The 136,653-nt window shown below is 42.9% G+C and overlaps 1 protein-coding gene across 1 annotated transcript; it reads right to left on the bottom strand.

The window, feature by feature from the left end:
* Positions 1 to 97,019: 97,019 nt before the first annotated feature.
* Positions 97,020 to 134,634, bottom strand: UGCG (UDP-glucose ceramide glucosyltransferase). Its single transcript, XM_080820136.1, has 9 exons — positions 134,107 to 134,634; positions 114,611 to 114,752; positions 106,705 to 106,807; positions 105,841 to 105,942; positions 104,072 to 104,184; positions 100,420 to 100,598; positions 99,307 to 99,393; positions 98,302 to 98,491; positions 97,020 to 97,796 (listed from the first exon to the last, which is right to left on the bottom strand). The coding sequence occupies exons 1-9, from the start codon at positions 134,202 to 134,204 to the stop codon at positions 97,626 to 97,628; spliced, it is 1,185 nt and encodes a 394-aa protein (XP_080676262.1). The 5' UTR covers positions 134,205 to 134,634; the 3' UTR covers positions 97,020 to 97,625.
* Between the last annotated feature and the right edge of the window lie 2,019 nt (positions 134,635 to 136,653).

Here is a 136,653-nt window from a genome sequence, read left to right as displayed (position 1 = left end):
GGCGAATGAAAATATGTATTCAGTCTTATAAAGAAACACTGGAATAATAATGAATTAGTGCAAATGGTTACAAATAGAGCAACGGAGAATGGGGTGGGGTGGACAGGGCGAAGGGGAGTCTTTTGAGTGTTTATCTTCTCATTTTGTTTTGGTTTTAAAAATGTGAGTGTATTACTCAACAACATAAAAATAAAGTTTCATAAGAAAAAGTATTCTTTTTCATTTCTAGTTACACATTTGTCAAATCAAAACCTGACAAAGACAGGTTATGACTGTGGCTTCCTTCTCAACCTAATCCAAGACACTGCAGATTTGGGTAGGATTGGTTTAACTTCTTATTCCAAAATTGGTAGAGCATCCTGTGCTGTCTTTTACAATTTCTGAAAATTCTACGCACGAGTAGAGGTGCCCGTGTTACATTCCTGGGATCAAATCTAGCACCGAGTTTCTATTTCTTCTGAACTCGGTCAGTGGGTGGATCGTCTCACTCTCCTGTGTGGGGTCCCTGTTCCGCCCCCACTGACACACCCGTAGATCTTGGCTCCTTTCCATGGCTTCCACTCAGAGTCTCACTGAGGACTATAGGACGTTTAAAGATGTTTAGAGAGTGGATCACTTTCCAGTTGATGCCATAACCAACCACCAGGAAGCTGTTGGTTAACAACCACACACATTTATTAGTTTATAGTTCCCCAAGTCTGTTGTGAGTCTCTCTGGGCTGATAGCATATGGGCAGTACTGTGATGTTTCTGCGAGCTCTTGGAAGAATACATTTCGTTGCCTTTTCCAGCTCCTAGAGGCTGCCCACATTCTGTAGCTGTGGGCTTTCCTTCATCTTCAAAGCCGACCATGTGGCATCCTCACATCGCTCTCTGACTCTGACTGGCGCCCACCCCGTCTTTCACTTGTAAGGATCCTTGTGATTACCTTGGGCCTTCCTGGAAAATCCAGGATAATCTCCCTACCTCAAGTTTTGTAATCACATCTAGAACGTTTCCTTTGCTCTGGAAGAGAACATAGCTATAGCTTCTGGTGCATGGACATCTTTGGTGACACTTACTCTGCCCACTATGGAGAGTATTATATTTCAGATATGCAAATTACAAATGGATTATTAGTTATCCTTGTTCTTCAAGGTTCTCTTCCCTTCCCATCTTCGTTCTTTATCAGACTTCCTAAATTCCTGAAATACAGAACAATATAGCTGTGTCCTTTTTTTTTTTTTTTGCTAATCTATGCTCTAAGCATCCACCTTTACCCAAATAGTTTACCAAAGTTTTTGTTGTTGTTGTTGCTGTTACCAAAGTATTATTTTATTTCCTTTTTAAGATTTATTTATTTATTTTAGAGAGACCGTGTCGGGGGAGGGGCAAAGGGACAGGGAGAGAGCGAATCCTCAAGCAGACTCCCTGCTGAGCGTGGACCTCACAACCCTGAGATCAGGACTGGAGCCAAATCTCACAATGCGTAGCTCGATCTCACAACCCTGAGATCGTGACTGGAGCCAAAATCAAGAGTTGGGCTTAACCGACTGAGCCACCCAAGTGCCTCACCAAGGTATTATTTTAAACAAAATATTTTCCTCCATAATTCTGTTACCAGCCATTAACTTCAACTTTATATATATTTGGCCTTCTGAAAATGTCACAAATCTTATTGAGTGTATTTTTCCTTGTTGCACAGTAGTGATGGAGTGATTTTCCTGAAAAATTTTTTGGGAATCTCTGGGCATGTGATTTTGGGGGACAACCAGAAACTAGAACATGAACTATCTGTAAGTGAAGTATAGCAAAGACTACATATGCTTGTAGCCATGTATTAGTTTTCTATTTGCTAGGCAACAAATGACCACAAATGTAGGGGCTTCAAACAGTCCACGTTTATCCTGCCGCACTTTCTATGGGTCAGGATCCAGGTATAGTCTAGTTGGATTCTCTGCTCAGGGTACGACAAGTCTGCAGTCAAGGCGCATTTTCATCTGGAGGTTCGACTGAGGAAAATTTCTCTTCCATGCTTATTTAGATGGTTGGCAGTGTTCATTTCCTTGTGGTTGTATGGCAGAGGGACCCAACATTTTGCTGGCTCATGGCTGGTGGCTCAGGTCCTAGATGCCACCTACAGTTCCTACTTCAGTCGTCTGCCTCGGGGGCTTCCTGAACACAACTGCCTGATTCTCCAAGCCAGCAAGGACAATCTAGGACGGCTTGAAGGACAGAGTCCCTCTTCGAAAGGACTTTCATCTAAATCAGGCCCACCCAGGACAATCTCTCTCCCTTTTAACTATCTAAAAATCAACCAGTTGGGAACCTTAATTACATCTGCAAAATCCTTTCATCTTCGCTCTATTCTGTCGTTAGAAGAAGTCCCACCAAGAGGATGAGGCGGGGAGGGTGAGGGGTGTGGGCGTCTGGATGGGGGTGAGGGAGGGGAAGGTTACATAGGCTGTGGACACTAGGGGGCAGGGATTGCGGGCCATCTTAAATTCTGCCTACCACAAGTTGCTAAAGAAAAAAAAAACTCAATTGTGAATTTTAAACTTCACCACAGTATTTGCTGGGTCCGTCTGATAGGGCTGTTTTGACTTTATAACAAAACCCTAGGGCGGGACTCCTGGATGGCTCAGTCGCTTAAGCCGCTTAAGCCGCTGCCTTTGGCTCCAGGCTCACGTCATGATCCCAGGGTCCTAGGATCGAGTCCCTCAGCAGGGAGCCTGCTTCTTTCTCTGCCTCTGCCTGCCACTCTGCCTGCTTGTGCGCGCTTTCTCTCTCTCTCTCTGAGAAATAAATAAATAAATAAATAAAATCTTTAAATAAAATAAAATAAAAACCTAGGGCAAAATTCTGTTCTCTCTAGGGAGAGGTGCCAGGGCCGCTGGGAGTAACAATGACCAACAACCCAGCGAGTTTAGAAAGGCAGCTGGGTCTGTAAGGCTGCTTTCTCATTTTTGACTGAATGACATTCACTTGAGTGAGGCACAGAGATTTGAGGGAGGGAAAGGGTACCATTTCCCTGGGTGCATAGGCCTGTGTCCTATGTCCTAGCCTTTGGGTTAGCAGGATTCGAGGTTTGTGAACTTGGCCTGAAAATGTCTATCTCTGCCAAGCTTGAGAGAGGTAGTGTGTGGCCCTGGAGGGTTAGCTCTCTCCTATGGTCCCTGGAGGTGGCCATCCTGAGACTTGGTGGGCTGCACAGGCAAGGCAACATTGACCAGACTCAGGGCTTCCAGAGGGTGGAGAGAGCTCCCTGGATCAGAGCTGGAGAGCACAAAGATCATCCCCAGCCCCCAGGACCCACCCTGGCCAAGGACTTGGTAGTAGGTGCATATAGCTGAGGGGAAAGCAGTCACAACCCTCGGCTACCAGCTGTGACTTACGGTGAAGAGTGGACCCAAGAACTTGAAAGAGGCCTGAGTTCCAAGAACTAAGGGAACTTGGCACTTTGGGGGGTGATCGCTGTGGCTTGGGATCTCACAGGGATGAGCACCAGGTGAAACCAGGGCCCTCGTGGCTGGCAGGGGCTCTGCTATGCTGGTGATGGTCAGGGACACAGGGAAGCTCTCCAACGTGCTGCCTTCTAGTTAAAAAAGGGCAGTGCCCAGGACAGGGGCATTGTTATCACAGAGCCTAGGAAGGGGCAGTGGCTGGGCAGTGCAAGTCCTGAGCTGAACAAGGAAGGCTATGTCCCGGTCCCAGGCCAGAGGATGTAACTGTCTGCAGTGTGCATAGGAGATGGCACACAGGGCTGTCAGGCTCCAAGAATCCAGCCTGTCTCCAGCTTGCGGCCAAGAGTGCAAAGCAGCTGAGTCTGACTTGGCCACCTGTGATCTGTGTTCACCAACATTCTTACTGGATTTCTCCTGGAAAATGAATGCATAGCCATCTGGTCTGACTCTCAGTCTGAGTTTGGTGCATCTGAAACAATTTGCTGGATTACGTGGGGACTGAAGGAACTCCACAAAGGCAAAAGGACCAGCCCCCAGACTGATCTCACAAGACTACCTCTCCGTCTCCAGCTGTAACACACCTCTGGTGTCAGTGGCTTTCCTCCCTTTCCCCTCATTTCTGCAGCCGTATCTCTGGCTTCCTCTCCCTCTACCTGCCGGCTGCTGCTGCTGCTGCTGACCCCTGCAGGCCTCATGGAGAGGCCGCTCTGATGGGTTTGGAGAGCTGGAACCCATAGTGGAGAGACAGCTGGGAGAGCAGGTGAGCCTCAGGGAGAGTCAAGCATAGACAGATCAGGACTTATAACTGAAATCAAAGGAAGTGACCCATTTCTGGAGGGAAACAGGCAGTCTGCCTTCCTGAAAGGATGCATGAAGCCGAACAGCCTTGGGGAGTTGATGGACAGCTTTGGGGAGGTGGCAGGGAGTGTGGTCTGTATTGATCGTACTGCACACTTAGCTTTCTAAGCCTGACCGGGCAGCTCATCGTCCTTGACCTCTGCCTGCAGGTGGGTTGCCACCTGGCCCTTCATTCCCCATGCAGCTTTCCTCAGCTGGTCACCCAGGTCATTGCCCTTAATCCCTGGGACTTCACCAGTTTCCCAAGAACACAGGATTCATAGAACCTCTCAGCCGCCACTGCAAGTTAGCCTGCATTTTAGGAAACTGACAAAGTTTCCAAATGGACTTTTCTTGCTGTAGAACTTCTGCTTTGCAAAATTGCTTGCTTGGTCAACCACCATGCTGCCTGCTGATAAACCAGAAGTAAAATAGGGCGCTTGAACTGAGCAACAGGAAAAAGACCTTATTTTGAGCAGATACTTTCTGAGTGAAATGAAATGAAATGAAATGAAAGCCCGAAATGAAAAGTCTGAAGAGGAGGGTGACCAGCTATACCCACATGCACGCGTTTCAACAGGGAGCCTCCAAAACTCTCTGAGCTCGGGGAATTCCCATCTAATCCCGAGGAGGCTCTTTGGGAACACCACTCGGAGGGTGGTGATAGGTCATTAGAGTTGTTTACATCTATTTTTATAGGATTTAGAGTGAATGCTTATAGTGAAACTTTTTTTTTTTTTAAACCGTAACACAAAGGGATGAGGTTTGATGCTCAGTGAAAGAAACCGTAGCTTAAGTTAGTCTGTCTTACTATATTTTTGGAAATGCTCCAAATAGGCCACATACTCTAATACTCTAAGTGTATAGATGATGATGATGATGATTCCCAGGAATAAACTTATTGAATCACCACAGGTTTTTGTTTGTTTGTTTGTTTGGTCGGTTGGTTTTTAACTGCTGGTTTCCTGAATGTCATTGTCCGATTGGTTTGGAGTGTTCTGGGCCCACCCGTGAGCCCACCTTTACAGCCTGTGAGACATTCAGAGCTGTGTGTTATTGGCAGTCCTCCCTGCTGAGTATAAAGCTTGGGGGGCATTTCAAATTACTGGGGAAGGATGGATTATTAGGGAAGGGTGGGAATAAATGTCTAACCATTTGGGGAAAACCTGTTTGCCATAAGCATGGTTAATAAAAGAGTGAAGAGGCCTACTACGTGAAAGTCTTATCCATCAGTAAGAAAAACTGTAAGCTCTTCCCACAAGGGGAAAAATGATCAGACAATGCCCAACAAGTCTGCCGATGTTTTTCTCTGGAAGTCATACCTGTATTTTAGTTTTTCCTGTGCTACCGAAAATGGAGCAACCAATGAAGAACCGGAGAACATTGGAGTTGGGAGCTGGGTGAACATCAGACAGCTGACCAGTGTTTTCCCTATCTAAAGGTGAGGTGTGGGACACCTGAGTGGCTCAGTTGGTTGAGTGGCTGCCTTCCGCTCCGGTCGTGATCCCAGTGTCCTGGGATTGAATCCCACATCGGGCTCCTTGCTCGGCGGGGAGCCTGCTTCTCCCTCTGCCTCTGCCTACCACTCTGTCTGCCTGTGCTCGCTCGCTCTCTAACAAATAAATAAATTTAAAAAAAAATTTAAAGGTGAGGTGTGATTGTCATTCTGACTCACACAGTGTGTGTCTTCAATCTCTCTATTCTCAGATATTATTATTATTATTTTGCCTACCACTAGTCTTCCCTAATTGATGGCTTTCAATTGATCATTTCTCTCTGAGTCCTATTTCTTCAACCCAAAGGAGGGCTTGATGTGTGTCCCCCATATGGAGTGTGCCTGGGAAGCTTCCCCTTAGAGTTTCAAAGGAATGAGACTGGAAGTGTAAAATTCAGTCCCATCTGTTGTTAATTTATCATTCATTCTCAGCAAATTGGATGTTAGCCCAACTGAAACAAACGGATTTTTTCCCCCTTTCATTTTGACCCTGAATTTCCCCTGTGATTGAGAGATCAATCCAACCTTCATTTCACAACACCCAGCAGATATCTGACTGAGTGCCACCCGGGTTGGAGTTCCTACCCTACACAGTGGGTCAGAGTGACAAGCGGAATGATGGGGAGCAAAGCAGGAGGCCAGCAAGTCCATTAGTTGGGTGGATTTGGGGCTGGACCGTGGAGGATTGGGAGGGTTTTGTCAGGCAGAGAAGACTAGGGGGGAAATTCCAGTAACGGGGGCAGGGGTATAAGAATGTGAGCAGAGTCATGAAATTTCAGTAAGAGAGATGTTAAAGATCACAAAGGAGGAACTAGAGAGGAAGGTCCAATGTAAGGGAGACATTATGAAAGAAAACATGGAGGAGGTAATGGAGCACTGGATTGGCTGGTGTTGGAGGGTGCAAGGAGGTAGGTAGAGGAAGGGGAGGGTTTGCTTATGAAGCCTTTCAAAATAACAGTTAGAAAGAAGAAAAAGCATCAGCTAGACAAATTGTGACTTTCATGTGACTTTTCCCCAAAAGCAAACCAGATGTTTATGGTTTTCCCCAAAACAAATCAGATTAGTCACTTGTGATGCAATTAGTGTTTAAAAGAGTCTTTAGAATTTCCCTTTGGGAGTTGCCTTCAGAATGTGTTAATGACCTATCACAGAGCATCGACTAGTTTTGCTACCTTATAATTTTCTCTGTCCCTGTGTGCCTCTATATAGGATGAAAACATCCTGTATACATATAAGATAGACATCATTAAAACTTAACCAGTTGTGCATTCCTTTTATAAGTTGGAGAATGTGGCAAATGGCTTTTACCTATTTCCAAAAATCAGATACAGTCTAAAAAGGATTTCACTTGTGCATTCAGAATACCAAAAACAACGTGCTGTGGGCTCTGATGGCAAGCCCTGAAGAGAGACTCCAACGGTATTTTGAGCAACCGTGCACTGGAGTCAGTGTTGGCCTCTGCACTGTAAACACAGGGACCATGTTGTATGATTATATATATTCTGTGGAATTTTTGTCACCGTGAATAGACCAGTCGTTGCGTGACAGTTTATGGTTCACAGTGACCTGCAGTGCAGTCACTCATAATCAGAACTCTCTTGCTAAATCACCCTTGAAGACGGACAAAACTGGGGAAGGAAGGGGATTTCCTAGCAGCATCAAAGACACAGACCGACAACCTCATGGAGGAATCAGCTCATTGCACCCTCTGGCTTTGTTTCACAAACACAGAGCCCTTGTGCAAAGGGAAGAGAGCCCTTCCCATGACTTGAACCAGGAAATACGCAGCCATGCATGCTTCTCTATGTACTGATTCCACTGTGGAGGGCAGGCAGAACTGCCCCCTCCTCGACCACATCCCTGGGCAGAATTCTAGATTTAGAAAGAACATAAAGCTTAGAAAGAGCTGAGCAGTATGCTAGGAAGGAACAGGCTACAAGGACGCAGGTGTGATTCCTCAGTAAACTGCCCAAGGTGGTACGTGTATGTGTGTGTGTGTATGTTGCATGTGAACATATATATGTGGGGGGTGTATGTATGGTGTGTTGCATGTGTGCATATGTGGGGGGGATGTGTGTGTGAAAGGCACTGGAAGAATCCTGATAGGAGTGATGGTAGGAACTGCCGCTGGTCATACTTCCTCCCTTTTTCTTCAGAGGTCAGTAGAGTCAGGAGAAAAAATTTTATCAGCTGTAGAAACTATATTTTTTGCTGTTTGTCTTTTTTCTTTGTTCATTTTGTTTCTTAAATTCCACATATGAGTGAAATCATGTGGTATTTGTCTTTTTCTGACTTATTTTGCTTAGCAGAATACCCTATAGCTCCAGCCATGTCATTGCAAATGGCAAGAGTTCATTCCTTTTTTATGGCTGAGTAATATTCCATGTAGAAGTATCCTACATCTTCTTTATCCATTCATCTATGGGTGAACACTCGGGCTACTTCCATATCTTGACTATTGTAAATAATGCCACTATAAACATGGGGTGTATGTGTCTTTTTGAATTATTTTTTTTTTAAAGATTTTATTTTATTTATTTGTCAGAGAGAGAGCGCGAGAGAGTGAGCACAGGCAGAGGAAGAAGCAGGCTCCCTGCTGAGCAAGGAGCTTGATGTGGGACTTGATCCCAGGACCCTGGGATCATGACCTGAGCCGAAGGCAGCCGCTTAACCAACTGAGCCACCCAGGCGTCCCTGAATTACTATTTTTGTTGTATTTCTTTTGATGAACCTACTGTTCTTCTTTTTTTTTTTTTTTTTAACTTGGAAGGAGGGATGATTTATTCTTAATTGCCCAACTCTTTTTGTTAGAGTAGTAGCAGATTGCCTGTCATCTGTACTACAAATATTTTCCCACATTATTCCTTTGTCTTTCAGCTTTATTTATAAGCTTTTGTTTGTTTGGCTATTGGAAAGTTCTCGTTGTTCACAGTCGAGGTTATCAATCTTTTGTGATTGCCGGTTTTCATGATGTGCTCAGAAAGACCTTCCGCCCAAGATTATAGAAGTACTTGTAGAGTGTTTCTTCTAGGTCTTACATAGTTTTAGTTTTTACTTTAAAGTATTTGTTGTATTTGGAATTTGCTCTGAGTAATGAGTGAAACAAGAGCCTACATTTTATTTAAAATATTTCTCACCAAACCTGTGTTTATCTCTCCCACTATTCATTGCAGTGATACTAGCACAATTATTTATGTGTTTATCTTTTCCCAATCACAGATTTGAAATGTCACCTTTTTACTCTGCAGTTGGGACACTTTTTAAAATGCTCCCTCCCACAAATATAATGTTGGGATTTTGACCAGAAATAAAATGATTTCCTGGATTATTTTGGAAGAATTTATGTTTTTACAACCATACTGAAGATTTATTCATAGCATATACCTTTTCACTTAGTTACCTATTATTTTATATTTCTTGGGAATTTTCTGCTTTTTCATATAATTCAAATTTATTTGTGTGATTTCATGTTTTTGTATTTTTACAAATGGATTGATTTGGGGTTATATTTTAATACACTGTGAAACTTGTGATTTTTGAATGTTAACATATCATGAGAACTTTTTGGACTTTTCAATAATTATCTGCTGAATCTTAGACTTTGTATTATCTGTAAATAGTGATAATTTATCTTCTTTATTCCAATATTCAAACCTCTTACTTTGTTCTCTTGTCTAATTTGAGTATCTATCACATAAGAACAATGTCATAGACATTATCACCAAGGATGATACTGACTTTTGGTTTAAGATATGTCTTGGGAGTGCCTGGTTGGCTCAGTTGGTTGAGCGACTGCCTTCGGCTCAGGTCATGATCCTGGAGTCCCAGGGTTGAGTCCTGCATCAGGCTCCCTCCTCAGCAGGGGTCTGCTTCTCCCTCTGACCTTCCCCCTCTCATGCTTGCTCTCTCTCATTCTCTCTCAAATAAATAAATAAAATATTTTAAAAATATGCCTTGATAGGGATGCCTGGGTGGGTCAGTCGGTTAAGCATCTCCCTTCAGCTCAGGTCATGATCTCAGGATCCTGGGATTGAGCCCCATATTGGGCTCCCTGCTTAGCAGAGAGTCTGTTTCTGCCTCTGCCTGCCTCTCCCTCTACTTGTGCTCTCTCTCTCTGACAAATAAATAAAGTCTTAAAAAAAAAAAAAAGAGGGGTGCCTGGGTGGCTCAGTCGGTTAAGCTGCTGCCTGCCTTTGGCTCAGGTCATGACTGCAGGGTCCTGGGATGGAGCCCCACATCAGGCTCCCTGCTTAGCAGAGAGCCTGCTTCTCCCTCTCCCTCTGCCTGCTGCTCTGCCTACTTGTACTCTCTATCTTTGTGTCCAAAAAAAAAAAAAAAAAAAAAAAAAGCCTTGCTATTAAGGAGGTCATTCACCGAATCCCATTTCACAAAGACCATTAATCAGGAGTGGACACTAAATGTTAAGAATTGTTGATAACTACCACAGGATCATATGCTTTCCCCCTCTTTGGTCAATATTAACTTAGATTTCCTAATATTTAGCTACCTTTGCATGATTGGAATACACACTCATAGTCGTGGTGTATTGCTGTTTAAATCTACTCCTAGATTCTATTTGTTAATACTTTATTTAGGACCTTTTTTTTTAATTTTTTAAAGATTTATTTATCCATTTGAGAGACAGAGTGAGAGAGTATGAGCAGATAGGGCAGAGGGAGAGGGAGCGAGAATCCGAAGCAGACTCTGCACTGAGCATGGAGCCCCCACACCGGACCCGATCCTACAACCCCAAGATCACGACCTGAGCTGAAACCAAGAGTTGGACGCTTAACCAACGGTGTCACCCAGGCGCCTCTAGAACCTTTTAAAAATCAGTTTTGATATCTCTAGTTTTGTCTTGTGTGTTATCTGTTTAAAACAGAAGTATATTGGTATTTGTTCATTGACAGGAATTCCTTCTTTCTCTAACCTAGAACATTTCAAGTAGCCTAGGAATCTCTTTCCATCTAGTTTTCCAATTATGTCAGACTGGATTATTCCATTTTCTCTGCGATTGTGAAGTAGGCTTTGCCCTTAGACATTGCCCCAGCGTGAAAGGAAACCATGAAGAAATGGTGTGCTTGGCCACACAGTCCCTCTTACAACACCACATACCTTAACAATCAGTGGTGGACCAATGGGCTCTATGGGGGAGTGTTTCTTATTCTTCCAGAAGCTTGTCCGTGCCTCCAGAACTCATACTGGTGGGAACCTTTGGAATTTCCTTCACTTGAGACCTGCAACACTGCATTGAGTCATGAGCTAGAGACTGGTGTTGGGTCATGGGATTCTCAATTTGTTCCACATGGAACCTATCTGACTGTATTCTTCAGAGGGAGCTGATATGCTGATGGGAGATGGTTATGTTTCCAAGGGAATCTAGAAAATTTAAAAATAAACCAATAGCTTGTACTCTGTTTACTTAGTGTATTTTTAGTTTTTCACTGGAGAGAAGGCACTAGGGTAGCTAAGAGACAGGAGAGCTACTTCAAAAGGAGAGTGGTCCCAGCTGAGGGATCAGAATCAAGAATTAAGATTCAGAATAGTGCATCTCTAAGTGATACCATGTGTCCTTTATTCAGGCCAGAACATTTCAGCTATTTCTGTATGATCTTTACATATCAGAAAATGACAGGGACACTTCTAAATCTCTTAGTTTATAAACAGAATATGACTAGAGGAATGATGATAATCATTCGAATGCTTACTCTGTGCCGGGCATGGAGCTAAGCCCTTTGTAAACAAATTATGTTGTAGGTGTCTAACTGTCTTCATCATCATCATCATCATCCCTACTTTAAAGATGACAAAACTGAGATTTAGAGTGGTTAAATCATTATCCAGGGTCACCTAAGTACCTAGCAGAGCTGGGATTCCAACCAAGGGCCTTGTACTCTCAATCTTGAGCTAAGAAATTATTTCGAATACAAAGTTCCGTAAGTGCAGACATTTGTCTCATCTGAGAGGAGTTTCTGGATAATAAACTCCACTTCCTGGTTCCTAGCTAAGGGATCACAAAAAGACGACCCCTAGGAATAAAAATCAAACACTAGCAAATACTTCTTTTCGCTTCTGAAATGTCAAGGTGACACCCTAGTGTTCTCTTTTCCAAATGTGAATACGATTCATTTTGTTTCCCAGTAAATATCTTTTTAGTTTTGCAAACTTTGACCTTAGGGTGGGTGTGAGTATGTGTTTGTTTTAGGTGCTCGTATGTCAAAACAGTTTGTAGTACAGTTAATTTTTAAATTCCTCTTGGCCGTTGGTTTAAACAGCATTCCAGCCACTGGAGAGTAGACAAAGAAATGAGGTCACCTCCTAGGAAACTCCTAAATGAACAACTCTTTTCTTGCTCTTAGTAATTAAATTCTCACATTCAACTTCATCTCAGGAGTAGCTTCTCTTTCATTTCCTGTGACATTTTAACCTATTTTTCCCTGCTGCACAGTGGCCAAAACACACCATATGCAAACACTCTTGTGCCTTTCTGAGTCTTGCTTATGTCAGAAATACCCTGGTAAGCACCTCAATTCAAGGTACCCCTAGCCTTCTCCTTGAAGGACATCCCAAGTGAAGCGGGGTGCAGAGAATATGTCCTGTCACACGAAGGGGTGTTGGTCGCCTGTATCTAATATTTTTTCACTCTGGACCTTGCCAAGGCTCACATGTATAGTTTCAGAAAACAGCATTGCATTGTTGGCTGATTTGGAAGCTCCAGATCTGTGGCTGATAATCTTTTTTTTTTCTTTTAACATCTTAATTTTATTTTATTTTTTTCATGTTCCAAGATTCATTGTTTATGCACCACACCCAGTGCTCCATCTAATACGTGCCCTCCTGAATACCCATCACCAGGCTCACCCATCCTCCAAGCCCCCCCAAACCCTCCGTTTTTTCTCAGAATCCACAGTCTCTCACCTTTCGTCTCCCCCTCCAATTTCTCCCAACTTACTTTTCCTCTCCTCCTTCTAATGTCCTCCGTGTTATTCCTTATGCTCCACAAGTAAGTGAAACCATATGATAATTGACTCTCTCTGCTTGACTTACTTCACTCAGCATAATCTCCTCCAGTCCTGTCCATGTTGATACAAAAGTTGGCTATTCATCCTTTCTGAAGCCAAGTAACATTCCATTGTATATATGAACCACATCTTCTTATCTATTCGTCTGTTGAAGGTCATCTTGGCTCTTTCCACAGTCTTTGCTATACACTGAAATCAGCTGGGAAGCTTTAAAAAATACTCATGCTTAGGGGCACCTGGGTGGCTCAGACGGTGAAGCGCCTGCCTTCGGCACAGGTCATGACCCCAGAGTCCTGGGATCGAGTCCCACATCGGGCTCCCTGCTCAGCAGGGAGTCTGCTTCTCCCTCTCCCTCTGCCTGCCACTCACCCTTGTGCTCGCTCTCTTGCGTGTTCTCTCTCTCAGATAAATAAATAAAAATCTTTAAAATAAAATACTCATGCTCAGGTCTCACGTGACTGATTTAATTAGCCTAGAGTACCACCTGGGCATTACCCTTTTTTTTTTTTTGTAAGCTCCTCTGCGAACTCTACCGCACATGCCCCCGCGAGGGCAGGAGCGCAGCGTTGGCTGGTTTCTTGTTTGGAGCAGAAGAAAAGGGAACCAGCAAATACTAGGTAAAACCATTGCTGCTACCTTAGTTATCAGGAAACAGAGTCTCTGTGATGCCTCAGAGTCCAGTGCCTTCCACTGGTCTCCTCCCCCAGTGTCTATCCTCAGAATTGTACTTTATAGAGAAAAAATGAACTTCATCTGTTTTTAACCAATAGGGAGAACGCAGTTGGTATTATCTATCTATTTATAACTAAAGTATAGTTGACATGCAATATTATATTAGTTTCAGGTGTACGGCATCGGGATGTGACATTCTTATGCATTACTACTCACCACACTAAGCATAGTTACCGTCTGTCACCATACAAAATTATTACAATATTGTTGACTTTACTCTCCAGGCTGTTCTTTTCACCCTCATTACTTTTTTTGTAATGGGAAGTTTGTACCTCTTAATCTCCTTCAGTTGTTTTTTATTTTCATCTGTGTTTTTAAATACAGTGTTTAATGTTGACTTGAGAGTATGGGAAACCTTAATGGCAATACATATGATACAGAGTCTGAAGCTAAGTCACACCATTTTATGATAATCACGGTATTTTAGTTCTTGTGGGAAGAAGTTTATGGATGTTTATAACTCTGGTAGATGTGTATCCCCTTCCACTGACACCTTCCTTCAGGGTCACAAACGTGCAAATCTACCCTGGGCTTTAAAACATTTCTCTCTTGGGGCACCTGGGTGGCTCAATGGGTTAAGCCTCTGCCTTCGGTTCAGGTCATGATATCAGGGTCCTGGGATCAAGCCCCGCATCCGGCTCTCTGCTCAGCAGGGAGCCTGCTTCCTCTCTCTCTCTCTCTGCCTACCTGTGATCTCTGTCTGTTAAATAAATAAATAAAATCTTTTTTAAAAAAAGTCTAAAAAATTTAAAAAATAAAACATTTCTCTCTTTTTTTTGCTCCTCTTTCAATACACTGTACCACCTTCTCGTTCCTCTCACTGCCAAATTCTTCAAGAGCACAAACTATACTTTTTACTCTTTCCCAAACATCGCTAAATCTAGGGTCCATCTCCTATCTCCATGGAAATTGTACTCACAGAGTGATCGAGGTTTGGGGACACAAGTCCAAATCCGGTAGCTTCTCACTCTTCATTTTTCTTGACCTGTAGTTACTTAGCACCTTTTAAATTTTATTTTTATTATTTATTTTGAGGCAGGGGAGAGGGAGAGCGTGCACGCAAGAGCAAGGAGGGGGGCAGAGGGGGAGAGAGAGAGAGAGAATCTCAAGCAGACTCCCTGCTGAGCATGAATCTGACAGGGGGTTCGATCTTACAACCCTGAGATCATGATCTGAGCTGAAACCAAGAGTCAGATGTTCAACCGACTGAGCCCCCCAGGTGCCCCTATTTAACGCCTTTTTAAGTCCTATGATGCAATGGTGATCAAAACACTATTAACTTGACACAAAAATCTATACATAGATCAGAGAAGCATAATTGATCCAGAAATAACCTTGGGTGCATTGGGGTAGTTAATATAGGAAAAAGGTGGACGTCAGATTAAGTGGGAAAAGAATCGTCTATTTCATTAGTGACCTGGCTGTGCATCATAAGGGAAATGGGGTTGGACCCCTTCGTCATGCGTCACATACAAAAAGTATATCTCAGATGGGTTAAAGTTTTAAATGTGAAAAAAAGAAAATTGAGGTGAACGTATGCATACACTGGGATAAGGGGAGAATTCTTAAACAAATCAGAAAACCCAGAATCTATAAAGGAAACATAGGTATGGTTGGCTACCTTAAAATATATTTTTTGTATCTTGAAAAACACCAAAATCAAAGTCAAAAGACTCCCAGCTAGTAAGATATATAATAGAGATTTAATGTTCTAATATACAAGGAGATCCTACAGATTGATAGAAAAAAACCGAGTCAAATTTTAAATGGGTAAGGACATCACTGGGCAATTTATAGAAAAGGAAATGCAAATGCCCAATAAATATGGAAGACAGCGTAATATAAATTAAGGCAATTAGGAGATACCGTTTCCACTGACATTGGCAGAACACCAGGCACTGATGAGGCGGTAGGAATAGGAGTTGGTGTGGTCTTTAGAAATGCAATCCAGGTATATCCATTACAAGGAAAACCATTTCTATTTGGCCTTGAAATCTCACATTTGGTAATCCACCTCCACGAAATAAGGACACCGGTACGTAAGTACATGTGTCCAAAGATCTTTGCGGCATCCTCGCTTCCCTTATACGCAAGAGAAGAGAGGCGTGGGGTGTGTCCCTTAGAATTAGAGGGCTGGGCCCCGAAACAGATCTTACAAATACCCTTCTTTTTTTTTTTTAAGATTTTTATTTATTCAATTGACAGACAGAGATCACAAGTAAGCAGAGAGGCAGGCAGAGAGAGAGGAGGAAGCAGGCTCCCTGCAGAGCAGAGAGCCTGATGCGGGGCTTGATCCCAGGACCCTGGGATCATGACCTGAGCTGAAGGCAGAGGCTTTAAACCACTGAGCCACCCAAGCACCCTACAAATACCCTTCTGAATCCATCCTCACCTTATTACTTATTATTCAGTTCCTCTTTTTCCTGCTTTTCTTACTTTCAGTGCAGGTTTGTTTTGTCATATGATGATAGAAACATTTTAAACTATCTTATTTTTATTCTATTTTTGTCATATTTTCCTTAGTTTTCAGCAGTTTGTACTTTTCCCTATTCAATACATAAAAGATAATGGCTGTTATAATTCAATCATAAATGATATGCCTTGTCTCCATTTTGTTCTTTTTTCTTGAATTCTGCCTTATCTAGAATAATGACAGTCTGTCATTTTGATGCACCTGCATCATATTTCTTTGTTTTTTCTTCTGTGTCATTTTTTATGTTTCTCGAGGTTTGGGATGTCACTGATCACACTTCAATTCTACGTACTGTGTTCTCTGAGATTTCTAAACGCGTTCTTGAAGCTGTGATTCCCTATTTGTCCACGATGGTATTTAAGTAGGGGAATTTGTTTTTCTTATGGAACATGAGGAATTCAGAAAACATCTGTTTCCTCCTGTTCTTGACAGAGCACTTGAAATGCTGCAATTCTGGACACATCTGGTGTGGAGTGGTGTCCTCATTTTTATATAATGCAGGTGTTTGTTGTTAACCTACAATCTGGAAGGAGTCAGGAAATTCAGATATTTAGCTTCATGTTCTCTCATTCTAGGGAGGACCATCTCTCCTGCTGTCGGTGTCGGGTCTCTCCCTGCCGGCAGTTGGTCCGGTAGATCAGGGGCTCTGCCAAAGGAGGTGGGAGAAGAAAGGGTTGAGGGGGTCGGGCGTGAGCGCACGTTTGCATCCTGACTTCATCACTTGCTGGTTGGGTAGCCTTGGATGATTAACTTATATTTAGTTCCCTCATCTGGAAGAAAAAGTTAGGGGGATGATAATAGAATTCCAAAGGGTGCTTTGAAGGATTTAATGATATCATCCATATTCCCGGCACGCACTAAATGCTTGTGAAATGCCAGCTACTGTTAGTATTTTTATCGTCATCATCATCATCATCGTCGTCATCAACCATGAAGACTGATGAACTTTCAGGATCATTTCTGCCAGTGCTCAACAAAGTAGCATAACAATGGTTGCTCTCTCCTTCTCTAGAACTTTCTGTTCACAATTTTTCCTGCAGACCAAACACATGCTGGCTCATAAGGGGAAAATCACAGATCTATTAATAAGGAATAAATTTACTGTCACAGAACAGAAACCGAGACTTTCTTCAGTTGACTCATTCCTCTTACATAACATAAGGGGCAAGTCCTTGCCACCTCCAGAAAGAAGGTCAAGTCAGTTAAGCAAAGGGCTTTGTAACTCTGTGGAATGAGAGGACTTTTTTTTTTTTTTTTTTAAGATTTTTATCTTTAAGTAAGCTCTACACCCAACGTGGGGCTTGAACTCACAACCCTGAGATCGAGTCACATGCTTCACCAACTGAGCCAGCCAGGTGCCCCTGAGAGGGCTATTTTAGAAAATATTTTTTTCTCTAGAGCTGTGGGGAAATTTAGGCAAAATGTGGCCAAACACCTGAGAGTGAGTTTCATTAATTTATCCATCTTACAAGACTTGGTTGAGTCTTTCTTGCATGATGTGTTTGTGGCCATAAAAAATGATGTCTTTGAGGCACCTGGCTGGCTCAGTCAAAAGAACATGTAACTCTTGATCTCAGGGTCATGAGTTCAAGCCCTACATTGGGTGCAGAGATCACTTAAATAAATAAACTTAAAAAAATAAGTGATCTTGTTGTCAGAGGTTGATGGGTGTAGAGATAAGGAGCAAGAAATCAACCTGGATGATGGTCTCTATTTTCCTCTTGAGCAAATAAGTGGGCAAAAGACACCTGTCTCCCATGGACACTTGACAAGGCAATTTCCCAGCACAAGCCCTTTGCATTTCCCAGGTTCTAGTGTTCACCCAATCCCTCCCCTCTGAGGATGCCTTTTCCTATCTCAAATTGCCTTGCGTAGAGAACATTCTCTTCCAGTAAGCCTGGCCATCTAGTGGAGAGCAGGTGGCATGGGAACCATGCTTGAAGCCAGTGCTATGACTACAGGGGCCTGAGATAGGCCAAGGGTACAACAATGACATAAATAGCAGGCACTGTTGAGTGTGTGCTTTGAACTCAGGAGGAATGAGGCCTTTTGAGGCTGGGGGATTGGAGACGGGCTCGCAACTAAAGTGGCACACGTTCTCCCATTCTAGGAATCATGGCTTACGTTCCCCAGAGCTTAAGCAATTCACCCAAAGCAGAAGCAAAACAGGCTTTTGTGGGGAAAGTGGAAACTGGCTGGTAGGTGTTCTCCATACCACAGATATGCTGGGAGCCCTCCTGGAGTGGCAGCTGGTAGGGAACAGTGGTTTGTCAAAGTGATTAGCAAAGTGGCTGACAAGCCAACACCGTGAGTCACCTTCATTGGAGCCTGGTGTCCCAGGGGAGGCTGAATCATGTACTTTCCCTCTTTGTCACCAGAACCTCGACCTCCCTTTGGAGGTTTTCCAAGGACACCCGAACGCCAGGACCCATTGAGGTGTGAAGGGAAAGTCTGGACTTGTAAGTTTGGAATGTCAGGCCTGAACTTGCTCTGGGGCTAGAAAGTTCTGGTTCGAAGCAGGAAAATTGATTGAATGAAGTGTTTTTCTTTGTTTCCTTTGTATATGACTCAGCGTTCCGTCAGGTGCCCAGTAATTGGCAGGCTGTCTCCCTTCCTGACTTTCCCCCCCTTTCTCCTGAGGGATTTGAGCACCTTATATTAGGGAAATTTGCTGAGAGTGGCTTGGAGGGCTAGAGTTTCTAGTAGTGAAAGAGCAAAGATTTTTGCCCAGGAGAAGGAACAGATGTCTGCCGTTTGGCAAGTACAGTTTCTTCCACCATCCAAAAGTAGAGCCTTCCAATGAAAACTTTTCCAAAGCCAAAGTGGGGTAAGGTGAAGAAGCATTACCGGGAATTTATACGAAAACATTTTTGAGCATTCCTAGACACCCAAAATAACTGCTCTCAGGCTTTTATGGTACGGTAGGCCACATCTTGCTAATGGGGCCCAGAATAAATGGAGAGCGAGCACAGGTGTGCACAGATACAGCTCAGAGCTCTGGCGGCCCCATGCGGAGAGGCTGCGTGAACTTCCCGGGGAAGGAGCTTGGGGGCGCCCCTCACTGCCCAGAGGACCCACGCCGCCTCTATGCAGGCTTGCTGTAACACAGACGCTGAATGCTATTTTTGCCTTTTTCCATGAAATTAAAAAATCCCGTTTTGGAGAAAACAGGTACTAATGTAGGTCTTTCATAAAAGCCAAGTGGCCTAATGTAAACTTTTGAAAAGCGGGGGATACCTGTCATGGTGCTGGGCGGTCCATCCTCGCTAGAACGTCAGGAAGACGACAAGCCGTCCAGAGGCAACAATTCCCCTTGAGGAAAGTCTTCCTGGACTGCCGGTACTGGGGCTCTCAGCCCTGGCAAAGGGCCACCCAACTTCAAGGATCTATGTAAGTTTGGCCTATGGGGATCTTGGTGGAAACCATGTCGATAAGCAGGTGGGCCCATGGGTCAAATCTGGCCCACCATCTGGGTTTTTTTTGTTTGTTTGTTTTGTTTGGTTTTGTTTTTATCAAAAGATTTTTTTTTTATTTATTTGACAGGCAGAGATCACAAGTAGGGAGAGAGGCAGGCAGAGAGAGGGGGAAGCAGGCTCCCTGCTGAGCAGAGAGCCCGATGTGGGGCTCGATCCCAGGACCCCGAGATCATGACCTGAGCCACCCAGGCGCCCCCCACCATCTGTTTTTGTTGACCTGTTAGCTAGAGTGGTTACCTATTACTGTCTGCAGCTGCTTTCAAGCAATAATGGCACGGTTGAGTAGTTGTGATAGAGACCCATCTGGCCTGCAAAACCTGAAATATTTACTATCTGGTCCTCTACGGAATAAAGGTTGCTGGTCCTTGATCACCAGAGATGCCCCCTGACTGTTGGGCTTCCCATCCCAACTCCCGATTATTAACTCTTGGATTGGCGATGGCAGTGGGAGGTGGGGGGTGAAAAGAACCCTCTCGATCTTTTTTTCTTTTCTTTTTTAAAATTAAGAGATAATGCATCATTGGCTTCAGGGGTACAGGTCTGTGATTCCTCAGTCTCACACAATTCACAGCGCTCACCATAGCACACACTCTCTCCGGTGTCCACCCCCCAGCTACCCCATCCCTCCCACCCTTCTCCCCTCCAGCAACCCTCAGTTTGTTTCCTGAGATGAAGAGTCTCTTATGGTTTGTCTCTCTCTGGTTTTGTCTTGTTTCATTATTCCCTCCCTTCCCCTAGGATCCTCTCTTGTTTCTCAAATTCCTCATATCAGGGAGATCATATGATAATTGTCTTTCTCTGATTGGCTTATTTCACTCAGCATAATACCCTTTAGTTCCATCCACGTCATTGCAAATGGAAAGATTTCGTTTCTCTTGATGGCTGCATAGTATTCCATTCCATTCCACATCTTCTTTTTCCATTCATCTGTTGATGGACATCTAGGTTCTTTCCATAGTTTGGCTATTGTGGACATTGTTGCTGTAAACATTGGGGTGCACGTGCCCCTTCGGATCACTACGTTTGTATCTTTAGAGAACCCTCTCAATCTTTGGCATTAAATTAAATCCCTCCAGTGGGATGGAACGGGGAGCTCAGTGTCATACGTACCCTAATTTTATGGAAGTAAACAGAGCAATGCTCTCATTCTTGTGCATATTCAGGTTGGAGTTACAAATCATTCCTAACATGCTTCAGCTTCTAGGCCTTCTGTTTGACAATCATAGCTTTTGTCTTCCCGAACCTGTTCTGGAAGTAACATCCATAGGCCCCCTCTATCTCTGCATATCCCAAGCCGACCATTAGGTCCCATCTTCGATGTTCACCCTCCTCTCCACCCCTGGAAGTCTCACTTTGTTTCTTTAACTTGCAAGTTCGCCTAACAAGATTTTTTGAAATGGATTTGCTTCCAGATATCCTGGCTTGTTTTTCCTCAGACTGTTGGACCATACCTCTCAAATTAAAAAGTTTAGATGTGGGGTTTCCATTCTCTCAATCCTTACTGGATTTTTAAAAAATATTTTATTTATTCATTTGAGACAGAAGGGGGGCACAAGCAGAGGGAAGTGGCAGAGGGAAAGGAAGAAACAGGCTCTCTGCTGAGCAGGAAGCCCAACACAGGGCTCAATCCCAGGACCCTGAGATCATGATCTGAGCCAAAGGCAGACACTTAAGTGACTGAGCCACCCAGGATTCTCCACCCAGGAGAATCCCTCCCTACTGGATTCTAATGCACATTCCTATTCTGGTAATTTGTGTACATTCCTTGTTCATTTCTTAAGTGCAGAACTGAGTCTTAGGCAGCTAAGCCAGACTGAACAAGAGTCAGCTTGATGCGGGTTCAAGTTCTGACTCGTCCATAAAACCACGGGCATATCATTAACATCTTTGGGCTTTAGTTTCATCATCTGAGATGTTCTAGTAATCCCTTCTGTGCCTCCAGAGATGTGAGGATTAAATAAGATAGTGCCATCAAAGTGCTTTTGAGGAATCCGTGATCTTGGCACCCTTCTCCATCCAACTCGGAGCCTAGAGCGCCAGAGGTGAAGTCATATGCAGAACTGTGACATTCACCCTGGGGGCAGGATAAGGCCTGAGCTTGGGAAACTGGCACTTGACACCAACATTTCCTTCTTCTTCGGGGGCTTGTGACTCATCCTGAGAATCAGTAGCTGACCCGACCCCCAGCTCAAGCTTCACAAGCACATCGTAATCGCATGATCCTCGCTGGGCTGGGGACACCCAGGAGGAGAGGAGGGGAGAGCTTGAACTGAACCAGGGTGAGGTGGGGGCCTGCGGAGGCTCCAAAGTAGAGGTGGTTGAGTAGAGCCCCCGAATGCCCAGGCTGGAGCGCTGCAGGCTGTTGGGCCACCCACCCTCGTCACCACCTTGCCCAGGTCACCAGGGCCACCGCCAATCACGTGTCTTTGCAGCAGATGTGACAGTTCCTTCTCTGCTCCCGTTGGGCCCGGGCTTTTGTGTAATCTCCTTGGAAAGGGAGCCAACCGTCCCGGGGAGGACAAACAAATCTCAGGATGTACATCCTGCAGCGACAGGATAATTAATGATTCAAAATCCTCCAGATTTATTTATTTGAAATAACCAAGATACGGTTTACACTCCTTCCTGTGAAACATGCTCTGAGCCCTTACTTTGATCTTTTCCTTTGTGCGTTTAGTTGGTCTGCTCCCTAGAGCCTGCTCCGTCGGAGGGGCGTTGCCGCTGTCAAACGGGGTGGGAATCAAGTTTGGGAGGCAGGAATCCGGTTTTCTGGCTCTTGCTCTCATCCACCCTTCCCCACTCATTGCTATCCCTTTACGCAATGAAAGACACTCACATGGAGGCTTTGTCGGCCTCTTGGGAAGCTGTGAGGGAGCCCCTGAGGGAGGAGTGTGGATGGGAGCCAGGTGGGCTCTGCACCTGCCCTTTATCTGAGATGACTTACGGGAAGTCATTCTTTTTTTTTTTTTTTTTTAAGATTTTATTTATTTATTTGACAGACAGAGATCACAAGTAGGCAGAGAGGCAGGCTGAGAGAGAGGAAGGGAAGCAGGCTCCTGGCTGAGCACAGAGCCCGATGCAGGACTCGATCCCAGGACCCTGGGATCATGACCTGAGCCGAAGGCAGAGGCTTTAACCCACTGAGCAGCCCAGGTGCCCCGTGGGAAGTCATTCTGATGTGAGGACAGATGGTTCCAGGGAGGAGCCCTCCACCTGCCATTTTCTGTGCCCACACTGTCACCGCCAGGCGTCTCCCAGCCTCCAGATAGGTTTGACAGACCGTGTGCCTGGTGGTCTTCCACCCAGACTCTCATGGCTGTGGCAGTGCCATCCTCAGGAGAACTTTGGTCTGACCCCGTCCTCTGCCTTCTGAGGGACCATGGTATGTGGTTGTCCCCTCTCCTGCTCGTCAAATCTCTCCTTTTTGGAAGACTCCCCAGCCGCATTAAAACATGCTCTTTTCTTCCATGCCCCAACACAAAACCCCAAAACAACCCTCCAAAGACCCCATGCCCCTTTTTAGAAGTAACCCACTTTCTCTTCTCTCCTTGGTAACCAGAGTTCTTGACAATGAGAACCCTCGTGTCTGCCCCCCTCGCCTCCATTCCACTCGCAGCCCACAGCAATCTAGCCTCCCCGGGACCTGCTCTCCCGAAGCTAGCCTGTTCACCTCAGCTTCTTGGAGCCCTGTTGACTCCCCTCTTTTTCTTGAAAACTGTTTTCACTGGCCTCTGTGACATTTCACAGTCCGAGTTTTTCTCTTACATCTCTCATCACTTTTTCGTAACCTCCTCGTCAGCGACACCTCTAGCCAGTCTCTTCTGTTGGAGCCCTTTAGAGCTCTGTCCTAGACCCTCTTCCCAGCCAATACTCATTCCTCAAGAATGAGGCTTCACATAGCATCAGAGAGGGGTGCCTGGCTGGCTCAGTGGGTTAAACATCTACCTTCAGCTCAGGTCGTGATCCTGGGGTCCTGCGATCAGGACTGAGCCCTGTGTCAGGCCCTCTGCTTGGTGGGGAGTCTGCTTTTTCCTGTGCCCCCCTCCCCTTTGCCCTCTCACGTGCACTCTCTCATGTGTACGCTTTTGGTCTCTTAAATAAATAAATAAAATCTTTTTTTTTTTTAAGATTTTATTTATTTATTTGACAGAGAGAGAGAGAGAGAGATCACAAGCAGGCAGAGAGGCAGGCAGAGAGGGAGGGGGAAGCAGGCTCCCCACTGAGCAGAGAGCCCAATGTGAGACTCGATCCCAAGACCCTGAGATCATGACCTGAGCCGAAGGCAGAGGCTTAGCCCATTGAGCCATCCAGGCACCCCTAAATAAAATATTTTTTAAAAGATCATCAGAGTGGGGTTATGGACATTGGGGAAGGTATGTCCTATGGTGAGTGCTGTGACGTGTGTAAACCTGGCAATTCACAGACCTGTACCCCTGGGGCTAATAATACATTATATGTTAATAAAAAAATTTTTTTTAAAAAAGAGCATCAGAGAGCTTGCAGCAGAACGGTCCCACCACAGTGTTCGATCTGTTGGTTTTGATGTGCACGATCAGGCTGGAGAAAAGGGAAGATGGGGTTTTAACCCATAGAATCGCTGAAAAAGCAGCCCAGTTAAGTATCTTTCCTCATCTGAGAAAGTCACTCATTGGGACCGTCAAGGTGAGCTGGACCGCAGTGTAGTCGGTGAGCCTGGGGATCCCTGATCGGCCTGTGGGCCTCCCAGGCCAGGACCCCTCAGTTTGATAGTGTAGCCTTAGCTCTCATGGATACATTATCTGTATGATTCCGTCTATATGAAACACCCAGAAGAGGCCAATCCGTAGAGACAGAAAGTAGATTGGTGATTGCCAGCTGCTAGGGGGAGGAGAGAATGAGGAGTAGCTGCTTAATGGGTTTGAGGTTTCCTTTTGGGGTGCCAAAATATTCTGCAGCTTGACAATGGCGGAGGTTGCACAAACTGTAGATGTACTCTGTGTTGCTCATGGTATGAAAAGCCTGGGGTTTTCTCCGGAAGAGGAACCGCTGCTACTGAGCCGAGCCAAGTAGCCCACTGATGGGTTCAGGGTCAGCTGCGAGTAGTAGAGAAGGAGCCATAAAGTGGAAATGACTCTTCCCACCAAAATGACTGAAAACCACACAGTCCTCTCAGATAGTGTACAGAATGTGCTATTTCTAAAGATAACCAGAGGGTTTCTAAGCTATCTTAGTTATCAGTAAACTACAGGTGTGTGTTGTAATGGTAGACTACAAGTTGAAAACTAAATGATATGGTTTTAACCCCCCCCCCCCACCCCTTCAAATCTATTTTTCTGCGACTATGATGAAGTCAGGTTGGATGTGTTGGTGGAACATTCTGGTAGCCTGAACTGAGGCTGGGGAAGGAGGCTGACTTGGAATGTTTAAGGCTTAGAGCTGGCAGAACCCTGTAACCAGTTGGATAGTCTAGAATTACCCTTGGCCAGTGACGTAAGTGAACACTCCTATATGGGGTTTTTTTCTAGGATGTTGTCTTAGTGTATTTCTCACAACAACCCTATAAGGGGACCCAGTGGAACCAGGGTTTGAACCAAGTGTGTCTCCCTGTGAAGTCCGCTAAATCCTACTGTGTCTGTGAGGCTGTGTGAGCCCTTGAGTCAGAAAGCGAGGGATTGGCTGCGGGAGGGAGCTGCTCGTGCTCCAAGGCTTCCTCTGACCATCCCCGAGCCCACATCTGTGATTTCTCTTGCTGTGTCTGCAGTCTGGTGTGGCTTTCGGAGACAAGGCTGACCCACTCATCTTGCAACCTTCCACAGCCTTGACAGTTTATCTCTCCTGCTGATAACAAAATGAGGCGGAACCATGCTGCTGAGTGAAAGCTCTAGAGCTGGCTTGCTTGTCAAGTTTCTCCTCACACTTGCCATCTCCACTTCATTTCCTGCCTTGTAAACAGGCAGGATGAGAGCAGGTGATAACCGGAGAACGCTGCTGTGCTCAGTGTATCCTGTTATTGTGAATCTCAAGTCCTGCTTTGGCATCAACTGTCCTATTTCCCCCTCTTTTTTTCTGACTTACTCGGAAGATCACGAACCTTGGAGCCAGTGCTGGATTCAAATTCCAGTCCTGACACCAAACTTCAGTTTCCATTTTGCCTGAAAATAAATAGAAATATTGAACTCGGAGTACGTTTTTTTGTTTGTTTTTTTTAAGTAGGGTCCATGCCCAGGGTGGAGCCTAATGCAGGGCTTGAACTCGTGACCCCAAGATCAAGACCTGAGCCGAGATCAAGAGCCTGATGCTTAACCAACTGAGCCAAGCGGGCACCCCTCAGAGCCATTTTTTGAGGGCTACATGAGATCATGGAAAAGGACTCAACACTTCTAACTTTTAGTAGGCATTCAAGTAATCATCTTTCTTCTCTTCCCTGTACTCCTCTGCCCCCCATCCCACCCCCAACTGTTTTAATTTTAGCACAAAACCCCGACTAAGCATTCAACCGTTGAGTGGCCTCCATAAGTTGTGGTGCTCAGACTGGAGGGAGTAGGGTGAGCAGGGTAGGTTTGGGAAGTCATGAAGAATACAGTTCATATGGAACGGGGGAGGCAGGACCCCGTCTCTCCCTCACTGATTGGAGCAGGAAGGCTGAAGAGATCTAAAGCATGTTCTGTCTTTTCTCTCCCCTCTTCCAGAGTGCACTCCCTGCCCAGAAGTCTCAGTTTGGGCCTCAGTTAGTACAAGTAACTGTACAGGCTTGTCCCACGCTTTCCCTCCCTCTGGTGTCAAGACTGTGTTGACACAGCCCCAGCTGCCCCAGACCTGAGAGAAATGATAAAACATGGACTTAGTCCTGGGGCAACAAAAACCCTGAATTTGGCTGGTCCTTTCCCTCGATAGGGTTATCTTTCCTTGCAGTGCCCTGACGACTCCATCTTTCCCCTTCAAACACACATATCTATTCCCAGACCTCAGCTTCCAGAAAGTATGTGGGTCAAGTCAGCCCCACCCCAGTCCTGCCACAGCATATTAGACCACGGTTACCCAAGAAAGGACAGCAGAGCAACCTCAGAGAGTCAACAGTTGACTACTTGCCTTTATTTATTAACCTGAATAAAGGAAGTAAGCTTGGTATTGAATTACAAATATTTCTCTACTTCTTCCTTTCCTTCCTTCTATACCAGACACTTGAGCAGGTAAACCCAGAATAATAACAGCAGCCAGTATATATAAATGTATGACGTGTTTTCCGAATGATTCTGAATTATTTATTTAGGTGTATTAACTTATTAGTGACAACTCTACTAGTTAGGAACTGTTGTTATTCCCATTTTACAGATGAAGAAATGGAGGCATGGAAAGGTTAAGTCGCTTGTCCAAGGTCATACAATTAGTGGTAAATGAAGACTCACACCCAGGAAATTTAATTCTACATCCTGGGCTTTTAGCATTACACAAATGCAGAATAGGATATAACATGACTTTAAGTCAAGTGCTGAGGTATGAATTTTGGATCATGACACAAGAGTCAATAGCTAATGGGATGCAATCAATATCTTTTAAATGAAACTAATTATTTGCACTTCCTTATAATCAGAGTATGTGGGCTGGGGTATTTATCAGTGTAGCCATCTTTGAAAAATATAATTTGCCCCAACATAGTTGAGGATGTTATAAAAATTAGGACCTTTATACAAAATATTAAAACTTATTCTACTAATAAAAAGTAAAACCCATAAAATTTCTTTCTTATTCTGGGTTCTACTTATATACCTTCAAAGCATTACCTACCTAGAGGGCTGGGGTGACTCCAAAGCCATTGTCCTTATGTAAGGAGAAATTTAAAAGACCACATTAAAAGCTTCGGCTTTTAAATGTGCATGTTCTCCCAGATAAAGGGCATATTCCAATCCCTTACCTGATACTTAAAAACCAAGAAGGGAAAATTACTTTCAACCATAAGGTTCAGAGAAAGAAGGCAAAGTCTTTGCATTTCCCCACGTCGAGGGGTGGGCCCCACACTGTCTCAGATTTTGCTGGGCGAGGCCTGCACTCTCTGAACATGACTGTCACCTTCTTCCGGATATTGCTGCCTGGCAACCTCCCAAGAGCTTTCCTGGTGATGTTTCTGTGCAACATACAGACGCTTCTTATGGTGTAGGCTCCATTATGACCAGGACCCAAACAAAAGTGGGGGCTCCAAAGTGATTTCTCCCCTTTGAGAGAAGGATGATCGAGCCCATATCTTTGCCTCTGGACTGGAGAAACAGACTGATTAACTGGCATGGATGTGGGTACATGCCACTTAACGCCATCATCAGAAAAGAATCTGTTCTAACCAGAAAGATGGCAAAAGTCAATTCAAAAACAGTGCAGTGTGGTTGCAAGAAGAATGTAATAGTATCAGTTGCTTATCGAGCGCTCTGTACAGGGTATTTTGTTTAATTTCGACCAGGAGCCCTAAAACTGGGCGTTAAAATGATCTCTATTCATGGGTGGAGGAGTGGAGGCTTTGAAGGTTGAGATAACTTGCCCACAGTCACAGAGACGGTCAGTGGGGGAGCTGGAATTGCAATCCAGACCGTCTAACTCCGACGTTCATATCCTTCGCTGTGAAGCAACCCTCTGAGCCCTCCACAAGGCTGTTACTTTCCTGCAGCCTGGTTGAGTTAATGGTATCACCTCCCCATTGGTCCCCAAACTCGGGAGTTATCTTTCACGAGACTCCCCCCATTTCCCTCACATCCACTATTTGTTTAACCTGTGAACTTAGGCTCTCCCACGTGCCAGACAGTGTGGACAGAAGGGGGAACAAAGCTATAAGGACTCCTGCCTGAGTTAAGCTGATCTTCTCTGGGGCTTTAAAATTTGGAACCAGACAGAGTAAATATCTGTCTCATTCTGGTGGTGAAAGAGGGAGACACCAGGCCGGGGAGCCTCTTGCAGCCATATCTCCTGTTGTGTGGAAAAATCTGGAGGAAGGTAAACTGACATTCGGAGAGAACTGGAAGTGAAAAATGGTGCTGGCAGGGTGTTCAAGAATCTGTTTCTGGCTGTTTTTTTGTTTGTTTTTAAAGGTTTTATTTATTTATTTGACAGAGAGAGAGATCACAAGTAGGCAGAGAGGCAGGCAGTGAGAGAGAGAGAGAAGGAAGCAGGCCCCCCACTGAGCAGAGAGCCCGATGTGGGACTCGATCCCAGGACCCTGAGATCATGATCTGAGCCGAAGGCAGAGGCTTTAACCCACTGAGCCACCCAGGCGCCCTCTGGCAGTTCTTGAGACCAGTTGTATCCTGTTCTCAGGGCCCTCCCGTTAGCCTTTGGATGATTTTCACTTTCTCCCTCAGATCGTTAGAGTTGTGTTTCTGTTTCTTGCAACTAACCCGTTCTTGAATGATACAAACCAAAACAAAAAGACAGTCTCATCCCCAGAGATAAGCTAGTTTCACACTGTGGTGTGTATTCTTGTAATAGTTCCTCTTAGAGCATCTGCCCAGCTCACTAAGAGTCTCTTCCTGGCCATGGTCCCTGATCCACAAGACCTCTCATTGCCATGTCGACATCACTTGGCTGTATCCACTTGGCCATAGTTTATTTTTTTTATAATTTTTTTTCAGTGTTCTAAGATTCATTGTTAATGCACCACACCCAGTGCTCCATGCAATACATGCCCTCCTTGATACCCACCACCAGACTCACCCCAACCCCCATCCCCCACTCCAAAACCCTCAGTTTGTCTCTCAGAGTCCACAGTCTCTCATAGTTCGTCTCCCCCTCCAATTTCCCCCAACTCACTTCTCCTCTCCAACTCCCAATGTCCTCCATGTTATTCCTTATGCTCCACAAGTAAGTGAAACCATATGATAATTGAGTTTCTCTGCTTGACTTATTTCACTCAGCATAATCTCTTCCTGTCCCATGCATGTTGGTACAAAAGTTGGGTATTCATCCTTTCTGATGGAGGCATAATACTCCATTGTGTATATGGACCATATTTTCTCTATCCATTCGTCCGTTGAAGGGCGTCTTGGTTCTTTCCACAGTTTGGAGACTGTGGCCATTGCTGCTATGAACATTGGGGTACAGATGGCCCTTCTTTTCACTATATCTGTATCTTTGGGGTAAATACCCAGTTGTGCAATTGCAGGGTCATAGGGTAGCTCTTGTTTTAATTTCTTAAGGACTCTCCCCACTGTTTTCCAAAGTTTGGCCATAGTATATTAATCCTATGGTTATTGAAATAGACAGTAGTATACATCTTAGTAGTCCAGATGAAAAATTTTAAGAGAGAGTTTCTGGCTGCCCCAACTTGGCCATAGTTTATTAATCCAAACTGTCATTCCTGCCCCAAGTTGGTCCAGCCAGAAATTCTCTCTTAAAATTTTTCATCTGGACTACTAAGATGTATACTACTATTTCAGGAATTTCTGTCTTCCAAGTGCAGCCTCTGATCTTGCTACTCACGACACCAGACTCGAGACCTCTTTGCATGCCTTCCTAAAGAAAATCCATTTAACAAAACATTAATGATCAATGTGGATTCTAAATATTTGCTAGAAGAGACAGAGGAGTGGGTTTCCATCACACACCAAAATACAAACCAATCAATAAGCCCTCAGTCCCAGCGGGGCTGAGCCACCTCTGGTGGCCTTATCTGCTCTGTGTTTTTCCACATGGGTCTGAGTCCTGTTGGGATTTTAAACTATTTGTTTTGTAGTTAAAAGTCAGTTCTCTAGATCTGTACTTGCACTTAAGTTCTTACCTAAAGGCCTTGATGATCAAGAAATGTGGGTGCCCAAAAGGAGGAGCTAGGGTCCAGGTTGCCCTTGTTAATATCCCTGTGGGATTATTGGGCTCTGGAAGTATGCTACTCCCCCCCCCCTTGGCTGGGACAGCTGGACCTTCTGGTTTAAAAAGGGTCTTTAACCTCACTGTAGCCTACTGGCAGCTTCAAGTGGGTCCAAGGAGACCAAGGAAGACAATTGCCTTTGAAAGTTGAATGTCGTGACTGTCCTAGAACAGATTCAAAGCATGTGTTGTCTTATCTCATCCCTCACTGAGCAGTGAAACCCCTCTCCCTGCACTACCATCCTATCAAGCATTGTTCTTTGCAAAGTTCTTCTGCAGAGGCTACCTTATTTCCTCTAACAGTTCTGTGAGGTGTGTGATTATGTCCAATTTGCAGGAAAGATAAAATCAGAAATCATACAACTAAAACAGGAAAGATGGGACTAGATAAGAAACTGAATGGATTAGCCTGGCGCAAATTTGTTTAGCTTCTTCCCATGGAACATTGATGATCTTTTCCCTCACCCCCATTTGCTTTCTCCTGTAACCAAATCCTCAGTTCAGTATTTTCCAGGTCAAACACTGGGCTCTACGCCCTTTAGTCTCCAGGTTCTCCCAGCTTATTTTAGGCTTTCCTGCAAGGCACCTTTTAGTCTCCAGGTTCTCCCAGTTTATTTTAGGCTTTCTTGCAAGGCTCTCAGTGGGGCTGTGGGTCAGCTTGAATAGAGACAAGGTCAACACTACTTGAAAGGAGTAGTTTATGCCCTGAGGTTTGTAGTGTAACCTTGGATTTCTTTGCATTGTTAGAGAAAGGGGCCGAAAAGTCTTGCCAAGCCTTAAGGGCCAACAGCCTTGTTCTGAGGAAATCTCACTGCTTCAGGGCTGTTGAAATGAGGAGTGAGGTCTCAGGGTGTGATGAGGTCTGGTAGATGGCAGGGCGCTTGGCACAGTGAGATTTGTGTATTTCATTGAGCTCTTCACGATAATTAGCACACAGAAATTTATGATATTCGTTGATGATTTCTAAATCTTCATGTCACTAAATAAATCCTTTTAAAACTAGGGATAAATCTTATTATTTGTGTTGCCTTAGTATTATTTTTAAATAACTAAGTAATCCAAAGAAACAGCTCTTGGATTTACTTATCTGTTCTGTCCAATTTTGTTTCCAATTTATTTCCACCTTTATCTTTATTATTTTGATCATCTTAATTTCTTTCCTGTGGGTTTTATTTAAATCTGTCATTAAAATGTTAAGGTGTTATTGTTATTCTTTGTTTGGTTAACAAAAAAAAAAGCATTATTAAATGGAAGCATCTCATTGGTTTGTTTTTTTTTTTAAACAAGAAAATATTTTAATTTAATAGCCAAATCACCATCCATTCATAACAAGGTACTGGGTGGCATTTTTCCTTTTGTTTTGGAACTGTGGGCAAGGGGAGCTAACCAAGCACCACATATTCTAAATTCAAAAGCTTCCAGAAGTTGGGGTCAGACACCTCACAGACGGCTCTGTGACACACGGAAGAATAAATCTGGCCCTGCCGCTCCCCTCAGTCTCCCAACCCCAGGTCAGTGCAAGAGGAGGCCTGAGAAGCACAAGGAGGTTAACACCTCTTTGTGAAAGGAGTGCTCCTAAGTAGAGGCTCTCCTCACACTCCCCTGGGGAGGAAGGAGACACTAACCCTTTCAATGGCAAGGTGGTTTCAAAATAATCACTTTTAAAAGACCAAGAATGGATTCAAGAATGGAGGATTGGCATTTTATTCCCTGCTTGGCTGTATGCTTACCAGTAGAGAAGCCTACCTCCTCAACATCTTGTGTGGTAGAAATTTTCCACAGGAAGAGTGAGCACTGACTGAGGAAGGTCGCTGGGCTTTAAGCCTTCTTTCTGGTCCCCTACCAACAGGGCCATCACCCAGACAAGGAATCCCAGGAGATGGGAGCTGTCCCATGGGGGATAGGGAAAGGTGGAAGAGGTCACATTCTTCACAGAACAAGCAGGGGAACAACTTTTTTTTAGGGCTTTCAAAAGACCTACCCTGCGAAAGAGCTAGCATTTTGGACGGTGTCTTCGTTTCCTGGGGTTGCCTTAACAAAGTCCCACAACTTGTGTGGCTCAGACAACAGGAATTCATTGTCTCACGGTCCTGGAGGCCAGAAGGCAGTATCAAGGTGTCCCCAGGTTGGCTGCTTTGTGGGCTGTGAGGAAGAATCTTCTCCTTGCCCCTCTCTTAATTGCAGGTGATTTTCTGGCAAATTGTTTAATTCCTTGGCTTGTACACGCATCACTCCAATATCTGTCTTCACTTTTATGTGACATCCTCCCTGTCTTCACATCCTCTTCCCTCTGTGCAGGTCTGTCTCTGTGTCCAAATGTCCCTTCTTTATAAGGACACTCGCCATGTTGGAGTAGAGACCGCCCTAATGATCTTTTAACTTGATTACTTCTCTAAAGGCCTTTTTTTTCTTCCAAGATTTTATTTAAATTTAAGTTAGTTAACCAATAGTGTAGTATTGGTTTCAGGAATAGAATTTCATGTCATCACTTACATACAACAACCAGTGCTCATCACAACATGTGTCCTCCTTAATGCCCATCACCCACTTAGCCCACACCTACCCACCTCCCTCCAGCAACCCTCAGTTTGTTTCCTATAGTTAAGAGTCTCTTATGGTTTGCCTCCCTCTCTGTTTTTATCTTGTTTTATTTTTCTTTCTCTTCCCTTTAAATTTCGTGTATGAGTGAAGTCATGTTGTATTTGTCTTTCTCTGACTGACTTATTTTGCTTGATCTAATATACTCTAATTCCATCCACGTCATTGTAAATGGCAAGATTTCTTTCTTTTTGATGGCTGAAGGATATTTGTGTGTGTGTGTGTGTGTGTGTTTTCTTTATCCATTCATCAGTCAATTGACATTGGAGCCTTTTCCAAGGTTTGTCTATTGTGGACATTGTGGCTATAACATTGGGCTGCATGTGCCCTGCAAATCACTGTTTGTAGCCTTTGGATAAATGGCTACTAGTGCAATTGCTGGGTTATAGGGTAGTTCTATTTTTAACTTTTTGAGGAATCTCCATACTGTTTTCCAGAGTGGTTGCACCAGTTTGCGTTCCCACCAACAGTGCAAAAGAGTTTCCCTTTTCTCTACATCCTCACCAGTGTCTGCTGTTTCCTGAGTTGGTCATTTTAGCTATTCTGATACGTGTGAGGTGGTATCTCATTGTGGTTTTGATTTGTATTTCCCTGATGACGAGGAATGTTAAGCATTTTTTCATGTGTCTATTAACCGTTTGTATGTCTTCTTTGGAGAAATGTCTGTGTCTTCTACCCATTTCTTAAACGGGTTATTTATTTTTGGAGTGTTGTGTTTGATAAGTTCTTTACAGATCCTGCATACTAGCCCTTTATCTGCTAAGCCGTTTGCAACTATCCTCTGCCATTCTGTAGGTTGCCTTCCAGTTTTGTTGATTGTTTCCTTAGCTGTGTAGCAGATTTTTGTCTTGATGGAGTCCCAATAGTTCATTTTTTGGAAGCATTTCATTAGTTTTTGTAAGTTCTATTTTATAAATAGTTTGTAATAGTATTTTAATGTTGGGCAGCACAAAGGTCTTTTCTGGTTTCCAATTGGTAGATATTAAAAATCAAGATGGAATGTTAGTGAAACTTGCCAGTAATATTTATATCTGGGATTGCAGAAATACATAAATCATCCTCATCCAGTCACTCTATACTTCTCCTTGGAGATTCCCACAGAGTTCTATAGAAGAAACATGAATCAAATGGGAATCAAAGCCCTATCTTATTAAGAGCTGAACCAGTTCATAACAATGTTCTAGCTTCTGGAGAAGCTAGAATGGAGCACAGAACTCAGAGTCAAGCCCAACAGAGACCCTGCTCTAAATCTTGGGAGCAAATACCCAGGCTTCAGGCTGGGAAAGCTGGCTGGGCTCTAAGGGGTGCCCTGATGTGAGCACCTGGGCATCAGTGGTCCCCTAATGTGCAGAACTGGAAAAGGACAAAGAAGTGAGCAGAGCTCCACAACCACCTGGCTTAGGGGAAGAGTGTGAGGGAGGAAGAGAGTGGGTAGAGAAGCATGTGGCATGGGGAGAAGAACTAAAATTTCTCTTCCTCTATAGTAGAGGTTTTATTTTTGTGTTGTAGTTTTGTTATTAATGTCTCTTAGGCTCTGTGGTCAGAGAATATGGTCTGAAAAAGTTCTGTGTTTCAGAGCTTGAGATTTTCTTGCTGGGCTGCTTCTCTGTGCCATTTTTTCCTGGACATTTAAAAAGCAACTATTTTATACATATTTAATGTATCTACCAATTCAAACGTATATGTATTATTTGATGTTATTATAAACTTATTCGTTGTCTGTTTGGTGATAGACCAATAGAAATAGGTACAATCATGTATTTAGAAAATCAGAACATGATGAGCTTTAATATTTCTTCCCTGCTCTCTTACCTTTTATTCATATAAAATGATTTTCTTTGTCTCATTGAAGGCTTAGCCCTTGAATTCCACTTTTCTGCTGTGAGTATTGCCAGGATTTTATGTGTTTGCTTGATGCATATCTTTACCCACATTTTATTGAAACTTCTCTGAGTATTTTGCATTAGCTGTGTCTTAATCTGAAACTTCTGTGTTACTTCTGTCACATTGTTTTATATTTTCTTGTGTTAATAAGTTAATGTATAATTAACATATTAACACAAGAGTTATATATAACATATACTATATTAATTATATGTTAATGTGTTAAAATAAAATATTTCTGTTTATTTTCTTCCTCTTTCCTGCCTACCCTCCTCTGGCAATCACCCCTATTTCACTAACTGAAATATACACTTCAGTAATTTTTCGTAGATTCACAGAGCCGTGCAACCGCCACCACAGTCCAATTTTAGAACTTTCTCATCACTCCCCTTTTCTGTGAAATTCACACAAGTGAAACCATAGAATATGTAGTCTTCTGTCTCTGGCTTTTTTGCACACAGCCTCGTGTTTTTGAAGTCTTCTGTGTACATCATTTCATGGAGCAGTATTTTGTTCCTGTAATTGCTGGATAGTATTCCATTATGTGGATACACCACATTTTACTGTCCTACTCACCACTGGGTGGACCAGCTTTTGGCCCTCATGAATAATGACGCTATGACTATTCTTGTACAATTATCTGTGTGACGGTATTTTCATTTCCCTTGGGTAGAGCCTCAGGAGTGGACTGTGTGGTAAGATTTATGGTAAGATTCTGCCTGACTTTATTTTTTGCTATGAAAACACAAGTAGACCAGTAGACCATGTTTCTTAGACAAGTAGACCATGTTTCTTAGATAAAACTGGTCTTCCTATTCCTTTCCATTCCCTTTTTTTTTTTTTTCCAAACTGAGAAAGGTGTCCTTTATGTAATTGGATATATCCATATAAAGTTGTTGATTCAGTTCAGACCTTTTGGAATGTGGGTCCCCAGTGTTTTTATTTTTAATTTATTTTAACTGAGATGTAATTCATGTAACATAAAAATTTACCATTTTGAAGTATACAGTTGTGTGGTTTGGGGTATATTCACTGTGTTGTGCAACCATCACCACTACCTAATTCCAGACTATTTCCATCAGCCCAGAAAGAGACCCCATACCCATTAGCAGTCAGTCCCAATTCCTCCCTCCCCCTGTCTCCTGAAAACCACACTAACCTACTTTCTATCTCTATGGATTTGCCTATTCTGGAAATTTCATAAATATGGAATCACACAATATGTGGCCTTTTGTGCACACACGCAGACATGTGCTTCTTTCACTCAGCAGAGCACGTTTGATGTTTTAAGAAGTAGCGTATACCAGTTTACATTCCAGATCAGCAGTATATGAGGGTTCCAGTTCCTTTAGATACTGTTTTAATGATTGCAACTCTTGCTGTTCCCATGAAATCAAAACAAAAGAGATGTGCCTGACTCAGCAGTAAACACCTCCCTCTGTCCTGTGTCAATATGGCAGGAGAATGGACGAAGAGTTGGGAGAAGGCGACTTAGCCTAATACCATGTGGATGGACCTTCTAGTGAGGTGGGCACACTCTGGTCTCATTTCCTTCTGGTGCTTCCTTGAGCCTTCAGGAAAGTCTTTCTAGATCTTCCCACATTCCAGGTCTAGATTGAAGTGAGGAGAGAAATGGTACCCTGGCTGATTTAGGAAATGTAAAAAAGCAAGATGAAATAGTATCTCTGTCTAGGATGATTTCCTCTTGCTTTTCTTTTTTTCCTGAAAGCAATGAATGCTGCTTTCCAACTGAGCTTGCAAGAATCATCTCTGTGATTTATCTGATGATACAGGCTAGCTGGAAATGAGAACACTTGTAGTTCTGATAACTGCCTTTCATCCCTGCTTCCCAGCTGTCCCAGAGCTAGTCCTGTGGCGTCCATCTCTGCAGAATTGAGGCGGTATGGTGTAGCAGGAAGAATTCTGAGTTTAGCAGCCAGGTTTGGTTTTGGGGGCTATAGCTTTGTGAAGCACGTTGGGGAGGTACTTCACCCAATGTCATTGCTACTGAGGTTAGTTAGGACAGATGCTAGAAGAACAAATATAACCCAGCAGAGAAAGGAAGGGTGTGAAAACTGGTTTGCTAAAGGAAAACAAACAAACAAAATGAAATGTAGGCCAAAATTTACTTCCTAAGTCTTCTGTTTGGGACCCAAGAGCAATTAATAAAGACAAGTTGGATGGGTTTCCTTACAGGTTGAAAGACCAAATGTCTCTGATGCAAAAACAGAGTGACAATGTTCTTGAGTATACATGAATGGCTTTTCCAAAAACTCTCCTCATGTTTTCAGCTATCACCTGTTGCCTATGGGCTCTTGGAGGCGTCTTCCTGGGGAACAGTCTAGGTCTTATTTAATCACTGTTTCCCTTTCTTACTTATTCTGTAGGTTTGGGTAGAAAGAGCAGTTTGAGAATATGCTCAGTAACCCAGTGCAAATAACATATAGCATGAAAAATAAATACATATTCTGAAGACTACTTTCTTGGTGGAAAGCACTGGGTTTGGAAGGAGGGTGGACCTTCTCCAGTAACTGCCAGTCAATTCAAATCAACTCCCACGTATTTAAGTAAATTTATAAATGCATTTTTAAGAGTTTGTATCTCTCTAGCCATTTTGTGGGGACTTTCCGCCTAAGGCTATTATTATACAGAATGATTTGCAGAAATATTTATTTAGGGGCGCTTGGGTGGCTCAGTTGGTTGGGCGTCTGCCTCTGCCTCAGGTCATGCATGATCCCAGGATCCTGGGATTGAGTCCCATATCGGGCCTTCTGCTCAGCGGGGCGTCGGCTTCTCCCTTTCCCTCTGCCTGCCGCTGCCTGCTTGTGCTCCCTCCCTCTCTTGCTGCCTCTTTCTCTCTCTCTCTCTCAAATAAATAAATAAAATCTTTAAAAATATATTTATTTATAAAGAAGAAAAGGTCAGTTTTGAAGTTGTAAGTTAGGCATTTCTAAGTTGTGTTCTATTATCTTGCTATCTTGAACATCAGTACATTAGCATTTTTCAAGAGATGTATCTGGGGATTCATATCATTAAAGGTGGCTGATGGGATTTGGTTCAATGTCTTGTTTTTTAAGCAATGTTTATCCCTGTGATCTGGAACATTTGAGAGCCTCCAGGTGCATGGAGAGTGAGTATACACAACATTTAATGGGAGTCAGACAAACGTTCTGGTGAATGAATTGTCTACAGGTTGTATTGCTTAGTTCAACAGCTGTTTTTATTATGTATCATTTATATTATTTGATTCATCCTCACAACTGATTGTGATAAAAGCCACAAACTCATGAAGGCTATGTGGGAATAGTTCTGTAAGTTTGACTCAAACTAATCTTCATTCTATCGAACGTTGCATTCATCCAAATCAAATTTGCATATAGCATAACAAAGAATATAAAATATGAAAAAAAGAAACAATGGTGACATGCATTTTCCATTTGCCTTTTTTGCTTATTGGGCATAAAGATTATCTACACCTAGATTCTTTCATTTGCAGAAAAGCTCTCCAGTTAGCTGCCTGAAACTTTCTTTCCAATCTTATTAGTCAGAAATAAAATGCAAATATAAAACAGTAAATCAATTTATATTTAATATTCAAAAATTTCAAGGTTAAAATGATGGGTTTTGTCCCCTTTTGATGACATAACACACTGGTGATTTAGTTTTTCATTTTGGTATGTACTTGATTCCCAACTAAACTCAACAGCATGTTGTTTAAGTTTTTTGTTTAAACTTATTATTTTTAGGGGCGCCTGGAGGACTCAGTCAGCTGGGCATCTGACTCTTGATTTTGGCTCAGGTCATGATCTCAGGGTCATGGGATTGAGCCCCATATTAGGCTCCATTCTGAGCCTGCTTGGGATTCTCCCTCTCTCTCTCCCTCTGTCCCTCCCCCTGCCTTGGCTTAAGCATGCTCTCACTCTCTCAAAAAAAAAAAAATTAGTTTTGTATATAATCAAAGAAATTCAGAGGCACCTGCATGGCTCAGTAAGTGAAGCATCTGCCTTCAGCTGAGGTCATGATCCCACTGTCCTGGGATGGAGCCCCACAATGGGCACCTTGCTCAGCTGAAAGCCTACTTCTCCCTCTCCCTCTGCCTCTCCTCTCTCCCCTTTCCCCTCTGCTTGTGCTCACTCTCACTCTCTCTTTCTGTCAAATAAGTAAGTAAAATCTTAAAAAAAAAAAGAAATTCAGAGTATGTAATTTGTTAAATAAGAGAAAATAGAGTTTTGCCTTTACATATTATGAAAATGATCAGATTATATTAAAATGAACTTCTACTACACTGATAAGATATCAATCTAAAATAAATTGTTTTAAAATTAAAACTGCTTCTATATTATATACCATACAAAAATGTTTTTTAATTCTTAAAAGATGGGTAAAATATACGAGTAATTAATATAATCCATTAGATGAACTTTATAACTATATATAAAGAGCTATAAAATGTAAAAAACTATACATGTATGTATACAGATGGATAGATGATGATAGATACATAGGTAGATAGATGGTAGATAGATAGATAGATAGATAGATAGATAGATGGTAGATAGATAGATAGATATAGATCTAAGGAAATACCTTTTCCTGAAAATCGTTTGTGAATACATAGTCTATGTTTGATGAGGAGAAATGGAAGAAAGGAGAAGAGTGAAGTAATGGAGGAAACAAATCCTTAGTTTATATTACCAAATCATTGTCTTACACATCTCCTTTTAGTAAATCCTTGTGGTCCCACTTAGAAAACTTATGCCTTCTCCAAGTGTATGGGATATACTTCTCCAAGTGTATGGGATATATTCCCCAAATACCCCATCTTTTTTTGTTCCCCTAGGACTAACTCCTATTTGAGAAGCTAAGCGTTTGGCGGCAGGTGATAACTCCTCCAGACCTTTCAAGGGTCAAGAGAGTAGGCCTGAATATTGGGTGTTTCGTCTTCTTTCTCACACTTGCTTCTTTTCTCTTCTACCACCTTCAGGAGGCTGACCCACGTGGGCAGAATGTTCCCAGGGTCAGACAGACCACTAACGTGCATTGTATCACCAAAGCTGTCTTTGCCATACGGACAAGGGTGTACAATGTTGGCATGGAACTTGGGCTGGTTTCCTGACATGAATCTCTTGACATGCTCTCTTGCTCTCAGACTAATTTTTATTTCCCCAGTCTCTGAGTTCTACAGTTTCAGAGTTGGCCTCCTGCTTCTATTTATCTAGATAAAGTATCTGTTCGTAAAAGCAGTCATTATGCAAGTCGCTAGTCCTTCCCCTTACCCCCTAGCCTGTGTCAGGTCCCCCATGTCTGGTATGAGAGAGGAAACAGGTGCCATCTCGGTCTAGACTCTGTGGGATCAGAGTCCATCATTTCAGTTCCTTTCTGGTTTCCTGAGATGGCCTTGCCCCCGCTATGACTACCAGACAAACCTCAACTCTGGCACGGCTAGCTATGAGATCTCACTGTGGGTGCAACAAAACTTGAAATGATCGTTGTCCCTATATGCAATGCATAAAGTTCATATATATATAGTTCCTATAACTATAGTTACTCTAGTTCCTAAAGTCTTAGAAAAGTGTCTCTTTCAAAACTGAGCGGTGGTCTCTATAACTTCACTAGGAAGTTTTGTTTTTTTTTCATAATCCACAGGCTTGTTGCATGTACTGTGGTCCTCTGATGGTGAAAAATCACGAATGTATCAATTTCTCATGGTATTGAGTTCGCTTTGCCTTGCTGCTGGCTCTTGGAGGGCCCTTAAAAGAATCCCTTTACCCAGCTACTTGAATGACATGTTACAGCCTGGAAGAGATATATAAAGGACCCAGTCATGGGAATATCATGGTAGCCTGAAAAATCACTTACTATCTATAATAAAGGTAAACTCAGTTCCAAATGGACCACAAAAGCCAAAGAATATTCTTGCAATTGATTGTATAGTTAAACATGTATGACAATAACCTGACCATAAAACCTGTATCTGGCCTTATTTTACTTTTTTTTTTTTTTATGTTATGGTAAGTCTTCTTTGGTAAAGTATAGGCTCTGTGAGGGAAGAAATTGTTTCTTTTCTTTATCATTGTGTCATCTCTGTCTTCTGCATGCTAGGTGGTCAGTAACCAATATTGAACAGTAGGGGAAAAAGTGGTCTAGTCAAAAATTTTTTTTTTCCATTTTTAAAAATTTAAATTCAATTAATTAACATATAATGTGTTATTAGTTTCAGAGGTAGAGGTCAGTGATTCATCAGTCTTATATACATGCAGTGCTCATTACATCACGTGTCCTCCCTAATGTCCAGCACCCAGCTACCCCAACCCTCCAACCCTCTCCCTTCCAGCAGCAACCCCCAGTTTGTTTCCTATGACTAAGAGTCTCTTACGGTTTGTTTCCCTCTCTGATTTCATCTTGTTTTACTTTTTCCTCTCTTCCTCTATGCTCTTCTTATGTTTTGTTTCCTAAATTCCACATATCAGTGAGATCATATCATAATTTTCTTTCTCTGATTGACTTATTTCACTTAGCATAATGCCCTCTAGTTCCATCCACATGGTTTGCAAATGGCAAGATTTCATTTTTTTATTAGCATATAATGTATTATTTGCCCCAGGGGTACAGGTCTGTAAATCATCAGGTTTACACATTTCACAGCACTCACCATAGCACATACCCTCCTCAATGTCAATAACCCAGCCACCCTACCTCTACCTCCCCCCACCCCTCAGCAGCCCTCAGTTCCTTTCATGAGATTGAGTCTCTTATGGTTTATCTCCCTCCCAATCCCATCTTGTTTCATTTTTTTCCCTCCCTACCCCCCATGACTCCTTGCCCTGCCTCTCAAGTTCCTCGTATCAGAGAGATCATATGATAATTTTCTTTCTCTGATTGACTTATTTCACTAAGCATAATACCCTATAGTTCTATCCATGTCCTTGCAAATGGCAAGATTTGGGGGGTTTTTGATGGCTGCACAGTATTCCATTGTGCATATATATATTTTTTTTCCCATTTTTAAAAATTTAAATTCAATGTGTGTATATATATATATATACACACACACACACACACACACACACACACACACCACATCTTCTTTATCCATTCATCTGTTGATGGATGCCTGGGCTCTTTCCATAGTTTGACTATTGTGGACATTGCTGCTATAAACATTCGGGTGCATGTGCCCCTTCGGATCACTACATTTGTATCTTTAGGGTAAATACCCAGTAGTGTGATTCCTGGGTCATAGGGTAGCTCTATTTTCAACTTTTTGAGGAACCTCCATACTGTTTTCCAGAGTGGCTGCACCAGCTTGCATTCCCCCCAGGGGTGTAGGAGGGCTCCCCTTTCTCCGCAGTCTCGCCAATGTCCTGACTTGTTAATTTCAGCCATTCTGACTGGTGTGAGTTAATATCTCACTGTGGTTTTGATTTGTATTTCCCTGATGCCGAGTGATTTTGAACACTTTTTCATGTGTCTGTTGGCCATCTGGATGTCTTCCTTGCAGAAATGTCTGTTCATGTCTTCTGCCTATTTCTTGATTGGATTATTTGTTCTTTGGGTGTTGAGTTTGATAAGTTCTTTATAGATTTTGGATACTAGCCCTTTATCTGATATGTCGTTTGCAAATATCTTCTCCCATTCTGTCAGTTGTCTTTTGGTTTTGTTGACTGTTTCCTTTGTTGTGCAAAAGCTTTTGATGTTGATGAAGTCCCAATAGTTCATTTTTGCCCTTACTTCCCTTGCTATTGGTAATATTTCTAGGAGGAAGTTGCTGAGGCTGAGTTCGAAGAAGTTGCTGCCTGTGTTCTCCTCAAGGATTTTGATGGATTCCTGTCTCACATTGAGGTTTTTCATCCATTTTGAGTCTATTTTTATGTGTAGTATAAAGAAATGGTCCAGTTTCATTCTTCTGTATGTGGCTATCCTATTTGTTGAAGAGACTGTCTTTTTTCCATTGGACATTCTTTCCTGCTTTGTCAAAGATTGGTTGACCATAGAGTTGAGGGTCCATTTCTGGGCTCTCTATTCTGTTCCAATGATCTATGTGCTTGTTTTTGTGCCAGTACAATACTGTCTTCATGATTACAGCTTTGTGATAGAGCTTGAGGTCTGGAATTGTGATGCCACCAACTTTGGTTTTCTTTTTCAACATTCCTCTGGCTATTTGGGGTCTTTCCTGGTTCTGTATAAATTTTAGGATTATTTGTTCCATTACTTTGAAAAAAGTGGATGGTATTTTGATTGGGATTACATTAAATGTGTGGATTGCTCTAGGTAGCATAGACATTTTCACAGTATTTGTTCTTCCAGTCCATGAGCATGGAATGTTTTTCCATTTCTTTGTGTCTTCCTCAATTTCTTTCATGAGTACTTTACAGTTTTCTGAGTACAGTTTCTTTGCCTCTTTGGTTAGGTTTATTCCTAGGTATTTTATGGTTTTGGGTGCAACTGTAAATGGGATCGACTCCTTAATTTCTCTTTCTTCTGTCTTGCTGTTGGTGTATAGAAATGCAACTGATTTCTGTGCATTGATTTTATATTCTGACACTTTACTCAATTCCTCTATGAGTTCTAGCAGTTTTGGAGTGGAATCTTTTGGGTTTTCCACATAAAGTATCATATTATCTGCAAAGAATGAGAGTTTGACTTCTTCTTTGCCAGTTTGGATGTCTTTTATTTCTTTTGTTGTCTGATTGCTGAGGCTAGGACTTCTAGTACTATGTTAAATAGCAGTGGTGATAGTGGATATCCCTGCTGTATTCCTGACCTTAGTGGAAAAGCTCTCAGTTTTCCCCATTGAGGATGATATTTGCTATGGGTTTTTCATAGATTGCTTTGGTAATATTGAGGTATGTGCCCTCTATCCGTACACTTTAAAGAGTTTTGATCAAATGCTTTGTCAAATGCTTTTTGAGCATCTATTGAGAGTATCATATGGTTCTTGTTCTTTCTTTTATTAATGTATTATATCACATTGATTGATTTGAGGATGTTGAACCAACCTTGCAGCCCTGGAGTGGTCATGGTGAATAATCCTTTTAATGTACTGTTGGATCCTATTGGCTAGTATTTTGGTGAGAATTTTTGCATCTGTTTTCATCAAGGATATTGGTCTGTAATTCTCCTTTTTGATGGGGTCTTTGTCTGGTTTTGGGATCAAGGTAATGCTGGCCTCATAAAATGAGTTTGGAAGTTTTCCTTCCATTTCTATCTTTCGGAACAGTTTCAGGAGAATAGGTATTAATTCTTCTTTAAATGTTTGGTAGAATTCCCCTGGGAAGCCATCTGGCCCTGGCTCTTGGTTTTTTAGGAGATTTTTGATGACTGCTTTAATCTCCTTACTGATTATGGGTCTGTTCAGGTTTTCTATTTCTTCCTGGTTCAGTTTTAATAGTTTATATGCCTCTGGAATGCATCCATTTCTTCCAGATTGTCAAATTTGCTGGCATATAGTTGCTCATAATGTGTTCTTATAATTGTTTATATTTCTTTGGTGTTGGTTGTGATCTCTCATCTTTCATTCTTAATTTTATTAATTTGGGTCCTCTTTTCTTTTTGATAAGCCTGGCCAGGGGTTTATCAATCTTATTAATTCTTTCAAAGAACCAGCTCCTAGTTTCATTGATTTGTTTTACTATTCTTTTGGTTTCTGCTCTGATTTTTATTATTTCTCTTCTCCTGCTGGGTTTAGGCTTTCTTTTCTGTTCTTTCTCCAGCTCCTTTAGGTGTAGGGTTAGTTTGTGTACTTGAGACCTTTCTTGTTTCTCAAGAATGGCTTGTATCACTATATACTTTCCTCTCAGGACTGCCTTTGCTGTGTCCCAGAGATTTTGAACCGTTGTGTTTTCATTTTCATTTGTTTCCATGAATTTTTAAAATTCTTCTTTAATTTCCTGGTTACCCATTCATTCTTTAGTAAGATGCTATTTAGCTTCCATGTATTTGAATTCTTTCCAACTTTCCTCTTGTGATTGAGTTCTATTTTCAAAGCATTGTGGTCTGAAAATATGCAGGAAATGATTCCAGTCTTTTAGTGCTGGTTGAGACCTGATATGTGACCTATGATGTGATCTATTCTGGAGAATGTTTCATGTGCACTAGAGAAGAATGTGTATTCTGTTGTTTTGGGATGGAATGTTCTAAATATATCTGTGATGTCCATCTGGTCCAGTGTGTCATTTGAAGCCTTTATTTCCTTGTTGATCTTTTGCTTGGATGATCTGTCTATTTCAGTGACGGGGGTGTTAAAGTCCCCTACCATTATTATATTATTATTGATGTGTTTCTTTGATTTTATTGTTAATTGGTTTATATAATTGGCTGCTCCCATGTTAGAGGCATAGATATTTAAAATTGTTAGATCTTCTTGTTGGACAGACCCTTTAAGTATGATATGGTGTCCTCCCTCTTATTATGAGCTTTGGCTTAAAATCTAATTTATCTGATATGAGGATTACCACCCCAGGTTTCTTTTGATACCCATTAGTATGGTAAATTGTTTTCCACCCCCTCACTTTAAATCTGGAGGTGTCTTTGGGTCTAAAATGAGTTTCTTGTAGACAGCATTTGATGGGTCTTTTTTTTTTTTATCCATCCTGATACTCTGTATCTTTTGAATGGGACATTTAGCCCATTTACATTCAGGGTAACTACTGAAAGATTTGAGTTTAGTGCCATTGTATTGCCTGTAAGGTGACTTTTACTGTATATTGTCTCTGTTCCTTTCTGGTTTGTTACTTTTAGGCTCTCTCTTTGCTTAGAGGAGATATATATATATATATATATATATTTTTTTTTTTCCCCCTTCTTTCCCCCCACCCTTTCTGGGGTCATTGCTACTCTTTTAGTATTTTGTTCTTTCATTCATCTATTCTTATCTGGATAAAATGACAAGGCAGAAAAACACACCACAAAACAAAACAAAACACCAAGAGGCAGTATGATGGCTAGGGACCTAATCGATCTATCTATCTATATTAGAATGATGAATAGAACAGAGCCATACACTTAATTTTGGGTGTATTTTGATCCGTTATAAGAAACTACCTCCCAAAACTTTAAAGAAAGAAAAGCATATATATACAAAAATAAGGATAAACATGATGAAGGGATGGAATATGACTGTAAAGATGCAAATTTTAAAAGATTCTAAAAAAGGGAATTGATAAGATAAGAAGTTGGTTGAAAAAAGAAAAGAAAAAAAAAGAGGAAAGAATGTGACCAGCCTGGAGACTAGAACAAAGCCATGTGTTAGATTTAGGGTATATTTCAATCTAGTAGAAGAAATTGTATCGCAAAATTTTGAAGAAAAAAAAGAGCCTATATGTATACAAAAAATGAGTTTAAATACAATGAAGGGATAAAATATGACCATACCAATGAAAATTTAAAAGATTTTTTAAAAGGTATTGATAAGATAAAATAGTTTAAAATGTTAAAATAGGAAAGAGGGAAAATTAAAAAAAATAGAATAAGAAAAAATAAAATTTTAAAAATTTAATTTTGAAAGACTAAAGAACCATGAGAAAAAAGCCATGAATTCTATGTGTTGCTTTCTCCTAGCCCAGGAATTCTGCAGTTCTTATTGATGGGTGAACTTGGCTGGATGTTCTTGCAGATCTTCTGGGGGAGGGAGCTGTTGTAGTGATTCTCAAGTGCCTTTGCCCGAGGTGGAATTGCGCCGCTCTTGCCAGGGGCCCAGCTAAGTAATCTGCTTGGGTTTGTTCCCTGAGCACTTTCTGTAGAGCTCTGGAGGACAGGAATGAAGATGGTGCCCTCCCAATCTCTGGCCTGGAGGAGCTGAGAGCTCGGGCCCCACTCCTCAGAGCACCCTCAGAGAAAAGCAGTCAATCCCTCCTATCTTCCGTCTCTGGGCGCGCTCTGAGCGCATCCATCCTGTGACCGAGTGTTTCTATCTCTGGCGCATGCCCCGTTTGGAGTTTCCAAATCCAGCAGATTCCTGCCGCGCATTCCCCGGCTGCTCCCCCCAGGGGGAGGAAGGTGAGTCTCCCTGGGTCTGCCACTTGTGGGGTCCTTGCTCGAAGAGCAGTGGTTAACTGTGTGGCAGATCACGGTTTAAAGTAACCAAGCTGAGAGCTCACTCCTCAGCTCTGCCTTGGCAGCCGGCTTCCCCACTCCGATACCTGGCAGCTCTGCCACACTCAGACACCCCCGATCTTTCTGTGACCCCGTGGCTCCTGAGACCACACTGTCACCACAAGGGCTCCACCCCCCCGCTTAGCCTCTGGAGTGATGTTCTTCAGTGGAGCCGACTTCCAAAAGTTCCGATTTTGTGCTCTGCTGCTCTACCGCTTGCAGGGAGCCGGCCCCTCCCCCTTCGGTCTGTCTTCCTGAATGTTGCCTTGGATTCACTTCTCCACACGTCCTACCTTCTGGAAAGTGGTCAATTTTCCGTCCCTAGAATTGCTGCTCTTCTTCTCTTCTCTCTCCTGTTGAGTTTGTAGCTGTTTCAAATGGTTTGATAAGTAGCTGAACCTCTGGGACCTGATATTTCAGTCTCCTACTCTTCTGCCATCTTGCTCCTTCCCCCTCAAGATTTCATTTTTTTCTGATGACTGAATAGCATTCCATATTATATATATATCACATCTTCTTTATTTGTCTGCCTATGGACATCTAGGGTCTTTCCATAGTTTGGCTATTGTGGACATTGCTTTTATAAACATTAGGGTGCACGTGCCCCTTTGGATCACTACATTTGCATCTTTAGGGTAAACATCCAGTAGCACAATCGCTGGGTCATAGAGTAGCTCAATTTTCAACTTTTTGAGAAGCTCCATACTGTTTTCCAGAGTGGCTGCACCAGCTTGCATTCCCCCCAGGAGTGTAGGAGGGTTCCCCTTTCTCCGCAGTCTCGCCAATGTCTGTCATTTCCTGACTTGTTAATTTTAGCCATTCTGACTGGGGTGATTTGGTATCTCGCTGTGGTTTTGATTTGTATTTCCCTGATACCGAGTGATGTTGAGCATTTTTTCATGTGTCTTTTGGCCTTTTGCATGTCCTCTTTGGAGAAATGTCTATTTGTGTCTTCTGTCCATTTCCTGATTGGATTGTTTGTTCTTTGGTGTGGAGTTTGATATGTTCTTTATAGATTTTGGATACTATAATCAAAATTTTAAAAAAAAATTCATCATGAAAAGATATAAGGATAAGTATGAATAGAATTAGAGACATTGATTTATTTTCCAAAACACTATCAAAGGTCTGTCATAAAACTTTAAGCTAAGGATCAGAAGACAGAAATCAAAGGGGGAAAAAAAGGAAGCTGAAGAAAAAAATGCAAAACATAAAATTCAAGACAAGAGGCCAAATTTATCAGTCACAACAAGAAATGTTGAGAGGCAAAAGTCTCCATCAAGCCTCCCTTTGCTAACAACAGCTCCTGGAGGGTTGGGCACTTAACTTTCAGATGGCCTAACAGAAAAAAGGAAGAGAAGTTTCTTACGAAGGTTCATTTATAAACTTCAAAGACTGTTCTTTTGGCCGTCTTGCTTTTAAAGGCTCTGCCCCCATGTAACCTTGTTAAAAATTAAATCCCTTTTTAATACAGTAGAGATGCAAATTAAAGATTTGGCTTCCTTTTAAAAATTCTTTTTGCTGGTGGACTGGTGGACTATGCTTTTGAAACTATGACTTCATACACTTGGGTTTGGGATTCATAAACATGGTCTGTGTTTCCCAGAACTCCTGCCATGGGGACATTAGGCGGAGAGAGGCTTCGTGAGGTTCCAGGCACACAGGCAGCAAAAGTGAAAGGAAAACAAAGAGGGAGAGCAGTGCCCACGAAACTGTCATGGGCCCATCCTCAACCCACCAGGACCACATGTTGTCCTGCTGCATGAGGGTCAGTAGGAAACATCCTGGGAGACCCTTCACCTGCTCCCACTGCTGAGTCCCATTAGAGCTAAGCCTGCAGGATCACGTCCCAGTGGAGTCATGGGCTGAGTCTCAGATCGCCCTTCATGCGAGGACAGGGGTCCTGGACCAGAAGCGGGACATCTCTTGCAGTTGGTGGGCCGTCTGGTGGTTCTTCAGTGTTTCTGGGTGCTAGCTTCTGGTCTGAGGGGCAGCTGAGATGTGAGGTTTGCTCCTCTCTTCATAGAGAGGTGTGACAGCCGAGAGAAATGGGGCAGACAAGTCCTTTGGAGGGTGTATCCCTGAGTTCTTTCTAGATCCGAATCTGTAGTCCAGCATCATACCATTCCTGTGCCTGGCTAAGGAGCCATAACCACATAGAAAGAAGAGAACCCTGTCCATTCCCAGGCTATGGGACTATCTTCATGCTGGATAAGGCCATCGAATATACATCTTGCTGCTCCAGAATCAGAGAAACCTTGGAGCAGAGGCCTGCCTGGTCAGAGAAGGACCGTCCTTTTCTCATCTTACCTGCTAAGAGTAAAATGACAAAGGGGGCTCACGCTACCCATCCAGAAGCCTGTAGCATGTCAGCCGGAAAAGGAATTTCTGTGAGAGGGGTGAAGGGGTGTCTGAGGGTTTTAGTAGAGTGGGTGGGTGCTGTATGGGTTTTTTGTTTGTTTGTTTGTTTTTATTGCTGTTGTTGTTTGTTTTTTTGAGAGTTGGTGTATGTAGTACAGAGGTTGAATCACCAACTTTGGAACCAGACTTCCTGGGCTTCGAGCCTGGCTTTGTTCCTAACTGGCTGTGTGACCTTGGGCTAGTGTCTCAGTCTCTCTGTAGCCGTCTCCTTATCTGTAAAATGGTGATAGTAATAATAAGAAGAGTGCCTCTCGCAGTGGGTTGATGTGAATATTAAATTACTAATATATGTAGAATACATTAAGCCTCGCTTATGAAGGGTATTTGCAATTGCTCAGGGCCTTCAGCTGTAGACGCATCGCTGCCACTAGAGGGAGCTGTTAGCCTTAGGGGCACGATCGTTCCCCTTAAGCGTATAGGATTTCAGGACTGAGGAACTCAGCCATGAAATAGCCCCCGCTCTCTTCCTCGTCTGAGTAAGAGGAATTTGTAACTGTTGAAGAACCAACTGACCACGGTGCAGGAAAAGAGCAGGGTGAGGCCAGGCCACAGAGAGACCAAGCAAGCCGGAGTTGTCCTATCAAGCCCCAAGCTGGGGTCTCGGTTAAATGATTGCTGTACCCCTTGCAGAAATCCAACAGGGTTCACAGCTGGTGGCCTTGAGATGTTTCGCATTTCCACAGCCAGGGCCTCCCCTCGCAGTGGATTTCCTTGATGCACCTCTTTTGGACCAACTTACCCCCTCCCTGGGTTGCTCTCCCTGGTAGTCTCTGGATTTGGGCAGCATTTTCTGTCTGTACGTTTCAGAGTATGGAAGGGAGATGTTGAGGCGAGAGCGAGAGTCTGGATTGTGACTGAGGAGAAATATTCGTCTCAGCAAAGCGGGTGAGGGCCCGAGAAGACTCGTCGTGTTTATAGAAACAAAGAAATGTGGCATTTCTCACATCTGAGTGTGGTGCCGTGGGACTCACATCAGCTTTCCTGACTTCCCAAAGCTGCCGGTGTTCAGAAGGGGACACTTTGTGGTAGAATTTGCCAGACCTTGCTAGAGGTTCCCCGGTCGCCCCGGAATGGCTGCCCAGCACCTCGCCTGTGCTTGGCACGTTAGTCCTTAGCATTATTCCTGTCTTAGAGTTTTTTCTGTAACAAGAGGAAAACTCTCCCGGCTGTTGCCTGACTGACACGGCCGCCTGCAGAGAGCTAGGCCCAGGGCCGCCCCAGCCGAGCAGCTTTGCTCTTTGTGGTTTCACATCTGGTGTAAGAGCTACAGAGGGGCCGTTTTTTCCCATGTTTTCTCCTTGGCTCAACCGCCTCTCAAGGCACATGGTGTGGTGGTGTGCGGCCTCCTCCCTGGGGCCCCTGCCTCCTCTTGCTGGCCCAGAGACTTCTGTCATCACAGAAGCCGCTCTGACCGTGGTCCATCCATGGCAACACAGATGACAGAAATACCGTGGGTCCCTGCGTCCCACGGGCCAGCCTTGCTCCCCGTCCCTTGGCTCCATATCAGAAGGTAGGACACACTTCCCAAATTTCTTCATTTTGTCTTGGATAGAGCAGCCCCCTTTCAGGGAGTGGGACTGTGAGTTCCCTACCGGAAGCTTCCTTCCGTTCATCTCTATATCCATGTGCTCAGGCCAGGAATCTCCACGTCATTCAGATTCCTCTCTTTCTCTGACCCGCCCCATCCAGTCCCTCAGCAGGGCCTGGTGGTTCTGTCTTCCTGAGGCATCTGAAACCTCAATGGATGTATTTCACTTTTGTGACAAGAAAAAAAGAAGCATGTGGGTGTGTGCAGGGAACAGTTTATGGGCAGTTTTTCTATTTAAAAAAAAGGCCAGAGAAGGTAGGGAGTGGAGGTCAAGGGTTTGACGGGGTGGAAACAAGAGTTTGGGCTTGAAAAAAGGATGAAAAAACTGAGATTTAAAATAAATTTCCCTCTCCTCCTCCGTGACAAGAAAGCTTCTGAGAATTGGCACGTGTAGTCCCAGTGGGAACGTACTTCCCCGTTTTAGATACAAGGGTTTGGCGCCATTAGGTCAGATTCCCTACAGATCCGTAAATGTGATGGTGGAGTTCTGCCAGGCTGTGTTAATCTCAGGTAATCTGGCGGTTTCCTTGGAGACAGAGTAGCTCAGATGGTGCCAAACAGAGGCCCGGCCAAGGCAGGAGACTGATGGGTGGTGAGGACTTGTTCCTTGGGTCTGTGGCTCAAGGGCTGGTCTCCTTCAAGGCAGGGACCTTTTCAGACAAGGCCCAGGAGGGGGCCTTTCCTGAGGAAGAAGGTGGGGACAGGGAACACAGGGTGGAGGAGAGGAGTTTGTTACCCCCACGAGACCATGAACCCCTGGGAGCTGGTCAGAGGCTGGCTCATGAGAGGATCCTGTGAGAAGAGGCTTCTGTCTGATATGAAGACGGGTAATTCTGGGGGCACGAAGAGATGCCCCGCCACCAAAACTGCCAGGTGCCAGATTCTACCTGGCAGAGACATTCCCCACCAGCTGGGAACTGGGGGGACTAGATAGCCTCCTCAGATTCCTCACAGAAGTTGGCTTCCCACCCCTAGAGACTGCTTACTGAAAGTCCCAAAAGGAAACCCTTGTACGGACCTCCCCTCCTCCCTCCACCCCTCAGGCCAATGAGAGGATATGGAAATGGCAACAGGATATAAGGCTTTGGAGGCTCGTTTCCTGGGTTCTGGTTTCCTTCTCTACCACTTACTGACTGGTGAGTTTGGGCCAGTTACCTAATCTCTCTAAGCCTGTTTTTTTTCATTTGAAGAATGAAGGAAATAATACCTCATGCCTTGTAGGTTTGTTATGAGCATCAAGTGAGATAATGAAGTGTTTGGTGTAACGCCTGGTCAAACCAAATAAATGCTTAATTAATTTAACTGTGATTATCACCACTGCAAGGAGATGCATATTGCAGAGTATCTGTTCCTCTGGAACCTGAGTAACGAATGAGATGGCAGAGTTCGTCTTCTTTTTCTTTTTTCTTTTTATTTAAAAATTTTTTTTTAATTTTAGGTAAGTTCTTCGCCCAACGTGGGGCTTGAACTCACAACCTCAGGATCCAGAGCTGCATACTCCACCGACTGAGCCAAGCCAGGTGCACCAAGAGGGAAGAGTTCTAAGGTAAGGCAGTCGAAGATATGATGCAAAGGGCCTTCCCTGGTGCCCCCCAACTATAACATCATCGTGATGGGAGGGAATGGATGAGGCAGGGAGGCAGAAGGGGCAGCATCCCAGAGGCCTAAAGCTGCTCTGACTCGGCCCCCATCCCAGGCTTCGGGGCACACCCCAGGTTTGCTGTCCCCCAGAAATAAAAAAGCTCCAATTTCCAGAAGAGTCATGGTGAAAGACAACCATCCTCAGGAAGGTGATAGAGGTTGGTTAAAATGAACATGTGCCCAAAGAGAGAGACACGTGGCCAGAAGGAAGGGAAGAAGTAGCCATCTGCTGGCCAATGCTTGGGGGCCTGCTACTTTCATCTTGGCTCCCACTGCCCAGAGGGGTCCATGGCTCACCTCTGGGGACGGATGGACGGGTGGGGGCGGTGGGGAGGAGAAGGCGTAGAATCCACGTCTGGGCTCACGAAGCTGGGACTACTCCAAGGGAAGGAAGTGGTTTCACCGGTCTGGGGCTTGGTAAACCCACGCTGCCTTAGCTATCCACTTAGTACGGAAAACAGGCAGGAAGAGAAACAGAACTGAGCAGAAGAGGAAGGTCATGTACCGTGGTGGTGATGCTGTTGGCTTTATGTCATTCGGGGCTAACAACCAGCTGCATTTACAAGGTGGCTGCCTTTTGACAACCCCAGAAGGCTGCCAGATGACTCACCCATAAATGGAGTGAGGGTCTTGCTTAAGGTCAGTAGCAAATCAGGGTTAGGGTTTCTGGAGCAGATGTTTCACTAGTGGCCCCTACGGGAGGAAAATCCCAGCAGGCTTCTCTCCTGCATGACTCTCCGTGGCTTCTCAGTCCCCGGCTGGCTCCCTGAGCTGTCTGACCTCCCTGTGCTGTGGGTGCTGCCTTCTCTCCCTCCCTCCCAGCTCCTTTGGAGGTCACCACCACTGACCCCGTGCCCTACTTAGGGCTTGACTGTAGTATAGAAGGAAATCTCCCTGCTTCTTCCCCTAGAAGGCCAGCACACAGACTGTCTTCCTCTTAATGATTTGATCCCTACTCATGAAAGCACCATTGCAAAACCAGCCCATCTGGGAGAGTTACAGAATGTATACAGTTCTTACCACTCAGGTCTCTGATCCATTTCATTCACTCCTTCGTTCATTCGTCTATTAATTCATTTATCCATTCAACAAGCATTTACTGGGCACCTGCTGTGTACCTAGGGACTGGGGATACAGCAAGGAACAAGGCCGACCCTGACGTGTGCGTGCTCTCAGGGCGAGCATCACTCCCCTGAGAGTCACAGGCACCTCTGCATTTGTGTCCTTGGCTCTCTAGATTTCCTCTGGGAGGCACTGCCTCAAAGAGCTTGCATTTTAAGCCAGAGGCAGCAGTAGGCAGCCTGAGCTGTTGACTCAGAGCTGCTAGGAGCAGTGAAACCAGGGACAGATATGCTAGTCCCTCCAGAGGAAAGCCAAAAGTCAGGGCCAAAGTGGCAAGGCTGTGGGTAGGTCTGAAAGGTCAGGGCAGGGCTGCAAAGTGAGACGAGGCATTTTTGGAAGAGGTCAGGAGATAGAGAGTAGCAGCGGTGGCTGTTGGGAGGCAAGGGTGTCAGGAACCCATCCTGCTGGGAGCCGGCTGAGCAGCTGGAAATCCGGAGTTTAATCATGGTAACGACAAAGGCAATCCTAATACTTGCCAACAAGTGTGCATGGAGTGCTCTCAGTGTCTGTGCCAGCCACCAGGCTAAGCGGTCTATAGTCACGGTCTCGCGTGCAGAGGTGAAGGGCTGGGCAGGACCTCTGCTCTGAAGCATAGAGAGGAATTCACCAAACCTTCCCTTCCTAGACCCTTGCAGAAAGCTAAGACCAAGCTGAGCCCCCCTTCCCAACACCCCCCATTCCCTGCTTCAAGCTCTTACTATCGTCTATATTTTGCAGTGGATAGTAAGATAAAATAAAGGCAGGGGGCGCCTGGGTGGCTCAGTGGATTAAGCCGCTGCCTTCGGCTCAGGTCATGATCTCAGGGTCCTGGGATCGAGCCCCGCATCGGGCTCTCTGCTCAGCGGGGAGCCTGCTTCCCCTTCTCTCTCTGCCTGCCTCTCTGCCTACTTGTGATCTCTCTATCTGTCAAATAAATAAATAAAATCTTTAAAAAAAAAAAAAAAAGAGAGAAAATAAAGGCAGAAGAACAGTGGCTTCACCCCAAGTGGACAGTTAGCCTCTCTTTACTAAACCTTTGTAAGTTCCAGGAACGATTCTCTTTGGGCATCATCTTTTAAGGGGGCACAGATTCAAGTCTGTCAGGGGCCAGGCAGGAATATAAATGAGTGTCATGGAAGAGAATGGATCCTTGTCTTCAGAGCAAGAGAAAACCCGTGGGATCTGAGGCCACTGGGGAGGTGCTCGTCCTTCAAAGCATGAAACCCAATGGCCAGATCTTCTGGGGTTTTTTGTTTTTGTTTTTGTTTTTTTTTCAAGAGAAGACAGAAATCCAGATTATAATATGAAACCTCTAAATTGTTGCACATTGACAGTACCTCTCTGGAACTTCTATTATAGAAATCATATGAAACCCAGCAGAGAGGGCTCCGTTGGGCACTCAGCCTCGCAGCAGCTCGGCAACATCAAAACTGAGGCAGTCCTTGGAACTCCTTCCCCTAGCGGGTTAAATCCCTCCACAGAGATAGTAACACTTTTAGGATAGTGATAAGACCAATTTTTTTTAATGCTTTATTTTTACTTATTTATTTATTTTTTATGTGTTATGTTAGTCACCATACAGGACATCATTAGTTTTTGATGTAGTGTTCCAGGCAGACAACACCCAGGGCTCCATGCTTTCTATCCCTTCCCCCAAGGTTTTTGGTTTTTGTTTTTGTTTTTTTATTTCTTTTCAGCGTAACAGAATTCATTGTTTTTTCCCCAAATTCTAAAGGAGCTTTGAATTTCCATTATCCACTGACTTTGGGAGAGGTTGGAGGGGAGTGGTGAGAAAAACCACAGATGGGGAGGGGAATGGAGAAGATGAGGGCACCGTGGGGAAGGCCACTCCTGGATTCTGGGCAGGACTGTGTTATTGGTACCTAATCTCATTGACTAAACAGCCTATGGCATGGATACTTCCCTGTTTCCCAGAGGAGAAACCGTTCCAGAGCTTTTGTATATTCTGTAGAACTATTTCCAGTATATTCTGGAGAACTGACTGGAGGGCCATCTGGGCCCGTGGCCTCAGCGGAGCTGACGCAGCCAGGCTCTTGCTCTGTGTCTCGCTGGACACACTCAGCGTTGCGGTGCTGAGCACGCACTGAGCCCCTGGCAGCTGGGGACGAAGGGATGGAAAGAATGCGGGGATTGTCCACAGTCCCTGCGACAGCCTGGTTTCACGCACGAGCGTCTCCCACAGGTACTTGACAGGCACTTGCTTTCTGTCAGCGCTGTTCGTGGAGGACTGAAACAATGTAGAAGCAGCTGAGGACCCAGCTTCTCCCCGCAGAGAGCTCTGAGTCTGATAAGGAAACCCAGAACCACCAGAGGACATTGGGTTGAGGATGTTGAAAAGCAGCCTGTTTCCCAGTGCAAGATGGGGGGTCAGGTATGCCCTCTCATGAAGACAGAATTGGAAGGAGGTTACTCAGAGCTGGGGGAGGCCCCGTGGTTAGAACTCTTGGATGTCTTCTCCAGGAAAGAGGCCTAGAGGAAGGGACCTGGGGTGGGGGGGCTGCATAGCTGCTCATTTGGCCCCAATCAAATCACACATCTGGAATACTATTCAGTCATAAAAAGGAACAAAACATATACACGCTACGACATAGATGAGCCTCAAAAGCTTTATGGCAACTGCAAGAAGCCAGACACACAAGGCTATGTACTGAATGGTCCCATCAATATCAAATGTGCAGAAAAGGCCAAGCTGTAGAGACAGAAGGGAGATTAGTGGTTGCCTGGGGTTGTGGGTAGAAATGGGGTTTAACTGTCATTGCGGATGAGAGATCTTAGTGGATGATGAGAATGTTTAATACCGGCCTGTGGTGCTAGTTACACATGTCACTGAAATTATTAGTGAATTTTATGGTATCTAAACTTGTTTACACACACACACACACACACACACACACACACACACACACAGCCCTTGAGGAAAGCAGAAGCACAGCAGGTTTTCATACAAAGCCAAAGGGGAAATTAGCTGCCGCGCAGCCAGGCTCTGGGTCCCAGATCCGCCACCATCCAATCAAACCTGATTGGACAGTTGGACAGCTCATTACCTCCACGAAAGAAGAATGTGGGCACACGCTACACGAGTATGGGCCAGACCTGCACAAAGGAGGCAGACCCCCACCTCATGCATGAGCAGATCATACCAGAGCCTTCCCTGGACATGCAGACATACCGCTGGCCGCGCTTTTAATCAAGGGAAGGGTTGGTATTTTACTGTTTCCACAACAATGGCTCCCTGGAGAAGGCAGGGCTGGCTTTGGGAATAAAAGAGTTAACTCTTTCCCTGGAAGAGAGAAATAAGGAACCCAAAGCGTGGGTGGTAACCGTAGGGATGATGAAATTGGTCACCGGATTCTGGATGATTTTAGCCTTTGTTCACTTGCCAGCTACGTGATCTTATGTCACAGGAACTGAAATCATCATCTCTTAAGCCCGCTCAGCTCCAGTCTCCTGATCTGTACAATGGGGGTGGAAACCATGCACGTAAAGCCCTTAGCACGGTATCTCATAGACAAGTGCTCCATGCGTGTACCTGGTTCATTTAACGAATGTATTGCGAGCTTGTACTATGTATCAAGGGCTGGAGGGACATCAGCCAATACAGAAACAAGTGACATAATGTCCTAGTGATGAGTGTTTTGAGAAAAGTAAAACAGTAATGGAATTCAGAGTAACCGGGCAGGGGTTGGCGGGGGCGGGGGGAGGGGGATAGGGTGGGTGATGTTATAGCGAAGTCAGAGAAGAGAGGGCCTTTCTGAGACCATGACACTAGAGCAAAATCCTAAATAATGAGAAGAAGCCAGCTCTGCAAGGATTTGGGAGGAACATTCCAGATAGAGAACAGGAAGTACAAAAGCCCTAAAATGAGAATGAGTTCAGCTGGAGCCACAACCAAGGCGAAGGGAACGCAGTGCTCACTCTCAGGGTCGAGCAAGTACAGGTTTAGATCCTGGCTGTCTATGAAATATTTTGGTTTTGTTTCGGTCTTAGTTGTTTTACTGAAGTATAATCAACACCGTGTTGTATTAGTTTCAGGTGTATGATGTAGTGATTCAGCAGTTCCTGCGTTGCTCACTGCTCAACACCGAAAGTGTACTCTTTTTTTCAAATTTAAATTAAATTTAATTAACATGTAGTGTGTCATTAGCTTCAGAGGTAGAATTTAGTGATTCACCAGGTGCATACAACACCCAGTGCTCATTCCATCGTGTGCCCTCATTAATGCCCATCACCCAGGTACCCCATCCCCCCACCCCCCTCCCTCCAGCAACCCTCAGTCTGTTTCTCTGTCATTAAGAGTCTCTTATGATTTGCTGCCCTCTCTGTTTTTGTCTTTATTTTTCTTTCCCTTCCTTTACGTTCATGTGTTTTATTTCTTAAATTCCACAGATGAGTGGAAATCATATGGTATTTGCCTTTCTCTAAAAATTTTTTCAAGGTTATATTTATTTATTTGACAGACAGAGATCACAAGTAGGCAGAGAGGCAGGCAGAGAGAGAGGGGGAAGCAGGCTCCCCGCTGAGCAGAGAGCCCGATGCGCCCTGATCCCAGGACCCTGGGATAATGACCTGAGCCGAAGGCAGAGGCTTTAACCCACTGAGCCACCCAGGTGCCCCTGCCTTTCTCTAAAATTTTGCTCTTTTCTCCATTGTGGACTTTTTTTGCATCAATGCATTAATGTATTATTTATTGTGATGACCAAGTTTTGGAGCACCCCATAAATTTTGCAAGGCCAATGCCTCACTTACCTTCCCCTACTCCCAATGCTGTGGGCAGAAAGCCGTGGAATAAAATGGTAGCTGCTGTTGATGTTGCTGTTAGGGATGCTTTCTGTAAAAGTTGGGAGGGGCCTCTGGGAAAGGCCTCTGATTCTGTGATTTTTTGTTTTTAAGATTTTATTTGCTTATTTAGAGAGCATGCTCACGCAGGGCAGGGGACAGAACAAGAGCGAGCTATCTCAGGCCGGCTCCCCACCCAGCGCAGAGCCTGATGTGGGGGCTCAGATATCACAGCCTGAGATCATGACCTGAGCGAAATCAAGAGTTGGCCGCTTAAGTGACTAAGCCATCCAGGGGCCCCTGATCCTGTGATTCTGTGATTTGAGCATGAGGTCAGGATTACTGCAAACATAACCTAATGATAAATATTTCTGTTTTCCTTTTTTTGGAAAAATTAAGACCCTGGATTATACTCTGGTGTGTTTGCCAGATTATTCTCAGACTCCCTGATTCCAAGTCCTCCAGAGTCCCCTTGGGCCCCCTTTGCTAAAGGGATGAACCCGAGTCTTCCCCCAATCACTCCAGGTAGGGGTAGAATCCTGGGGCTACCCACTGTGGGGCCCTTCCAGCCAGTCCGTCCCAGGCCCGGCCCCATGCTAACACCAGCATTCCTCCCCAGCCCCCAGGTGACCTCCCTGTTCTGCAGAATTCCTTTGAGATGAAGAAAATGTGTATAAACAGCAAAGCTGTAACAAAGTCTCATCTGCTGGCTCTTGCAAGGCCTCTCTGACGTCATTGGAAGGAAACCCTTCCACCCTCTGTTCCGCCAACCCCCTGGGAGGGCCAGCTTGGGGTATTCAATGAAACTATGGCGCCCTTCGGGTAGCTTTGCTTCCTATCCACCCCCCTCAACCACCACGTTGACAGAGCCTTGTGTTGGAGATCTTTTTGCCTGTGGCCTCATTTATTTTCCCTTGTTTAGGAACCTGAGAGAAACAGTTTCCTTCCTTCCTGATTTGTAGCAATGTTTATGCAAATAGGCACGCAGTGGCTGGTTGAGTTATCTTATCCTCCTTCCCTCCTTTCCCTCTCTCATCCAACAGATACATTTTTTGATTGGCTGTATGCCTGTCCCTGTGGTGGGGACACAAGAATAAGTAAGACAGGCGTGGCCCCTCCCATACTGAGCTCTCAGTGTGGTCAGAAAGACCGAAGAAGCAATGGCAATACAGGCGCCCGGATGAGGGAGGTGTGGGGCACGATAAATGTCCCTAGATGGGGCAGGGGGCAGGGATCTATTCTCTCATTCTTTTAAAATATGGAAATGAGGTTCAGAGAAAGAAAGAGTAGTGTCCTCGGACATAGGGTCCCAAAGCTCGGTCTTCTCATTTCCTGACTCACGCTCTTTCTACTCTTTTTACTTCCTCCTGCAGATCTCTCTGGGGGCCAGAAAATCTCTCAAGGGAAAGGAAGGCAGGTGTGTGACATGAAAGCAGAGGGATTTGCTGGGGAGCATTGGCTGACTAGCGAAGCTCACTGCCTAAAACCAGGGCAGGGACAGCTCCTGCCAGCCCTGGGCTCAGCCCTGGGCCACCACCCATCTGGTGTGGCCAACCTGCAGGAGGGGGAGGCCTAGACCAGCTGGGACCTCCCTGAGCCTTCTTACGTGTTCTTTGTGTGCTTCCTGCCGCAACGCTTGGTTCGCACAATATCGCTTTTCTAGCAGCTGCTGCAGAAGTCAGGGATGGGCACTGCAAACAAGGAGTGTGTCCACACTGAGCTATTAGATGATTCTTTAAACCCATCAATCAAACCATTCCCATTTGCAACTTGCCCTCACCTCGCAATGGGACAGCTTTCACAGCTTTCCAGAAAGACCGGAGACATTTCATAATTTCTGGCTCAGTAACACATCTCTGGGCGCTGTGGATACCTAAACGAGTGAATCTAGCAACTGACCCTGTTCAGCCTTATCTGTAGTGATCTAGTTTTAAGCTGCTCCTCTCCCCAACAAAGCCATGGTCAACAGGTCTCTTCCAGTGTGAGCTCAGGTGGTTAGGCCTAGGAAAAAAGATCCCGACTAGGAAAAGATTCTTCTCCCCCCCGCCTAGAAGATGGTCATGCCTGACTAGGGAAAGAGGCCAAGGAACGTCCTCTCCAAGGTTACTTAAAGTTTCCCAGAAACTTTCTGGCCTAGAACAATCTTTTTCCTTCCTTAAATTGTTTAGTTCTTAGTGAAAGCTGAGAGCAGGTGGCTGGCTGCTTGGAAACCAGGAAGAAGTTTTGGAGATACAGCAGAACTTTCTGACTTTAGAAAGACTTTTGGTTTCCTCATTATCTCAGGCACTATAGTGGGGGCCTGGCGATTTCTCCGTGTTGTTAACTGACTCAATCCTGCATTTTTAGTAGCAAACGAGTTCCGGCAGTTCAACAGGACCATTGGGACAACTGGGTGGCTCAGTCAGTTAAGTGGCTGCCTTTGGCTCAAATCATGATCCTGGGATCCTGCAGTCCTGGGATCAAGCCCCACCTCAGGCTTTCTGCTCAGCAGGGACTCTGCTTCTCTCTCTCCCTCTCTCTCTGCCTCTCCCCCTACTTGTGCTCTCTCTCTCTGTCAAATAAATAAATAGATCTCTAAAAATAAATACATAAACAGGACCACTTCCTTTGCTGGGTTTGGGGGGGCTACCCAAACAGACAGAGAGGTCCAAATTCAGCCAAGCTGTACAGATTTTTCTCTCACTCCTACCAGGGAAAAGTAAAAATTCCATCCTGTTAGGATAGCTCGAGCAATTAACATTCCTGAAAGAAAATCTAAATGCAAAGGGTGCCTGCCAACTAGGATCACCTAAGGGGAGGAATGCAGGAATAGGGAATCTCTTAATAAACAACTTGTGTGAACTTTTGCTCCAAGGAAATTAACCTTTAATATATCATTTTGGTAAAATAGTACCCTGTAAAGTAGTGGCTATTAATCCTGACTGCATGCTGGAATCATCTGGGGGAGTCTTTAAAAATACTGAAGGATGGGCCCTATTCCAGAGGTGATTTAAATGTCTTGGGTGCCCCCCACCTGGGCACTGTGGGTTTAAAGACCCTCCATGTGGGTCTGCTGTGCACCCAGGGCTGAGAACACTGTCCTAAGGCGACCCTATCCACCTGACTCCCAGCTTAGGTGGACACTCTAATTCATAAAAGGGAAGAGAAAAAGCAATAGTCATGGCACTAAATTAAACCAGCTCATGGGTCCATCACCATCCAGACCGGTAGGATGGCTCAGTTAGCTCAACCCTCGCCCAGCACGTCTGCAGAAGGAATGGAGATGCTGTGTTGACATCAGCTTTGGGTTTCTCCCCCAGAGCAGCCACACATTTTCCCCGGTGGCGAGATGAAATAGCCTGTACTTTGCCCACTGATTCCACAGTTGTGTTATCCATTAATATCCCAGGATAATGGGGACTTCTCTGAAGTCTCTGATCTAGTTCATTGATTTACCTATTTCTGCATCTGTATCACACGGTTTTAAGTACAGTAGAGTTATTATTCTTCATTTAATAATTTTCCTTGATTACAAAAGTAAAAACAGTGAAATGTTCCCCAGAAATAGACATTTTTAATAACCAAAGTAGCGAATACTTAGTAAGCAGCTGCCCTTGATCAACCACTCGTCCATGGCGTGACTGGTTTCATCTTTACAGGCCCGGATTCGGTCCCATTATTAGCCCCATTTTATGGCAAAGGAACTGAGGCCTGGAAAGATTATATAGCTTGCTGGAGGCTACCCAGTTTGTAAATGGTAGAGCCGGAATCCAATATATGCAGAGTGACTCCGAAGCTCTTCCCAGGCTCTCTATGTTTCTCTGTTTCCCACTCTCTATATAATATATAATACATATTATATAATTTATTATGTATTTATTATAAATATTATATTAAAATTAAATAAAGTAATATATAAAAATGTAACTTAATATAAAATAAAATAATATTGTTATATATTTCATGATATAATGTGCACTTACAAGGTATGTTACGTTTTTAAAGGAAATATTTTACATACTATTTTTGGAGTTAAATTCCCTCCCCCGCCTAACAATGTATCTTGAGCGATTTCAAAAGGAGTCTATAGGGAGCCACTGTTGATCTCACGGATGAGAGGCATGTTAGTGATCACAGGCTTTCGGCTCTCAGAGTGAACAGGGTTTGAGAACAGGATTCCAGTACCTGCTCCATCGCTTCCTACTGCTGTGACCTTGGGAAAATTTATTAACCCTCCCAAAATTAGACTTCTCCCTTAAAAAAAAAAATAGATATAATGGGGGCTCCTGGGGGGCTCAGTCAGAGCACAGCCTGCTTGGGGTTCTGTCTCTCTCTCTCTCTCTCAGTGCCCCCCCTCCAATGCACACATGCACATGCTCTCTCTAAAAAAATGAAGAGATATAATGACGGATATTACCTCTCACATTCTAGTATTTAGTATATTTTAATTGCTTACTTATAGCACACTTAGAAGTTGGATAACCTTGAGCAAGATACTTAATTTCTCCGTGCCTCAGTTTTCTATAAAATGGGGGATGTTAATGGGACGTAGCTCATAGAGTTGTTGTAAGGATGGAATGAGATGAGATACGATGTGAAACGGTGCTTGGCACCCAGTAGGTGCTGGCTAAGTAGTAGTTCCAAGAACTGAAGGAGACGAGGTAGGGTTAGCCCAGGTCTAGATAGATATTCCCTGTTTATATCAAAGTCTCCCTCTTGTTTAGCCAACTGTCCTAGAATTTTGTCTCTTTCACTGCAGATTTTTAAACTTTTAGACTCGCTTTAATTTTTCTGATTCTGTAAGTTTCCTTTATCATTATTAATTTTATGAGTTAGCCTTCCATCTCTTTCTCAGCAAGACTTCCTGCTTTTGAGGCTATGGTGAGCCTCTTCCTTCAGATGTGCTGAGAAACAATGTTGCTAAGTCCTTGTTTTAAAATGTCCAATCCTCCAAAAAAAAAAAAAAAAGTCAGATCCTCTATTCAATCTTTTGTACTGTGGTTAATTTTTTAAATCTGTGGCATCTAGCAGTTTCAGAGTAAGTGTTAAAACTTCTTCTAAAAATGGTGGTTTTATCTCTTTCTCCCCTAGTTGCATCAGTCATGGCTTTCTCTATTTTAAGGCTAAGGAGTCAGTTGTATACATGCTTATAATCATTATTTTGGGGGTCTATTATATTTGTACCATTTTATGACATCATTATTTTTCCCATAGTCTTTTTTTGGGGGGGGGGGACGGGGAATCAAGAGTTTGAAATCTATTTTGCCTAAAATTAAGCTGCAACTCTAGCTTTCTCCAGCCCTTATCATCTGATGTGTTCCTCCTTATCACCTTTTAAAATTCTCCATGTCTTCTCCCCACATGAGTCAAGTCTCTCAGCACAATTTCACATCCCTGTTACCCAGCCTTCTCTCCCAGAATGTTGGAATTCTCTAGCTGTAGTTATACATTGTCATGAACACATATTTTGTTTTTTAATTTTTGCCATTATTTAGTTAGGGGGCGATAAAAGTTATTTACTTAGCTTATTTCTCACATGACATTGCTTCTTCCTCAAAACATCTATCATTCTTTCCATACCGTGGCATTTCTAATTCCTCCCCTGCATTTCTGAGGACATCGATAATCTGAATTTGATATTCATTTTGCTGGTCCTTTAACTCTGCTTCCTCTGCTGTCGGCTTTTCAGTGTGTCATCTGTATTTTATAGTGTTTGCGTTCTTCGGATGTCTGCTTGTTTTTTTTTCTTGTGAGCTCATATTCCCTTGTGCCTGCTGGCCACTCTGGCTGACCATGTGTCTCCCGGGGAGGGATGAAGACCTGAGCACTGCATTCTTCTCCAGATGAGTGGGATGGGGGAGTCCTGGGTAAGCTCAGCTGCTCCACATTAGTGCACCCCCGGGGAATCCTCTCCCCCCCCCACCCCCTGGCAAGCCCACTCTTTGGACAATCTCTAAACCACTGTATCCGGGCACAGATCTTTTCCAGAGGTGTATCCTAGTTTGTCATTTCCTAGTTATGGACTGGGGAGAGAAGCAAGTTCATGATCAGGGACCAAACAGCCTCCTCACCTGTCATTATCAGAAGATGCTGTGGAGGACAGGAGGGCCCTCGCTGACTGACCTTCTGTGGGATTTGCCATCTTTCTGTCGTTCACCCAGGGAGGGCAACATTGGGGAGAGGAAATGGCAAGGCAGAGTGTACTCCTTCAGCCATTCCCTCACCCTACAGCTCTTGACACTATAATGGGAGGAGGCAGAAGACAACAGCCTGAATCAGGAGCCAGTCTGCCGGGCTCTAAACTCTGGCTCAGCCTTTACTAGCTCTGTGATACTCGGCATACTACTTTTCTTCACCCCGCCTCCGTTTGCGCATCTGTGAAATGGACATAGGAATTCCTACCTCACAGAATTGCTCAGGGGATTAAATGAGCTAATATGTATACAGGACTTAGAAACATGCCTGGCAAACAATAAACACTTTGTATTACTTTCATCATTGTTAGGTTTCCAAAGCCCATTTCCCTCCCTCACCAAGACCAGGAATTGACTTGCTTGTCTCATTATTATGAGCTATAGAAGTTCTTTATATAGTCTGGGTATGCATGCTTTGGGAAATAGACACACTGTGAATATTTTCTCCCAATCCATTGCTTTCTTAACAGCATTTTTGGAAGAACAGAGTTTTATTTTTTTTTTTTTTTTAAAGATTTTATTTATTTGACAGAGAGAGATCACAAGTAGGCAGAGAGGCAGGCAGAGAGAGAGAGAGGAGGAAGCAGGCTCCCCGCTGAGCAGAGAGCCCGACGCGGGACTCGATCCCAGGACCCTGAGATCATGACCTGAGCCGAAAGCAGCGGCTTAACCCACTGAGCCACCCAGGCGCCCCGGAAGAACAGAGTTTTAAAGTTTGAAGTCCAATTTGTCTCTCTCTCCCTGATTTTTTAAAAAAATGGCTCATGATTTTCATGTTTTATCTAAGAAATATCTAGAGGATACCTGGCTGACTCAGTCAGTGGAACATGCAACTTTTGACATTGGTGTCATGAGTTCAAACCCCACATGGGGCACAGATTACTTAAAAATAAAATCTTTAAAAAAAAAAAGAAAGAAATTTTGTCTAGGCAAAGATTGCAAGAATTTTCTCCTATGTTTTCTTTCAGAAGATTTATAGTTTTGGCTTTTACATGTAAGTCCATGATCTATTTTGTGTTAATTTTTGTGTACAGTGAGACATAAATGTTGATGTATAAATAGTGTGAGATAAGGAATTTCAACAACACAATTTATTGAAAAAGACTCTTCTTTCCTTATTTGCTTTACCTTGGCACCTTTATCAAAAACCAATTGACTGGGTATCTGGGTGGCTTAGTGGGTTAAAGCCTCTGCCTTCAGCTCAGGTCATGATCCCAGGGTCCTGGGATCAAGCCCCGAATCAGGCTCTCTGCTCAGCAGGGAGCCTGCTTCCTCCTCCTCTCTCTGCCTGCCTCTCTGCCTACTTGTGATCTCTCTCCCTGTCAAATAAATAAATAAAATCTTAAAAAAAACAAAAAACAAAAAACAATTGACTATATATGTAAAGTTCTACTTCCGGACTCTCTTTTGTATTCCATTAGTTTATTTATTGTTTGGGTGTTTTTTTTTAAATAATCTTCTGGGAAGCAGCATTTCCTTTCAGGAGTTGTTAAAAATCCCATAGCTGTGAGCAACTTCGCTGACTTAGGATCTTGTCTTTCTGATGGGGGAACAGTGGGGTGAGTCTCCACACTCCTGTTTCATCCCAGCTTTGGGGAAAGGCAACCATTTTGGAGGAGGCTAAGGAGATGCTAGTGCTTGGTCTTGTTGGTTGGCGTATCCCCGCCCTCCCCCCTCACTCCTGTTCTGCAGCTTCCCGGAAGACCTAACCTGTCCAGGACGGAAGCAGTGTCAAGTCAACAAGAGGATCTACTTACCCAGTGTTCTCTGTAACTTTATTAAGAACTTACAGAGCAATGTGTCCCGAATGTACTATCCCACAACCCACCCCAACTCTCTGCTGGCTATAATGGTGAGACTCGCAGAATTTTGTCCCCTACCAGTACCAGCAATGCTCTCCAACTCTAATGCTAATGCTTTCAATCCCAGCACCACTTTTCAGTTTGGTATGAATTGAGTCATAGCCAGCCAATTTTCCTAATATGTATGAGATGGGGACCTTCTCTATTTGGGGATATTTTTGTTTATTGTAATGAGTATAGGCTGGAAGGGAACTTATAAATTTGCATTGAAATGACCAGTTTCCCAGAAATGTTTATCTGATATATTTTCAACAAGTTGTTTCTTAACTTTCTTGTACATTCTATTTTTAATGTGAGGTTAGGTCAGCTCAGATCATCCCTCGCATGTTGTTTTGGCTTTTTTTTTTTTTTTCCCTAATGGAACGATTGCTTTAATCCCAAATTCAATGGGAAGTTCAATGTCCATTGCAATTATGTTTGCAGATTCCCTGCGAGTTTATTGACCCCCAGTCACTTCTGGTTTTGAGTTCAAGCTCCAGCTGCCTCACACTGATGGTTTAATTTACATGACACCTTCTGAAGCTATTCTCTCTTCTCTACTTTGTAACACAGCTCCTTTTCTGTGATTTCTTGCCCCACAACTGCCCCCCCCCAAAACCTCCCACAGGCATATGGTCCACTTGTCAAAGGTTTGAGGCGAAGGGGGAGATGGGGGCAGGCTCTCCACTCCCTGCTTCTGAAGGTTCCAGCTCCTTTCCTCTTAGAATCCCTCCAGCTCAATTCCCCTTATTTGAGCAGGCATGATAATAACAGGTGTATTTGCAGAATTTACTGTGTGCCAGGCACTTCTAAAGCACAGTACGCACAGCATTAATCATGTCATCTTCACTGCAACCCTATGAAGAAGCTATTATTATGATTAGCCACATTTTACAAATTAAAAAATATAATCTTATCCAATCTGCTCTGCTTAAAAACGGACCATTAAAAAACTAGAGGTTTTTAAATAAAAACAGAGGTTTTAAAATTTTGTTTATTCCTTCTCTCTCCCCACTTGTTTCTGGGAGGGAGGTAAACTGAGGAATACAGCAATGCATTTTGCCAAAGATATGAGTAATGAGGGGCAAATGTAGGCATAGTCAGTGAAGTTTTAGAGAGCTACAGGACATCAGCTGGGTTCATTCTGCTTGCAAAATTTAGTGTGATTTAAAGTCCCCATTTTATAACTGGTAGAAACCAATGATCTTCCCCAAGTTTTTGCAATAGTTTGAGGACCCTATCTGCTCATAGTTACCTCTGTTCTGGTTCATGTTTCTGCTGAATAAGTTTAGATGGTGGATCATCCATGGCATCACATAGACCTAGATATGAACACAGCCATTGTCCTCTACTCCCCTCTCCACCCCCACTATACACAGGATTTTCATTTGAGGAGCAAAGGATGCTGAGAACTTGAAGAAATGGGGGAGTTTATGTCAAAACAATGCTAACAAGGGTGCTTGGGTGGCTCAGTCAGTTAAGCATCAGCCTTTGGCTCAGGTCATGATCTCAGGGTTCTGGGAATGAGCCCCATGGGGGCTCCCTGCTCAGCAGGGAGTCTGCTTCTCCTTCTCCCTTTGCCCCTCCCCCACCCCTGCTGGTACACACACTCTCTCTCTCAAATAAATAAATGAAATCTTTTTTAAAAAATAGAATACTAACAACTCAACTTTGAATCTTGGGTATCTTCGAAGTCCATTTAGCTCTCCCAGCCCTGGGGATTTTACGTATCACTTGTTCTGCTTTTTCTGTCTTCCTTCCTTGTTTCTGTCTTCTTCTCATGGGACTCTAAAATAATTCCTTTTGTTCTCATAAAGCAATTGAACTCCCTTTTTTGCACCTCATGACTAGGCTTTGTGACATGAGAACCAACTTTATCTAAGTGGACTATGAAATGTTTTTTTAAACTGAGTGCTTCCTCCCTAAGATAAATCCTTAAGCCATTTGTTTTGATCATTTGAAGAATGATCTCTGTAAGACTTGCCCCTGTCTGTTTAATGAAAACAAAGATTTGATAACTTCAGACAAATTTCTCACTCTTGAGTCACAGCATGGGTCCTTGTTCCCTGCTCTAGCAGCCTTACCCACAGGCCATAGAAGCTGTGCCTAAGTTTTCTTATTTAGTGCATATCTGTTGTTCTCTAATCAGGTTACCATTATGACTGGACCTTGTCCGTGGGATCTAAGTGGGAGGTGAGAGTGGTGGGAGCTTTTACTTAATTTGTACAACTTTTAATTTCCTGTATTATAAAGCTAAAATTTTATGTATATTATGTATAATAATATAATATAATATAATACAATACAATCTGTGAATATACTTCAGCGTTCTGAAATAGATATAACCTGAAAAGCTATTTTAGTGGGGCTGAAGGAAAAGGCTGGAAAAGTTCTATGTCTATACATTATTTGGTATGTTATATACACTATGTGTATAAACACTGTCCAGCAAATTATATAGATAGGAAAGATTTGGATAATTTTTAAAATGATATTGGAAAAGTTGGCTAGCCATTTGGAAAAAAGTATACTTCCATATATGGATGAACATTTACATAATCTCAAAGTAAGAAAAATCTTTCCTAATGATGACATTAAAGACACTAAAATACATTTGACCGACACATCAAAGCAATGCTCAAGGAGCCCCAGGGAGCCTGCAAAGGGAATGAGCTTCACCTCAGGCTGGGAACATTCTAAAGACTGAAAGCATGCCCACAGGATGGGCCCTGACAAGGTCAAGGAAGAGAGTGGAGACAAAATCCCCAAATGCATGCGTGCACACACAGACATCTGAAGGCAAACGATAGGGCATCCGTGTGCATTTGTAACATACGGGGGCAGAACATGGAGGGAAGCCAAAGACACAAGGAGGCGAGTAAAGGAGAAACCACTCGCACTTCTGAGAGGTGAACGGGAGACTTGGAGAACACATCCCGGGGAGCAGCAGGGGCTTTCGGATAGCCCGTGCCTTGTTGCACTTCCCACAGAAGAGGATAGAGCATGTGACCTTTGTGGAAAAAAAAAAGAGATAAAAGATACAGTCATAAATCAACGGATTGAGATAAAACAAGGAAGCCAGAAGGGCTAAGAAAAGAAAGCAAGGACATAATAGCATTTTTCAATGAGTACACATCATAGAAGGAGCACACAGGGCATAATTTATGCAATAGCCAGCTTAATGTGGGATCTGAAGAAAAAGCATAAGAAAGTCACATGGACTTTCGATGAAAACACAAAGTAATAAAAGCAATTCAAAGAAGAAGGAAGAGGGGTGCCTGGGTGGCTCAGTGGGTTGGGCCTCTGCCTTCCGCTCGGGTCATGATCTCAGGGTCCTGGGATCGAGCCCTGCATCGGGCTCTCCGCTCAGCGGGGAGCCTGCTTCCTCCTCTGTCTCTCTGCCTGCCTCTCTGCCTACTTGTGATCTCTGTCAGATAAATAAATAAAAATCTTAAAAAAAAAAAAAAAAAGAAGAAGAAGGCAGAGAGGTAGTGAAGGGCCGGCAGAGCTTTTGGACGGATGCTATTGGGAGTTGACCCAAATGGTCATTCCCAGCCTCTTCTCTGAGAAAGCTAAATACTCAGTAGCTCAACCTCTTCAGGAAGACACAGTCTTCTGACTTGAAACGTGTTGAAACTACAGTAAGTGAAAAAAAAAAAAAAAACAAACAAGTTGCAAAACTGTGCAGAAAAGGAATTATTATACGTGTGTGTTCCGGGTGGGATTTGTACACGACCTGCCAATTCCTATGCCAAAGCCCTAATCCCCACGATTTCAGGATGTGACTGTATTTAGAGGAAAGATCTTTAAAGAGGTAATTAAAGTTAAATGAGGTCTTGAGGGCAGACTCTAGTCCAATATGACTAGTATCTTTCTAAAAAGGGAAATGAGGACACAGACACACACAAGTGAAGACCATGTGAAGACAGACGTAGAAGACAACCATTTGCAAGCTGAGAAGAAAGGCCTCACTCTGTCACCTTGAACTCAGACTTTAAGCTTCCAGAACTATGAGAAAACTCACTTCTTTTTTTTTTTTTTTAAGATTTTTTAATTTACTTGACAGAGATCACAAGCAGGCAGAGAGGCAGACAGAGAGAGAGAGGAGGAAGCAGTCTCCCCGCTGAGCAGAGAGCCTGATGCAGGGCTTGATCCCGACTCTGGGATCATGACCTGAGCCAAAGGCAGAGGCTTTAACCCACTGAGTCACCCAGGCTCCCCCAAAATTCACTTCTGTTATTTAAGTCACTCAGTCCTTGGTACTTGGATACAGCAGCCCCAGCAAAAGAGTATAGTGTGTGTATGCAATAGCACCGGAAAAAAATCCACCAAACTCTTGCTGAGGTCATTTCCAAAGAGGTGGTTCCAGAAGGGACTTTAATTATGCACGTGACTTTATACACTTTTCCTCGAACATGTTGCACAAAGCACAATTTCTTTCTTAATGGACATAGGGAACTGTAAAAAATTAGGTAAGACAAAAGAAAGAACAAAAATACCCTAAAATGCATAGTAACTGATGTGTCTGTGTGAGGCGGCGAAGTCTCCTCCCAGCTGTCAATACTTCAGTTCCCTCACGTATGGATTGTTCCGTACAGTTCACCACGTCCATGAGGTAAAAGCTCAGGCTGGGGGTTACAGGTACCCACCCAGCATTGATAGCATTATCAGTCGAGAGTTGACTCATGTGTCCCCGCAAAGGAGACATTGTAAGTGTGCATAGGGTTCAAACCCTGGCTGGGTCCATAATGGCTGTCTCTCTACCAGCCCTCGGCACCTCAGGAAGTGTAAGCAAAGGCGATTTTATGGGGCCAGGATCAAACTGTACTCTCGAGTTTGTCACCCAGGTCACCTGGCCTGCTTCACAGGTTTATATACCTGTCTGTTCTCTGTGAATGTTTACCATTGCAACCCCAGTGTGAACAGAGAGAGCCAGGAGAGAGCTAGGGCTTGTGGAATTAGGCCCTCTTCTTCCTCCCCTCCCTGACCTGTGCTTTGAGCAAAACCAAAGGAGTGATCCCTGTGACAAGCTGTGGAAACTTCAGTATCAGCTACCTAGTAGCTTGGTCTGGGCACAAGAATTAGGGGTAAGAAGTGTTTATCCCAGGCTTTAGGGGGAAAAAAAGACTGTACTTTGCTCCCCAAACATGTCCTGAACACTTGCTTTGTGTAAGTCAGTTATGTCAAGTCATTTATTTTTATTATTTTTTATTTATTATTTTATTTATTTATTTATTCGTTCATTATTTATTATTTATTTATTATTTCATTTAAGCCTGACAACAACCCTCTGAGGTAGATTCTGTTACCATCTCTATTTTGATACGTGGGGCAGCTGAGCCTGAAAGAGGGTGACATTGGTCAAATCGCTCAGCTAGGAGTGGAGGAGGCCAGATTTTGAAGGTGTGTTGCCTGGCTCTGAGGCTGATGTTCTCTTAACCACTACACCTTATATAAGAAGACTTGACACCAAGTTCAAATGCAGCTAACTGCTAGATGAATGACTCTGACAAATCTTTTCCTGTCTCTGAGCCTAATTTTTCTCCTTGGTAGAGAGAGGTCTTCACTTAGATACCCTCCAACAGCCTTTGAGCTTAGCCCTGCCACGTGTGGCCTCATACTAACGTTTTGGTAAGTGGTCTGGTCGGAAGACTTCAACAACAGATGGGACCTTGGCTTAGCTTTGAGAAGGCACCTATCTCCAGAGGATAGAAGTTGTTGCCAGGGAAAATGTGGTATCTTCTCTGCAAGGTCTACCCTGGGGTATGACTCACTCAGAGCCAGGCTATGCTGTAAGATCCTGGGTGGCTTTTAGGACCCTGCATGCCTCCTCTTCCTTCCCTAACCCTACTTCTGCCTCCACTCTCTCTCTATGGCCATCTTCCCAGCACTGTCCTGCCCCTCAATGGAGACAACGGATCCTGAAATATGGACAGTTATGAACCAATCAGATAGGTCTTCCCAGGCCAACCTGCAACTCTGGGTATTGGGACCAGGGAATCTGTAAAGAGTAGAAACCCTGTTAATGGGCCATTTTCCAGTGCTACTTCCCATCCAAGACCTGACTGTCATCCCCACCCCACCTGACGCTTCACAACTTTCCATGGCCTCATTAATTCTCTTGAACCAAGGTTTTTCTAAAAACCTCTTTCTCACAGTACTGTAGGGCAGGCCTTCCTTGGAGGAAGGGTTATAGCTAGTTTCTTCAAAGTTTCCTCACCCCAGCATCACTCCCACCTGAAACTTCTCTCCAGTGCAGGCCAAAACCTACCTGGGAAGGTAATGGAATTAGGGAGCCTAGAGTTGACATTCCCTGAATCTAGAGTTCTGTGTGCAGCATTTAGAACAAGAGAAGTCCCAGAGATAAGGCCAGAAGTCTGGATGAAGTGTATTCAGTTCAGGTCCTTTCAGGGGCAGAAACAGAGGGCGTGAGAGATTGTAGAAGCTATCAGGACAGAGGTCACTGTGATGGACTCCCTTGGTGTTCAGATGGGAAACTGAGGCCAAGAGAAGGGAAGGGACCTGTGAATCAGTGACAAAGCTAGGTTCCTGAATGTCATTACAAGGTCATTTCCACCGTAGCACAGCAGCATTTGGAAGCCGCCTCCTCTTCCTCTGTATCCAAATGCATGGCTTCTGAAAGGCCTCTGCCTGGTGGATCTGGAGAAAGTTTTATTTCCAGCCTCAATCTCTGGGGTACACACAAAAAGGGCTTTAGGACCCGATTTATACTTTCTTCACTCTCCCCTTTTCATTCAGAACTTTTGTTAAAGAAAAAACTTTTTTGAGAGCTATCAGTGCTTAGGCAACAACCCATACAACCTAGTTAAATGACTGAATACCAATTTTCTTTTTAATGAGTGGTTATTATACCTTTGGAAAAGCATGTGACTTTACTCTTTGCTTACTAAACTTCAAAGACACCCATTGAGGACAGCCAAAAGGCCAAATCCTGTTTGCTGACTTGACAACCCTCCAAGGTCTGGCCTCACCTACGTTTCTAGTCTTATCTCACACTCTTCACCCACCAAGCTATGCTTGTCCAAGCTGACCTTCATTCTTTTCCCTGGATACACCCAGCCTTATCCCAACTCTGAGCTTTTTGCTCACAGGCTAGCCCCCTTCTTCACATCTCTAAATTGTTCATGCTCTTCAAGGCGAAGCTGGAAAGTCCTTCCTCCTTGAAGCCTGTCTTCAAATTGGAAGTGACTTATTGCCCATTTCAGAGCTCCCATTGGATCTTATCAATTCTTTTCTTAAAGCACATACCAGTCCCTACCTCACAGCATAGTTACCTGATAATGTCCCAACTAAAAAGCAGGAATCAAGTCACATGGAGCATCTTTCGTGTCCCGCAGCACCTAGGACATATTAATGATTGATGGAACTCAGGGTACTTGAGTACAGAGCATGAGTAATAAACTCATTGAACACCATTCCAGAGACTCTGGAGCATGAAGTGTAAGGCTGGAACACAGAGATAAAAGAACAGAGTTATTCAAGGGGACATTTATGGTGGTGTGGAATCAATTACCTTAGGCTAGAGACTCAGTGGAGGGCACATAGGTAAGTAAGGATAAGCAGGGAGAACATGTAAGAACTTTGGTTGTGGGAAAGAATTGCATCCTACCTGCCCAGCTGAAGGGAAATAAAGGGCAAGATAATGGCAGTACAGGAGCTCTCCACACTCTTCTGAAAATCTCACTCATGGAAGACCCAGATGTGGGGGCATCCAATCAGATGGGGGACACCAAATGTGGGGTGTCCCAATTGAGTGGGGCCCAGTGGTTCAGACAGTGAAGGAATTCACCCAAGGCAGAACAAAAGAGAGAGAAGTTTATTGACTATATCACTAAGGAGAGGTGGGCAGGACAGCAAAGGAGAGACTGCCGTGAGGTGGTGGGGAGGGGCCACAGTTATAAGAGAGACGGAGTATGGGAAGGTGTGGAATTTTCCCTTTTTTGGTAATCTTAGGAACTGTGCTTGGTTGTAATTGGTCAGTTAGGGTCCGTTGGCTATTTCGAAGTGGGTCGTTTAAGGAGCCTGTTTGCATTCGGCCTGGTGGTCACTGTGGGCCCTCTTGCCTTGCTCAAGTTCCTACTCCTCAAGCCTGCTGCCTAAAAGTGGCCTCTCTACCAAATATGTGGCAAAGTTCTTGCTTTGCTTTCCTGATGGTTTCATGGTGGAGAGGAAGTTGGGTGGGGGTTGGGGGACAAATCTGTTAAAAAAGCAAGGGTAGAGAAGCAGAGTGGTTATGTGGGTACAGAATGATGGTAAGTGTATCTGTTGTTTGCTCCTGTGATGGCATGGCTGACAGGGAGCTGTGGCTGCCACTACCCAGCACCATGAGAGATGATCCTAATATCACTAGCCTGGAAAAAGATCAAAATTCAAAATTTGAAGTATGGTTTCTACTGAACATGTATTGCTTTCACACCATCCTAATTTCGAAAGATTGTGAGGCAAAACATTGTAAATTGAGGGTTGTCTGTACTGGACCCTCCAGCCTTGATAATGGAAGAATGCAAGGAAGAAGGCCTGGGAATGGGTTGATGTATGAGTTTTCTCTTTCTTTTTTTCTTTTCTTTTCTTTCTTTCTTTCTTCCTTCCTTTCTTTCTTTCTTTCTTTTTTTAAAGATCCCTGTGTTTGTTTTAGAGAGAGAGCGTGCATGAGCAGGGCTGGGGGTGGGGACAGAGGGAGAGAGAGAGAACCTCAAGAAGACTCCTCTCTAAGGGCACAGCCCAACACAGGACTCGATCCCACAACCCTGAGATCATACCTGAGCCGAAATCAAGATTCAGATGCTTCATCGACTGAGCCACAGAGGCATTCTTCATGTATGAGTTTTCCGTGGCTGCTGCAGCAAATCTACCACAAAGCTGATAGTTTCAAAAACCCCAAGTTATTCTCTAACAGTTCTGGAGGTCAGAGTCCAAAGTTCTGTCCAAAGGCAGAACCATCTCCCTTCTGGAGGCTCTAAAGGAGAATCCGTTTCCTTGCTTTTCCAGCTCTAGGGGCTACCTGCATTCTCTGGCTCATGGTCCCTTCCTCCATCTTTAAAGTCAGCAATGTAGCAATCTTTTCTGGCTCTCTCTTCCACATTTAAAAAACCTTTGTGATCACACTGGGATCATCTGGATAATCTAGAATAATCTTCTCATTTTAAGATCTGCTATTTAGCAAGCTTCATTCCATGTCCAACCTTAGTTCCTCTTTGCCAAAAAATACAACATATTTACATGTAAGAAAATATATCCCTCCTAATCCAGGGATTAGGATGTGGACATCTTGAGGAGGGGGAGCTTATGCTGCCTATCAGTTAGCCAAGATTATCTGTCCTGAAAACATGGAGAAAGGATCGTTATCCTTATTTTCCTTTGATCATTCTTATCAAGTACAAAGTTCTTTGGATCCGATAGAGAATAATAAATAAGAAGAATAAATAGCTTGGGGTGGGTGAAACAGCAGAATGTGCTCTGGGCTTTCAGACTGGAATGGAATTCACTCCAAGATACTGAGCATTTAGGAATGAGATGTCCAGTTTGCTCATGAAGAGTTTGAAGGACTTACAGAGAATAGTGAACATGTTAAAAGATTAGAAATGTACTGATTTTTAAAAGGGAGACTATAGATTCCTTAACCTATAAGTGAATGAGTTCAACATTGCTTCTGAAAGTAACTTCGGATGAAACATTTAGGTTCACAAGCACTTAAAAGGGTCTATTGCAATTATGAAATGACATGGGTTCACCAAGAACAAATCATGTCAGACAAATCTTATTTCCTCCACTGATAGGGTTTCTCCATAGTAGGTCTAGAGGGAAGAGAGGCACTGTGCATCACCAGACTGTAAGAACCTCTTGGAACTTTCCTACAGCAGAAATAAGATCTCTGATTTGGGGAACTTGGGTGGCTCGATCAGTTAAGCATCCAACTCCTGATTTCAGCTTAGGTCATGATCTCACCATTATGAGATAGAACTCCACAATGAGCTCTCCACTCAGCACTGAGTCTGCTTGGGATTCTCCCTCTCTCTGTGCTCTTCCCACAGCTCTCTCTCTCAAAATAAAAAAAGTCTTAAAAAAAAAAAAGAAAAAGAAAGCACCTATGGTTCATGCATACATCATCAGTGGTGGGCTGGAGCTGGCTCATGCTGGCTCACAAGAGCTGATCATACACATGTCCTCCCAACTCCATGTTCAGTGACATCACATTAATAGTTTGGAATCTGCTATTTGGGAAGTAACTTATGTCATGGAAATCAGCAAATGTTACGTATTCGAGCACAATACTGCCTGAATTCTAGGTGTCTACTACTGCCAAGACAGTTGTCTGAAGGAATAAATAACTTGGACAAGAAACTCAACAAAGTCTCCCATAGTAAGTCTGTGGTCAATAAAGAGACACCTTAACTGGATGCTAGTGCAACAAATATCAAAAGGGAAAAAGAAAAAAGGAAGGAAGGAAGGAAGAGAGAAAGAGAGAGAGAGAATGAATGAATGAATGAATGAATGAATATATGTCACATTGGAGGGAATTTTCTAAGAGTGGAATAAAGAGCTCTGCCCATTGTCCTATGAGTCTTGGGCAATCTTTGTAACAACATGAGAGAATGAGTATGTTGCATGATACAAAGATGTCTTCATCATCTGTAATGATGAGTTGCACCTAGCAGGATGAAATTTCATAGGTCAAGTGTAAGGATTAGTCAGAACTAAAATAATAAAACACATCATGCAAATTAGGATGGAGTGGTGGGAGAACATAGCTTAGTAGCGTGAAATGTGAAATCTCATTTCTCCCAATTGGCTAGGTGATGACTAGAGCATTGTGCCCAGATCGAGGCAGTACTTAGTTGAGCACTGAGAGAAGAATGACTTGAGTGATGGAAAATACAAAACTTGTCATGTGAGACAGGACAGAAGGAATTTGGAGGTTTTCATTGAAGGAGAAAAGACTTAAAAGAATATGAGGTTGACACCAAATATTTGGATGACTGTTACATGGACAGGGCCATCACACTGCCCAGTTCCTTACAGTGTAGTCTACGTGAACAGCAGTCCACACAGCCAGAAGTGCTACTCTTGCATGTGGGCAAGGGCTTGCTATTCCAAAGAGTAGAAGCTCCCAAGAGTTGTATTTCAGCTCAATTTCAGCAAGAACCTCAGAACTTCTAAAGAGAATTTTCTCTTGCCTTGGAAAGACTCAAAGCAGAGTTTGGATGGCCACGTGTCTTGGAGGTGCAGTAGGGGGTTCTGTCAACAGAATAGCAGAAGGAGAGTTTTATTGGATGACTTTAACATGTTTTCCAATTCTGAGACTCACTAATCCCAGAGATGAAAATTATCATTTATCATGGAGCCTTGGTGGCTCAGTGGATTGAGTGCCTGACTTAGGTTGTGATCTTGGGGTAGTGAAATCAAGCACTGTGTTGGGCTCTGCAGTGAGCTCAGAGTCTGCTTGGTATTCTCTGCCTCTCCCTCTGTCCCTCCTGCTCCTGTGCTTGCTCTCTCTCTCTAAAATAAATGAATGAATGAATGAAGAATGAATGAATGAATGAATAAAATTGTTTACAAAATAAAAATTGGGGCAGCTCAGTCAGTTAAGCATCTCCCTTTGGCTTGGGTCATGATCCCAGGTTCCTGGGATTGAGCCACGTGGCAGGCTTCTTGCTCAGTGGGGAGTCTCCTTCTCCCTCTTCTTGTGTCCCCCTCCCTGTTTGTGCTCTCTGTCTCTCTTGCAAATAAATAAATAAAATCTTAAAAATAAGGGTACCTGGGGCACTTGGGTAGGTCTGTAGGTTAAGTGCCTACCTTCAGCACAGGTCATGTGGGATTGAGCCCCACACTGGGCTCCCTGCTCTGCAAGGAGTCTGCTTCTCCCCTCTCTTCCTCTTCTTACTCATTCTGTCAATCTCTCTCTCTCTCTCTCTCTAATAAATAAAATCCTTTTTTTAAAATCTTAAAATAAAAATAAATAAATAAATAAATAAGAAAACTACCATTTATGGAGCTTTTACTTGTGCTAGGTATTGTGTTAAGTACTTTATATACCTGATTTAATTTAATCTTCATAACCACCCAACAAAATGGATGTTATTATTTTTAATATACAGATGAAGAAATTGAGATTCAGATTACTTGATCATAGTCATCTAATTATGAAGTATCTTAGCCAGGGATTATCCCTGGGAGTATATGACTCCCGGATTCTTCCTGGAGCCCTGAGGACTGGAATGAAAGCTCACCACTCCGCCCACTCCGTGGCTACTGGGAAGCAGGGTGATCGGGGTTGATAGCAATATTGCAGTCAGGGAACTTTTGAGTGGAAGCTCACTGGAGGGAACATGGAACCACAACTGTGGGTGCTATTGACTGGCCGGTGGGGTTGTGTCTCGTCGGTAAGATTTCATACCTTGCAAGAGTGGACTCTGCTGGACCAGACTCTTACTTCACTCCATCTCTTGCACTGTCAACGTAAATTCACAAGGCCTTGATGAAAATGAAGAAGCTCACAGAAACACAATCTCTGAGCAAAAGCTCCCTCATGAATTCAAGGATGTGAGTCAGGAGTATTTTGCTTCAGTGCTGAAGACACTGAAATTTGAGTCTTGATGATGACTCTGTGGGCTCATCACCAGCCCCAGGATGGCTTGCATGGAGCCACTGAAGTCCGGAGCCAGTTCCTGGGAGCTACCACGCAGCGACAAACTAGGAAGCATGATCCTTGACTCATCTGCCCATTACACAACTAATCAGCACTGCGGAGCTTGGGTGTTCACCATGTGTCACCACATGCCGGAGCCACACCTCTCCATTGCTGGTATAGCTTGCCTGGCTAGCCTTTGAAGCATTAGAAGATGTTTGTTGACTTGGAACAATCAATTACCTAATGAGCTGCATCAAGACTGACATTCCTACTTGCCAGTCATTTTTCGGTGTGAGAATTTGGTTGTGGGCTCATGTTGTGTCTTGGGCAATCACTGTGGATTTCTCTGGAACCACCCCTGTTGACACGACTTGTACTCATGCCTAGGATTAAAGTCTACTCATTATCAGAGGGCAAACACCTGTCCTCACAACACAGCCAACATCATAGTTGGGACACAACTTATTTGGGACCTTGCCGTTTTTCTGTCTGAAGTATCTCCCTGCCATCCAGGAACTCTAGGCCCCACATTATTCTGACCAACTCCCTCCCTTCCTTCCCTATTCTTTCCATGTCAGAGAATTTCCCTCAGAATCATCAAAGTTAATATTGCAGATAAGGAAACAAAGCACAGGGAGGCTCATTCTACATCAAATGGCAAGTGAAATGGTCTTTTCATCCAATTATCATGCCTCCTCAAATGAAGAACTGTTATAATATGTGGCAGGAATGATAGGAAAGGTGGTACATATCTTTTATTTTTCTAGAGGACTATAATATTGCATTGGAATTCACCCTGCTCAGAATTTTATGGAAATGGCAAAGTGAAACGTTGAGAATGATTGAAGCAAGGCTCTGGTACACACTGGGTCACAGCCCATGGCGAGTTCTGAAGCCCAGCTCTGGCTCCTCTTTAGATGATTCTGGCAATGACCCTAAAGCAGAGGGGCAGGGGGGACTAATTCTCCCTAGGCAGCCCATATATCCCCATCGCACACAGTATGCCCTGCACTGGGAAGCCTGCCTCTTTCTCTCTCCCTTTCTTCCTGCCTTTCTCCTTCCTTCCTCCCTCCCTCTCTCTCTCTGCCTTTCTCTCTCTCTTTCTTTCTTTTGATTTTATTTATTTATTTATTTAAGAGGGAAAGAGAGAGAGCACATGTGCACCTGAGCAGGAGAAAGGGCAGAGGGAGGGGGAGAGAATCTCAAGCGGACTCTGGTGCTGAGTGTGGAGCCTGATGTGGGGCTTGATCTCACAACCCTGAGATCATGGCTTGAGCCAAAACCAAAAGTCAGACACTCAACCCCACAGATGCCAACCAGGTGCCCCAAGGTCTGCCTCTTTCTGGAGGATTCAACTGCTACATGTCATTTTTCTGCACACGCTTGAAGGTACGATGTTTGGATGCTGAGTCTTGGAATAGCTGAGTGAGGCTGGTGCCCTGAATCCCTTACCCAAGGACTCTGAGTGCACACTCTGCTGGGACTCCTCTTTTCTACTGACTGTATTCATTATGAATTGTGGTGGCAAAAAAAAAAAAAAAAAAAAAAAGGTTTTAAAGGCTCTCTGGCCAGAGGAGTCCCTTCCTCCTTGAGGTCAGAACTGAACATGACCACCTCATTTACACAACATTCTGGCATTTTCTATGCAATTGTACTGTCACTTTTTGCCCAGTATCCCCTATTATGTGTTCACAGTCCTCTTGCACTCTTTCATTCATCAAAAAGGCAGAATAGTTGGGCAATAGTTTGAGTTCTTCTGGTGCAATCTCTAAGAGATATAGCAAAGTGCTGTCTGTGTCATTTATGGGAAAAATCGAGGAAAGCTTGATGGAGGGAGATGCCCTCTACCTCTGTCCATTCTTGATCCAGACAGACTGTTGGCTACGACACTGCTTCCCCTATATCATGGGCTGCACAGACTTCCAAAGATTGCTTCTTCCTCATTGGAGCCATTCTTAATGGATACCTCCTGAAGGAAAGAGAATGAAAATAAAGTTTGCCATGTGTACATCTTTAGGATAAACTCCTTAGAACTATCAGGTCAAAAAGTATGGGATCTGTAATCTTCATGCTGAAAATTGTGCCAATTTATACCTCCACCAACAACGTATGAGAAAGAGTGCTTCTTGTCCTATACCCTTGTTAATAAATGGGCTTATAAACTCTGCCAATTTTATAGATGAGAAAATAAAATAAAGTTTGCATTCAACTGTGAAAGATTCATGCTTTTATCAGTGGAAACTCTGGCAGAAGGAGATCTGGATTCTGCAGAAGCTTTGTTGTTTACTTATATCCCCCCAGGGTCCTATAGAGAGGCTGGGGAGAGTGGGAGTGGGGAGGAGAGAAGACGGGTACCGAGAAAAAAAAACGGTGAAGAGGGTGAAGAAGTCCAGCAGTAGCAGGTTGGGGCACAGCCAGCAAAGCTACAGATGACAGTTCCTAGCTATCAGGTGCATTCCTCTTCTCTCCCCACCTGACTTGCCTCCCTCCATCCAGTGCATACATTCCACCCAGCTGCTCCACGTCTGCAAATAGGTTAGTCATGCCCTGGGCACTTAATCATCCTGACGCCATTCTTGGACCTCAGGGCGGACACTAGGTATGGAGACACCTGCTGTCCAAGGAGTCCCTGCCAAGTGTGCCAGGAAAAAGGGAGTTGTTTAGGTTGGTTTCTAAGGCTGCATTAGTGATCGTTTGGGAAAGAGGACAGGATCACAAGTGAGACTCTCGGCCGATCAAAAGACCTGAGGTCTTACTGCCAAGAGGGTAAAATTACTGGATCAAAAATTTTAATACTAATGGATATGGTTTGTACAGGGACAGTTGCCACTGGAAAAGCTAATGTGTTAGCCTCTGGGTTGTAATGAACAAAGAGGCTTATCCAGATTACCCTGAGTGTTAGTGGTTTCTGAAGCTACATGTTTTAAGAAAGAGTGACATCTTGGCCATATAACCAGGTCTCTGGTGAACCTATAAATAGCTCAGTAGCTAACCTCCCCAGGGCCTAGAACACAGTTTGATAACTATGTTCCAACGTGGTTTTGGCAACTGGGTGATGTCCACCCTCCTTCAGCAGCAGGAGGAGCTAATTGCTACTCTAGAGCTTCTCCATAAGTTGGACCCAGCTCCTCTATCCTTTCTTCTGCGTCCACATCTCTGCCAATGAAATGCTCTTCACACCACCTGACCTCACGCTCTACTCGTAGCTTCAACTCATGTCTTCTAACTGCATGTTCTCTGTGTCTTTTGCTCTTCCTGTCAATTACTCAGTGCCCAATGTCTCAAATTCAAATATCCTCAAAAGACAGAATCTGGTGGGCTCAATTAGTCACTGGAATCCCTTCTGCTCAGTTTATAGACCGGCATCTAGGCTGGCTACTGTTCCATCAGATGGCCATGCTGGAGGAGTCAACGGGGCAGCATGGGATCAAATGTGAGGAAGCCTCAGAAGAGGGTCATGGGTATGGGACTGAGGTCATTAGACTTCTTTAGAACAACATGACTCACATCCCAACTCCACGGATTCCCATATGACCTTGACAAACAAGCCTGTCAGGTGAGGAGGGATTTGTTGTACATGATCTCCAAGGTTCTTTATAGCCTTGACAATCTAATTTGGTGGTTATATTGGTCCACAAATAATACATCCACTCTTCCTGGTTACCAGTCCTTCCTCTTATATGATTGTCTCATTTACCTACCATTTGAGATAAGACATCAAAGACCATTGTCTTTCTTTCCTCATCACAGTGGATTACATATTGCATCTGTTGATGGTCCCTGATAGACTCAGGATGCTGCAATGCGGGAAGCACAGTGTTGAGAGGAAGGAATGCTTGTTCCCCATTCCTGATGCTGCCATGGAGAAAGCACGGGCAGTCACATTCAGTCTGTCTCTCCACGTAGTGCTCCCCAAGGCAGGAGGAGTGACCAACTGGAAAATTCTCTTTTGGAGCAGCTTACTCTCCGAAAACACAGATTCTCTGCTTCTCCATGCAGTGAACTTACCAGAACATATTCTGCCCCTCAGAGAAAGAAAAGACTACTGTTTGGAGGGTAAATAGTAGGAAGTCTGGGGAGGTGATGCTCTGGTCTCCTTTATAGCCATAAAGCTAGTATTTTGATCTTTGTCTTTGTAAAAACTTAAAATTATGTCTCTGTCACTTTGGAAAGTGGCTTAGGAGGGAGGAATGTGGTCCACGAGCACCACCTTTTTCCCCAGTACATGGCCATCCTTGGGCCTGGATGCTTGAGAAAGCCTGCCACGCCAGCTTTGATACAGCACAGAGTGATTTGCTCCAAGGGTCCCAAAGCAACCTGAGGAAAGCAGGACACCCTGCAGGGGTCTTGGCCTCCTACCAGGGAACCCCAGGCCCCTGACTCTATCCAGAAAAATACTCCATCTTTCATTTTCTCCTGTGGCTCGGTCCAGTGCAAAACATTCTGGGTTCAGAGTCAGAGGATTTGAATTCAAACCTTGGCTCTGCTGGTTACTAGTTGCATAATTGTACGTATATGTAAGTCTACTGGGTCTCAGTTTCTCCATCTCTAAGATGGACCTCATGATACCTACTCAGTCCTTGCGAAGATCTCATTCAATAAGGAAAGAAGTGGGAACACTTTGGTCGACTCTGCAGATGGGAGTGGTTGCCAACAACCTCGCCGAGAATGAGGCGTTGTGCTCTTTCCGCCTACCCATTTCCCTCTGCTTTTCTTCTTGAGTTCTGGTGGTCCCAAGCTGGAGATGAAAAAGATGCAGTAGTTTTCTGGTGATTATAGCATTGCTAAGTTTTCTGTGAGCCCCGTCATCCAGAGCAAAAGAAGAAGTTGGGCTTAGCCAGGCTAACTGGGGCTAAATCAGCCTGACGAGTGGGAATTCTGAAAACTGTGGGGAATTCACTAGTCGGAATCCCTGGTTACTCTTATCATCTAGAAAATGAATATGATCATTCCAATCTCATAAAGTTCTAAGGGGGAATAAATAGGCTCAGAGATCTGGCACATGATTAGAAAGTTAAATGTTACTTCTCTTCTTTCCATTAAACGCTGCGTAAGATGCTACTCCTCAGAAAAGTTTCTCATAGAAGTAACTACTTGCTTGGGGGCACCTGGGTGGCTCAATGGGTTAAGCCTCTGCCTTCGGCTCAGGTCATGATCTCAGGGTCCTGGGATCGAGCCCCGAATCGGGCTCTCTGCTCAGCAGGGAGCCTGCTTCCTCCTCTCTCTGCCTGCCTCTCTGCCTGCTTGTGATCTCTGTCTGTCAAATAAATAAATAAAATCTTAAAAAAAAAAAAAAAGAAGTAACTTGCTTGGCAGAAATGCAATTTTTGAGGACCACAGGGCAAAGAAAGCTCACAGAATGTCAAGCTCAAACTTGAATCCACACAGAGAACTGTCATGTGACATCTGGACATATTGGAGTTTGATAACTTTTTCAGTCAAAAACCAGAAAAAAGTGGTGCCTGGGTGGCTCAGTGGGCTAAAGCCTCTGCCTTCGGCTCCGGTCATGATCTGAGGGTCCAGAGAGCATTGGGCTCTCTGCTCGGCAGTGAGCCTGCTTCCCTTCCTCTCTCTCTGCCTGCCTCTCTGCCTACTTGTGATCTCTGTCAAATCAAAACAAAAACAAAAACAAAAAAAAACAGTAGTGACTTTTATTTTATGTTTTTTTAAGATTTTATTTATTTGAGAGAGAGAGAAAGAAAGAGAGCAAGAGAGAGAGAGAGAGCACGAGTTGGGGGAGGAGCAGAGGAAGAAGCAGACTCCCCGCTGAGCCAGGGACCCTGATCCCAGGACCCCGAGATCATGAACTGAACCAAAGGCAGATATTTAACCCACTTAGCCACCCACATGCCCCAGCAGTGACTTTTAATATATTAAAGGTCATGATTAGAAAGCTATGTGAGTTCTTTGCCAACAGTCAAACCAGAATGAGACTTCAATTGTGTATCCCTGACCTAGACCCCCATCTGGTCCAAGCCTTGGTGTCCCACCTAGACTAGTGCAGTGGTCCCTTTGTGGGCCTATTCTTGGCCTTAATTGGAACTTGTCTCAAGTTCCTCTTCGATAAAGCTTCCCTACTGTTGTCGGTTGAATTTTTCCCAACGTACTACTCTGGTGACCAGTTACCTGCTCAGAGACCTGCGCTGGTTCCACTATCACAGTTTTTAAACTTGCCTCCCATTCCTTCTTTTTATGTGCCCTTCAACCCTTTCAAGTGGAGCTAGCACCTGTATGGCGCAGTCAGTCTCCAGGTCCAAGCAACAGAAACAGTCTCTGGAGATTGGGTAGTTTGCAGACTGATCGACAGGACCAGAGAGTCAGCCACAGCCCTGTATTTCTAGAGCCCAAACAGCCGAGCCACAAAACTGGCTTTATGAGGAGAACACCTTGGTTGTCTCCCTGAGCACGAACCAAATCTGTGGTTTTCCCTGCTGCCATCTCTGGGTGGGAAATTCAATTTTATTGCAACTGCTATTTCTGCCACCATCTGTGACATCTCTTCAGCAAGAACTCGGTCTGGAGGGTTCTAGAAGCCAGAGTTCTGCTGCCCTATGGACTATATATATATATATATATATATATATATATATATATATATTTGACGCATATATATGTGTATATATATGTATATATATGCGTTACTGTTTCCTTATATTGCTTACTTCAAAATCACTGTCACTGTGAATGAGCCTTATCGATGGGGTCTGGATTACATGTTTATGGTACTGTTGACAGGGACGCTAGGAGAGCTCCTTTGGTTTTTACCTTGGGGTGAAGTGGGCTGCTATTTATAAGGTGGCAAATTCCCAAGACATAGCAAGGGTGCTCAAAAATTGCTGGGTAGCCAGAAAATGGGATAAATATTTACGATATAGTCAGCTCTGTTTACTCACCATGAACCTACACCCTTCTTGCTTACTTAAGCTTACCAATGATAAGTCTTCTGCCTTTGGACAATGCAACTATCTCCCAAATGAAAACAGACTTATCCTCTGTCCAAAAAGGAGACAACTCAACATTGTCCAGCTTCAAGTCCCGGATTTCTGGGTGACATACATTCTTCCTCTGGTTTCGTCTGAATTCTGACTTTATATCCTGTAACCTGGGGATTATATTGTAAAGATAACCACCAGCACCACGACAATAACAATGAGTTACATCACAGAAAGGAAAAAATACAAGTACATAACATAGCCTTTTGCCCCACTGTTGATTAAATTGGTCAGAGTTGGTGTTTATAGGTCTTCTTTCCTCAGGTGTTCTGTAAGTGTAGCTTAGGACAAAAATAAGTGTATTAATAAGTTGTGTATTGATTTCATGTTGAAATGATACTACCTTGGATATAGCGCATTAAAGAAAAAAATACTACTAAAATTAATGTCACCCGTTTTTTAAAAATTTAATTTAATTTTTTATTAAGTTTTTTATTAACATATAATGTGTTATTATCCCTAGGGGTACAGGTCTGTGAATTGCCCACCTGTTTTTTTTTTTTTAAAGATTTTATTTATTCATTTGAGAGAGAGACAGAGAGAGCAGAAGCAGTGGGCGAGGCAGAGGCAGAGGGAGAAGCTGACTCCCAACCGAGCAGGGACCCTGACACGGGGCTCAATCCCAGGACCCTGAGAAAATGACCTGAGCCGAAGGCAGACACTTAACAGACTGGGCCACCCAGGTGCCACCACCTGTTTCTTTTTACGTTATGGTCACTAGAAAACTTAAAAGCAGATGTATGGTCACATTCTATCTCTGCTGAACAGTATTCCTTGGAGGCTTAATTTGCTTCTCTTACCACAGCAGCCCACGTGATGGGCCAGGAAGCAAACTTGGAAATTATTCTCATTGCTAAATTTATCTGTGCCAGCTACACTCAGCCACCAGATAGGCGTGGGGTTCCACAGGGCCCAAGGTGAGGCTGATTAGAATTAAAATATATATAATCTGATCGTGAGAAGGCTGCCCCTCACTGGTAATCCCCAGACACATCCTAGCTTGCCACGATTTCAAAGCTAAAGGTTTGGAGATTTTCTTTCCTTCAGTATATATTGACGCTGATACATTTCTGTCCTTTTGGGGGAAGATGAGGAGAAAGAGGCACAGTATGACCCTGACATGTTATCATAGAAGCTTCTGTCAGGGATACCCACCCTTCCTTTCATTTAAGGGGCTCAGAGTTTCTGAAATAAATCAGGCCTGTGAATTGAGGGAGGACAAGGGATTTTCTATTGTGGTGGCTCAAGGAAGCTGTCTTTCCACCAGACTGGGGTTTTTTTTTGGTTCCAGAAGCCAAGTTACAACCGTGTAGGAGGCTGCCCATCTGTTTCGCTTCCGGATCTTCTGCTTATTAATTTGATAATCAGACCATGCTGGTTACCACCGTAGTACCTTTGCCACGTACATTAATCATAGGTACCATGCTTCTGATGGTTAAACGCAACGTTGGGCCTTGCTCCAGAACCCTACCCTGATCCCACCATCCTTACTGAAATCAGGAAGATACTTTGTACAGCCAGTCCCTCCCATCGGCATCTTTGGCCAAATACATTTAGAAGATCCTTGCCCTCCCTGGACAAATGTGTTTCTCAGTGGTTTGGCGATAGGAGTACATTCTTGCTCTTTACTGGGAGATGGACTGAATCGCCAGTGATACATGCATTTCCCAATCCCTGTCTTCTTAAATCTCTCTATTTCTTTCTCGCCGTTGCCCCAGAAATTTCTGACTTTTTGGCTTCATTTGGTGGGGTCCATCTCTGAGGCAGTTTCCAGCCAGCGAACTGAGAAAAATAATCAGATGTAGTCCCAGCTGCTGGAGCTAGTATTTCATCCAGAATCTGGCAAGAATACCATCTCCAAAAATGTAGCCTAATCTTTGGTCATGTCCCTCAATCTTTGGCCAAGCCCTTAATCTCACATGCATCCGCCAGGGTTTTGCTGATAAAAATTAGCAAAGATTTAAAAGTTCCTTTGATGTTTTAGCCATCTTCCTGGTTCTGGGCCCCTGGGGACGTAGGAGGATATAATTCTATTTGTAAGTTTGAAGATAATCAGAGATGATAAGGATGGGGCACGAAGAAACTGGCTTCCCCTTGCAGAGTAACTGCCTAGAGAAGGTCATTGTGGGATCCCCACTGAAAGAGGAGGAAGAGAATCTGCCTCTCCTGGTGAGAGGCTCCATGGGATTTGGGATACCCTGAAGCACACCAGTCCCCCCGAATCAATTCTTGGGGACCTACTTCCTTCTCGTCAATGCCGTAACTTTTGCAGCAGACCTGATGAAGCTATGGATTCAGCTAAGGCTTTAATTTAATGAGTTTCAGAATCAAATTTTGAATATTTGATAGCAGCAGGGAAAGCCAAGCTGTGAGTAGGAGACTGGACGAGGGTTAGGGTTAGTAGCACTGAGAGCCAGTCAGTGCCGGAACAAATGGGAGAGTCGTGTCCTTGAGAAGTCAGGTGAAGGCAGGAAGTCAGATGCAGAGGGCTGTCATCCTGACGTGGATTTTTCTTAGGTGTCCAGCCTTCCGGGACTTTGAGAAGTCAGACCCTCATGAAGACAGACTTAAGGTCGGTATGGAACATAAAAGGATTCCCAACTGTAGAAAGCAAGCAAGTTGTAGGTAGAACATTCCCATCCGACCTGCACAAAGGGAAGAAGGAAGTTTCTAGCCACATTGCGGTCATAAAGGTGGGGATGGTTTCCATAAACAAACAATTGCTCTAGATTAGAGCAAAAACCTTCCTTCTAGTCTCTGCCTTCAGGGTCATTATCACTAAAAACTCTTAATTTCATGTAGCCATCAGAGAAATCTTTCTAACACACAAAACATTCAATGACTTCCTACTGCCTTTAGGATAAAGCTTAAATTCTTTATCTAGGATTTCAAGGCTTAGTATGCTCCTGCCCTGTCTTTCCGTCCTTCTTCATCTCATGGTCCCCAGCTCCATCCCTACCCCTATTCCCAACCCTATCACTTCCCAGTGACCCTGAACTTCATCCAGGACGCTGTCACTAAGGGGGAAGAAATGTACTTTGAAAGTGCACAGCCTTCTAATGGGGTGGATTCTATTCAAAAGAAAGACCATAACCAGAAGGTCTCTGCTAGTCCTTTTTTATTTCTAAGGGAGACCTTGTTCCTTTTATCCAGCTGAGCATCTTGATGGGTTTTGGAGCTGAACAGGTAGGCCTGGAGCTAAGTTTGCAATCTGTAGCTTATCTGCCCTGTGTCAAGAGTAAGACATGTGGCTAGGAGCCAAAACAAGGATGGGAGCTGAGAAGGTAAAGAAAGGACACCACTAGGTGAGAGAAAGAGAGAGACACACACACACAGGCAGAAAAAGAGAGATTGAAGAGATACTACTAGTACTCTTAGGAAATCCTCAGCGGGAGGACGGACAAAGGACTTTGCATGTCTGAGGAACAATTTGACAAAGGACTTTGCATGTCTGAGGAGCAATTTGAAGTTGTTTGTTGTGCCCTGTGGCTTGGCACCACAGCCGTTCCTCGAGACTCGAGACTCGGTAAACCTTAACAAAGCTTGAAACCACTTTTACTCTCCATCGCCTTTCGCGTCCCTACTCCTAGGCTTAGAGATAAGTTAGAATTTTAGCCAAGGCTATTGAACTTTCCCCTATAAAAAAAGTCTTACCTGATTCAAAAATTTCTCATTATTCCACGTCACACTAGCACAATCCATTCAGAACATGAGTAACACAAGGTTCCTTATTTTTACCAGTTTCCTTGAATTCTTTCAGTTCTTCCACACAGAGACTTCTGATTGGGGTTATTTTCTTGAGTACCTTCTTGACTAATTTCTTCAGGCAGAGAACATGGCTGGTGTACTTTCTGAGACCCTCCGTGTCCAAAAATGCCCTTTTTTTTTTTTCTTTTTGCCCTTCTATAATAATGTTTTGACTGGACACGCCCCCACCTGACTAGCCTGTAGATTTCATTCCTGTGCCTCCCAAAAGCCTCTGGTATTGTTGATAGTCCAATGCCGGCCTCACTTTCTTTCCTTTGTCAGTAACTTGCTCTTTCTGGCTGATGAGGGTGAAATTCATTCTTGAAGCTCAGAACTTCCACCAGGATGCTTTCTTGTGGGTGTGTCTTTTCAATAAACTCACCTGGGCCCTTTAAATAGAAATCATCATGTCTGCAGGTTTCTTCTCTCTCCCCCTTTCTCCCTGGACTCCTACTGTTAGACTATTGCTGGTCCTTTACTTTTACTTGGACCTTTGCCCTTTTGCCTTTAGTATGTTTTGTCTTGTTTGGCGCTGGGTTTTTGAGACACCTTCCCACCCCCCAAATACGAATTTAATTTTTAGACAGAATCACTCTTATTTCTCCGTCACAATTCTAAATTTAGAAATCTTGCCTTTTAGTTCCATAATTTCATTTGTTATGCTCTAATTCTGTCTTCTTGAAAGTTCTCATTATGTTTTCCCACTCATTAGGTTTTTTAATTGAACTTCCCCTCTGTTTCTATTAATTCTGCCTCCACTTATCCACATCTTCTGGCCAGCTTGGTTTCTTTCTTGCAAATGACGTGTTCTCTTCGTTTGCACTTTCTTTTGCCCGATAATTTGGCAAGTCAGCTGTTGGACTCCGTCGAGCAGTGGTGGGCTGACTGCCACTGTAATATGGGCCAGCTGAAACAGGGACAGGGAGCCTGACATTTCTGTTGGGGCTTTGGGAATGGGGTCTCTGTTCTCCGACGGAAGAAAGCTCAGTCTTTCCAGCACCACTGCTGTCAGTGGAATCAAACCAGTGTCTCTCAGATAAGATCACAGCAAGGATGGCAGCAGCCGGATTTTGATCTTCATGCAGAGATTTCAAGCAATGAGGTCCTAGCTGTGTCTGGACTCTTTATATGATTGCTGAGTGGTCCTAGCTGGGAGGGACTGAGATGAGAAGTGATTGCGAAAGGGGCGCCTGAGTGGCTCCGTCATTAAGCGTCTGCCTTTGGCTCAGGTCATGATCCCAGAATCCTGGGATCATGCCCCATGTTAGGCTCCCTGCCCAGCGGGGATCCTGCTTCTCCTTCTGCCTGCTGCTCCCCTGCTTGTGCTTTCTCTCTCTCTCTGACAAATAAATAAAATCTTTAAAAAATAAATTCTTGTACTAGCTTGGGAACCAGGGAAACCACAAAGCCCTGTGGAAGAAAATTCCCCTTCAGATGGCCAGGTCTAGAGACCTCAGCCTCCATGCTCGCTGCTCTCAGTGCCCAGAGGCAGAGAGCACCAGAAAATTCTCTTTGAGGTATACAGAGAATTGCCCTTTAAAAGACTGATAGCTGGGGGGGGGGGGGGGTGCCTGGGTGGCTCAGTGGGTTAAAGCCTCTGCCTTCGGCTCAGGTCATGGTCCCGGGTCTTGGGATCAAGCCCTGCATCGGGCTCTCTGCTCAGCAGGGAGCCGGCTTCCCTTCCTCTCTCCCTGCCTGCCTCTCTGCCTACTTGTGATCTCTGTCTGTCAAATAAATAAATACAATCTTTAAAAAAAAAAATAAAAGACTGATAGCTGGAAACATTGTAGCCAGGTAAAATTCCTTGAATGTTGCCCATGTCACGGGTGCACCTCATTCCACACAGGTGTATTGCCATGCTCTGCTGTGAACACCATGTCCTCAACCTTTAGATTCTTCGGACTGTTCTGGTCAGAATGCAGGTCTGTGCAGTGGGGTCTTGCAATTTTCCGCCAAGCCTTACCGCTCAGGCCATTGGCTCTGACATTCGGAACAGTATTATATGGGCTACCATAGCACTGTTTAGAACAGTTTCAATAAATCAGACTGATTCTCATCTTGAATGCTAGAATATTTACTCTGAACCACCAAGGGCTGAGGGGTCAGTTGCCCTACAAAAGATCATGCAACCCTCTCCATCAGATTGTGAACAATTCTTTCCCTTGGCGGAAGAAGAGCTACTTTGTTGACTGTATAACTAAGCTTTCATTTTCACTTAGTGACTTGAGATCCTTATCGGCACACAAGCTTTTACCGAGAATGTGGCTTTTCAAATGCAGTACTCCTTTTAATTCTCACGCTGACCCTGAGAAGTAGATCATGCTGGTGTCCACTGAGGCACAGAGAGCGTGTCCAGGAAGCAAATGGTGACGCTGAAAGTGGACCCAAGCAGGCTGGCTCCACGGACTGCATTCCTGTTATGCGATTAGCTATAGGCCGAAGATTAGTGACACAGGCACGCCTTTCTTTATTTGTTCCTTCAGTCAGGAAAACGGACTTTGTATCCGGTCCTAAGCCAGGAGCTCGGGACACAAGGTCAAGTACAATACTGACCCTCCCTGCCCTTGGTATTTCCAATTTAATGATGAACACAAACAACTATAGGGCCAATTAAAATAACTAATATTAGGTGCTGGGGCAGAAGTGCAGGGTGAGGCCGTGGAGGCAGGCACAGGGTCCATAACCCGGGCAGATAAGTCACGGAGGAGCTGGCACCTGAGCAGAGTCCCACGTGCGATGTGGAGGTTGGAGGAATGGAGTTCGAGAAAGCAACATGCGCAAAGGCCCAGAGCCGGAAAGAGCAGACATCAGGGAAAGGGCAGGAAGTTTACAGTGAGTTTAATGTGAGCAGGTTTGGCAAAAGGGCAAGAAGGGAGGTGTTGGCAAGGATGTATGCTAAAATGGCCTAAACCTTGGGCTTTATCCTGAAGGTAACATCAAGCGATTCAAGTGTTTCAAGAGGAGTAATGGGGCCAGGTTTTCTTTATATTAAGAGGATACTGGGGGCCTCAGGAGGGATGGCCTTGCCTGCAACTCTGCTCTCAGACGAGAGGTCCAAGTTCAGTCCACACAGGGGCTGCAAACCTCCTGCCCAGCAGCATCTGTAGCCAGCAAGAGTCTCAAGGGAATTATGAACATGCTGTGTGCAGTGCTATCGTGTAAATGACTAAAATGGACTTTATAATAGACATAGAAAATGTGAACTGATCAGTACCAATGAAATAAACTGAAAAAGTTATTGAAGTGCCAAGCCCATGAAGTTTTATGGATAAATCCTTTCAAACTTTCAAGGAACAGATCATCCTTGGCTAAATAATTTCTGGAACACGGGGGTTGGGGGGGGCACCCAACTGACTTTGCGGTTAGTATAACCTCCCTCTAAAGCCTAGAAAATATTTCATTAAATACTAGCAAATAAAGCTCAGAAATGTATTAAAAAAAAAAAAAAAACAACCAGTAGTATCCAAAGGCCAAGTAAGCTTTGTGTCAGAAATGTGAATACATGCAGACTGTGAAAATACTGTTACTTCAAAGCTGAAAATGGTTCTGTTCTAAGACAGGGAGGGAAACCACATTTGGGAAGGCTGATCTTTTTTTTTTTTATTTTTTAAAGATTTTATCCATTTGAGAGAGATCACAAGAAGGCAGAGAGGCAGGCAGAGAGAGGAGGAAGCAGGCCCCCCGCTGAGCAGAGCCCAATATGGGGCTCGATCCCAGGACCCTGAGATCATGACCTGAGCTGAAGGCAGAGGCTTTAACCCACTGAGCCACCCAGGTGCCCCAAGGCTGATCTTTTTGCTGGGGACACTGGTGTGGGCCATTTGGTTGCACAAACGTTGATCAGTTATTTCCACGCCCATCCCATCTTGCCTTGGGAAAGCATTATCCTAAATGCAAAGATTTTAGCACTGTTCTGTCTGGTAATGTAGATTGTTTATTAGGGTTAAAAGACATGGAATACTCAATAAGGAAGCATTAAGACTCTTGCTTAAGTAAGATCAAGAAATGGAAGAAATTCCAGTAGTTATAAATCATTAAAAAAACACACTCAGGGGCACCTGGGTGGCTCAGTGGGTTAAAGCCTCTGCCTTCGGCTCAGGTCATGATCCCAGGGTCCTGGGATCGAGCCCCGCATCGGGCTCTCTGCTCAGCAGGGAGCCTGCTTTCTCCCTTCTCTCTCTCTGCCTGCCTCTGTGCCTACTTGTGATCTGTCTGTCAAATAAATAAATAAAATCTTTAAAAAAAAAAAAACACACTCAATTTTGCCAGTCATTAAAAAAATCTGTATGTTGAGGGGCACCTGGGTGGTTCAGTGGGTTGAGTATCAACTCTTGAACCCAGCTCAGGTCTTATCTCAGGGTTTTGAGTTCAAGCTCTGCATTGGGCTCTGTGCTGGGCACGGATCCTACTTAAAACAACAAAACAAAACAAAAAACCCTCCTTGTTTAAACAATGAGGTACAGTAATTTCATGTCAATTTTGGAAAGATCTTGAAACTGGCCATTTTGGGTTCGAGCAAGGATACCAAACAACAAGCAAACAGTTCTGCACACTCTCTCGAACCCTGAATAGGTGTCAGAAGACTGGAGGGAAATAATACATCTAACGGTGGTTTCAATATTTCCTTTACTTATTTTTTTAAAAATTCAGAAATAGTTAACAGAGCATAAAATTTGCCTTTTAAAGCATACAATTCAGGGTTTTTTGTATATTCACAAGGTTGTGCAACCATCACTGCTGTTTCATGGCAAAACATTTCATCATTTCAAATTCCTTTTAGACTCTTCCTCCCCTGGGATTTACTCTCCAGTTAAAAGTACTCTTCCCTCACAGGCTCGGAGTGAAATAGGTCTGGAAACGCCTCCAGCTTTGGAGGAGCCTGGCCTGGACAGTGTGTGGGATGACTTAGTCAATCTCCCATCTAGGTCTCCAGCCCCAGAGCCACTCCTTCCCTTTCCTTGGTTGGGCCTTTCCCAGCCATTGGAGTGGTAACATTTAAGAGGCCAAGTCAGATTGTGAGCCAAGGTTGGGGGGGGGGGTGGGCAAAAAGGGCCCATGGATCTCTTCTCCAGGTGATTATGGGCCAGTGCTTCTCAGGTCTGCCTGCTCAGAACAAGGACAGCTCAGGCCTCATCCCAGAATAACTGAACCAGAATCTCTATGGGCAGGGCCCAGGCATCTGTGTGTTGTTTTTTTTTTTTTTTAAAGTTCTCCAGGTGGTTCTCATGTGCAATCAATGTAGAAAAGCCCCATGTTAAGCCAAAGCATGACTGTAGCACAGGTAAAGAGGAAGATTTCAAAATTATCACTTGACAGAATTCTCCCAGTAATTCTGATGTGAATGGTGGAACATGTTATTTATAAAAATACAAAAAAAAGGAAAGACAGTAAACAACAATACATTATTGTTAATGTTTTGATTGTATTCAAATTTTTATTTTGAACAAAAAACTTAATACAATGATTTTAAATAATAAAACGTGGTATATTCTAGACACTTGTTGGTGTTTTTTTTAACAGTTTATTAAATTTGGACTCCTACAGTTCTGTTGTGATGCTTTCTTCAACATTTATAGTATTTCTTACCATATTATCATCACTCTAAACTTGCTAAACAAAGAATCACTCTAAGTGAAGCCTGAAGCTTCACTTTATCACATAAAACACACATACAGAACAGTCATTTTTTATATTTACAAAACACAAGAAGTCTGTCCAGCCATTTGGATTTGTTGTTACATTGCCCATACTGAGATTAGCAAAAAGCTAAGTAATAAGCAAGATTTCACTTCAGCAGTGCAAAAGATGGCCTCAACCAAACTTCATTAAACAAACCAACAAATTACAAACATATTCAGCAAAATTCAACTTGTGTAATAGAGATAAAAAAAAAAACAAAACACCAAAACACAAAGTGGGTCACAACTAGACTGGTTTTCACTGTGCAACTTTCCTCAGGGAACAATACTACCCATTTCACATAGAAAGGAGTATGCATCAAAGCCTTTGTTCATGAAGAAAATGCCCTCCAAACAAATTCGTCATAAGGCGCAAAAAAAGAAAAAAAAAATTTTTTTTTTTGAATGAAGCAGTTTGGCCCAGAGAAAAGCTTATACATAATGTGTATACACAGTATATACACATTAATAGATACATTACAATGGAAACCATGTATGTTAGTCATTAGACAAATGAACTGGCTCAGTGTAGTGAAAATGTGTCCATTTTCTAGAAATACGTAATTATTGCTGATAGGCTACACATTATGCTCTGACATGGAAACTGTAGAAACTTAGAATTTAAAGTGGCCGTATTGCCAGCGTCAGCCCTGTAGCAGGCGTTCATGAGGACAACATGCCATCCAATCCTGAAGAAAAAGCAAAAATTCCACTACAGAAAAAAGAAAAAAAAAGGCTTATGCACTGTCCCTTACATTTTTTGCCTATTTAAAACAAAAACAAAAACAAAAACTAGTCCAGTTCACCACAAGTTAAGCACAACCTGACAAGCAAGTTTAGCGGCAGGATGGGGAGAGTAAAAGACAGCATGCATTTACAACTAGCGCTGATCTAGTCTATTCTGTCATACAAACTGGAATACAAAAATCCAATTTAAATAAGACTAGACTAACTGTAAGAGTTAAAAAAAAAAAAAACACACACACAGTAGACTTAGTTTGATACTGATTAATTTTAAGAGTAAAACTCATCCCGTCCCCACTTAATACTCTACTGCAATTTATTTGATGGCTAGAATATTCACTTACTTAAAAAAGATATTAAATACCTGTATCATGAAATTACATTCTTTTTAACAATAAGACATACTGTGTAAGAAAATAGCTCATGTGTGAAATGTGTCTGAAATGCATTTTTCCTCACAACTATCAAAACATCCACTCACACTAAAACAAAAACCACCCCAGCCCCCCCACCCCACCCCCCAGAAAAAAAAAAGTTCGGGAAAGATGGGGTGGGACCGGGTGAGGAGCAGGGAAGGAAAGGTTTACCAGCACAGTGATTAACAATGGTTCAAGACAGAACCAACAAGAGTTGGTCAAAAGGATGCCTTCAATACATGGCTACAATTAAAAACCAAACTCAGCCACTTTTGGTTCATTGCAGTGAGACCAAAAAAATATCTCTCACAGATTCATATAAATACTAGACTCCAGCTCTTTTATTATTATTATTTTTAAAGTCTTCCCATTTGTTTTTGCAAGGCCTAGCTACCTTATTACAATTTATATTTGCTCTGCAACAACTACAAGAGGTAGGCATAGAGCATGAAAAAGTTTCTTAGTTAGTACCTCACTGTGGGCTGTTCACCGCACACCTTTCACTTTAGATGCATAAAGGGATTACTTTCCAGTCTTTCCTAAACCCCAAAGCAAAGCCGCTGCCGTCCCATAAATGTTCTACCAGAGTGTACTCAACAAATAAGAAACTTTCTCTACTGAAGGATACTGTCATAGTGTTTGTTGCAGAGCATTCATATAGTCATATATATATATTTATTTATTTTTAAAAAATAAACAAACGACAAAAACCAAACCCAGGTTCCTAGAACCAGTTTTCTTGATTCACTACTTCCACAAAATAAAGTGTACCATTTGGCCAAGACTACAGATGTGGTTTTTTTTTTTTTCTTCACAGATGCAATTGCCATGCAAAATAAATTAAAGAACAGATATCAAACATACATGTGATAAAACTACGGAAGGTAGATCTTTAAAAGCATTTATATAAACATAATTTATAATACTTCTCTTTTTTCCTTTATGTACAGTCACAAAGCTGTCGTTATACATCGAGAATTTCCTCCGCTGTGCCCCCACAGCGCAATCTGTAGCGACCAGTTCTCCAGCTTATGGTAGGGTCCCATAATGCCGACAAAAAAATGTATATTGTCATGGATTCACGGATGAACCAGGCTACTGCATAATCAAGTTTTGAGAAACACAGTGTGCCACCCTAGGGATTGGAAAAAAAGAAAACACACAGAACTCACTGACCAACTGTCAAACTAGACACAGTTAAAAAAATGAAATTCTTCAATTTCACTCTTAATATAGACACTATATAAAATCAAGCCTGCTTCTTTATATAATGTAACTGCCAAGCTATATCCATTAAAAAGTGTTAACGATGAGTAGAAAAAGCATTAAAATCATGGCTAGTCTGACATAGTTTAGTTTGAATACTCGATTTTTGGGGGAGCCTTAATGAGAGTCATTTTTATTAACATTATTTTGGGGGGAGCCTTAATAAAAGTCATACTGTAACAACCAACAGAAAGTTGAAAATTATGTTAAGTTCTGCATCCGCATTCTACTAAGGAAAGTAATGTTTAAACCTGATTATTAACCTCTGGTGGGAAGCCAAAGAATGGCTCAGAAAGATTGCTTCAACCCTTTCTAAATGAAAATAGTTTTAGTTCTCCAAATGACTGCCAACCTTTTCATGCCTATCCACATACCTGGACACCCCTGAGTTGAATGTAGTCAAATATAAACCATGCCAGGCAATGACACATGAAAAATACCATAATATCCCATCTGAATACATGGTGGGCTGCCCATCCGATAATTAAACTGGCAACAAAGCATTCTGAAATTGGCTCACAGATTATTGTAGCAGGAAGCATGTTAATTCGCAATTTGGTCCACCTTAAAAAAAAAAAAAAAAAGGTTTTCCTTAAACAACAGCCTGGTTACAAGACTAATCAATTTTCCCCCAAAATGATCAGCTCTTTATCCTGTTATATAAAGGCCCTCCTCTTTAAAGAGTATTTAATGAATCTCTTTTCTATTTTTATTTAGTATTATCAAAGAAAAAAGCCTATAAATTTATTTGTACGGCCTACACTCTAACAAATAAAAAACTCAAAATATAGGTGTGCCTGGGTGGCTCAGAGGGTTAAGCCTCTGCCTTCAGCTCAGGTCATGATCTCAGGGTCCTGGGATCAAGACCCACATCAGGCTCTCTGCTGGGTGGGGAGCCTGCTTCCCCCCCTGCCCCCGTCTGTCTGCTTGTGATCTCTCTCTCTCTCTGTCAAATAAATAACAGAAAGTTAGAAAAGAGATCAGCACATTAAAGAATCAAATTCTCAACATCTCTTTAATTCTTTATTTAAAATTCAATTTAGTTAACATGTACTGTATTACTGGTTTCAGAGGTAGAATTTAGTGATTCATCAGTTGCACATAATACCCGGTGCTCATTACATCATGTGCCCTCGTTAATGCCCGTCACCCAGCTACCCCACCCCTACCCACCTCAACAGCTCTTTATTGAATGCTTTCAGGGTTACACAGCAAAGAAAATATATTTAGACAATACATTTAATAAAGATGCTAAACTCTCTTTTCTAGAACTAAGCAAAATTTGACTTTTAGATATTTTAAATACCGAGTTAGACCATGTAAAAATCACCCCCCACCCTTTTCTTTTAGCCAAAAAAGAAGAAAACCAGCTGATTTACCTGATCATTCTGGACTGAAACTGGGAAATTGAGTAAGAGCCGGAGTTTTGCATTGCAACCTGAGTAGACATCGCAAACCTCCAGCCTCTGAAAATTAAGACAATTATAAAATGTACTAAGGCGATGAACACATTCAGGCATGACTGACTATGCAATTACTCATCACTATAAAGTGAAAGCAACTGCTGGTGTTCGGTGGGAGCCTAGTTCTCAGGATTAGGACCCTGCTTGGGGTGTAGCATCCTTACGGATGTTTTAGCAATTACACAGGTCCGTGACAGTACCATCTACTGCCGGAAGAACTACCACCCTTCAGTGTACAGTTTAAGAAACTTAAAACACAGACATTCTGGAAGTACTAGGTGACGTGGGTTCTGTATTTCACAGCTTAGTCCCTGATCACTACTAACCAAAACCAAAACCAAAAACCACCAACTCAATTGTGGGCTGGGGGTATATGTGACACATGGGCATCGACAAGGCTATTCGGTAAGAAATGAAACAGAAAACATTCTGTAACTCATGGGAAACACTAAGGAACTATGAGCCACGTTGAATAACATCATTTAAGAATTTTAAAAGCACACCTCAATTTTTAAAATATTATCTTTAGTAAATTATCACATAAGGCAATGAACCCCTTTAAAAGCAAACAAGTATCTTGTAACAGAGAAATGTTGTAAGTCATTCTGTGAATTGTTAGGTGGATTCTTAGCAAAGCATCACATAATCTACTGAGAAATTCCAAAATGTGAAATCATGTTCTTTCAATTTTCACCTGCTGGCTTATGACTGCACTAGTATTTTCAATTCTTCTAAAACACATAGAAATTCACATCTATAACAATGTAAATTTATAATCACAGAGAAGCTTCCTTTTAATGTCAAGGCACACTAAAGAATGTGAAAGAATCAGAACAGTTATTTTCCTCACTTATTTCTTTCATAATGTATCTATGAATAATAGGAATTATTTCCTAAAAATATTAACCTATTCTGTACTCACTAGCAAGAAATGAAACAGCCCCTTAACCCACAGGTTTAACAAATACAATAAACAACATAAGTCAGGTACTAAAAATACTAGAGCCTGATGTAATTTAGTTTGCTTACCGGTCAGCTATGGCTTTGGCCATAAAGTAATCTTCAGCAATGTACTGGGCAAAAGCTATAAGCCCTCCTGCTTGATCTAACACATCCTTTCTCATTAAACAAGACATTCCCGTCACACATTTAAAGCCAGTTACATTGGCAGAGATATACGACCTTGGATGAGAAGTTCCAAAATATACCTGCCAAAAGCAAAATCATGTAGGTATAATTAGAATGTTATGTTAAAAGTATGGTAGTTATAAATTTTTTTTCCTAACGAACTTCCTTTAAGTATGACTATCTTATTATTCTTATATAAAGTACCTGAATAAAAGTTATTACAAAATAATGTTTACATGTAGCAGACAATCAGTAATTTCTTTTTTTTTTTTTTTAAGATTTTATTTATTTATTTCACAGACAGAGATCACGAGTGGGCAGAGAGACAGGCAGAGAGAGAGGGAGAAGCGGGCTCCCTGCCGAGCAGAGAGCCCGATGCGGGGCTCGATCCCAGGACCCTGGGATCATGACCTGAGCCGAAGGCAGAGGCTTTAACCCACTGAGCCACCCAGGCGCCCTGACAATCAGTAATTTCTTACTTGATGGACTATTCTTTTTTTTTTTTTTTTTTTAAGATTTATTTGTTTATTTTAGAGAGAGCGAGCGAGAGCAAGAGAGCGAGCATGTGAGCAGGGGGCAGTGGCAGAGGGAGAGAGTACCTCAACGGACTTCGTACGGAGCAAGGAGCCCAATGTGAGGCTTGATCCCACGACCCTGAGATCATGACCTGAGCCGAAACCAAGAGTCAGATGCTCAACCAACTGCGCCACCCAGGTGCCCCTAGACTGACTATTCTTACTACCACCATTACGAAGAAAAATATACTTCTGGGGAAAAAAATTGTATTCTATTCTCAAATAAACACTGTGTTCTGTAAAGCTGCAAGATTCAAAGATTTATCCAAATAAAACTTAAATGGGATTTAAAGTAAGTCAGACTGAAGTATCACTCATTGACATGTCAAATGTTAACAAATATCTTATACAGATGTTAGTATAACTACACATACACACACCTACACATACAGGTGTGTGTATGTGACTGTATGTCACGTGTACTCACACATGTATACACACATACAAACACCACCTATAGGTATATCAACCTATAGGACAATCCTATTTTAATTCCTTTCATAGCTAGCTGCTTCCTGCCCGAGTCACCGAGCTTTTTCCCAATTCCCCCAGTGTTATTTTTCAATGAATTTTCCATAAACAGGGTGGAGACTAAAATTCTTTCTCCTATTTTACTCCCCCTTTCCCCAGATATGCTTTGAAGTCATGAGCTATGCAAGTTGCTAAACCAGTGGTAGAATAAAATGGTCATCACCCTAATTATGAGACATAAAACCCTATTATTTACATCTGAGATATGCTGCCTTTTCTAATTAGCTTGAAAGGAGAAGAGTGATTTTTCTCAATGGCAGCAGCTATGCACACAGTGTGGAACAAGGGAATTATTAGGGGTAATGAAGAAGATGATTCTTGCTACCTACCCTATGTCCAGACTACAATGAACCTTTGGTGTTTGTGGGACTGAACTGAACCAAGTAAGACCAGAAGCCCACATCTTAATTCCTTAAGCAGTTACTATGCGGGGCTTTAAGAATGAGGTGGAAACAGGAACTATGTCAATGGCTCCCACGATTTCTTTACAGACTGGAATAATCCTTCTACTTCCATTCACTCTGAGTAAGGCAAAAGGGCCCTTTAAGGATTAAATTTAACCTAAGGGACTGACCGTGATCTGGGAGAGGATTATCACTGCCATACACATCAACCTGGATATTTCTAAAACAAAAATACAATGTGGCATATAAGAATAGAAAGCATTTTACTTTAAAGTACCTACTCAGAGTTTCTCTCACTAAACAAAAATTCTGGTATTTAAAGACTTAACAATTTCTTACAATAGGACAGATATATTCATGGGCAGTATTAAGAGCTCCTGGCTCCAACTGCCAGAGGTTAAATTCCACTCACAATGTACTTTTACCCCCTCAGATCTGTGGTAATCACAAGACTCCAATACAAAATAATGTAAGTGCAGATATGCTTAAAAGCAAGTTGATATGTTTAAAAGACTACTACTGTATATCCTTCCGTGATGACATTAAGGCAAGCTTTTCTTCCTAAATGTGTAACAACCCAGGAATGGTTAAATCAGGCACAGAACATACATATGACAGACTGTGATACAGTAAGTAAAAATCACTTTTATAAGAAGTTACTAATGATATGGAGAAAAGCTAATGAAGTGACAAAAGTCAGATACACATTGTTTTTAGAGTACCATCTCAAACTGTTTTTAAAAATGCACATAGGGAAAAAAAAAAACAGAAACTTCCTCTAACTGGTAGGGTTATGGGTTGTTTTTTATATTTTGCTTCTTATATTTGTCCACAATCTATAGTTTCTATTTGTTATAGGGTGAAGAGGGGGAAAAAAAGGAAAATGCAAAATAAGTTTCTCATGTAACTTTTAGAAATCTGTTTTAAAAGAAAATCAAATAAGGGTGTCTGGGTAGCTCAGTCGGTTAAGCACCTCTCTTTGGTTCAGATCATGACCTCAGGGTCCTGGGATCCAGGGCCACCCCCATGTCAGGCTTTCTACCTCAGCGGGGAGTCTGCTTCTCCCTCTTTCTTTCCTTCTGTGCCACCACCCCCCGCCCCCGCCAAGTTCCAGCACGCTCTCTCTTCTCTCAAATTAAAAAAAAAAAAAAAAAAAAGTAGGAAATCCAATGGATTTTATAATGATTTGTACAAATAATTTTCCCTTTTTTGTATATTTCAAATACTCTGGGGACGCCTTGGGTGGCTCTGTTGGTTGAGCATCTGCCTTCAGCTCAGGTCATGATCCCAGGGTCCTGGGATCGAGTCCCACATCCGGTTGCCTGCTCAGCGGGGAGCCTGCTTCTCCCTCTGCCTGCTGTTTCCCCTGCTCATACGCTGACAACTCAATACATAAAATCTTTAAAAACTAAAACATTCTGTGATATTTTAAAAAAGATTCTTTTCATATTGGATCTCTGAAAGAACCACATGCCATGTGCTTTTATGTAAGTCAGTAGTCTAGAACCTGACTCTAGAACTGAGAAGGAGAGCCGTAAGGAGAAATATACTGTGTTCAGCTGGTGATGAGACCACAAGGATGTTTCCCGTGCACATCCACTCACTGCCAGAGGGCAGTAACTTCAGCTGTGATTCCAGGCACCCAAAGAGGTCTTCACTAATAAAACTGCTCTCGGGGGTGCCTGGGTGGCTCAGTGGGTTAAAGCCCCTGCCTTCGGCTCAGGACATGATTCCAGGGTTCTGGAATCGAGCCCATTAGGCTCTCTGCTCAGCAGGGAGCCTGCTTCCTCCTCTCTCTCTCTGCCTATTTGTGATCTCTGTCAAATAAATAAATAAAATCTTAAAAAAAAAAAGAAAGGAAGGAAGAAAGAAAACTACTACTCTCATCTTGAGGATGCCAGCCAGTACTTAGCAGGTTAAAACAGACTTAATTACAGTTAACTTCAGGAAGCTCATCCCAACTCTCACACTTAAACTAGTCTCAGGCTTCTGGTAGATGAGGGATGTGACAGTAAGAATAGGACACATGACCACGATACTTACCTGTTCTAATGTGGCGGCAAAGCCCTGTCTGTCTGCCACATAAGGCAGACCATGAACCAGGCCTACTTTCTCCGTCATTTGGTTAACCATGTCAGTGAGTGTGTCTGGAATTACTACAAGACAAAAAGGTGACAAGGGAGAGAGAAAAAAAATTCCTTTTAGTAAAGCGTCCACTAACGTGAAATGTATTTTGTGAGCTATTACTAAAGTCTTTTTTTATATTTGGATATAATAGAACTATTCTCCATCACTTTTCTAATTAGAATACAAAATCTCAAAAAAGGCATTAATACCTGATAAGCTAATTTACATGATACATTTTCAGTCTAATATATACCTAACATGTATCAGAAACAGGCTATACCCTGAAAACGTTACTCCCCCTATTTAAGAACCTCCAAACCGGACTAGAGATAATGTGTCCTAACAGAAAAGGTACAGGAGCAAAGGTCAAAGGACCTCAGTCCTTATGCTGGTTCCTGCATTCTCTAACCATAGGAAATGAGCCTCCACTTTTCCTACAGAATATGAGATGTCCTATCTTGTCAAACTGCTAGTGGGAACTGAACGAGATGATACTGCACAGAGATGCATACATATGTTATGAAAACATAATATATGATAAAAAATAATTTAGGATAGGGGCGCCTGGGTGGCTCAGTGGGTTAAGGCCTCTGCCTTCGGCTCGGGTCATGATCCCAGGATCCTGGGATCGAGCCCCACATCAGGCTCTCTGCTCAGCGGGGAGCCTGCTTCCCCCCCCTCTTTCTGCCTGCCTCTCTGCCTACTTGTGATCTCTGTCTGTCAAATAAATAAATAAATAAAATCTTGAAAAAAAAAATTTAGGATAGCAAACACGAAGAACGAACATCATCTCTGGCCACAAACCGAGTGATCTGTAATGGTCCTGATGAAACAGGCAGGACACACTTCCATTAATTTTCAAATCTCCTTTTTAAAACTAATAAAAAAAATTAAATCATGGTCCCCTCTTCAAATAGCAAACACCTCCTGTCTTTTTACATGACTTTACTTCCCTCAAGTCTTCACCAACAAAATCTACTCTATGAAAGTGTATCTGGACCTTCAATACACATCTTCTAGAGCCTTGGTTCTCCACGGCTGCCCTGCAGTGGACAGTTAGCCATGCTTAAGAGACAGTGTTTGGTGCTCCCGGCATTCAGTGTGTAGAGGCCAGGGCTGCTGGCTCACCATCCCACATGGCAGCCTCCACAGCGGAATTACCCGGCCCCGAATGCCAAGGTTGAGAAACTGGTGGTGATTAGAATATAAATGTTTAAAAATGCAAAGACGCAAATTACAATTTCAGTATATAAACGCCTTCCTACTAAAATAAGCCATGTAGGTATTCTGGTAATATATTCACCTATTAATTTTTGTCCCTTTGTGTGAGAGAGTATATTATTGGTGCCAAACAGATTAAAGTAGAAGATAAGGGTAGCATGAACAAGAGAAAATTTACAACTATGAAAAATCTTGTAAAAGGGACTGTAAAATGGACCATAACTTTTTTTTAATAGCTGGAATTTTCTCTTCAAAGCAAAGATATTTTTATACATCTAACAGTCTAGGTTAGCATTAAAAAGTTCCTAATCTTAGTAAGCATAACTTGACATTTTACCATAAATTAGATGAAATAAATTACTTCATGAGGCAAACAGAAAGGACTGATAAATATATTTTCAGATTGCTTTTGGCATTTTATCATCAAAGGAACAGTTTTATGAAATAAGCAAAAAGAAGCTCACCTCTTATTCCACTATCACAAATCCATATCAGATCATACTTTGCAACTTCATATCCTGGCATTAAATTATTAATTTTAGGATTAATGCCAACTTTTTTGCCACCTAGAAATATAAAGTGCAACAGTGAAAGATTCATGAAACACTGAGAATATTTTCTAGAATACAAATACAGGGTAGAGAGAAGTGAAAAGTACTTTCATACATAATAATTTAAACAAACATACTTTTAACATTATGCTGTACGTTCCTTATTATTCACAATATGTTTAGAAAGAAATTGTTCATTCTCAAAGGGAATTAATTTCTTTGAAAATGTATTAGGTTCAGTTTTTTAATTCTTAAATTAATGCATTAGTAGTATGAATCAATGTTTAATAGCAAATATCTCTCTACAAGTCTTCAGAATAAGCCTATAGGCTTTTGAAAAAATCCTTTATACAAAAAAAAAAATATATATATATATATATATTCTTCTTGTCATATCATAAAAGCAAATTCTATCACTCACTCCCAATTACAGTGAATAAGATATAGAAAAGCCCACAGGCTGAAAATATTAAAGAAACAACAACAAGAAAAACCAGACTCTCACGTCTGACTGAGAAAAACATAACAGGGTAATGGCGGTGGGGGACGGAGATGAGGGAGTAGGGTTTTTGTTGTCGTTTTGTTAATTCCAGATATGAAAAAAACCCTGTGTTTATAGAACTTAAGTTTTCTCAAAAGAATATAAACACATCCTATTGCTACTCCAACATGCATAAAGCAAACATGCTAGTAACTTCACTCTAGTTTAATGCAAAGATTACTGATACTTAATACTATTAAAGCAAAAGGGTTGCTGCAGAATTAATTTTTACCTACCAATAAACAATCTAGCATCAACATTTGGATATTTTCCAAGAAGCTTCTTACATACATCAATGGCTGGATCATCGTGATCTTGTACACAAAGGAGGACTTCATACTAGTCAAAGAACACATTTTATGTAAATTAATATCTTACAAAAATAAGCACATTATTAGTATTTACTGACTGGTGTGAGGAAAAACAAGCAATGGTACACACAGAGTTTAGAAGTTAAGAGAGTACTCATAATGGATGCAAACACTTAAGATGTCAAGTGCTGTTTTAACAGAGAGCAGCTTCTCCCTGAACAGGGGCCTATTTGCAAGCAGAAGAGATAAGGAAAGGCCCGGCAGCCCTGACAGCTGAAGTCTTGCCATTCCCAGATACGCAGGACCTCGTAATTAAATTGCATCTCGAGCTTCTCCGTGGCCTCCATCACTGCAGTTTTACCAAATACTCACAGGGTGCCCAGGAGTGTAAAAGTAACATGGAAAGCAAACAAAATAAACACCCACTCTGTCCTCTAGAAGCTCGCTCTCTGAATTTATTATTTCATGAAGGTGCTATAAATTCCGTATCAACTCCCATTATGATTTAAAGGGTTTCCCCAAACTCTTCACATGAAAAGGACAAAGGGAGATTTGATTTTTGCTGTATAGTAAGTTCTGAAATAAAGTAGAATTTGATTGAAAATCTATCATCCTGGGGCGCCTGGGTGGCTGGGTGGGTTAAAGCCTGTGCCATGACCCCAGAGTCCTGGGATTGAGCCCCGCATCAGGCTCTCTACTCAGCGGGGTGCCTGCTTCCCCTTCTCTCTGTCTCTGCCTGCCTCTCTGCCTACTTGCGATCCGTCTGTCAAATACGTAAATAAAATCTTTAAAAAAAAAAAAAAAAAAGGAAAGAAAATCTATCATCCTGAAAAGCATGGTTAGCCTTCTAACAATGGAAATACCCAGGGTTCTATTCTGCTCAGTAGGTTAGGGAGTCATTTCTTTGCACTTGACTGGCTATGTCTGTTACCCTGGGATATTTATTTAAAGTAGAGAATACTGGGCCCCACTCTAACTTTTGAATTAGAACTTGGGGATGATTCTTTTTTTTTTTTTTTAATTTTATTTATTTATTTGACAGAGATCACAAGTAGATGGAGAGGCAGGCAAAGAGAGAGAGGAGGAAGCAGGCTCCCTGCCGAGCAGAGAGGCCCATGTGGGGCTCGATCCCAGGACCCTGGGAACATGACCCGAGCTGAAGGCAGAGGCTTTAACCCACCGAGCCACCCAGGCACCCCAGAACTTGGGGATGATTCTGACATGTAGCCAGGTTTACCAAATCTTGAGCATTTAACCTTTAAGCTACCATTTAGTAAACTAATAAGTTTTTAAAAAGTATTTGCTTGGGGCACCTGGGTGGCTCGGTGGGTTAAAGCCTCTGCCTTCGGCTCAGGTCATAATCCCAGGGTCCTGGATCCAGCCCGGCATCGGCATCAGCATCAGCATCGGCATCAGCATCGGGCTCTCTGCTCAGCAGGGAGCCTGCTTCTCCCCCACCCCTGCCTGCCTCTCTGCCTACTTGTGATCTGTCAGTCAAATAAGTAAAATCTTTAAAAATAAAAATAAATTTAAAAAAAAGTATTTGCTTTCACATACAAAGATGCTACTATAATATTTTATGGGGTAAGTATTCTAAGCAGTAATTTTTTTTTTTTTCAGGAGTGCTGCTAAATTCATGCTGACACTGTGACAAATTTCCTACCAATGTTCTTTGTAATATGGAGTGGGCATTTTGAAGCAAAGGAGGGCGGTTAATAATGTCCACGAAAAAAAAAATCTATGTGTCCTAAAAAAATAAAAAGAGCTAAGGACATAACTTTTTAAGTGTCTAACACACAGGGACTAGCTCGGGTAAATGGGAAACCCAGCAAAAACTGGCAATATAGAACAGAAATTAGTGACTGAGTATGAAAAGGGCCAGCACTAAAATCAAAGAAGGTAACACGATTTTTTAAGTGAAAGAAAGAAAATGTTTTCTCAATAATTAAGTAGAGGGGAAAACAATTTATACTTCCCCCATACTTTCTACCTACTACTATTATACATTCTATCAACTATCTACCATTGATGATGACGGACCAAAACTGCCACTCAGGAGGTACTGAAAACAACTTTACAACTACCCAGTCTCCAGGGACCAGATAAAAATCTGAGGATTGGAAGGACACCACTCTGGCCACACCTTTGAACTTCCCAAAGGGTTGACTCTTAAGTCCTATAAAGCATCAGTCCTCCTCCCAGCCTGACTCTCAAAACAATGTCTGGCTGACCAGCCAAAGGCATTGACCATAACAATGAAGATCGGAAAAATTAAGTGGCCTTCCAAAGGGTAAACGTAACTATTGGCTTTCGTACTAGAGCAAGGTGTTCAGCCAGGCTCGCGGTAACGAATTCCTCTTTTTCCAAACACCGCATGGTTTCTTTAATGCTTTTATAATTTATGCTGTTTTGCAGGTATGAGTGAATGCAGTGAAAGGAAATGTTCGTAAGTGATATAATTCCATAAAATATAATAAAAAAGTTAGTCTTAGCTTTCTTTTCCCTAGCAAAAGAAAACTTTGAAGAATATAGTTCTAGAAATGATTTCAAAGGAGGCAGAGTTGACCTTTCTTCAAATGCAAGATTTAAAGTTTTTATTTTAGGGGCACCTGGGTGGCTCAGTCAGTTAGGTGTCAGCTCAGGTCATGACCTCAGGGTCCTGAGAGCCGGAGTTCTACATGGGGCTCCCTGCTCAGCGGGGAGTCCACATGAGATTCTTTCTCTTCTGCCCCTACACCCCCACATGCACTCTCTAAAATAAATATCTTTAAAAAATTGAAGTTTTTATTTTTACTGATTATACCTCTTAAAATGAAAATCAAAAACCTCCTGATTAGCCAGAGTGCAAATAAAACTCAATTCACATTATCTAAGAAATGTTCAGACTCTTACTAAACATGTAACTTTTGCTTGTTTCTGATACTGAAAATCATACCAAATAAGAGGTAAGCATTTCAAATATTTTCTAAAGTATTAGATTTTAACCTGGAGTTCATTTTTTCAGCTATGATAATCACCTGTGCCTTCAGTCTGATCGAACATTTATCTGCTAGGAATCTCTGTATTGAATGGTTAAGTCACTCCAACTACCCTGCAACTGGCAAGACAGAACGTATCAAATTGGTTAAAGGCTTTCTTAAAGAATACAAAAATTTTTTTCTGAAATTATTTTTAAAAGACTGTCTATTTAATTTAGACAGAGAGAAGGGTGCACGAGATGGGGGTTGGGAGAGGAACACAGAGAGAGGGACAAGTAGACTCTGCACAAAGAGCCTGACATGGGCTCGATCTCATGACCCCGAGATCATGACCTGAGTCAAAATCAAGAGGCAGAGGCTTAGCTGACTGAGCCACCCAGGCACCCCTGGATATTTCTGTATTACCTAAAGGATCGGGCAGAAGTATATGTGTTCAAAAACGTAGTGTTTATTAAAAATATTATACTTTAGGGGTGCCTGAGTGGCTCAGTGGGTTAAGCCTCTGCCTTCAGCTCAGGTCATGATCTCAGGGTCCTGGGATTGAGCTCCACATTGGGCTCTCTGCTCAGTGGGAAGCTTGCTTCCCCCTCTGTCTCTGCCTGCCTCTCTACCTACTTGTGATATCTCTCTCTGTCAAAATAAATAAATAAAAAATCTTAAAAATATTACACTTTAAAAATATCTCAAGAAAACCCTTACTTTATGGATTTGAAAGGGCTGTAAGATATAGTGAATTCCATTATAAATCAGTATAGTATGAATACATAAAGCCTAAAAATAAACCCCAGAGTAGTTTAAATGAGAAGGTTAGTGTTCGACAACCCTTTACTAAGGTTACTATACATATAGCTAAAGTGGTTAATTTTCTGTTTTCCTTTTCAAACAGTGCAACAACTAAAACGCTGAGGACAAGAGAGGTGTAGGAAATCCACAAACAGGGATTCAGCCCTTTGATATTTAAGAATTGAGTATCTGAAACAGCAATAATCATGAATGCTACTTTTCAGCTTTTATGAATAAATTCATATGCATGAATAAATTATGATGCATATACAGTATTAGATATAGGTATATAAATAACATTAGAAAAACCCCACTGATTCAGCCCTGTAGACATTAGGAATATAAACTGTGTACTATAGCAAACAAGATAAAACATCCTCTTAAAATAGAAAACTGTTTTAATGACATTAATCAATTATACTGCATATCAAGTAGGAATATCTTGAACTGTTCTATAAATAACTACACATTTTTTTTTTAAGATTTTATTTATTTATTTGACAGACAGAGATCACAAGTAGGCAGAGAGGCAGGCAGAGAGAGAGAGGAGGAAGCAGGCTCCCCGCTGAGCAGAGGGCCCAATGCGGGGCTTGATTCCACGACCCTGAGACCATGACTTGAGCCGAAGGCAGAGGCTTTAACCCACTGACTCACCCAGGCGCCCCACTACACATTATTTTTACAGAAAAATTTTATGATGATATTTGGATGACAGCAGAATATGAATTTTCTATGACATAACATATTTAGACCCCAAATGCCTAGAACATTCTCTGGCATGGAGTGATTGATACACTTATTAAGTTAATGCATTCGTCCTTAGGATAACTTCTGAGTGAAAGACAGATGCCGGGAAGGAGATGTTTTGTAAGAACACAGCTCTGAATTCAAAGTCTGGACAAGTAACACTATATACTTCTTTATTTTCAAGAAATTGTCTATACAGTTTTCCAAATTTACTTGGCAAATTCCTATCTTGCAGATTTACTAGTTTCACCACATATGTTGTGCTTGGTCTTTTGAAAATGGATTTGCTTTTCTGTCTTCTCGAATTCTTTGTTTAGAAGACCATTCAGTAAGAAACAACTCCTGTTAAGCATAACTACACCACCAGCAACAAAGAGTCCAAACATGGCACCAGACTTATAACATTTTAAACCAATTCTGCATTTGCAAAAAAAGGGGAAAAAAATCCACCACTATTACCATAGCCTCACTCTTGTAATAACTCTGATCATTTAATTTAAAAACTCTTCATATGGCCAGAATTTACTAACGTAAAGCTGACTGCTGCTTCTTCCCCCAAATCTTCCCCAAAAATGCAGTCTATGCTGAGCCAAGCTAAGTGCTCAGTTTTGCAGAAAATGAATTATACGACTTTTTCATTCTTTTTTTTTTTTTTTTTTTTTACCCCCCAAGGAATAAATATCAAAAAAAGTGGATTGGGACTTCTGAGTGACAGATGGTTAAGTGTCCCAACTCTTGGTTTTGGCTCAGGTCATGATCTCAAGGTCCTGGGATGGGGCCCCAAGTCAGACTTCACACTTAGTGCAGAGTCTGGTTAAGGTCCCTGCCCCCCCCCCCCCGCCCAACTGATGCGTTCTCTCTCTCAAATAAATAAAATCTTAAAACGAAACAACCCAAAATAGTGGACTGACAAAATATGTCAAGTACAGAAATCTTTCAGGGCAATCAGTACAGTAACGATTCTCACCAAAATTTAAGCCCAGAAATTCAGGGCAAGTACCAGTAGTAAATCTTCTTGCATGTGCCCCAAATTAAATAAAAGTTATGAACTTCAACATGTTCTTTTTCTAGAGTGGTCTATAATGTTCTGAATCAAATTAGCAGGAAAATCGTTATGTCCAGACTGAAACCAGACATACTTCTGGAAAACAATGTTCACCCTCGACAAAAAGCCAATAGTAAAGTGTGCTGGGCCTGGCAGTCACACAAATATTCATTTCAGGACTACATGCCTCCTGGGTGACACAGACACTTGCCTGTTCACACTCAGATTTGTGGGATTTCAGTGGTTTAACTTCAGTTTCCTGTGGAACATTTGCCACTGGGCTTGGTCTTTTTAAAAAGCCAATAAAAATGCCATGAGGTCCAAGTTTTCCTTTAGATTACAGGTCCTTAGCCCTCCGCTTTCTTTATTTTCTATTTACACAGCTAACAAACAGTACTTTTATAATTAGTAAAGTTCTGAAATAAAGAATAAAACGATCTCTTATATATGTTTCCTCATTTTATAGTATGTATCAAAACCATTTTCTCCACGATCAATTTAAATATCTCAATGACAAAAATGGAAAAAGAAGCAAAAACTAGAGCTCTTGAGATAGTATCAAATTGTAATTAAAAAAAAAAAAACTTCATTCAGAAGAAGAAATCAATTATTGACTTATCCCAAATGTGCAGGATTAATGGATACTATATTCCTGGGTATTCTTAGACACTCGTTCTACAACTAAAGCCCACACTAACTTCCATGACCAATTCAATTCTATGACTATCATCTCCCAAGGACCCGAAATAAAAGGTCCATAACCAAATTCTGAGAGTGGGTGAATAGGGGGGAAAGGGTGGGATGATGATTAAACAATTGAAATGTGACATTAAATTTCACAAGGATAAACATATGATTCTAGCTTATAATCAATGAAATATTTAATAATAATGAGATTTAATAATAATCAATGAATATTTTTCAGTAGAAAAATTCTCTTTGCCTTTACTTACATAAGGTTTGAAAACCTTCCATTTTTCTTATTGCAAAACTTATTTTACAATTAATTTATTTGTATCATTCTAAATTACAAAAGGACACTTTCTCCACTTTTAGTTTGAAAAAATCAAGTATGAATCTTATTTTTATTTTTATTTATTTATTTTTTTAAACATTCTTTTTTTTTTTTCCTTTTAAACATTTTATTTATTTATTTGACAGAGAGAGAGAGATCACAAGTAGGCAGAGAGGCAGGCAGAGAGGGAGGGGGAAGCAGGCTCCCTGCCAGAGCAGAGAGCCCGATGGAGGGCTCGATCCCAGGACTCTGAGATCATGACCTGAGCCAAAGGCAGAGGCTTTAACCCACTGAGCCACCCAGGCACCCCTGAATCTTATTTTTAAAAAATTACATATTCAATTTATTGGATAGGTTCATGCATGCATGAATCAGAGCTCTAAAATTATTAAATACACACACACACACACACACACAAACTAGAAGAAATAACTATTTTGCTTCAAATTAGCTTCAAATATCTAGACTTCCAAACTTTAAAAGCACTAATATAAAAAACAACACTAAAAAAATAACCAAATTATACTCATGTCTACATACTTAATAAGAGGTGTATAAAGGCAACATCATATCTGTGTCTTCTCTATTCTTTTTCATTGATGCTACCAACAAAAGTACAAGCTAAAAGGGTGAAAACCTGTCACCATGAGAAGTGTGGTGTATTATTTTCCTTCTCACGATTTCAGATGTCCTAAAGAAATAGGAGGGGAAGAGCCTCCAAATGGCAAAAACTATGGACAAACTGAGACACTGAGGGTCAAAACAGACACAAGCAAACAGGGACCTAGGGGGAAAATTCACATGGACCAAAAAATCAAGCAGCTACCTGCTTGAAATGTAAAGACACATTCAAAAGCAGTGTTTCAAGCAATTTAAAAAGCTGCAATAAAGCTAGATACATAATCTCTTGATTTAGTAAGTTGTCCTAAGACTACAGGTTGAATATTAAAGGGAAGAGATAAAAAGAGGGGGCACCTGGGTGGCTCAATCGGTTAAGCCTCTGCCTCCGGCTCAGGTCATGATCTCAGGGTTCTGGGATGGAGCCCTGCATCAGGCTCTCTGCTCAGCGGGGAGCCTGCTTCCCTTCCTCTCTCTCTGCCTGCCTCTCTGCCTACTTGTGATCTCTGTCTGCCAAATAAAAAAATAAAATCTTTAAAAAAAAAAAAAAAAGATGCCTCTCTAAGCATTTATCACAAGAGAAAAGCACCCCCCTCAAAAAAAAGAGGTCTCACCCATACCTAATGAGTACAAGGTTGTACTTACTTTGGGGTAATCCAATTCGAAGAAGGTCTCCAAGTTGTTGATTAGGTTAGGATCTACTCCTTTCAGTGGCTTTAGAAGAGACACGCCGGGGAGCTTGCTATATGGCTGTTTGTCTGTTGCCTTCTTGTTGAGGTGTAATCGGCTAAAAAGCAAAGGATATATACATCATTTCTGGAGAACGCATTAGTGCTAAATCAGTATAACGGGTTAAGCTATCAAGAAATTACTAAATACTCAGTTTTAAAAAGCTATCTGAAAATGAAGGAAAGTAACCAGATAAATGTCTAGAAACATTTATCTAGTTAGGAAAACCGGAACTAAGCAGAATGAATGTTCCGATGAAGCCTGGAGCTTAAGACTGTGGTTTATGCTTCGAGAACTATGCCCAGCAGAGAGTACGCAGCCAATAAATAAATACATGGTGAAGAAATGAATTATAGTGTAAGCCCACATATTAACTGCCCTTCCTCCCTGCCTGCCATCTATGTGGACCAAGAACTGTAACAACGGGGGGGGGGGGTCCCTATCTTCCCCAGAAAGAGGGAGAAATGTAACCAGAAAAATCTGAGAAATCTTTTAAGAAGCAGTCCACACAACACACAACTGAAAGAAGTACAACGCTGCCAGCATGGCAAGCAAGCAAATGGGATAACTAGGAGACCTCCTGATACTCACAAGATCAGAACGGCAGGAGTGGAACAGAGTGAATTTCAAAGTTAAGGGGAAAAAAATCTCTATGATGAGCAAAATGTCTATTAATGACATTGGAAGATATACTGGTGCCACCAAAACACAAGTCAGTTGGCCAAGGTTCTCCAAGCTGGTCCATCCCAAGGGTACGACAGCACAGGGCTCCTAAGGAGGGAAGCCATGCTGTTTAATGAGAGAATGTGCCCTGGTTAATGTTCGTGGCGTGAAAACAAAGAGAAGAGATGCCTTTCAGCAGAGTGGTGATGTTTCTAAAGGAAGTCACTGAAGTCTTTCCTCTTTCTCATAAGCAAGTCTCCAAGCACTCGACAGTAATTAGAGGTTAGAACAATCACGGGACCATGCACAAGATATTTTAAGACACACGTTCTTCCACATTTTAACATCTCTGAAATCGAAGGCATCTTAACAATTGGTGGCAGCCAGATGGCAGTCCTAAATTAGTAGCATGAAAACCAACCAATGAAACCTTCTAGAAGATCAAGAAAATGCCAGCATCAATGCATCTCTGAGTCGATGAAATACACTATTAATCCATGAATGACTTCTGAAAGTACACCACTAACGTCAGGCAGAGCAGTGAGCCATGCGCTCATGCTCAGCTAATTGAAGGGCAGGGATGTGCCACAGAGAACATCTGATGTTTCAGATAAGGCCACAGGACATTTCACAGAAAGAAAACGGGTTACCTACAATGGAAAACATTTAAAGCAGTAAGAGATTTTTTTAAAGAACAAGATGGTATCAATATCAGATCTACAGCCCCCAAATGCTGGAAAATAATGGGGCGCCATTTCCAGTAGTCTGCATGGTGCAGTTACTGCGCAAGTTGTTTTACTGGTCTGCCATGAGAAGAAATGGAAAGAAAGTGTTTAGAAACATTTACAGCAATCTGACATTTACATGCCATCCAAGCACGTGATCAGTGTTTATTTTTATTGCAGTTTACCAAAGTATCAGTCCGTGCCAGACTGGAAAAATTTTAAAGAGCTGTTGCCCTGCCATAGATAGTTTGGAAAATATTCATCTAGCAAGTTCATCGAGAGGCTGGACAGAGGTAAAAATCACGATCTAAAATTTATATAACCACTGGGGCACCTGGGTGGCTCTGTTGGTTAAGCGTCCGAATCTTGATTTCAGCTCAGAGGTCATGATCTCAGGGTCATGGGATTGAGCCTGTGCTGAATATGGAGACTGCTTAGGATTCTCTCTCTCCCTCCCCGCAACCCCACACACATGCATGTACTCTCTCTCTCTCTAAAAAGATAAAATAAGGGGTGCCTAAGCAACTCCATTGGCTAAGCAACGAACTCTTGATTTTGGCTCAGGTCATGATCTCAGGTTATGAGACTGAGTGTGAAATGAAGCCTGGTTCAGATTCTCTCTCTCCCCGCTCCCCAACACTGCCACTCTCATGTGCATGCATTCTCTCTCTAAAAAAACAATAAAAATAAATGAAACAAAATTTATATAACCACAAAAATGACCACTATTCCATACCTAACAAAATGGCAGACTGGAGATATTTGGAGAAACCTATCCCATACAGAACATATAGACTGCTGGAGAAAAAAAAGTTTATATATTTAATTGATTGACAGTAATATTCACATGGTTCAAATCACTGAAGATATTATGACAGTCACATGAAAGAAGTCTCCCCGTCACCCCTGCCCCCCAGGCTCAGCATTATTAGTTTCTTACGCATCTTTCCAGAAACTTAAAAAAAAAAAATTGCATATACAAGCCAACACACACGTACAAATTCTTACATAATATTTATAATGTTTAACACAGATGCATTAAAAGCATGTTTTAAAGTACGTAACAGGGACGCCTGGGTGGCTCAGTTGGTTGGGCGGCTGCCTTCGGCTCAGGTCATGATCCCAGCGTCCGGGGATCAAGTCCCACATCGGGCTCCTTGCTCTGCGGGGAGCCTGCTTCTCCCTCTGCCACTCTGTCTGCCTGTGCTCACTCTCTTTCTCTCTCTCTTTCTGACAAATAAATAAATAAAATCTTAAAAAAAAAAATAAAAAAATAAAGTATGTAACAGAACTGTTAGGAAAATAAAGGAAACCTCCCAGGTCGGAAACGAGGAGAAATCTCGTGAGTGAGGGAGAGCTGGCTGCTTGGCCCAGGGCCATCTGTTGGTCCGTGATGATCCAGAGATAGAGATAAGCCTGAGACAAGAATGAGGGAACTCTGTTCTGTCCACCTTGTGGAAATATGGAATCTCTGAAAGGCAAAGTAGAAAAATGCTGGCCCACAGTAGGAAGATGGGGATGTTGCCTTCTTGGATTCACTCCTGAATAAAGTGGAATAAAAGGAAAAAGTCTGCCAAGAGAACACCCAACCACATGGGTTTGGAACCCAAAAGGCAAACTACCTGTGCTGCTTGAACAAAACCCAAGAGAAATAAAAATTATAATCACTGACACTAGAAACTCAATAGACAGTACAGAAGAATGCATATACAGTTCAAAAGAGAACTGGAGAACTGGAATCTAGATTCAAAGAAATTATTCAGGATGTGCCACATTCTGAAGGCACAAAGAGAATGGGACGAAAAGACACTGAAATCATGGAAGAGTTTGAGACATAGAGGATAAAAAGGCCTGAAATCCCAGGAACTTTTCATCTCTTCCCACTGCATGATCATTAAGTGCTATTAAATTCATCAAAACATGCACGAGTTAACGACCAATACAGAGAAATCCAGCCTACTAACCCAATGAATTTGGCAAGTCTTCAGATTAAAAACAACAAGCATAACTTAAACTAAAGATATTATGACAGTCACATGAAAGAAGTGAAAGAACTAAAATAGTCTAGAATTGATTCCATTTCCCCTTTCCCCCCTTCTTTATTAAGACATTTTACTTTAAATGCTAATACAGATATACCTTCTATCCTTTGGAGATCTTTTCATATCAAGAATGCAATACTTTATCAGACACATTCTGACTCACCCAACATCAATGAAGCTGTCTCCAGGTTTATGATGAAGAGAACTGGTTAATACTGTATCTGAAATTTCTACTCAAAATAACTATAACCCAAACTGTATCATGGGACCTTTAAAAAAAATTCCCATTTGTGTTTCTCCCATATCTATCTCTCCTCTCCCACCCCCCAATATTTCATACCCCAAGGAGTCATCTCGTGGAGTATACCCTAGGATACAAGAATCCTACTTAGGAGAATACTGTTTCGATTTACCTAACACAACTGACAAAGCCCCTTGTTACAAATTAGGTGAAATGTTTATCAAAAACAGTAAAATATCCATTAAGTCACACACAAAATCACTCGGCACTGTGTTTACCACACAGTGGTGTTCCACTACTACTTAGCATTCCCCTCCTGAACAATCACTTTTGAACCCCAAATGTACACCAGCCATTATCCTGTGCACTGGTGATAATGGCGATGAACAGGGGAATTCCTGACTGTCAGGGGGCTGCAGTCATATGGGGGAGTCGCACATGTACACAAGCTCTTCCCCATATAAAACTGTTATAGTCAACCAAGCTATGTTCTAAAGCAAGAAATACATTAACTTGGCTTGCCACCCGGAGAAATGATGCTGGTGGGTGCCTTGGCCATAGCCAGTGTTTTGTAAACCAATCAGTATTTTTCAAAATATGATCAACAGCCTATTTGCCCAGAGTCTCAAAAAGTGGCCTGAGTGGTGGAGTCCTCCAAGTGGGGTGGCTATGACAGGGTCTACAAGGGTTACTGGTTTCAAACCAGTTTTAACTTTGGTATCTCAAGGCAGGGGTTCTGGATCACTTAGAACTGAACTTGAGCCCAACGCATCCACACACTGGCCAGGCTTTATCATGGGTGCCCATTTCCACTGTTGGCCTAGTGCAGGTGTCTTGCTTTCTGTCAGGATCCTTCAGTTTCTACACTGGGAATCCAGTTCTTCCTCCCCATCATGCATTTGGCTTGCGGGCCTGTCCTTCTTGTAGAGGGTGGAGGATGGGATTTTTTACTGATGGGTAACACACATATACAGTAAAGACACATGTAAGTATACAGCACAATGAATTTCCTCAGAGTGAAACACACATGTAACCAGTGTACCCAGATCAAGAAGCAGAATATCACCGGAACCCCAGAAGCCCTTGGCATGTCCCCAACTAACTACCCTCCTCCTCAAGGGTAACCACTATCTTGATTTCCAACACACTAATTCTGCCACCATTAAAATTTTATCTAAATGGAATCCCATAGGATGTACTCATTTGTGTCTGGTTTCTTTGACTTCAATGTTTGTGAGACACATCTTTGCTGTTACATTTAGTTAGAGTTCATTCACTTTTTTTAAAAGATTTATTTATTTATTTATTTTCAAGAGGGAGCGTGGGCAGCGGGAGAGGGATAAAGAACCTCAAGCCAACTTTGCAGAGCATGGGGCCTGACACAGGGCTCAAGTTTACGACCCTGAGATCATGAACTGAGCCCAAATCAGCAGTCCGACGCTCAACCGACTGTCTCACTCAGGTGCACCTAGTTCTTTCATTCTTATTACAGCATGTATTCCTTGTATTAATACACCACACTTTATTTAGTTACTTTCCGTTGATGGGCGTTTGGGTTATTTCCAATTTGGGGCTAATACACATAGTCTGCAGCCTTGTCTCTGTCCTTACAAAAGTATCAAAAACCCTGGCCTAAACACCACCCCACCCCTGGACTTAAAACTTTCAGACATGATGAAGAAACAGGACTGGATTTGCTGGCCCACCTGAAGCAATTTTTAAAAAATCAGATAAAATATGGGAAACAATGGTTTTTTAAGATAACCAGACATAAGGTAAAGAAGGACACCGGCTCCTGTGACATGGAAAACAAATGAAGTAACTCCAACTGCCCCAGCTTACTGCCTAGAAACAATTTCCAGGCCAGGAGACTAGTGTTTTTCAAAATTTATATACATAATGCCCAGAGGTAAAAGTCGCAGCTTAACGGACCAGTTCTAGAACTTCAGAATCTGTATTTTCACAAGCATCCCAAATGATTCCGTTGCAGGCCAGCAGTGAGCCACATTACAGTAGACTATAAATTCTCCAGGCTCCAGCAAAATAATGATAAACAGTACATGCATCTCAATTAAAAAAAAAAACAACCCACCGGCTAAATAAAAGTAAACATATACAGAGCTCAGAAGGTAAGGTTAGTTCAGAGATAAAAATACAGAGCCCTCCAGAGTTTGTTAAATACATGAGCTCTCGCAGGCAGAGTGTGCCATCAGCAGTTAGCCACAGATCAATGTAACTGAGAGAGGGCCAGTCATGCACAAAGGGGACTGTGAGTAAGTAACCCAAGAAGCAGAAAGATAGGCAGGAAGAAAGGATTTAGTAAAGAAGGCTTTATTTGGCTAAGCTGTCTCTCTTTTTGAAAGTGTTCAAAGGGGGCACCTGTGTGGCTCAGTGGGTTAAGCCTCTGCCTTCCGCTCAGGTCATGATCTCAGGGTCCTGCGATCAAGTCCCGCATCGGGCTCTCTACTCGGCGGGGAGCCTGCTTTCCCCTCTTTCTCTGCCTGCCTCTCTGCCTACTTGTGATCGATCTCTCTCTCTCTCTCTCTCTCTCTCTCTGTCAAATAAAATAAATAAATAAAATCTTAAAAAAAAAAAGTGTTCAAGGAAGAGCAATAGTGAATGCAGCTGAGAGGTCAAGACAAGATCTGGAATTTTCCCCCAACTGTGTGGACTTGGGGGCCCCTGGAGCACGGTGGGCAGGGGCAGGTCAATGAAAACAGGCTGAGAAGCAAATGAATGAGAAGTGCAATGTGGTAACAGTTTCTCCTGAGATCTGATCTGAGTAAATTACTCTGGCCAAAGGAACTAGATGGAGAAAGGTTTTTCAGTTTAATTTTGGAAAAATAATTTTCTTCTTTAGTACCTGAACACACAGAGTAAGGGGAACAAGCCAGTCAAAGGTAAAGAGAGACAACATTTAAAATAATTAATGGCACACTGGGACCCACGATGTGGAGCAGGAGTTAGGAAAATCTGACAAGACTGAGGTAGAAGGGTGAAGAGTTCGAGGAGGTTCTGCCAGTAATGGGTGACAGGGGCTAAATAAAGAAACAAAGCACTGCCAGACAGCACTGAAGGCTCGGCGGAGATCTGAGACCATGAATGTGTAGTAGTACTAACCCACGTGGCTGTGTGCTTGCCCTCTGCGGGATTTTGAAAGTTGAGAAGCTATAAATTGTAAGATGGGCTCAGGATAACAAGGCAGACTGATAGGAGGGAAGGCGAGGGGCAAGATGATGGAGTGATGAACTCTTGAGTTCTGGCGAGAGGGAGAATCTGACAAAACCAAGAGATAACAGGTGGAGGCCACAACTGTGGACAGACAGCCTAGGGGGTTGTTCTCAACCTTGACTGCACAAGAAAATCACCTGGGGCTTTATTTAAAAAAAAAAAAAAAAAAGCCTGCTGCTCAAACCGCTAAGACCCAGGTAAGCAGTTTTTTTTTTTTTTTTAAGGCCTCCCCTGGGGACTCCAAAGGGCAGCCCGAGCTGAGAGCCATGGACTGGGAAGACTAGTAACTGTGAGATGAGAAGGACGCGGGAAGGGGTGGAAGCAAAGATCAGCAGTTCCGGGACGGCGGAGAACAAGGCGGCCGTGAAGCAGCAGTTCAGGTGGCGTGAGAATGGGAAAAGCTGCAGAAAAGGAGGAGGGGTCCCTCCACAGAACTCTCAGCGTCGCCAGTTATCAGAACCTCAAGCCTAAGTCCCGCACAGACACTCTATCCCTGTGGATTACTTCCGGGGTTATTTTTAGGTTATCACTGGCCGTACAGAGCGGCACACTGGTTTCAGAGCCTGGGCTGGAGCAGATCGCCTGGATTTTTATGCCAGTTTCACAGCAAAGTAACTGAGTATCCTTGGGTAAAATACTTCTTTATCTCATTTTTTTTTTTAAGTGTGGACAACTAGTGAGAAATAGAGGAGACTAAGCCACACAGTAAGCATTCAATGATAGCTAGTACTGCCAATTTTTTTAAAAACTGCTAATTTCAAGGACATTTCCCACTTCTCTGAGTTACCATAGTTTACTTCTCTGAGTTACCATAGTTCTAGTAAGAGATTTAGAACTGTCAAACATTGATGAGGCTTATACACCAGAATGGAAGAACTGGAAACTCATATATATATTTAAAGATTCTTTCATAGATATTTAAATATTAAGCCATTATGTTGCGGTTTTTAAATATATTTTTATTTTTTAAAGATTTTGTTTTTAATTCATCTCTATACCCAATGTGGGGATCAAACTCACAACCCCAAGATCAAGTCTGTCAGGCTCCATGGACTGAGCCAGCCAGGTGCCCCCATGTTGGTGTCTGTTGTTTTTTTTTTTTCCTTTGAGAGCGAGCGAGAGACCATGAGCACTTGAGGGGTATGGGGCAGGTGGAGAGAGACACTCTTAAGCAGGCTCCGCATAGCACTCAGTCTTGTGACCCTGAGATCATGACCTGAGCTGAAATCGAGTTGGACGCTTAACTGACTGAGCCACCCAAGCTCTCCGGGTGGGGGTGAGGGGGTTAAAACATAAAACAACCCTTGTGTATTAAGAAAGATAAAAGGGGAAAGGAGAATCATCAAAAGTCCCAAATCATGGTTAAAACAAAGTAGAAAGAGGGCATAAGACAGATTTAATGTAAAGTTTAAATTATATGCAGCATTTAGGCTAAAATTATATTCAAAGTTAAAATTGTCCCCAATATTTAGGAACCAATTTAAAGTTCTACAGAGATGATCCAAAAGCACAGAGACAACGGAAGTACAACAGAGAGGAACATTAAATATCACCAATGAGCCACTGAGAGTGGCCTGAGCTCTCCTTTTAAACCGCTGGAAACGTTCTCCACTGGGCAGAGGTGCTGCATAGTCCTGGCTTCTCTGAATTCCACTACCCTCATAGCCTCACTGGAAATGTGGGATTCCAGTGCTACAAGAACCCTTCCCCTGGCTCTGCGAGAGGGAGAGCTTGCCACGCTCAGAGTGGAGAGAAGGCCAGACACAATAAGCAGAGTAACTCCCAGTTACTATGTAATCCGAGCACACTGCTTCTAGGACGGAGACGTTCTGAGGGATTCCAGATGACAGTGTTTTGTTGACCATAAAATCACCAAGCCCAGGGCGGTACCCAGAGCAAACGCTACAAGGCACCCTTCTCCTGCTAGTCCAGGCCAGAGGGAGGCCCCTCCACACCACCCCTAACACCTGGAAAGCTCTCAATCCAATGGTAGCATGTCCCAGGCCTCAGGCCCAGCAGAACCATTAATTTGGGACTTTGATAATAATCTTAGTTCTTTATGAAACAGAATCTCCCCTAACACCTATGTCCATTTGATTTTCAGATATTTTATTGTATTATATTTTCAGTAACACACTAGATATAAAAGGAATGCACCTCCTCTACATCCGGTCAATGTTTTTGATTTATTTCATTTTTAAAGACTAAAATGATCCTGAAATGTGACTGAGCAATGCTGGGGAGACAGAAAGCACAGTTAAAGTTCCGTATGTCACTCCGAGGAATGATTTCTGAATTAAAGTCTCAATCAGAAGGTAGTCACTGGGGTGCCTGGGTGGCTCAGTGGGTTAACCCTCAGTGGGTTAAGCCTCTGCCATGGTCTCAGGGTCCTGGGATTGAGCCCCGCATCGGGCTCTCTGCTCAGCAGGGAGCCTGCTTCCTCCTCTCTCTCCGCCTGCCTCTCTGCCTACTTGCACGCGCTCTCTCTCTCTGTCAAATAAAATAAAATAAAATAGAAGGTAGTCACTCTGTCACAAAACTCGCATTCCTGTAATTAAGGCCCATCACCATGGGGGGGGGGTGCTCACAGCAGGCACGGGCACCTGCAGGGGTGCCCATGCCAGCAGGGCGATGGGAGCAGGGGAGCTTCCTCAGAGTAAGTGAAGTCCGAAAAGTCGTGAGGGATGAATCACAGGCGAAAAAGAGAGAGGCCTTCAGGGCCCTGCTTTCCACTGTGAGCTAGAAGGACATCTATTCAGGGAACACTTAAAAGGACTCCAAGCATCTGTTAAGAAATATTCAAATATTCGGAAGTTCTGCTGGATTTTATAGCAGCTTTAGCTTGATGAGACCTAATCGCCTCTTGGCAGTAGGGTTTTCAACTTCTGAGCTGCTGGAATGGCCTTCTTTTATCTTAGGTGATTTTTATTTCCTAAGAGCTCAGTCTCTAAAATTGTTACTCTTTCTATGGCTTACTGTTTCATCCGTCTAAGCTTGTAGTTCCCCCTCCCTGCTTCCTCTCAAGTTTTTGATTTGATAGGGCGTACCATTTCAAATGATTTATTTTACCAGTTCCTATCCTAATTTCATTCAGGAGGCAAGCCTGGTGCGAAGGGAAAGTCCCTAGAGGGAGGGCAGGGTGTGCCCCTTCTGTGGGCGGGCAGCAGCGTCTACAGCGATCTTAATTTTTTTTTTTTTTTTAATTTATTTGACAGAGATCGCAAGTTGGCAGAGAGGCAGGCAGAGAGAGAGGGGAGAAGGAGGCTCCCCGCTGAGCAGAGAGCCCGACGTGGGGCTTGATCCCAGCACCCTGGGATCATGACCTGAGCCGAAGGTAGAAGCCTTAACCCACTGAGCCACCCAGGCGCCCCGTCTACAGCGATCTTAATGCGAAGCGATAATGCGAAGCGACACCTCCTGGAGAGGCAGCCCAAGATCCTCCGGCAAGGCTTCCAAGGGAGAACGTGGATTCCTTGAGAGCAAAGTTCACCTGGCTTACCAGCCCCAGACCGTGCTTTTTTACAGTTCTGCTCCGTGGCTCCCTTGAACCAATTTATCTGATTCTCGGAATTTATCTCCTCTGCTCCGTGCCACCAAGCTTGCTAATATGTGAAATGAGGCTGACTGCTGTATCAGCAGGTCCCTTACTTCAGAGTCCCTGCCTGCGATTTCCCATGATTAAAGGCTTCTGTTGTTACTTGTGACTGTGCCCTGCAAGGCTGTTACCGTGTGTTTATGATCAGTATGTGTCATGACTCATGGTACTTCCGTAATGCACCGATCTTTTCAACAACAGCACTGCATCAAAATGGGATTCTTCAGCAACACAAAGCACACCTTCTGGTACAACCTGAACTCGGCAGAGACAAGCTTCCCCATGGAACACATCACAACCAACAGTGAGTTAGTGTTACGGGAAAACACAAACTTTTTCCACTGGATAGTAGACTTATATAACACAGAATACAAAAGATTCCGTTACCACTGAAAATAATTAACAGATCATTATTAATTTTACCCAAAACACCCCAACTCACTAACTCTTTTTTTTTTTAAAGATTTTATTTATTTGACAGACAGGGATCACAAGGAGGCAGAGAGGCAGGCAGAGAGAGAGGTGGGGAAGCAGGCTCCCTGCTGAGCAGAGAGCCCGATGCAGGGCTCGATCCCAGAACCCTGAGATCATGACCTGAGCCGAAGGTAGAGGCTTTAACCCACTGAGCCACTCAGGTGCCCCCCAACTCACTAATTCTTTGGGGACAAAAGAACTGGCCCTAGTGTAGGGGAAACAGAGCAAGCACAGAGCTTCGCTAATAGCAGCTAAGCAAGCCAGGCGCCCAGCAGAAGCTATGGTCCCAGTACACAGTGCTCAGAAACACAGGAGATCCTCAAACATACCATATGCTCACACTCTTCAAATAAAAGGAAACTAATGGGACTATCCCAATGCTCTTCTACAAAAGTCCCTAAAGCAGAATGTGATGTTTAAATTATTCTGTATATAAAATAAAATTTTGTGGATGGAGGAAAAGCGGGGGCACGGATGATTTGCACACCAACTGAGGAGAGCACTGGGTTCTGCACCCTCTGAAAGTCAGATCTTAGCGTAAAGATTATTTATCACCAGACAGGCATTCATTCCCATAGGAAAACCCTGGGGAGGGGGAGGGATTCAGATTTGTAAGTAAACATTAACAGAACCCTGTTTCCTATTTTAACATTATTCATTAGAAATAATGAAATAAAGATTCCATTTGGTCCAATAAATTTCACTGAAGCCCATCATGGCTAAAAACATCCCCAAATCTGACCACCTACCTCAGATCACAAGGACCAAATGACACTAAACTAATGACATTGAAAAATCCACCATTACTACTGGAAAAAATTCAGAGTTCATTCATTCAACCAGCAGTAACTGAGTGCCTAGTACACACTGGACATAGAACAGGAAATAAGACACTGCCCCTACCCTCAAGAGCTTACAATCTAATTGGGAAAAAGAGACAACGGAGCACACATTTACAATCTGGATGCATAAATTCAAAGCACTAAAATATAAGAGGTGCCTGGGACGCCTGAGTGGCTGTCAGTTGAGTATCTGCCTTTGGCTCCAGTCATGACCCAGGGTCCTGGGATGGAGTCCCAAATCAGGCTCCCTGCTTAGCAGGGAGTCTGCTTCTCCCTCTCCCTCTGTCTGCTGCTCCCCCTGCTTGCCCTCACTTCCCCTTCTCAGTCTCTGATAAATAAAATCTTAAAAAAGAATAAGAGGAAAAAAAAAAAAAGAAGAGGAGGAGGAGGAGGAAGAGGAAGAAGAGCCACTTAACACAGTAAATAGCTAAAGCCTAGGGGCTCCTGGGTGACTCAGTGGGTTAAAGCCTCTGCCTTCGGCTCAGGTCATGTCCCAGGGTCCCAGGGATTGAGCCCCGCATCAGGCTCTCTGCTCAGCAGGGAGCCTGCTTCCTCCTCTCTCTCTCTCTCTGCCTGCCTGTGATCTCTGTCAAATGAAAGAAATAAATAAAATAAATAAATAAAAGCTAAAGTGTAAACAAACTTGAATGAGTAGAAGTTAAACAAAAAAGGCGGGGGAGAGGAAAGGACAGAAAGAGAATTCTAAAGAAAACACACAGCATATTCAGGGGAATTTCAGTAATTCAATATTGCTGAAGAATTGGGGCACCTGGGTGGCTCAGTGGGTTAAGCCTCTGCCTTTGGCTCAGGTCATGATCTCAGGATCCTGGGATGGAGCCCCTCACTGGGCTCTCTGCTCAGCAGGAAGCCTGCTTCCCCCCTCTCTCTGCGGGCCTCTCTGCCTACTTGTGATCTCTCTCTGTCAAATAAATAAATAAAATCTTAAAAAAAAAATACACACACACACATATAGCTGAAGACTTATGTACAAGGGCTCAGTTCTCCAAGAACTATGCATGTCTCTTGTTAAGAAGCCTGAATGTTAACCTGAAGGCAGTGGGGGAACCATGGTAAAATTTTAAGCACATGGTCTAGTATTAGTGCTCCAGGAGGATAAGGCCGCATTAAGAAAGAAAAAGTAGAAATCGAGCAAGGCTGTGGGTAGAGATACCAGTGAATAGAGACAGTTTCACTTATCTAGAGTAGAGATAAAGGGTACTGCACTCCTGATGTAGGAAAAGGGTGGGATGATGGAGTTAACAGAACCATCACAGAATATTAATCACTACAACTGTCATTTTGCTTTTTAAAGCGATCACACTATCATCTAAATTTGGTATCTTCCCAGGCTCAGGTTAAAGGGGTTCAAGCGCCCACGTGGATGGAACTAGAGGGTATTATGCTTAGCGAAATAAGTCAATCGGAGAAAGACAACTATCATATGATCTCCCTGATATGAGGAAGTGGAGATGCAACGTAGGGGGTTTGGGCGGTAGGAAAAGAATAAATGAAACAAGATGGGATCAGGAGGGGGACAAACCATAAGAGACCCTTAATGTCACAAACCAAACTGAGGGTGGACGGGGGTGGGGGGATGGGGGGGTTATAGATATTGGGGAAGGTGTGTGCTAAGGTGAGTGCTCTGAAGTGTGTAAACCTGGCGATTCACAGACCTGTACACCTGGGGCTAATAATACATTATATGTTTATAAAATAATTTTTAAAAAGGGGGGGCTCAATTGCCTCATTCATTCTCCCGCAAGGTGTCCTGGCAGCAATGACCCTGACAGAGCAACACATGACCAAAGTCCAAGAGCATCCTCAGAACTGAACCTAGAAAAGAAACTCTCAACTCAGGTTCCACTATGGCTCAGAACACCTATGTATTAATTAATTTAAGGCAAAGATCATACTATCTAAAAATAACACTTGAAATGCTAAAATTTACATTAAAAACAATTAGTTTCTGATAGGATGTTCACAGACATCCTGATACAATAACTATTTAAATTCCACTGAAAAGCTAGGCAGCAAGTATAAAAGCTGCTGTGCTAAGAAGGTTTGAAAAGGTGTATGAACTTGAAAGGAAACTCCAGGGAAAGACCTCTGCTCTACCAGAGGGCAGTTAATATTTACAGATACAAGAAGTCTTTCCACACTAGCCTGGCACCTCCAGTCACTTAAAAGATAAAGCCTAGCCTGAACATTAGAACTTTACAAAGAGAGGACAAAAAATTATAATCCAATGAGATGGAGAAATGGAAAGAGAGGGAGAAAAGAAAAAATAGGGCGATGGAGGGAAAAAGGCAAGGTGCCTCGCTCAGATACTCTTATCATCCAGCAATATGGCTCCCAAGGGCTAAAAAGAGAAGAAAATTACTGGTTCCAGACTTTTGTAGGACTTCACTGCTGTTCCCAAGTTATCAAACCACACTAGCGCTCAAAAAGGAAAAAACTCAAAGATCACTTAACCAATTCTGCCTGAGGTTAGAATCATTAGTTATTTTTAGGGGAAAAAAAAAAATCTTGGGAATAAGAGCCCTGAATTTTAGGCTCTAATCTGACTATTATCTTGAATGCTATAGGCAGTAATCTCACAAAAGTCTGTCATCTAGAATATATTACAAAATGACTAAGCATCAGTTCAATATGAAAATTAGAAAGGAAGGCTGCCTCAGTGGGCTGGGCAACCCACTCTTGATTTTGGCTCAGGTCATGATTTCAGGGTAATGGGATGGAACCCCACATCGGGCTCCCTGATCAGCAGGAAGTTTGCTTCTTTCTCTCCCTCTGCCCTACCCCTGCCACTCATGGTCGCATTTCTCAAATAAATAAAATCTTTTTTAAAAAAGAAAAGAGTGGTTTTCTAGCTTGTAAATTATCTAAATTTTTTTAACTTTTTTTTTTTTTTTTTTAAGATTTTACCTATATGACAGAGACAGAGAGGACAAGGAGGCAAAGTGGCAGGCAGAAGGAGAGGGAGAAACAGGCTTCCCACGGACGAGGAGCCCCAAGCAACGCTTGATCCCAGAAGTCCTGGGATCATAACCTGAACCAAAGGCAGATGCTTAACCAACTGAGCCACCGGGGCACCCCTCATTTTTTTTTTTTTTTTTTTTAAATTGCAGGCTTACAGAAATTGTGAGACATCTGGGAAATCTGAGTAACTTGAGCAAGAACTATTTGTTGTATTAATCATATTAATCATATTTACTGTATTAATCCCCCCCCTTTTTTTTAGTTTCTTTATTTTTTTAGTAATCTGTACACTCAATATGGGGCTCAAATTCTCAACTCTGACATCAAGAGCTGCATGCTCTATCAACTGAGCCTGCCAGGTGCCCCTGCACTCCATTTTTTTAACACAGGCCAATACTTAGCTCTGTCACTTTCTAAGGGGACACAATTCAACAGAACTTTGAATCTAAATTAACTAGATAACATTAAACACTTTACTTAATTTTAAAAAATAACCAATTCATTTTTTAAAGTTTTTAGCTTTCCTTAGCCATTTACTATAGTATTTCCATGACTTAATAGCTTTTAACAATTAGGGGTCCGTGATTAATTTCTTTAATGTGACAACCAGATAATGGTGCAATGTAAGTTTTTGAAATAGGCTCCATTTCCACCAGTTGCAAGGGCAAAGTAGGAGAGTTTCAGTATTTGCTTATTTTATGTACACTTTACCTTATTTCAAAAAAGATTTGAGAGACACGGAACATGTGTTCAGAAAATATATTTTTCAAGAAAATACAGAATGTCAGCACACTGTTTTAACCAAAATATTGTTGCCAGTGTTCTTTAGCTTTCCTTGTCAAAATGTTAAGCTAACTAGTTTGCATTTTCACTAAAGACATTTTGGGGGGTGGGCCATAAACCGTACTTCTCTGCCAAAAATAACTCATTAAACTGGGCTGTATTTTTTTTTGTTTAAGATTTTATTTATTTATTTGACAGACAGATCACAAGTAGGCAGAGAGGCAGGCAGAGAGAGAGAAGGGAGGAAGCAGGCTCCCTGCTGAGCAGAGAGCCCAATGCAGGGCTCAATCCCAGGACCCTGGGATCATGACCTGAGCCAAAGGCAGAGGCTTTAACCCACTGAGCCACCCAGGTGCCCCAAACTGGGCTGTATTTTTATTTCAGTAAGAAAGTAATCAGACCAAACACCTAAGTAATTTTGAAAGTGGGACCAGAAGAAAGGAACTTATCCAAAAAAAAGAGGCGGGGGAGGGGGGATTAGGATTTAATTTATACATAAATTAAGCTGCTGACTATTTGCCCTATGTGGAATTACCCATTTCAGAAAAGTATTCACAAGATTCCTTTAATTAGCTGTTCATCATAATCTCTTATAAACTAATTGCATTTTCTTCTTCTATTTTCAGAATCCTGTTACTATCAGTCACAAAGGTAACTAATGAGGTATTAGAAAATAAATACAAAGCCTCTCTATAGTATTTTAACTAAGGTAAGTGTCTGCACTATTCTCAAACACAAAATATTTAAAGAAAACTCTCCTGTGCATCATTAAGCACAAAATAAATAAAACAACTATGGAGTTGTCTCTAACAGCACAGGTTATTTGGAATATTGGGCTATATCGCTAGCGTTCATTTTAATTAAAGAAGTATGACTTTATCATTATGTATATATAATTGAGGAGGGGATATATCATAGTCCTATGTTGAAAGACGTCAAATTTTCCCAAATTGAGCTGTAAATTTAACAATACCAATTAAAAACAAGATTAAAAATTGCACTTAAAAAACAAGATTACTTAGGGTCTTGAAAAAAATTTTAAACTACACCTTTAAGTAAAAATGTGTAAAAGCCAATAAAGTTTGGAAAAGAATGAGAGGTTTGCCTCACCAGTAGTAAGGTAATAAACTTCATTAATTAAAACAGTGGATACTAGTACAGGAATAGATCAATGAAATAGCACTGGGAGCCTTGAGACATATGTAAGTATACAGAAGAATTCAGTCTATAATAAAAACAGTATTTCAAAACCATGGAACAATCAAATAATAATCCACTAAGTGATTCAGGGACAAGTGCTAAATATTTAGGTGAACATAAAATTAAGGCTCTGGCTCTCATCATACCATGAACTAAAATGAGTACATCACATGATAAAATGTAAAAACAATACAAAACAAAGAAAATTCAAATTACTAAAGAAAAACAGATGTTAACTATATAATAATTGGAGGAATAGATATAAAATTACACAAGTCAGAAACATTTTTTAAAAAGCCCTGTGAACCCAAAACACAGGCACATATATTTTTCTCCATGTTAAATATATGAACATAGTTGAAAGACCAAAAAAAAAAAAAAAAAAAGCTAGGGAAAAAACCCAGCAACCTATCACAGAAAAACAATCTTCATATCAAGATTAATGGGGCAATGGATTGCAGCACAAAGGATTATGAGTATATAATTTACAACTAAACGTAACCAGCATGTCAATATATGAAAAACATTCAATGGAACCAGTAATTAAAGGAATGAAAAAAAAAGACAGAAAACAGTGAAGAGCCTGATATTTTAGTAAGGGGAAATGGGCACCATCATACATTGTTTCCAGGACTATGAACAGATACAACTTTCTACAGGGCAGTATGTATCAAAGTTTAAAATGCACAGGCTTCTGGCCCAGTAATTCCTCTTTCAGGGACATAAACTAAGGACATCCTCTCTCAAAATATACACATATGAATCCACCACAGTGTTGTTTGTAATCTCTATGAATTGATGACCTAAATATCAATTAATAACAATACATATTAGTACCTCATAAACAAAAATGTCACCATCTATTTAAAATGATGCAGAGATCATACATTTATTGACATGGAAAAAAATGGTCATAACACTTTACATGGAAACTCCATGTGAACAGGTTGGGCAAACCCTGGATGTCTCCTTCTGCAACCTTACTTCAAGAACCTAGAATAGTGCCTTGTACAAAAGAGCTTCCCAAAAAGCATTTGCTAAATAGATTAATTTTAAAAGCAAGCTACAGAACAATAATCATGTCGACTCCCCTTTCCTCTCTCTCCCTCCCTTCTCTCTCTCTACAGGCCCACGCGCACAAACACACACACACACACACACACACACACACACACACACGGTAGGGCAGTCACAAAAGGTTAACAAGGTAATGGAGTTTTGGTGTGTGTGTTTCACTTTCTTCTTTATTCCCCTCTGTAATGTCTAAATTCCTTACATAGTAGGCATTTTTTTTTTAATTTTTATGATTGGAAAAAAGTAACAAAATTGATTTTTAAGAACTCATACATTAAAAAAGAACTCCACAAAGTGTCCAGCGAGGACAGCTCACAAACTACAAAAACTAGTATCAGCAATATCCAAATTGGTATGTCTTCCACAATGTAGCATGTTTCTCTAATACCAGGAAATGCCACTCCATACTAACAAAATGCAGAATTTCCAAAAGAAAAAGCACATTTTTTCTGTAGTAAGAAAGGGGGGTAAAACAACAAATTTCTTAAACGTCCTTCTATCTCCTCTATTAACACATGCCCTCTTCTAGTTGGTGATAAAGATTACTATGTACAGTCATTTTTTTCTTTTTCAGACTAAAATGCCAGTGAGTCCACATCAAAAAAGTGCTCTATGCAATCTTTTCATTTCTTCAGAAAAATCGATTTTAAAGACATTTAAAAAACTAAAATATCAAACTTGCTACATACCCTCTGTCATCATTCATCCCACCACCCTGTTTTAAATTATTCACAGACTTTATCACGATATGAAATAACCTTTTTAGAATTTTTATTATCTGTCTCTCCCTTCCAGAATGTAAGCTCTATGAGGCCAAGAATTCTCTCCTCCTCACCACTGTGTCCCCAGTGAACGGCATCTAGTAGGCCTCAAGGAGTTATTTGTTGAATAACGAAAAAGGGGTGTGTGTGCGGAGGGGATAAATCTCAATAACACTATAAATAAGGAATTGGAGGAAAGGAAAGAAAACCACAATGAAATGTACAAGCTGACATTACTCAAGGCTGTAACATCAGCCCGGAGGTTTGGTGGACATTTTTTAAGCTGGACAGGTGCTCCACACCTTATCTAAAAGCATAGCGCTCTTTCAGGAAGAAGAAAATCCACAGGGAGGTCTCCGGGTAGCTGTGTGCAGCTCCCAGCAGAGTGGGAACGATCATCATCATAACAGAAATGTCGTCCAGGTCGAGAAAACAGCAACAGCAACAACATACTATACATCTTGGCCCAGATGAAAAATCAAACGAATCTCCAACACAATGAAACCAAGCAAGCAACCTTCCGCCCGACACGTAGAAAGAGCACAGTCTCCTTCCCCCCGGCCGTGCAGTCTCCCGCAGCCCAGCAAAACGCTTCCCTCACTCATCACTTTTCCCCCTCAAGGACCCCCGCCCCAGCTGGTCCAAGGGGAAAGGGAATGGGGGGAACCGTATGAGAATTAGCTTTCTCCACCCCCACCCGAACCCAATCCTCTCCAAAGCGCAATGCTTCCCACCTTCCCACCCTCCCACCCCGTGGCCCTGGCCCCCGGGCCAACGGCTCCTCCAGCAGCCCCTCACTCACGTGTAGATGATGGCCATGAAATGCATCAGCCACAGCACCAAGAAGAGGATGAACCCGAAGACGGCCATTCCCTCCAAGGCCAGGTCCAGCAGCGCCATCCCCCGGCCCGGCCCGGCCCGCTCCGGCCGCCGCCGCGGACCGCGCTCCCGCAGGAAGACAGGGTGGGCGCCCGGCGCGGGGGCGCAGGAGGGGAGAGGAAGGTGGGGAAAGGAAGGGGTGGAGGGGGGTGGGGACGGAAGGGGCGGGCAGGGCCTGCGCGCCCCGCCCGCGCGCACTCGTTCGCGCTCGGTCCTGGGCGCGCTCGCGGCTGCGGGCGCTGCGGTGGCCGGGCTCCGTGGTCAGAGCGGCCGCGGCCCGCGCTCAGGCTCGCCTCTCCACACACTCGCAGTCGCCGGCCGGACCCTGCGCGCCTGCAGCCCCGATGCCAACGCCCCGCCGCCTCGCCGTTCGGCCCCGGGCCGCCCAACTCCGCACCCTGCTCCGCCGCCGCAGCTCCGCGCACTAATCGAAACCGGCCGCCAGCGCTCCGACTCCCCGGCGCGCCCCGCCCCGCCTCGCCTCCGCCCACCGGAACGGCGGCGCCCGTCCCTCTAAGGGGCGGTACGCGCCGCGGCTCCCCGCCCACCCCGGCCGCCGGCGCGCCCGCTGCGTCACCGTCACTGTCGGGAGCGCGCCCCCGGGAGGCTTCTGCGGGACGCGAGCCTGCTTTCCCCGGGGGCTCCAGTCTCCGGCCGCGCCTAACCCTCGGCGTCGGGCGGCGGCGCCCCGGGGCGGCCAGCACTGCGGCGCTGCGCCGGCCTCCCTCGGCGGTGGCGGCACGTGACCCTGTGTCCGGCCCGAAGGCTGCTTGCCCTCTGTGGGGCTCCAGTGTTTCCGAGCGCCCCGCAGAAAGACACGGAGTTGTCTTTAAATCCAGCTTCCAAAGCTGTGTCTGCCGCTTCTCCGGCCCGTACTGCTCGGAGAGGCTTCGGCCCTCCTCCAAGCCACGTTCCTGGGCGCTTGGCTGTCCCATTGCCTTCCTCCCTCACTGCTTTTAACGCTGTGTTGTCTTGGATCGCAACCGACCCGAGAGCAAAATAATCTTATTCCTCACAGATCTGTAAGCACCATGGAGACAGTGGGTGATGTAAGAGAAATTCTCAACTCGGAATGTAAGGAATCAGTTAATATCAAAGTCCCCTAAGGCTACTGTCCTTTACGGTAGCCATACGGGGCTATTGAGCCCTTAAAGTGTGGCCGGTAGGTATTAAGGCGCCCTGTGCGTCTAAACCATACACAGGATGTCAAAGACCACCTCCTGAATAAATTTTGTTTTGATGACATGTCGAAACAATATTTTTGATATATTGGGTTAAATTAAAAATTATTAATTTTACTGTTTTTGTTGTTTTACTTCTCAAATGTGGGTAGCTATCAGAAAATTTTAAATTACACATGTGGACAGCGCTGCTCTAAAGTGTAAAGAAGCGGTGGCGCTTTGGATTGTAAATTAACTTAGCCTTTATCTTAATTTTAAATCAGTTCAGGGAGATGTTTTAATCTCGTACTAAATGTTTCTGTTTGTTTCTTTAGCCTGGATGAGTTTATATTGTTTCTTGATTGTTTTATGTTTAGACAGTGTTTATTATTTCAAGTGATTTCCTTTAAATAATCCATGACCTCCCTTGAGAGATTTCAGAATTGAATTCAATTTTGAAAAGAAGTTGGTTATTTTATCCTTGCAATTTATTATGTTTGATATTGATTAAATGAACTACCTTAATTTACAGTTAAACGGTAAGCTAGAGTCAGAGAAGAGTTAATGTCTGTACTGAGAAACAGTACTGCATTCACTATACTCTGTTTTACTGGGGTAAAGTCAGTAAGAAAGAACAATGTTTACAAATGAAAACCTCTATTGTTCAGACTTACTGGTTAATAAACTAAAGTTATAGCGGGATAGAATACTACCAGCAAATTAACTACAAATGAAAATTTTTAAAACATTGGCATTGTAGTTCATTAATTCTAGGATTCACTTTAAAAAGAAAAAGATATTTATTTATTTATTTATGAGAGAGAGAGAGAGAGAGAGAGAGCCCATGCCTATAGGGGGAGGGACAGAAGGGGGAGAGAGAATCTCAAGCATACCCCACAATGAGTGCAGACTCCTACTCCCTATGCAGGGCCTTGATCCCACAACCCTAAAATCTGAAGCTTAATCTGAATCTGAAGCTTAACCACTGAGCAACCCACGTATCCCTAGTTCTCACTTTAAAAAATACTTTAGCATAGGGCACCTGAATGGCTCAGTTGATTATGTCCCACTTTTGGTTTCAACTCAGGTCATGATCTCAGGGTTGTGAGATTGAGCGCCACCTCCTTAAGATTCTCTCTCTCCCTCTTCCCCTCTCCCTTCTTTAAAAAAAAAAAAAAAAAGCAAAAAACACCACTTTAGGGACACCTGGGTGGCTCAGTCTGCCTTTGGCTCAGGTCTTGATCTCAGGGTCCTGGGATCAAGCCCAGCATTGGGCTTCTCCCTCTGTCCATGCCCCCCACCCTATGCTC

Source organism: Martes martes (genome assembly GCF_963455335.1).
Source record: "Martes martes genome assembly, chromosome: 12".
Classification (NCBI taxonomy): Eukaryota; Metazoa; Chordata; class Mammalia; order Carnivora; family Mustelidae; genus Martes; species Martes martes.
Note: the sequence above shows the minus strand (reverse complement) of the source record. Positions and strands in the feature narration are given on the sequence as shown.

Bases quoted from the DNA above. Each gene is read 5' to 3' on its own strand.
- UGCG (XM_080820136.1), bottom strand. From the start codon at position 134,204: ATGGCGCTGCTGGACCTGGCCTTGGAGGGAATGGCCGTCTTCGGGTTC. The intron at 104,185-105,840 runs GTGAGCTTCTTT...TTTGTCTTGTAG, and splicing joins TTGTGATAGTGGAATAAGAG to TAATTCCAGACACACTCACT. The intron at 100,599-104,071 runs GTAAGTATCGTG...TGCTTTTGGCAG, and splicing joins TTGCCGCCACATTAGAACAG to GTATATTTTGGAACTTCTCA.